A 113074-nucleotide genomic window follows, 5' to 3' on the forward strand; every position below is an offset into this window, starting at 1 on the left:
TTGCTTTTTCTCTATTTGACACAATTCTCAAGACTTATGAAAGCGTTGAAATCTGGAGCCAGTATCGTCCTCTCTCTTTGTCACTCTGATGTACAGTTTGAGAAAGAGCCACAATGGTGGAGCCTTTGCTGTGCAAGATTTACAACATGCCACCATATCTTCCAGGCAACACCTTTAGGCCCTCAAAAAATACATACAAATTACATACAGCTTATTTAAATTCACATTGCATATGTTATACATCTTCAACATACAGTTACCGATTCTCAATCTTTTAAAATCTGTATATAAACGTCTTCATTTATTGGAATTTCTATTTATCACAATGATTATATACGAGACATCATAAACATATCTATTATAAATTCTGTAATTTATAATAAATATATTTATTATAAACCTGTTAATCTCTATTTTCTTCTTCATTCATATCAATTATTTCTTCAAAAGCAGTCAGAGATGACCATTCTTTCTCGTCAACTACAACTCTTCATATAAATTAGAAGAAGTAAACTACTAACAATCAACAAAACTAATTTATTCTCAATAACCTTATATACACTTTTTATACTGGTTTTGTTTTCCCTCCAATAGATTTGTTGAATTTATTATAGAATCATTGAGTACTGCATGATGAGTTAGTTAATTCTGAATGAACTTGGTAACATTTAATATGGAATTTAATTGACATTTGAAAAGTATACAAAGAAGGAAATGCTGTCATATTTGCCAGCTAGATTTTCAACAAATACGTGATTATTAATTAGAGGAGCAGTGTTTCATAAAACTCTGAAAAGAGAAACACCCAACAGTAAATGGAGTACCAGCAGCAGTCAGTTTGCAGTATATGTAATGACAATTAACTTTATACGTTCACCACCACCTTAAGGCCCTGAACCGGCAATGTTTCCCTCTCAGTCTCAGCTCAAAGTTTGAAATTTACATAAATTGGCTCGCCGGTGTGTGCAAAACAATGCCCCAAACTTTGTCATTAATTTTTTGGACACAATCCAAAATCTTTTTTTTATCAATCTTGTTATTTTTTATTTTAGAAATTTTCACTTAAAATAAAATATAAAGTGACGTAACAGTGTTTATAGGAGGGGTAGATGAAGAGATTGATGAAATGGGGTGCCATGAAGAAACAGTGACAAAAGAAAAACCAACCTCTATAATTGTTTTGCTAAGTCTCTATCCTGACACCCACACATTAATGTATCCTTTCAAAGAATCCAAAGATATCATAATCCCATGAAAACTATTGTTTCTTACCAAAGTAACAAAATCCAGTAGTAGTAAAAAGGACAGGGCTAAATAGTTTTTATTTTTATTTTATTTTATTTTCTAAAGTTAATAATCTTTAGACTATGTTCATATGTGGACAACAAGTACTTGTTGAATGACAAAATTTTATTCTAAAAGGCTAACGGGAGCTTCTCTCATGTTATATCATCGTATGCCTTTTCATAGAGGGAAGACATCTGTAATACCTTCAATTTGGTCTAATTGTAAATCAGATCGACAGTACCATATTGATTGCTCGGAATTATGTCGATAATATTGTTAGTCATAGTTTGATAAATGTACTTTTATAGTACTATTAGTATATCCAAATTAATAACTACATTAGACGTTAAAATCAAAAGCAAAGTGAAAGCGTAGTGGCATTGACCTTGGGGTTACGCAAATGGTTGGGGGTGGGTTAAAAAGGTTAGGACCGAGGACAGGAGAGAGCGTGGACCCTGACCCCCTATCTCTGCTAATATGGCCTCGAATTCTTCGCCAGTCCCAAAAGTGACACGCCAGACGAGGGTCCCTCGCCCATAAAAAAACAAAATTATAACATTTTAAAATCCTATTTTCAAAGCTAAAAAGTAAGAGATATTAAATGTGTTTGCCATTATTGGGCAGCTCAATTACTCAAACCACTCGTCTGACTCACTTTTAGCTCATCCTTTACTTTGATTCCTTTTGTATTCAATTATTCATGCATCATTATATTTCATGCCATTACACTCTCTCTCTCTTTTTCTACAAAAATCTTATTAAATCCCACGGTTCTTAAAGGCTCTCAATATGGTTGATTTATAGTGAATTTTATCTTTAAATATTATTTTGTTAAACTTAATATATAATTAGTAATAATTTCAGTTACAATCTAAAATATTATATTATAACGAATTTTAACATAAAATATTACGTAATTGATAATAAATTTGATTATAATTGAGAATATTTATATCAGAGGCGGAGCTAGAACATGGACAACATGTGCGACGGAACAGGGCCCCAGAATAGTAAGTGCCCAAAAGAATTAGATTTATTATTATTGTTAGAATAAAAAAGTAAACAAAGTATTATGGATCAATGGTAAAATTGAGATTTAAGGGCCCAAAAATTTAGATTTATTATTATTGTTACAATAAAAAAGCAAACAAAGTATTATGGATTAGTGGTAAAATTGAGATTTAAGGTTTTTTTTTAAGAATTTGCATAGGGCTTCCAACATCTTAGCACCAGCCCAGATTTATATTGTAGTGGATTTTAACCTAAAATATTGCATCTTTATTTTAAAAATTTACACAATTAATAATAATTTTGGTTATAATTAAGAATGTCTTGACCATAATTTTTTAAGTTACTATTGAAATAATTATGTAATTTATATTATTTGTTATACAAAACATAATTTTTTTATTTTCAACTTAAAATATTACCTAAATTATTCTAAAAAATTGCTCAGATTACTCTAAAATGTTAAACTCTTAATAATTTTTGTTGGTACAATTGATTTTTGTTATTTTTAACCTTGTATTAACCGGTTGTATTTTAGACACATCCCACACTGAAGTTTTTCTATACATACGCATAAGACACAAAGTAGAGAGAGAAGTAGCTCAAAATGCATGGGGTCGTGGTTATTTCTGGAACTGAGAGAACAGCTGGTAGGGTCGTGTCTCTACAGCTATGTTTTGTCTTTTTTTTTAACGTTGGCTTTTCACCTCTTTTAACTCTTCTTAAAACCCCCTTCTTCACCATCTCATGATCATCCCTCTCTCTCTCTCTCTTTTTCCCCCTTGAACACAGGCGAGACTCTTGGGGGATAAAGAGAAAATACATACGTAATTCATTTGAAGATGGTTTTAGTTTAGATGTCCAGAGGGGAGCGACAAAATTGAGGGGAATGTTGTCTGTTTCGAGGACAGCTTCTATTAATCCATTAGAGAATTCATTAATGGAATCTGATTATTTGCTGCAATGGATTGAGGTTGTACCAGTTCGTCGGACCAGGCTTCATTCCCCCTAATTATTGCTTGCTCCCATATGGATCACACGCCCCTGAAGCATCCAAAGGTTTGGCTTGTTCTAGATCTTCTGGTGTTTTGTTTCTAGAGCAATTAACGTTGCTAGTTATGTGCAGATTGGTGTAATGATGAAGGGTTTTGACCAATTTTTTTGCTCATCAATATGTGTAAAAGTTTCATCATTACTCTTGTTTTGTTTTTTCTTTGACACCACGATGTTGTTTTTGTCAGTCCAAAACCCTCCTTTCTGGTTCAGCATTAGTCAGATCTGTATGTTTCTGCTGTTCTCAGATCCGGCTTTTAACTTTTGGTAAACTTTCTCTCTTCCTTTTTCAACCCCACCCCTTTCTAAATTTCTAGGGTTTCAAGGTAAAGAGCTTGGTTCTTCCCTAAAAATGAATCCTTTTTTAAATAAAAACATACTGGTAAAGAACCAAAGGTAATGATGTTTTTCTTTCCCAACTTTCTCCTGAATTGTTGTAAGCTGATTAGATATGTTTTTATCTCTTAACCCGCTTTGCATGGTGAAGAAAATGTGATGCAGTAATAAACTTGTATCTCTCAGTTGAATTTCATTGGAATGAATAATGGAGCTTTCACTCTAAATTTTACATGTCTTGTAGAGTTAGGATAGGAAAAAGACAGCCATTTTCCTAATTTTGATAATCAAGATGTCATCTTTGAGTGTTAAAATTTAGTAGTAAAATAACACCCTTAATTGTTCCTTCTTTCAAATCCCTGGTTTCCAGGACTGATCAGTGGCTGTTTCAGGGGATTGAGATATGAGCTAATGACGTACACCAGGGTTAATGATCTTTGTGCAGTAAAGCACATGCATTTGAAGGAAGGGAGCTTTTACCTATCTTCAGTTCATTTTCTTCAGTACATTTTAGGGAAATTTGGTGTTCAAAACGAGGTGTAAAGTTTTTACTATTGTTTACACACTTTCCCCCCTATTTTGCTCCAAGTTTACCCATGGGCTCATGGATGCTGCTGAGGAACAGAACACAACAACAACAAGAAACAGTTGATTAGAAAGTTTGGCAGAGATGAGTTTATGTAGGCCAATAGGGCATTAGGTAATAATACGTATCCTAGTATCTTGTCTATTCATCATCTTCTATATTCATAAAATAATCACATGACTTTATACTAGCTCATACCAAAGCCTGGATAGCTGGGAATCTAGGAAACGAAAGTTAGCTCTTTTTCTCTTCTTTTTTTTAATTACTGTGTATGTTCATTGCACCTGGAGAGTATAACGACGTTAACTTTATTACTTCGAATATATTTATTGTTCTTTTCTGAATTATTTTCTTCGTTGAAAAAGCAGTAGTATGAAAACGGTGACAAATAAAGAAGTCCCTTTTGGGGAATTGAATCTTTTTGACCTTCGCAAAATTTAAAGTAAAAACCTCCTTTAATTCATGATTTTCGGGAAAATCGTTTTAGGACCCTTGTAGTTTTCCAGATTCAGAAAAAGATATTTCATTGGGAACTATTTCGATGATTTCTTGAAGCCCTAAAACCACAGGATAAAGCTACATAATGGTAGCTTCCTTGAGAGGATTACAGCCTAGTAAATGAGTTGATGGTAGTACATTAACTTATATTTTTTTGCTTTGACTTGTTCACCTTATGATTTTGTTGCCTTTAACTCTTAAAAGTTTGATTGTTTATCAGATAAAAGGAATATTATTGACATCATTTAGATTTTTGGTGTCTTTATTTTTTAATAAATATTAAATTATAATTTAATTTTGAAAGAAAAGATCGGTGACAGGAGACTTTGGCTTAATTCAAGAGTCATATTGATATTTTAACAAAAGTTTAGTAGATACATTAATTTTTTATATAACATTTATGGGTCAAATTAGTTTTTTTCTAAAGTACTTGAGTCAAATTAAAAATTAATTCATTTTACTATTGTCACATAACCAAACTAACTAAACCAACAATGAATAAAACTAAAACGAAAATCTTTTAACAAATTAACAACGTACCTATATCTTGTAAGGTAAATACTCGAATCCGAAATATTTTAAAAAATAATATTTTTTTTACCATCAAAATCACTAAATGCTACAAACGTGATTTGATTGATTAAATATTGTGTACATCTTACATTTGAAAATAACATGTCATCAAGCCACTAAAGATTGGCCTATTATGGGTTACAGATGTAAACTTAATCATATCTTTAATTATTTTTTCTCTAGATATTAAATAGATAAGTGTGGTCCAGTTCGAGATCCAAATTCTTTATTTCATCTTCTAGCCTATTACCTATAGCCATTGCTTGTTATTAATTCACCTATGATTAGACCATACATACTGATATAGTGGGTGCCATGTGAAACTTGGCCTTTTCCCTCTCAGCTACTGCAAATTCGAAACCCATTGGAGACGTATCCTTGTGATCGGCTCTACCATTTTCAAGTTTCGTCACAGTACCACTAATTTAATCTGAACCAACATGAGTTTACATTTGTGCAGTACGTAGCTGATTTAACTGTCAACCGATCTGTAAAAAAGATCTTGCTTGATGATTGTTTTCGTCATTGCAAGGATTCATTCTTTCACGATTGTCAGTGTTTTGAGTGCTATATCGTTCAAATGCTTGATTTAGTAATCAACTTCCTGAAAACCCAATGGAGAAAGAAAGTTTCGGTTTTGATTCCTCCAGGTTATACTGTCATCTTCTTTCAGACAGAAGCAACGTTGGACAAACTGGAGTTCAAGTGGTTCCCTAAATCTGCACTACTGGTAATTTGTAAGTAAAAGATCTTGTTCCTTTTAGTTAATATCTATAAAAGCCTAAAACTGCACTTCGATTTCTTCACTTTGCCATCGTGTTCATTGAGGTTTTTGCAATTCAACAAAGTGACGCTTGTGCTAGGCTATGTTATGTTCCCATACTGATAGCATTAGGCCAAAGAGGTAAACCCCTACAATCTTAGGACTATGAATCAATCTTTATCAAATACACCTTTATGTATGTTCTTTTATTTGTTTTTAGGTTTGTGTTAATTTAAAATTATTTGTATTTGAAACTATCAAGTGAGGATAGTGATGGTAAGGTGTGCTTACATTATCAATTCATTAAGAAAATTTTAAATAAATATTACCCCTATAATCACCCTATTCTATTCAAAAAACTATTTGTGTTTATAATCATTTGTTAATGTTTATAAATATATTCGTTTAACTTGTTTGTGAATACTAAATTAATATAGCATCAAACATTAAATAAATATTTTACTATACGTATTCATAAACAATAAATGAATATATTTAGTTTTTTATATAAAATAATTAAACATGCATATTAATAATTATAGATAACTAAAAAATTAACATATTTTTTATTAATATTTTTATAAAATATATTAATTTTAAAAAATGAGCACATAAATAAATAAATTAATATTTTTTTATTTAATATAAAAATAAATATAAACAAATAATATATGAATAATTCGTCCCACCCTAAAATTTGTTATTACATATTGGGTTACCCTTTGTCCTACTGAATCCATTCAAGCCCTAAAAACCTAATTTACTGAAGGTGGGGTTGGGAAGAAGATATGTGCCCAGCACCTTATTTAGCCATTTAATTTTTTTATTAGTCTAAAATAATTATAACATATATATGTTTAAAACTTTTATTAGTTATTATTTAACACACATTCTATAAATGTAATTATTCGAACCTGAAATAAAAAATAACACTTATACTATGAAGTTGTTGAGTTCAACATTGAAAATTGAATATATTTAATTTCCAAGTTTAAAATGTTGGATGAATGTGACGGTGATTTATCATGGTTTTTAGAACCGGACCGGTTAGCGAACCGGTTATATTACCGGTTCACTGGTTCAACCGGTCTGATCGGTCGGAAGAACCAGACGACGTCATAATTATTTAAAAAATTAAATAAAAATACTAAAAATATTTAATAAAAAATAGTTTTTTATATCACAAGTCATAACATATATAAGTTAAAAACCATAAAATCAAGTGAAACAAAATGATTCAAATTAACTACAACATAATATTTAAGGTAAAACATATTAAATACTAAATATAATTATATAACTATAATTAAAAAATAAATTTGGGGTTAAAAAAATCATAACAAAATGATATTGTTTGGTTTATTTTTTTTAAAACAATCTCACATGGCTAAGAAACATATAAGAGCATCCCAAAAGTCTAAAGAGTAAAAATATGAGAACAAAACAATCTCACATTGCTAAGAAACATAGAAGCGCATCACAACTAACTTCTATAAATAATAGAGGTAATTTGACATTCAAAATCATGGAGTCTTTTGGTGAGCATTGAGTGAACTATTCTTTCACTTCAATCAAGCTCGAATTTTAGGCTTCAATCGAGCTTCTAATTTTTTTTTTGAGTTCAAGTTTCAATATTATATTTCGAGTTTGAGTTGAACTTGATAATTTTTAGCTTGTGAGTTTGAGTTGAGTTGAGCTTACTTTTAAAGTTTTCATGTTCGAGTCGAGCTCGGCAATACTCGAGTTCGACTTGGCTCGTTTAACAAACGACGTTGTTTGGTTTAATTTTTTTTAAAAAAACAAAAATCTCGATTTTTCCCGGTTTTCAGCCGGTCCGGTTCGAAAGGTTCAACGGTTCTGGCCGGTTCACTAATAGCGGTTAAACCGGTTTAGATTGAACTGGACTAAGCAACGGTTTCCGGTTGAACCGGCCGGTCCGGTCCGGTTTTTAAAACAGAGTGATTTATAGTGTACTATTTTCGTTCACTACACTATTCGGCCCGTCCCAAAAGATGTATTGTTTATGTGCTATTTTTTAAAATGATAACCCTAAAATATTTTTATAATAAGGATTAATTGGTCAAATTTGAAATTATGAGGGATCCACGAGATCATTTTATCAAAATTCATCATGGAAAACGATTAATGATACTGTCAAAATCTTTGTTTGTAACTTTTTCTGCCACTTTCTAGAGAACCAAACGTAAAGCTTATTTTTTCTTTCGAACGAAAATGTCGTTAGGACACAGATATAAATGTATCTAGATGTTATTCATGTGTGTGGTACTTAAATTTTGAAGTCACGTGATTTGTCACATACCATAGTTGTACATAGATTTGTATATAGATGGGTCTGACCCCACCACTCAATTATATGTTTGAGTGTTGAATAATGGTGATTACAATTTACAAAACTGTCATCATTTGTAGAAACCTATACAAGCAATGATGCAAATTAGGTTCCTAAAACGACTTACAACTCAACGAAACTTGAAAATAAAATAGAATTTAGGATTTTTTTACAACAGAAACTAAAGTAAACGTTGTGAAAGTAAATCTTTTTATGTTTTATTTTACAGAAAACTACCTTTAACTGCATCAACGAGACAACATTTTCATGCTCTAGACATAAAAGTTGCAATAACCCCAGCAATAAGAGCGGTTGGATCACCAAGCACAGCTGAGATAACAAATTGCAAAGCAAAAGCAGCCAATTCACAACACTTCTTAACCTTACCTTTACTCCTTTTATGACTGGTTTGAAGTGTGTTCTTCAAGCTCGGAATTCGATTCCCGCAACCTTTACCATCTCCGAAGTACAATTCATGCCAATTCTCCACCAACATTTCCCTAACACATGCCACATGCAAGTTGTATTTTTTGCAGGCCGATCGGTAACTCCAGCTCCTCCCTTTTCGACCACATCGATGACACGGTGAACTCACCTTCCTATAAAGATACAGTTTCACTTCTCCATCATCTAACACCATTGGTAGCTTTGCGCAACATGGATGTAGATCGAATCCACACGATTCGCAATGGTAAACGAAGCCGCTAACGTCCTTTTCGCAGGCGTTGCAATAGCGAGGAGTGTCACCAGGTGGCCTTGAGAGGAACTGAAAGGAACATTTTGGGTAGAAAGGGTGAGAAATCAAAATAGACGGTACGGCGCAGTGCATGTGGAGATCGAAATCGCAGAAGGAACATAGATAACGTGAGCCTATGCCGACTTCTTTGCACCCATCACACTTGAATGGAAGTTCAGTGTACTCAAATTTTAGAATGTGTTGGGGGGTGGCTGAAATGAGAAATCTAATTGTATTTCATGGTGTTGGTCGGTTTTTCTTTTCAATGGTCTATAAAGAAACCATCTGAACTGGTGTTTTATAAAACTTGAAAGCCCAGATTCTTGCTTCTTTTAATAAGGATGAAGTGAATTTGGCTTGAAACCGAAGCTAAGTATGGAATTAAATGATTACAGATGGTAAGTGAAAGAGGAGACATAAGGCATTTATCGTCATATCCCACAGAAGAATTCGAATTTTTCACTTTGTGTTGAAGAATCGGAAAATAAAACAGAATATCACAAGAATTTTTAATGAGGTTCAGCAATGTGTTTATTACCTCGGTGCCTAGGCGGCGTTAGAAGTTTTATTCAATGTCCCATAGGTTTAGGAGCCACTGTCCTCTTTACCAGTATATTTATGAGCCATACCTAACATTATGTAACCCACTTAATCTAGTAATATCATTCAAATGGTTAAGCAAATTATTCGAGTTGCCGAAGATCAAGATAACAATTATTAATGAAATGAAGGGATTGAGTGGAAGATTATTCTGGAGGCTTCATTACTTGCTAAGGATCCAAATCCAAAGAAGGAATCAAGAATTTCAGCATCGGATTACATTTAAGACACATTCAACATTATCATCTAGGCAGTATTCTGGGTTTTTTAATTTCTCTAGCATAAGGTTAAGCATCTAACAGCATTGCGTGAAAGTAACCTAGGAATGTTTCAATCCTACGACCAGTTATTAATCAAGTTTTCTTGCTAAGTATTGTTGGTGTTATACCTCCCCGCAAATCAACTTGGACATAATCCTGCTATTTCTTCCACTTGATTATAGTCTTTTGGTGTGATACTGTGAAACCTATTGTCAACTAAATCTATTGTGGTAGTTGGATCTATCTATCTGTCGAACCATCAATAGTCATTAATCTTAAGACTGATACCAGTCATCCTACTGCTTGTTAACTGGGATAAATATACCCGCCAACCAATTTCATCATCTTTTTCACTCTTTTTCTCTCATTTCTCCAGATCACCAGCGGCGTTTTTAAGCGCCGCTAAAAGTAATCGCGGCGATAGAAAAAACGCCGCAAGAAGCGCCGACAATACCAGCGCCGCTAAAGTTAGCAGCGTTTGAGAACAAAAAACGCCGCAAAAGGTCGAGATATATAGCGGCATTTTTGGAACAAACGCCGCAAAAGGTCGAGATCTATAGCGGCGTTTTTGGAACAAACGCCGCAAAAGGTCAAGATTTATAGCAGCGTTTTTAGAACAAACGCCGCAAAAGGTCGAGATCTATAACGGCGTTTTTGGAACAAACGCCGCTAAAAGTCGAGATTTATAGCGGCGTTTTTGGAACAAATGCCACAAAAGGTCATATCTATAGCGGCGTTTTTGGAACAAACGCCGCAAAAGGTTGAGATTTATAGCGGCGTTTTTCTATACAAACGTCACTAATTACCTTTCATTAGTTAATATTAATTGATTTTTGCATATTTAATTTATGCTCTACAACACCTAAATTTAATATCATTTAGCTTTATCTAATTAACAACCATAAATTTTAATTAAGACACAAACTTGAAATCCATAACAACAAACTTGAAATCCATAACAAGAAACTTGAAATCCATAATAATAAATCAAAGTTTAAATTATGTAAAATATAATGTAATTCAACATTGTTAACTAGAATAAACAATAATAACACCTAAGATGGGAAAGAACAATTTGTAGTATATACCACACAAACAGACCATTTACAACCATCACTAGTAGTGAACTAGTGATAAAACTCAAAGTTCTCGTCATACAGAAAAGGGGAAAGAAGAAATGTGTTACATTTGGAGGCTGCCCACTACTGTACTCCTCAAGCTTAATCTCCAATTCATGGCCTATCAACCCTGCCATGTCCTAGAACAGGAAGTTTGACAAAAGTTAGTTGAATCAAATTGTATAATTTACATAGTTAGTCGAAAGCCTAAAATTATCGGTCATATACAAGGTTTGCTACCTTTGTTAATGGTGAATTTTCCACAAGAAGATAAAATAAATCTTACAATTTCTTGTTTTAATATAATATCAAATGAAAATTATGAAATACAGCTACTTACCAAAATTAACTATAATTAATTATGATTATGAAAGATTAGGAAGTAAATAAAAAGTCAATGCTCATCACTTGAAACATCGATTTCCATCTAGTTCTCGTTGAACCATTTTGTTATTGATGCACATATATTTATTAATAAGAGAGATGGACAGAATGTATACACACTCTCTTCTGCGTTGAAATGCATATTTCTTTATTTTAATGAACCAGTACACTATAAAATACCTTAACAGTGGCTTTCAGTTGAAAAATGTCTTGACAGCAATGAATAATATATATTTCGTTTATTAGATTGGTACAATATCAAATCAAATGCAATGCATAAAGTAAACAAAAAAATAGATGCTAATGGAAGTGTAAAGAAATTACAGGAGGATTTCAATGTGACTTACATCACAAGTGGACCCCAAGGTCCAAGATCCTTGTCAACCCATAACAGAAAATCCTTCAGAATCTGCAAAGAAAACTTGTTTTCATCAACATAGAGGAAAAAACCAACTGGGTAATTGCACTAACAGATAATATTTGGAAAGCTAGGGAGAACTGAAATCCTTAAGAATTCATGACCCTACTTAATCTTGTATTCCTCATAAATCTTGGCTTATATTTACCCCAACTTTGCCATTTGTTTTAGTTTCAGAAATGGTATACAATTAGCTTGTTTTACATTAGGTTCAAAAGTAGAGCCTTGGATGTAAATTAATCTTCAAAATCTATGAACAAAATCACAAATTTGCACTTATAACATCATGCCCTAAAAATCATGAATATGAAGTAATGTATACAAACAGCCAAATGCAGTGAGCTATAAAACCCTTCAATTCTAGTAATATATGATATATATATTATATTGCATCCTTTTTAAGTTTCTTTAAGCCAGATTTTCACTGGTACCATTAAAACCATTACAACGATTACATGAAAAGCATGCACATCATGCAACTCGTGAACTCCATTGTCAAAAATCCCATCACTTTCGAATTTCTCTAGAATGCTCCATTAGAACAGAATGCCAAGGGAATGCAAGTACAGTAGGGGAAGGGGATCATGCGGGGCCTACATCCCTAGCTAACAAGTTGCCAACCTATGGAAGGATGCATATAAGAGAACTTAATGTTACCCAAAGAAAAAGAAACTTCCTGCATCCACTTGGAAATATGGGAAAGCCAATAATTCAGCAGTGCAAAATAATGTTTAAAGGAATTTTAAATGGTTTCATGGTTAAAAACATATACCAAACTATAAAATTAGATAAAAAGAAAAAAATTATATATATATAATTATAAAATTTAACTCACACTTCCTATTGTCTTCTGAACAACATCAACACGTTGGAAAGCCCTTTCAGCTTCCAAAGTCTGCACTCTAAGCTTCAGATCACCCTGTTCCTGTAATATGCAGCATTTTGCAACAGTTTAACACAACAACTATTTTAACCTTTCAAAATGTATTATAGGAATCTCGAACCCTACCAATCTTTGGATGGTTTCAGCAACCTTCTCAACTCTATCTGCCTGCCCAAATAAGTTATAGAATGCACGGGGCTGTCTGTCCCATGTCTTTCTGAAGTCCTGAAATATTTATATAGGTTATCATGAAAATGGAACTTTATCATGAAAAATACAATTAAATCTAGAATCGAAGATTAGAATATTACCTTCAAGGCAACTTCAACTCCAGCTTCACGGAATCTTAACAACTCTAGTGCATAGCTAGAAGCAATAAAGTGCAATATAATCAGATATACAGACAAAATAAATGACTAAACCATAATAAGGTAAGTAAAAATTATAAGGATCTTAAAGAGATAAAACCACACTCACGGTTTTGCAATCTCAATTATGTTAAATAGAGGATCAAGGCCCTTCCCTATGCCATCTAATACTGCATGTGAAATAATACGTTGTGCTTAAGTTCTTGTTCAATACAGCACAAATATAAATGAAGCCACCAGGTTAATGTATTACCTGAAAATGATCTGACAACAAATGTGAATGTGGCAGGGAATCGAAAGGGTTGATCTGCTGCAATGGTTAATAAATCTTCCCCTGTTCATGTAATGTAAAATTAATGAGAAGAAGTAACCCACTAAAGAAAAAATGAAAGGGTAAACAGCTAAATATTGACTCAAAGGGATATAATGGAAATCAATATATCAGAAGAAAAATAGTTCAACCTTAAAAGAGGAAGGTCTTTCTAAGGACTTTTAACTGAACCTCATATAAAGGAAGACAACTCAAGTTTTCAAGTGCTTTCAGTAGTGAACCACAAGTAATGTGTACATGAAAAACATTTTTCGTGTCAAGAGAGAAAAGGCCAGAGCTTGCAAGGGAGGCAACATTTTCATAAGACATAACACTGATTTTTTTTCTAAACTGATCTGCTAGTAACAAAGCTGACATTATCTTTTTCCTCTGATTGCTTATTTATGTATGTCCACGTATTATAAATGTCAAATAAATTGCAAAACAAATTAACCTATTAGATGCTTAGTGAGTCTTCCCCACTGAAGAATATGAAAAGGTCTCATGTCCTCTTTGCCGAGTTAGTTGGCGCATTATTAAATCCTTATTGATGCATTCAAGAGTGTAAAACCTTAGTTTACATTTATAAAGATAAAAAGCATAAAATATATTACTGATTGCAGCCAGGCGTTCCTTTTTTTTCTCTATCTTTTCCTCATTTGTCAATGGAAATAGAAAACTACAGCTTATGTATCTCTACTACAGCTATTGGTCTTGATACCTAAAAAAGGTATTATAGGCTACAAGAAGTCTCCTAATTATGGGAATATACTAATAGGCTACACCATTTTTTTTGCAGAACAATTTCTAATATCAGTAATTTAGGTTTATAGTTGTATCATAAACCTTTTCTTGCTTAGCAAAGAAAAATTATGCAATGAGGAACTCACTAAGTTGATTTTGTAATCTGAGAAAATAATTATATCAAGCAGGTAACTGCCAATTACAACACATTTTAGTTCTAAAAGGAAATACTAGATATATGAAATGAAAAGCACACCATTCCTTTGAAACTACGGCATGAAATGATATATATGCTACAATTTTAAGTGCAAAACATAATAAGCAACCCATGCCCCTTCACCTAGCATTTCCACAAATAAACTCGAATATCTTGAGCATCCAAGGTATTTGTATAAACATAAAATCTTACTGGTTCAGCATGGAAAAACCCATGAGACAAAATTTGTTCCAAGTAAGATTCAACAGCATATCTGCCCAACCTGTATGGCATATAAAATGTAATAATTGTCAAGAGCAAGAAGGATAACTTACCCGGATTAAAAAAACCCATAAAATCATCAAATAAATCAAATAATCAATCCAAAAGGAGAAAACAAGAAGTACCCAGATCAGAAAACCAAAAGAAAAAGGCAAAATAAAGAATAAACAAGAGAAAAGAAATATACCCAGATCAAGAAATTGCATCACCTACAAGCAACTGTAGGGTTAGGATAAAAAACAGTCTCAAATGAAGGTAAGCATAAAACACTAAAAGTAATTAGAAACGGATCAAAGAATGTACATGCCTTGGAAATTGCTATAGCTTCATCTAAACCTGGGCGGAGGGGTGTCCAACAGCTCTCCAAGTTTTAGATCCCCCAACATTAAAGTAGTAACCAAAAAATGTCAGGTACAACAATGAATGAACAAATCTTAAACAAAATTGAAATAAAGTTGGTAGGTTAAGGGGGGGAAAGGGCAAAATGGATCAGAACTAGGTACAAGGGGGATATACATGGGCCAGAATGCAGCCTAGGGAGCTAATAAATGTTTCAATATCGTTCGGAATCTTTAAATTGCTTTCAAGGAACCAGAACTAAGTCCACATTCAAAATCCTGGTTAGAATAGAAAACTATAAGCAAAAGTGTAAATCAAATCAGCGCTATGACACAAGTCCATTCCTTGACCATTATTCTGTTCGCACGCCAGTAGCTACTAAAAATTATCAAAATATCATCAGACATAAAATAAGTTTTAACAGATTCTTCTTCCATTATTGATGATAATTAACAGAATGAAAGTCACAAGTTCTAAATTTAATGCAACGGGTTGATAAGTGTGCAAAGACTTGTATCCACCTGATCAGCAAGCATCCCAAGGCCCATGTTATTCATAAAATCTTTGACAGCACTACCACCATTCTTTTGACTTGCAAATTGAAATTTCTCTTTGGCTTTATCTGGATTTATCTGTTATATTGCTAAGGTTTAAAAATGTGCATCACATGATGAGCTAATGTAGAAAAATTCAACCTTATACCATATACCTCAAGAGCCAACAAAGGAGAATTCAGTCCATCGATAGAAACAAGATTCCCTCCTGCCAAATCCTTGAGATAATGAACAAAGCAGATGGTTAAAGAAGGGTCCCACAAACTAACTTCCATTCTTGAGCATTTTCTGTTTAGAGTTAAAAAACAGAAACATTTATTGATACCAGAGAAAAAGAGTCACTTAAGGAGTGAGCAGGATCAGTTGAGATCACAATGGTAGGGTGGCCATGGTCTGCAAATTTTACAGCAAGAGAAGCAACACAGCTTGTTTTCCCCACTACAATCAATCACCAAGCGAATCAATTATGGTCACTGGGGTAAACAAAATATAGAATAGCATACAGGAGAAACAGCGTTACCTAGAAAATGTACAGTATGTGGTACAGAAGTAAAAATCGTTGTGGTTCTATGAGAAGGGATATTATTTTGGGGTTTGGGTGTGTAATGAGATATTGTGTTGGGAATTAAGTTTCCTGGAATACGTGAAATAGAGCGAAAACAACGAGATAGTATCTTAGAACTGGAAATGGATGATATAAAAATTTGGGTAAATCTCAGAAATTCAAATAGAAATGAATTTGACCACACTTGAGTGTGAGTGTGAGTGTGATGATGCAGAGGAGGCAAAGCCTGGAGTGGCAGCAAGACCACGATTACAAGCTACGTTAAAGCAAGTGAAAAAAAAACAAGCCCGCTTACTGCTTAATTTTTTAAGTTTTGAAAGCTGCATGATGTCCCAATCACACCCGAGACGGTTAGCCCAATTCCTGAATTCAACCTCTCCCTGAAAGCTCCACTTCATCTTCACCTGCACAGTTTTTTCCCCCATATTCCCACTGTTTCAATTCCCCCAATTGTTTCGCGTTGTTTAAAGTGAGATTGGCGAAGAAGCATCATATGGGTTTGGGTAAACGGCGGGAATGAAAAAATATGTTAAGGGGGAAAAATGAGAAAGGGTTAATGGTTAAACGCCAATAAAGTACTAGGTTTTAGCGGCGTTTGTCTAAAATCGTCACTAAAGTATGAGTATTTAGCGGCGTTTTTGAATAAAACGCCACTAAAGTATTAGGTTTTAGTGGCGTTTATTTAAAAACGCAACGGTATATGTACCCTATTGCGGCGTTTGTTTAAAAACGCCACTAAAGAACGATTCTATGGCGGCGTTTGTTTACAAACGCCACTAAAGTATGAGTTTTAGCGGCGTTTTTGCATAAAACGCCTCTAAAGTACTAGGTTTTAGCGGCGTTTATCTAAAAATGCCACAATATATGTACCCTATTGCGGCATTTGTTTAAAAACGCCACTAAAGTATGAGTTTTAGCGGCGTTTATTGAAAAACGCCGTTAATGTTATCATTTAGTGGCGTTTTGGATATAAACGTCGTTATATGTACAAATTTAGTGGCGTTTGCTTTGAAAACGCCGCGTCAAACGCCGCTATATACTTGTTTTGCTGTAGTGCACCTTCCTAGTCAGACAACCAACATTACAACAACAACAACAACAACAAAACCCAATTCCCATATGCAATGGGGTAAGGGGGAGGTAGGGTAGTAGGCTGCCCCCAACGCCAGGTTGAGAGTAGCTTCCGTGGAAGACCTCCGGCAGTCAGAAAATTAAAAATATAGATAAAATGCAATGCATGTATAAATAAATACAAAAATACATAGTTGAACAGTATTTATATGCAGTTATTAATATCATTAATATCATATGCGCGTCTGTAATGGGCAGTAATCCCTGCAAAAAAATTCCTGCGAAAAAATCTCTGTATATAGACAGAAACGTAAGACTTGACTAAAATTAAAAGTGGAGAGAATGATACACAGAAGTCAAACGATAGCAAGCCCAGTTCTAAGCCTTCATAAATACCAATAACAGAAACGAATAAAAAGTAGAAGTCATGGAAATTACTACAAAGGCATTAAAAGAAGACAAAGATGATACACCCTAGAGATGTGACCTACACTACTCGACTATCCTAGTCTTAAGTCTCCATACTTTCCTATCAGAGGTCATGTCCTCGGTAAGGGCTAAATCCATCAAATCAGATCTCAAGCAGTCTTCCCACTTCCGCCTTGGTCGTCCTCTCCTTCTGGCACCGTCGACTGTAATCGACTCTACCCTCCTGACCGCATCTGACGATAGTCGCCTAAGGACATACCCAAACCACCGTAGTCTTCATTCCCTCAATTTTTCGGAAACAAGCACCACCCCCAAGGACATCCTAATAGCAGAGTTTGTTGTCATATCCTACAGAGTCCTACCGCATGTCCATCGAAACATTCTCATTTCTGCGGCCTCTATCCTCCTTACATGATCCTTCTTGGTTGCCCAACATTCTGATCCATACAACAGTGCTGGTCTTATTGCCATTCTATAAAATTTTCCCTTAAGTTTTAGAGGCACCTTCTTGTCACACAAAACTCCAGTAGCGGCCCTCCACTTTAGCCATCCCGCCTTTATACGGTGTGTAACGTCATCATCTACACCCCCATCTTTATGTATCATAGACCCTAGGTACTTGAAACAATTCTTTAAGGGGAGAACATGTCCTTCTATGAATACTTCTACATCTTCTTCGTTTTGGTCCCTACTGAAGTTTGAACATAAATACTCTGTCTTATCAATATTGATCCTTAAACCTTTTTCTTCCAAAGCAGTCTTTCAGGTAGCCAGTCTACTATTCAACTCAGATTTTGTTTCAGCAACTAGGACAATGTCGTCAGCGAAAAGCATACACCATGGTACACCGTCTGGTGTCGCACAATAGATGTCATCCATAATCAAGGCAAAGATGTAAGGGCTAAGAGCCGACCCCTGGTGGAGTCTGATTTCCACCGAGAATGCCTCGGTGTCGCCAACTGTAGTCCTGACGTATGTAGTAGATCTACAATACATATCACGAATCGCCCGGATATAAATAGTTGGGATCCGTCTCGTTTTCAAAGTCTTCCAGATCGTATCGTGGGGAACGCTATCATAAGCCTTCTCAAGGCCAATGAACGCCATGTGAAGATCTCTAGACTTTTCCCTATATTTCTCCATAAGTCGTCGAAGTAGATGAATCGCCTCCGTGGTAGACCTACCTGGCATAAAGCCAAATTGGTTTTTCGAAACCCTAGTAACTTGTCTCAACCTAGCCTCTATCACCCTTTCCCATAGCTTCATGGTATGGCTGAGTAGTTTAATACCTCTGTAGTTACCACAACGTTGGGGATCTCCTTTTTTTCTTATATATTGGTATCATCGTGGACTCTCTCCACTCCTCTGGCATCTTGGCAGTCTCTAAAATAATATTAAAGATATTGGTCAACCACTTAACTCCCTCTTCTCCTAGAGCCAACCACACAATGATAGGAATTTGATCAGGACCGACAGCTTTGTCCATTCCCATCTTTCTAAGAGCCATTTTGACTTCCTCAAACCCAATCCTACTTGTAGGGCAGTCATTGGACGAAGTATGATGGTCGGATGACCCATCAACGGTACTATCTCTACAGGGAGAGACACCGTCATTAAATAAACCAAAGAAGTAACTACCCTAAACCCTCTTAATATCATGATCTTTCGCTATAAGAACACCATTGTTGTCCTTAATAAATCTAATGCTACCTAGATCCTTTTTCCTATTCTCCCTAGATTTTGAAGGCCTAAAGATGCCGTTTTGTCCTTCCTTGGTGTCTAATCTCTTGTACATTTCCTCGAATGCCTTATCCTTTGCTTTAGCCACCGTTTTCTTGGCTTCCCGCTTTGCCTCCTTGTATCTTTGTTTAGCTCTCGACCTTTCTTCGTCGTCATTGCATTGTAAAAACTCCTTGAAGCAAGTTTGCTTTGTCTTCACCTTAGTTTAGACTTCGTCGTTCCACCACCACGATTCTTTATGTTCCTTGGCCTTCCCTGTCGGCAACCCCAGGGTTTTTTTGCCCACCTCTCTGATGGAATTTGCCATATTTTTCCATAACAAATCTGCATTATTTGAGTTTGTAGTTCCAAAACCTGTATTAGACAAAACCTTACTCCTAAAGTCATCAGCTGTCGCTCCATGTAACTTCTTCCAAAGGATCCTAGGTTTACCTAGTTTAGCCCTCCTATGAGTGTTTTGCCCGTGCGGTACGCGAAACACCAAAACCAACAATTTGTGTTGCGATGCACATGCCTCTTCAGGGGACACCTTACAGTCAATGCAAGCCCATCGATCCCGATTTCGAACCAAGATGTAGTCGATTTGGGTACAATGTCCCCCGCTATGAAACGTAATCAAGTTCGCATCTCTCTTATTAAATAAGGAGTTAGTAACCACCAAATCGTGAGCAGTAGCAAATTCAAGCAACGTACGCCCCTCATCGTTCCTGCTACCATAACCGAAACCCCCATGAACACCGTCATACCCGTCGGTTGTACTACCTATATGGCCATTGAAGTCTCCCCCTATGAAAACTCTTTGGTCCTCCGGAATGCTCCTAAGTACATCATCTAACTGATCCCAGAAGCAACGTTTCTCCCCCTCCCCTAGGCCAACATATGGGGCGTACACTGAAAGGACATTCACCACTTCCTCTTCTATAATAACCTTAAGCATCATGATCCTATCCCGGTATCTACAAACTTCAACTACATTTTCCTTGAGCCTAGAGGATACCAAGATACCCACCCCATTTCTAGCGTTATTTACGCCTGAATACCACAACTTGTACCCATTACACTCTCTGGCGCGAGCCCCTTTCCACCTAGTCTCCTGAATACATGCAAAATCTATTTTCCTATTATTAAGTGCGTCGGTCAGCTCCAGCAGCCTAGCATTTAATGTGCCTACATTCAACGAGCAAACTCTAAGTCTAGTCTCCTTGTCACCACTCTGTCGAGCCCTCCCCCTATACGCCCCATGGGCTCTAAAAGAAGGACATGACCTCAAGAAATCATCTATAGTCGAAGCTATAAGAAACTATGAAAAATGAATCCAAAGAAGACAGAAGATGCACCAATAAAACACTAGAGAATTGAGGGGTACTAAAAAGCCTAGTTGGTTACTAAGTAGGATTTTAATTTATTGCTAGTAAGTTTATTAGTAATTATAAGATAAAATGCATAAAACACTATAATATCCCTAAAAAGATTTTTAATTTGATATCAAGTAATATAATGAAATTTTAAAAAAGACGCCAAAATAAGATCTAAAAGATTAATAAAAAACAGTAGTATGTAGAAACTACACTACGAAGCATGTAACTAGATATTTCCAAATTTACAGTCGGAAGCAGCCGAATCTAGTCAAAACAGTGCCTTGGAAGTAACGAACGAAAGAAAGGAGCGAAATCCAACTAGATCTATGACAAACAAAGAAAATTAAAGTTACCAGAAACAGAACTGAAAGAGATCGGAGAAAAGCTTCAACAATTTGAATGGAATTTGAACTGAAGCAGTGCGAGCGTGTTTTCTCTTCTTCGTCTTTTGTCAACAGAAGAATACACCTATGTAGTTGATAATGGCATTTAAAATTTGGAAACTTAAGAAGATTATAACAATAATGATTAATAAGAAGGAACAGAAAGCAATTTAAAAGAAGATGCAGTTGAATTTTTAAAGTAAATAAAGCAATAAATCTTGAATTTTCAGATCTGGAAAATGGTGTGATGGAGATGGTTTCAAAGAATTCCTCAGCGTATGGAATTGAAGACACAAAAAGAAGAAAGCGTTGGTCTGAAATGGGAAAAAGGAACAGCCAAAGAAAAGATCAGACAACCAACATTGAGATACTTAATCCATAAGCTCTTTGATTGGAATCTTTTTGCAGACTGATGTGTCATGTGACTAAATGGAATTTATTCTTAGAATAATTTAATGGTTAAAAGGGCAATAGATGAGAAGAGAAAAGCAGGTCGATTATGATAATAATAAGTTGACAATTAACTACATTGTGGATTGGTGTTTCAGTGCCTATTCGGCTAAGGTAGTAATATTAATCTGATATGCTGGATATTGAGCGAAAGCTACATCTTCTTCAATTGTTTAAGAATTTTCCCCAGCAACTTCATCCTTTAATGTTGTTAGGCTATTGCCATGAACAATGGCAATGGGATAGGATCAGCTCGGCAGCTCTCATTTCTCAAAATAACCCAATAGAGCATCCCTCCCGACTCCAACAAATATAGCCTGTTGGGCCATTGGCAACTTTTAAGTCCCATCTGAGAATCCGCCCCAAAGCCCATCTTCTCACCATGCAAATCCCTCTAAGATTCTGATAGTTGGCTTCCCTCAAAACATCATAACCCCTTGATTAAACATGATTGGGGTCATTTTCAGACACAAAGAATCATATCCAGAAGCAAAAAGCAAAAGCGAAAGCATTGTTTGTGGCAATTATACCAACAACATCATCAGTGTTTTAAAAATGTAACCTTTTAACTATTTATATAATATGATCAATTTCTGGTATATGATAATTACTCTGTTGATCGATTCAACTAATAATTCAGAAGAAAAATCAATGTCATCTTGTAACATCAATCTAACAAAGACAAATGAAAAGCAGAAAAACATATTTTAAGCAATTAAAGAAATTCATATGCCAGAAAAACACTTGTGATCTCTTTCGAATCTGCCTTGTGGGGGCACGGATATTAGTAGCTATAAAGTTAAAAATGGCCAACCTATGGAGGAAATACAAAGAAAGAGAAGAAGAAAAAAAAGATGACAAAACAGTACTTGTTTATAGATTTTAGAAATTAATATTTCACTCTCAGACAAAGCACATGCTTAAGCAGCAGCAATCATTTAGCTCTCCTGCTTTGTTGTGATCCCCGACATGCGTCAATTCTTGACGATAACACAGCGAAGCTCCAAACTCTCTGCTTTCATCCGGACCCCTTGTTCAACAAAAATGTGCCATGTTTTTCTTAAATGCCTGATTTCATGGAAATATAATATTATTTTTTTTTAAAAATATATGAATTCGAACGGCTGCTAATCAACCGGATCTCTAGTAGATTCTTTGGTTGCTCTTGTGGTCCTTGGCTCACTTCTTTCAAAACCTCTCTCCCAAAACACGTTCTATTAATTATTCCCCACTTGGTTTCAATCACTTGATCATTCACAATATTAATTCTCAATAATTTTTTATTTATTGCTAATAATATTAATGTCGATATCATTTCATCTTTCACATCCTTAATCTTCAATGTGAATGTCCTTTTACCTTTTATCGTTTTAGTCCTTACCTTTCGTATCTCCTATGTTCTTATAGTTCTAGTCCTATAAATAATAGCTTCGTAAAGCTTATCACGCACAAACAACAGGAAAATTATCTAATCTCGAATTGTATTTGTTTCTTTTATTATCTCAATAAACAGACATTTTTGTTCGAATTAGACACACTTAATATGAAATGATTCGCAGTTGATAGGAATCTAAATGTTATAATTTGGTAAAATATTAAATTGTGTAATGATTCTAACTGATGATAAGGAATCAGAATGCGTAGGAAGCAGGAGTAAAATAGAAAATTTCTTCATATACTGATGAATCAATTCATCAAATAAACTTTTGTAAGGAAACAAATGACTTTAAATCTTATTTGTTCTTAATTTTTGTTTGTTAGTGGAGCGTACTACACGTTATTCATGTTGATGCTCATCAAAGAATATCATATTCTCTCAAAGCAAATTAATCATTAATCATCATCAATTACGATAAATTACAAAACTTATCATTATTTTGGAATGAATATAAAGTGATATATATGTGGGCTCATATACTTTTATTGTAGACCATTTAGATGTTTTATGGTTTTAATCCATGTGTTGACTACATATGATCACATACATCTTTATTTTTAACCCACAATTAAGCATTTACGAGACTACTTTCTCAGTTTATCAAATTACATACATGTTTTTCAGATTTTACTTTAAAGACAGTTCTTCTTGATAATGATGGTGAATCTATCAATGATTTTTGCATGCAATTTGTATGTTAATTTGGAAGATCAAAATCATAAGATTCGAGATTTCGACATGAAAATTCAAGATTTTTAATTTATCATGGATATAGGTATATTTTCAGATTTTATGTGTTGTTATTGGTAGTTTGACATGACGGATCATGAATTTAGATTTTGTATCATATTTGTTCACGGTTCTATTATTATTATTATTATTATTATTATTGTGTTTACGCTTGTATGAGTTAAAGACTTCATTGGCTAACTCTTTATAAAGAGTTTGGTTTTATTCTGTGGTCTTGTACGGGATAATGCTTGTCAGTGAGAGCGAGTGTAAAATATTTCTTATACTTGTGTTTGATATTGAAGTTAGATTCTAAGAGTGACTCTTGGGATATTGATGGGTAGGTGAATTAAGTAGCCGACTTCTTAGCAGCAAGTGCTTAATTTGGACAATCAAATGGGCTTCTACCGGCTGAATAAATCAGCTCGACAGATTGAAGACATGCTGCAAAGCAATAGAAAAGGGCTACCGCTTTCTTTATTGTAACCAAAACAAAACTAATAATCCCTAAAAGAGTATTATTCTCGTTAAAATCTTGTGTTCAAGCAGTTACGTCTATAGAGTGTGTTTTGTAGATGACTCAAATTATTATAAATAAATATTACCTAATAACCACCTTAAACTATTAAAAGAAAACTAATAAAAATCGTACTTTTGGCTTCTATTATAAGTAGCAAATTGTTATCGAAAGGATTCCAAAATTTCCCTCAAAAGTCCAAATCACATTTATTGCCAACAAAATATGATGGTGAAAGATATATTGTTTCCCCCCCTCAAATTTTGTACTGGTTCGACTCTAACATTTAACTAAGAGACAACTATATTGTAGATGGCCATGGGTGTTGTTTTAAATGATTCTCAATTATGAACCGGAATCCTTACAAAATTATTCACATTATTATTTCATGTCTGATAGTACGATGAGATGGATCGATGTGAGCAATAAAGTACCTAGAGTCCTATTTAAAATAATTAATCATGAATTTTGGACTTACATATTACATTAACGGGATGTAAAGTTACTTAACATACATTGAAATTAAATTCAGTGTTAAATTAATTAAATGACCTTAATAGTAAAAGAGAGTGATGTTCTCCTTAAAAGTTTTGAGTTCGAACAGTTGCGTCTACAGAATGCATATATTGTTAATAACTAAGAAAGATTCTAAATATGTACTATCTTATAATCACTCGAGACTATTAAAAAACAAATTAAACCATAGTTTTCTATTTTGTTTTTATGATACATTTGATTGAATTGATAGACTGGTGGGTAAAAAACATATTGATGGCAATATTGAACTTTGTTCATTCAAAATTCATTCGAAAAGGAACAAAAAATACAGACACAGAAATAACCAAGCATTTCTGCAGTAGTTTTGTATCTTTCTAAAATGTTGTGTAGGGTTTTGACATTATTGGGCTTCCGAAACAAGGAAATCTACAGTTCAAACCAGCGCAAGCACCTTTAATGTCCTTTATCATAAAAATAAAAACACAAAAAAAGTATTATCAATTTATGGGATGGACCAACTGATCATAAATAAAAATAAAATGCATAATTATTTAACAATGAATGCTTAAATGCGCTTAAATTAGATTAAAAAGATCGTTCTTATAATTAATAGATCGGATATTGTGGACATATTAACAAATAATATTCTAAAAATAAAGAAACAAAATTATATCAAAGTAAGGGATTAAATCCTGATTTCAACATAGTAAAAGGACTGAAACTATAATTAGACCTAATTTTAAATCATGGTCATTTAAAAAATATTCCTCTTAAATACTTTCCACAAATAGCCCAACAATGTTTATCTTTACACTTAACGATAAATAAAAGAGCTTTAGCCATGGCAGTTGGCCTTAGCCAAAACTTGACAATAATAATGTGATGTATGATCGTAAATGGACAACATTCATCAATCTGTCGCAATTAAACTATTTATGCACGATGTCGTTGAACAATAACGAAGAAAAGAAAAATTAAATTACATGACACGTGTTTGTATGCTTCTGCAATTTTCTTCAATAATTTCCTTGATTTAACTTTTTTTTGAGTCATATTTGATTAGATGTTTAAGTAAAATTCGGTGGCATGAAGTATAAGATAAGATGAGATAAAAGTAGTGTGGATTGATGTAAAAATTTCGAGATAATTTGGTGTAAAAATCTCATATTAGATACGTGTATGTATTGATATTTTATGTAGATTTTAATAAGAAATAAAAACCTTATCAGGTTAGTATAACATTAAATGTACTTATAGTTTGATCCGTAATTAATAATATTTTTGAGTTATAAATTAAAATTGTTTGTCCACCTTCAAAAAGTGGTATACGAGTTTGGTTCAAGTTCACATCACGACAAGACAAGAAGACAAACATGATTAAACCATAAATATCAAGATTAAAAAATGAATTATGACAATTAAAATATTCAAATGAAGGTTCTACATAGTTAGTAAAATTGTTAAGACATTATTGAATAATGATACCACTTAAAAATGTAATAGTAGAATCAACTGAAGGTAAAATAACATTGAAAAAACTTGTAAAAAAATAAAAAAAAAACGTTAATTTTTATTTTTCAATAAGTAGATGAATTTATCTTTGAAAAAATTTCAGATACAAAAAACGCAAACCAAACTTAAATTTTTTTTGCAACTATCACTCAAAAGACCAGGAAAAGAAAAAACAAGTATGTTTATAATTGTTAACAATTGTATTTGAGATGTTGAAAATAATAAATTTAGACACATCGATGACTATAATAATCGTGTGAATGTTGTAGTAAGCGAAATGAAAAGAAACGATGAAACTTAAGACAAGATTAAAGTGATGGAAAAGATATTATAGTCGTTAACACAAAAATATGATTATGTTGTTATTGCAATTGAAGAATAAAAAGATTTGTCTCAATTATCGATTGATGAGTTTACAAGTTCACTTTAAGCCCATTAGCTGAAAATAAAGCAAGACGAATATACTATAAATGTACCACAATTTCTGCAAAGCAAGTTGTGCTTAAACGAAGGTGATGCCAACAACAGCTAGGCACAAGTTAGAAGAAATTGTGGTGGATGTCTTGAAAGATATAAATGTGGATGAAAAACACGTATCCATGGTGGTCAATCATATGATAAAGGATAAATAAGTGAAAAATACCAAACATCAAGTTGTGGACAAAGATTTAAAGGTCGATGCGAATATCAATAAAGAAATAAATTTCATGTACGATGTTATAGTTGCAATAAGTATAACCACTTTGGTTATGAGCGTAGATCAACTCCCAAAGAAGAATAAAGAAGTCATGTAACAGTTGAAAAGGGAAAATTGAAAAATCCCATGTATTCCTTACCTACATAAAAGTCCTATAAATACATGTGCCCACTAAAAAAAATCAGTATTGTACTCTGAAACATGAAGATGCTAGAAATCTCGTAATGATGATGCTCTTCAACAATCCAATCTATTAACCTATGAATAGAAACATCTGAACGTTGAGGTAATGATGCTCAATGGTACAGATCTACTCTACTATACTACTTGTAGTTCATAAATGTAAGTTTGTTGGGAAGTAGAAGCAGAGAGTCATAAGTATAAACATATGATGCCTTTAATGGCACATACCATTTATCATCAACTATTATTCACATGTTGGTTTTACTTGGCTTCAGTTATCAACCCATATACACAATGAGCACGTTATCAAGCAGTAGCACATATAATGAACAATAATGGCATATGATATCGCATAGCACGATAGCTTAGATAGAGAATAATGGTATCACATAGCATCGATAATGATTCTTACCATATAAGTACATGTGATTGTTCGGTCTCACATAACATCGGACACGACGATAGAAACCTGATCATGCATAGTTCGGTAACAATTTTCACAAAGCCTCAAGAAGATATTGACTGGTTTCACTTGGCAGCTGGCTAAACATGCATAACAACATAAGCAATACAACCAAACACATCAAGTGGGGACATTTCCTCTCGCTTTTAGATCAAGCAATCAGGACTTATTAATCATTAGGAACTTATGGCTTCGAGAATTATCATAACACTTTCTCACAATTTCACATTTGTCTTGAGAGTGCACACATTACTGATTCTTTGATCACTTTTGATTCAAGGTACTTATGGGCACTTCCATAATTTTACCCAGTAGGATCCAGAGGGTTACAAGGAGTGTTAGAATTCAATTTTGACTAGAAGCAGGTTCACGTAAATTTGGTGACATGAAGTATTAGATGAAATATGTTATAATAAGATGGTTTGGATTGATATAATGTTTCCATGATAATTTGATATAAAAATCACATGTTAAATATATGTACTTGTTGGTATTTCATGAATATTTTAATATACACTACAAACCTTATCATGTTGTAAGTAACAGCCTATAAATATAAGTTATAATATGTTATATACAAATAAAATTATAGAGATAGCTGTAAAGTGAACTTGGTAAAGTAAAAGGATTTGTGAGTTTGTAAACTAGCAACAATTTGTATTATAAAACTAAATTTATTTGTATTATAGCTGGTAATAATATTTGTGAGTTATAGTGTGTTCACTTTACACTCCCAACAACCTTGTGATATATTCATGTAATGGTGTATGACTGGTGGATTTCTCTCTCTCGATTGTTGACAATGTTGCAAGGCTAACGATGTTCACGAATAAAACTTTTATTAATGAGGCCCACGTCCTCGGTTTCGGTTTTGTATGCGTTACACTAATAAAAATAGAACAAAATTTCTTTTCAAAAAAATAATAATTAACCGACTCGAATCAACTTTTATTATTTCGATCCATTTTTTAAACCAAAATTCGTTACACTTTTCTTAATTTTTCATTTAGGTTCAAAGGAGTTTATTATATTGTGAAACAACTAATTGCAAACATTACGTTACAATGTTTATGTCACTAAACTGGAACAATGTTTTGACAAACCAATTTGCATCGTCAAAATTAAAACTAAAACATTGCATTCCTAAATTCTAACAAAAATATATATATTTAAAGTTTATTTAATTTTAGTTAAATGAATAATTAAATTAATTAGTTATTTTTGAATTAAATTAACTAATCATCAAAATAAAATTTTAAAATTCTTTTAACGAATTTCTAATTTAATTAATTTATAAATTAATCGATTAATCAACTTATTTTAATTCGATGAATCAATTTGATTTTAACTATTTTTTTTTTAAAAATAATTTTAACTAAACCTTATATATTGTCTATCTGCACAACTTTTTTTTCCTCCTGAAAGAGATTTATTCAGGCATGTGATGTTTTTCATTGAACATTAATATATATATATATGATTACTACTTTCTTTTATTAGTTTGGGGTAATTACAATATTATATCTGTTTAGAATTTTTCGTAATAATTGATAATACATACACACTCTACAGACGTAGTTTTTACATATGGTAGTACAACAATTTCTTGACATTCCATGAAGCAAACGATTGCAACAACTTTTTTCTAATCATGCATAAGCCTTAGCAATATATGAAGCTAGTTGTGAATGTGTATGGCTAAGATTTATGATTCAACACGTACGAAATAATTGTGATTTATCACCTGGAAAAGAAGTTGTTACTATCTTATTTGAAGATAATACAATATGCATTGAACAACTCAAACGTGGATACATCAAAGGTGATAGAACATTGTACCTAAATTCTTCTTCACTCGTGACCTTCAAAAGCTTAAATAGATAAAAATTAATCGGATCACTTCAAATGAGAATTATACAGATTTATTCACTAAGCCACTTCATACAACTGTGTTTCAGAAGTTAGTACACTACATTGGAATGCGTCATTTTAGAGATCTCAAGTGATGTAGTCATTAGGGAGAGTAAATACTCGTTGTCCTTTTTTTCCCTTTACCTTGTTTTTTTCCTTCTGGGTTTCCAGGTAAAGTTTTTAACTCTGTTTTGAAAATCGGATCGGACCGGTCGGTTCAACCGGGAACCGTTGCTTAGTCCGGTTCAACCGGGAACCGTTGCTTTGTCCGGTTGAACCGTTATTAGTGAACCGGCCAGAACCGTTGAATCGTTCGAATCGGACCGGCTGAAAACCGGAAAAAATCAGAAAAAACCGGGATTTTTGTTTTTTTTAAAAAAAAATTAAACCAAACAACGTCGTTTGTTAAACGAGCCAAGTCGAACTCGAGTATTGCTGAGCTCGACTCGAACTTGAAAACTTTAAAAGTAAGCTCAACTCAACTCAAACTCACAAGTTAAAAATTATCAAGTTCAACTCAAACTCGAAATATAATATTGAAACTTGAACTAAAAAAAAATTAGAAGCTCGATTGAAGCCTAAAATTTGAGCTTGATTGAAGTGAAAGAATATTTATATAATTATAGTTATATAATTTTGTTATGATTTTTTTAACCCAAAATTTATTTTTTAATTATAGTTATATAATTAAATTTATTATTTAATATATTTTACCTTAAATATTATGTTGTAGTTAATTTGAATCATTTTGTTTCACTTGATTTTATGGTTTTTAACTTATATATGTTATGACTTGCTTTGAATATGACTTGTGATATAAAAAATTATTTTTTTATTAAATATTTTTGGTATTTTTATTTAATTTTTTAAATAATTATGACATCGTCCGGTTCTTCCGACCGGTCGGACTGGTTCGACCGGTTGAACCAGTAAACCGGTAGCATGACCGATTCGCTAACCGGTCCGATTATGAAAACCATAGTTTTTAATGAGGCAGCATATCAAGCGTATACTTATGTACTATTTTCTTTCATTAGGTTTTTGTTCCATTGAGTTTTTTCTTGTAAATTTTAATGAGGCACAATTAGATAATGAGCATCCAAAGGGGTTCATGTACTCATTAAAATATAAATATATTATAATTATTAGAAATCATTCCTCACCCTTATATATATATATATATATATATATATATATATATATATATATATATATATATATATGGGGTTCATGTACTCATTAAAATATAAATATAGATACATTTATCTCTATTTTCTATTTCATACCTCTCTTTTATTTTAAAAAGAAATTTGAATTTAAAAAAAAAATAATCAAATGTAACTTAAAGAATAAAAGTCAAATTAAAAATATATAAATATTAATAGTTAAATTTATTATTTTATTTATAGGATTATTAATATATTAAAAGTATTGTTGTTTTAATATATTAAATACGATATTATCTATGAACACAACTCGAATAAATCCAGCTGTTGGACTCAATTTCACAGTGGTTTATTTTATTTTAGGATAAACTACATGTTTAGTATTTAATTTTTTTTTTTATTTTAGTATCTAAACTTTACTTCTTTTTTTAAATCATACATAATATTTAGTTTAAATTTTAAATTGTTATTATTTAGTTAGAAAATTAATAGAAATGTTGACATAATATTTTGTTATTTTTTTAAATTATAAAATGACATTATCTTATGATGACGCGTTAATACAACTGTTAAATTTTTAGTAATGAGATTTAAAAATAAAACATAAACTAAACATTAAATATAATTTAAAAAAATAAAATTTAAATACTAAAAAATAATTTAAATACTAAATACGTATTTTATCCTACTTTTAACACGAAAGTGACATTAGTGCATGCTATACTAATCTATGGCACACCGATCACTGTCTGTTTTTTATTTATTGATTTGTCTTTTTGTCCGTAGCACATGCATTGCTTTCCATAGAGTAATATTGATGTAATGCATAGCTACTTTTTATGTTTTTGATGTGATATACGTAACATCGTTATTGTAATACATTTCCATGCTAAAAGCACGTGGCGGTTCTTGAGCCGTCGTATCATCATAGATATCTAGTATAACGTTTTTAAATTAATATTAGATGAAATAATAATTTTTTCGGTTTCATTTAGGGACGTTTTTATTCAAAAATTATATTGATAGAGAATAATTACCTATCAGATATCGCTTTAGAAAATTTTACTCACGTCTTTCATTACGTGGCACTAAATTAACGTATGGTGTGGATGATGATTCACGTCTTTCTTTATAAGATGCTAGATCGGTAAAATTTTATAAAACGGTACGTAACATGTAATTATTTCATGTCAATGTGATTTTTGGGTAAAAAATCCCCTTTTAGGTCTAAGGTTTAAATTAACAATTCTAATAAATTAATACGATAATAATTTTTCGAAAAACTCATATAAATTTATAGTCTCTTCAATATTATAAATTTATAATTCTATAGAATTAAAAATATAACTAGGACAACTCAATAAAATATAATTATATTGTTGTTTGCTTCTTAAAATTTAAATATAGATGTATTTCATCACTGACTTTCTTTAGTGCATCCAAAAGTATTAGTTTTGTGTCCCCATGCTACAACAAAAAATTGTGAATAGTTGTTGTCGACATGAGTACATCCTCCCGCGTAATTAGTTGCAAATGCATTATATCATTTTCAGTTTCATCATCAATAGAATTTTCAATAACACTAGTTATAATTTATTAATTAATTAATACCTCTTCAAATTTATAAATTACGTGATCCAGACATTATTAATTTATGGGTAAATTACAAATTCGATAACTGAACTTTACTCTCTTTTCTATTTCACTCATTGTACTTTAAATCTTTTCAATTTCTCATTGTATTTAATACATTGTTTTTTTTTGTTATTCGGTCGTTTCCTCACTAATGGCGTTATAAATGGGTTGTTTTATAGATGTAAAACGACGTTGTTTTGGTGAAAATTTTATTTTTTTTTAAACGACTTCGTTTTAACGTCGTTAACTATTTAACGGCTGAGTGACAAAAAACTCAATATATTAAGTTTGTTACTGTAATAATATGAACAAAATGATATTGTTTTGTGATTATTGATGTTTAAAATGATGTTATTTTAGGTATCAAACTTTAGAGATATATCGATTTTATTACTACACTTTTAAATAGTTTTATTTTGGTATTGTACTTTTTTGTCGTCGTTGGCAACCAATTACCATTTGTCAGTGGTCTTTTTTACGGCAAGATTGGTACCAATATATTTGTATTTCATTCCTCTTTCTTCTAATGAGATTGACTTTCCATGAAATCCACTCAAAATAGGCAAAAACTCATTTTTTTTAAGTTCAACGTGTTAATACTTTGATCTCTTCTGATGACCATCCGATGAGGTTAGTTTTAAAATATATTGTTCGTCTTCTCAAAATAATACTTCTCATAATATGGATTTTTGAACAAACACCCTATATCCCTCAAATCTAAGAAAGTTTTCAACCCCTAAAAATAATATATTTTTATTTAATTTCATCGGTTTTTATTGAATTTCGTGAAATTCAATCACAATAGAAGAAAATATAATGAAAAATGAACGTTTTGGTACAATCTTATCACGAAAGACGATTGGTGACAGTCGATGATCGATTATCAGCGGCTACTGAGAAAGTACAATATCTAAAGTTTAATATCGAAAACGATGTTATCTTAAACACCACTTGTCATATTAAAATGATGGCATTTTTTGTGTGTGTTATCATAAGTTCAATAATATAACTGAAATGAACATTAAAGTTTAATGTCATAATTACAAAATTAAAAATTTAATAATGTGAATGATACACCATTTAAAATTTAATGATATCTAATATATTTTATTTATTAAAAAATATTTCTTCTAAGAAAACACAATTCAAGCCTTTACAATTTCAAACAAAATCATGCCTCTTCCGAAGCGAAAAAATAGCCACACAACATCTGAAACGAAATCAGTGCCGCACCCCGTCCTTTGCTACCTTGTCCGCAAGCACATTAGCTTGTCCACTCTGCATTTTAAAGCCAAAAAACAAATTTAATCCCAACTACTTTTATAGTACAAAATGGATATCCTTTGTTCCCATATGTAATGGAGTAAGGGGAGATAAGATAGTAGGTTGCCCCCAACACTAGATTGAGAACAGCTTCCGTAAGAGACCTCCAAATTATGATTTTTTAGAATTAGTATAATTTTATTATGACGTGTTATATTTATAATTATTTTTTGGTATGTCAATTAAGGTAATATAAATTAATGATTTTTTTTTAAGAATCCAACGTACTATATATTAAATTGGAAGACGTGCCTTTTCTTATTGTGAATCGCTTTAATAGAAATAAAATTTCGAGTGATGCACATGTAAATTATAATAAAGTAAATCATTGAAGTTTTTCTAAATGATCTGGATTCAAATAATGTTATTTGTTTGTATATATAAATTTAGATTATGACTTTTTTTTAAATAAATAAATATAAAAATACTTTTTTATTATTAATTTAGGGTCTTACAAGTAGTAATATCTATTGTAAAAACTCTCAATCATTTAACAATAAACATCCAAATACTCTACGGTATAGAATATACAAATTGCTTTTTAGAGATTCATGAGATTATATATTATATGTAGGGATAAATTGAGAGATACAATTATACCTTTCAAATGTTTAAATTTTAATTTAATTTAGATATATTTTTTATTTCTCGTAGTGGATAACATAATGTAAATTATAATGTCGTATAGTATATACAAATCGCTTTTTAGAAGTTTATGAGATTATATATTATATATAGGGATGAATTGAGAGATACGATTGTAGCTTTCAAATGTTTAAATTTTAATTTAATTTAGATATTATATATATATATATATATATATATATATATATTAATCATTTAATTTTATATCTCCTCAAAAAATTATAATATAATTTTTTAACTTCTGATTTTTTTAATATAAAATTACGGGTTCGTCTTTAATTATATGTGTATTATTTAGGCTTAATACAAAAAAGGCCAAAACTATACCATTTTTTTAAAATGGTGCCTAAATTTTTTTCGGTCAATTCAAGTGTCTAACGTTACAAATGTTACCACTTTAGGTGTCATGGTCATAACAACCGTTAAAATATTTTGTTAAGTGACAAGTGTCACGTTTATATAATTTTAAAATTTTTATTTAAAATAAAAAACTTACAAATATTTTTATTAAAAAACCCCAATATTTTTAGAAATCTTAAACCCAAAAAACTTTGAAAACCCTAATTTCAATCATATACCAACGTCAGTCGCCGCATTTGCCGTCGGCTAAACCTATCCCTAAATGCGCCTCCGCTCGACAATTAGTTACCCGACGAATAGCTATCCGAAAGCCCCACCCGACGATAAAATAGACGATAAACCCGATGAACCATACAACTAGAATTCGCAACACACGACGACTCCGATAACCATATCGACGACAAGACTGACGACAACAAACAAGGGAGATGTCAAAGGTGTCGAAGGCGTCAAAGGCTGTGGTCGTAAAGGGAGGTAAGGTTAGGGTTAGGTATTTGGGATTTTTAAGGATTTGAGACTTTTTTTAATTTTAGAAAAATATGTTTTTTTTAAATATAATATATTTTAATTTTTAATTTTAAAAAAATCAAAATTATCTTAATGTGATATAAGTTAATTAACGAGTTTTTTTAACGGTCATTATGACTGAGATACCTAAAATAATAATATTAGTAACGTTAGATACCTAAATTAACTTAAAAAAACAATACAGTTTGAGCATTTTTTTTAATATTAAACCTAGTGTTTAACATGGCGTAAGAGCCAATAACCAGGAGTATGTAAAAATGGCGGAGGAGCCCATGCTCACGAGTACTCACTCAGCCTCTCGCTATCACTTCACACGCACCTTGCAAGTGGTGTCCGAAACTGACCCACCTTAGCCTAGTGGGTTAATTAGGGATCCAGGGGGGCCAAACTATAAGTAACAAAGCTTATAAACTCCACTCCGTCTCCGTTTTGCCCTGTACTCTCTTGTTTTTTTATTTCTTCATTTGTTCCTTCCAAATTTACAATAATATGTTTGTTGAAAGTCTCCTCTCATTTTTGTTGCTTTTTGGCGATTTCTATCTCTACATTGCTTTTTGTAAGATTTTTTCTTTTATAGAAGCTTTCTTGGTAAAGAACTAGTGTTTTTCATTTTCTTTGTTTCTCTTACCACTGCGGATTACGCTTCCTTTCTTTCTTTTGTTTTTGTTTTTCTGTCCGCTATGGAAGAACTGACGATCTCTCCATCTTCTTCACTCGTTTATTTAACCCAAGAAACTTCACCACCCTCAACTCTCCAGCAGTGTCTCCAGTTCGTAGTGCAGAGCCAGCAGAATTTGTGGACTTATGCCATACTGTGGCAGACATCAAACGATGAACACGGTCGTTTGTTCTTGTCGTGGGGAGATGGTTATTTCCAAGGCACTAAAGATTCGTCTCCAGCATGCTTAGACAACGAGAGAAATAAGGTGATGAAAGGAATCCAAGCACTCATTGGAGATAATAACCATGAATTTGATGTATCGATGATCAACGGGATCGGCGTCTCCGATGCTGAATGGTTCTACGTGATGTCGTTGACTCGAACTTTCCCTGCCGGAGAAGGGATTCCGAGCAAGGTTCTTAGTACTGGCTCTTTGGTTTGGTTAACCGGTGCTCATGCAATGCAGTTTTACAATTGTGAAAGATCTATAGAAGCACAATTGCATGGCATTGAAACGCTGGTTTGTATACCAACTTCTTGTGGGGTTCTTGAACTAGGATCCATAGAAATGATCAGTGAAAATTGGGGTTTGGTGCAGCAAGTTAAGTCCCTTTTCGGGTCTGATCCCATTGGCTTGGTACCAAAGCAATCAGGCCAGTTCCTTGACGGAAACATCTCTTTCGCAGACATCGGAATAGTTTCCGGGGTCGAAGAAGAAGATGCAAGTCCTGATAATGAAACAAAGCAAGAAAACTGCAACAACAAAACCAAGAAATTCTCCACTAAAACTGGGAAATCTTCATATGTGGACTTAGAGCATTCCGATTGTGATCGTCCATTATTACTATCCATGAGTCACATGGAGAAAAGAAACCCAAAGAAACGTGGAAGAAAACCCGGGCTCGGGCGAGAGACACCGTTGAACCACGTGGAAGCTGAGAGGCAACGCCGCGAAAAGCTGAACCACAAGTTCTACGCTCTCCGAGCCGTAGTTCCGAACGTGTCGCGCATGGACAAAGCATCGCTCTTATCTGACGCTGTGTCGTACATCAATGAGCTAAAGTCGAAAATCGATGAACTTGAATCGCAGCTTCAGAGGGAGTGTAAGAAACTGAAGGTGGAACCTATTGATGCTATGGATAACCAAAGCACAACCACTTCAGAATCCCCTAATAATTCTTCACCATCCCCTGCAACAGCAGGCTCTGCTGGTCTCGATTTCAATATCAAGATCATCGGAAACGATGCAATGATTAGGGTTCAGTCAGATAATGTGAACTATCCAGCTGCAAGGATAATGGTTGCCCTCCGTGATCTGGAGTTTCTCATCCATCATGCAAGTATCTCATGTGTTAACGAGATCATGCTCCAGGATATCCTTGTCGCCGTCCCCGATGAACTGAGAAATGAACAAGGACTCAAATCTGCTCTTCTCAGGAGGCTCGACCAGTAAGTTTATTCAGTAAGAGTCAGGTATTTAAATTATAATTGTGATCTCATTTCCAGTTATGATATGTTTATCGTGATTGCATAAACAACGGGTACTACTGTGATTATTACGGATATCACAGTTATATAATAAGGTTTTCGGACGCTATTTTAATAGTGGTCCGTTAGCCAAGTCTCAGGTAAGAGTGTGATTTATGTGAAAAGTGAACATCTTTGTTTTTCAATGCTTTTGTTTTCTGTGTATTGTCGTTTTATTTGTTTGTCGAATCCCAGTTGTTCTTTCTTTGATTTGTATTTTCTTTTCCTCGGGTTTCCCTTGTCGCGTATAATTAAGAGATAAAATCAGCAGTTTGTTGTTTTTAGTTGGTTTTTTCCCATTCTTTGCTGTTCCCCAATTCTGTGACAAGTTTGTGCTTGAAGCAAAACCAAACCTTAATGAGCCATATTACGTTATAGCACGGGAACGTACAAAATATATACCTCCACATTTGCTAACAACCGATACAAAAATAAAATAAATATAGACTGTGATGTAAAAGTACAATACGAACATCATATGTTAATAAATATAAAAATTAGTTTATATTATGTTGTGGAGTTAATATCACGGGATATCACCCAACAATGACCTCATTTTAAATTAGTCTTTAGATTTTATAATGTTTTATATTGGTCTTCGAACAATGATTTCATTCCAAATTGATCTCTAAATTTTAAAATATTGTATACCACTAGTCGAACTATCAATATTATTCTATTTTTATCATTCTAAAGATGTGTCGTTAATTTTACTAATTTTTTAAAAGTCGTGAAAATTGAACTTGTGATCATCTAAAAAATAATTTATCTTTGAATAAACTAATAATATTTACTAATTTCAACCAATAAAATTCATATGTTAATAGAAGGATCAAAGCGGAATAATACTAATAATTTAAGGACTTATATAAAATATTTTAAAATTTAAGAATAATTTAAAATAGAAATCATAATTTAAGGATATAATTTGCTCCATCACGGAGCCACCCATTCAAATCCAATCCCTTCCGGATAGGAATAAATTTGCTCCATCATTTTGTATGCTTATCTGGACTCATTTCTCAAAAAATAGTTGAAACTTCTAAAATTGGAAGTAAAAATTACACTGTTCTTAAAAATATTTAAATAAAGATCAAACATTTTAAAAAAATCAGTTCATAGGTTGAGTTCAATCAAGATTTTTATTTCGAAGTCTGACACATTAAATTTATTCTTTTTGTGGACGATTGACGGCATTACTCATTGTTTTTGAATTGTTTTCAAATTAACCTACTCACTAAATTTAATAGGGCAAACTACACATTTAATACATAAACTATTAATTTTGGTACGTTTTAGTATTTAAACTTTTTTTTCAAAACTATAACTAACTTTTAGTTTTTGTTTCATTTTATTACCCTATTTTTTATAATTTAACGGATGGGCTCGCCGGCTGTCGCGTCTACAGTCACTAACCGTCACATCCATCGGTCGATGAAGCCCAAACTTTCCAGACAACGCCTTTTCAACCCTCTGAACGAGATTTCGGCCTTTGTTTCACCGCAAAATGCCTCAATATTCCCAAATCGACGATGGACTCTTCGATTTCTCCATCCTTCGATCTCCATGATCCACCGTCCGATGGGCCTGAAACGGGATTATGTTGGTTGACTCGTCATTCTTTCGTGGTTCACCGTTCGGATTGGTCATCAATCCATCAGAGGTATGCCACATCAGCATGTCCGTTAAGGTTTTAATGCTGGTGTACTAAAATGAAATAAAAACTAAACAATAAGTATGCTTTTGAAAAAAATAAAAATTTAAGTATTAAAATAGGCAAAAAATAATAATTTAAATACTAAATACGTAATTTACTTAAATATTATGCCAACTTTAAAAACTATCCCATCATATGGTCATTTAACAAAAAGTGACACAAAATTCGATAAGACGTGTAACAAAAAAGTGTTAAAATTCGGTAGTTGTATTTTACCTATGAATACTATTTTATTTTCAAAATTTTGATATTTATTTGATTCGGGTAAAAAAAAGAAATTATTTGAAATTTAATTCAAATATAATACTTGAAATTAATATGAAGATTAAACAAGTTTAAGTGTTAAAATAATAAAAAAACACTACAAAAATTATAAATATACAACTTAATATAAAAAATATCTAAATTATATATATATTTCATTTAAATGTCTAGATTTATTAAGGTCAATGTAGGTATCTTACATGTTATCATTTTAAGTGCATATGTCACAACGACCATTAAAAAAATACTTCAATCACTTAGAATGTGTGACACACGTTGTGTTTAAAAAAAAATTTAAAAAAAAATAATTTTTTTTTTTAAATTTCATTATTAGAAAAAACTCCAAATTTCTCTAAATCTAAAAATATTCTCGAAATCTTTAATCCAAAAGTATCGCCCCCACTCATTGGTTATCCCCGTCACTGTCGTTTGCATACTCACTCATCATCGACCATCACCCGTAGCCTCAATCCACAAAATTCCTAAACCCAAATCCCTAAATTCAACCCCCTAAAATCTCTAAATCCAAACACACATTCATCATAATTGATGGGTGAGCGATCGGTGAGTGAGTGAGTGATCGTCGGTGATGACGATGGTTAACGATGAAATTGAAGATCTTAAGATATTTTCTAAAAAATTGAAAAAGTTGGGATATTTTTTAAAATATTTATGAGTTTTATTTTTTATTTTTGAAAAATAAAAGAAATAAGTAAATACGTCACATGTCAAATACTGATTTGTCAATCAATTTTTAATAGATTTTTTAATGATCGTTATAATGTAGGTAGTTAAAATGATAATGGTGTAAACCTTAGACACCTTCATTAACTGGAAAAAATTAATTATTTAAACAAAAGAATGTAAAATTTGAACAAATTTTTTTATATTAAGCTTAAACCTACAAGTCCTTGATCTGAAATTGTGCCGCCATTCTTATACGGTGGTGTGGAGCCAGTCAAAGTAGCCGCTGTGAAATTTGCAGGTTAGAATATTATTCCAAAGGATGGAAAGCGTATAGAGTAATTGGCGTCAGGATTCACGAGAAAGAGTACAATGAATCTGCACCTCTATCTTCTCACCAGCATCCAAAATTGTGGTCAAATTCTTTGAGTGAGTTTAAGTTTTTGATGAATTAATTACTTATTATTCCAAAAGTAATCAACTCTACTTTGATCATTGACAGATCATTAACCATTGAGTTGATAGAAAAGGCAGACGTTTAATGATTACTCTTAAAAGGAAGTGCAAAACAAAATGAGATGAAAGGCTTCACACAAACTCATCTTTTATTTGTTTTTGTGTCGAAATGTTTATTTATCCTTTGGGCTGTACAAATAACAAAACTGAAACATCCAATCAAAGTTATTCCTAGGATGGAAAGTGGAAACCATTCGCTGTACAAATATTACTGTCCACTGTGCCTGGATTCCACTCTCGATAGTGAAACATCCGTCGTGCACCTTCATATACAATACTATCAATAATTTATTTTGACCGGATTAAAGTGGACTGTTCCCTCGTCTTTTTAAGCCCAGGCCCAACCCCCAACTTCTCAAGTGTACTCTTAAACAAGCTTTAAGATTGTGCGACCGGTTTGATACGTTCATATCTGCGGTAAAATAATTTATTTTGACTATATTATTAAATTTGCTTTTAATATTGGAATATTAGTTAAATGGTAACGACTTTTTAAATGAGAGGTCACTCTTCATTCATTGGAATTAAAGAATTTATAGATACGTTCCACCCAAAATAATGAGTTAAGGTTATAAGCTTATAAATCTATAGTCTGATGATGGAGTCGATTCCATGATCATAAGTTTATTCTATATTGAACCAAATCGAAATAGGATTATATACATTTTTATTATAAGAAGGGGTCATTTGAGCATATCTTAATAGATATTATGTTTACGTATGAATCCTTCTATTATTACATTCATTTTGGAATTAGGAATGAGAGTAATCAGACATTCCTTTTACATATCTCATTATTTGGGATCATATTCACTTCATTTCTCTATCTTCTTTTATTAAATTGAGAAATAAATAGGTTTGATTGTCTATTTTTTTAATATAATCTTAATATATATATATAAGACATCTACCGGATACTTCAAATAAGAGCAATTGAATGTTCAACTCTAGCTTTTATGATATGACTGATTAATAGAAATACTCTAACATATTCAAATGTTTTTTGTATCGATGTTTCTTCTTACGAATTGACTAATTGTCAGTTACCTTTCTAACCCATTTAAAAATCTCTCGATTGAATATCGAGAATTCAAATTACATATATTTTAAAAAAATGAATCCAATATATGACTTTTGAAGTACAACAGATCTTTAATATTATTATTATTGATTATTTGTAATTGAAACTAAATACTTATATGTTTATTATAATTTTACGAATCCAATACATGAGTTTGATATTGACACAATCTTTTTTTCTCGACATATGAAAGGATCATCTCATATATTTGGTTTAGCCTTTCTCATTTTCTTTCGATGATCACACAACACAAGTATAACTTGAATTTTTTAGAAGGGATTTACCTTCATGTCATAAGGTAAATCCCTTCTATGCTTATGCTATATTTAAAGTTTAGATCCACTAAAATTTTACTATAAATATTTAGAGTTATAATTAATTGGCTCCTAATTATTAGCATAATCCTAACCATCTCTATTAATATCGTAAAAAAATTTGAAAATATAGCATGAATTAAGTGATCTCAGTGATTAAGGAATTTGTTGTTATTCTTTGAGTTTTTGGGTTCGGGCATTGCGTATGTAGGAATATGAGTGTTTATTGTCAATGGGTTGAGAAGTCTTTGAACATATAATATATCTTGTATTCCTCCCAGATTTACAATATATATATATATAAATTTTGAGAATTTATGCATAGGAAACTAGGGATCAACAGTGCACACTTCGGGTGCCCCTTCCATTTTTCTGTTCACATGTTCTTCTTGTTCTCCTCCAATCTCTGCTTGCTTCTTCTTCCAAATTAAGAATTTAAATGTGCAAGCATGGTCCAATAAGGCAAAAAGGTGCCAATTCAGCTGCCAAACATGCCACCTTAGATTTATTGTGACCTGAGTAAGATCAAGCTTATTAATGGTTGAGTGACTATTTTGTTATAAATAAAAAATATTAATGATCATAACATAATTTAACTTTATTTTCTACGATTCAGAGCTGAAATCTGGAGAAAATGTTTAGATTTTCTCACGTCATTTCGTTTTCTTTCTTTTGAACTTTGAGGTTAAAATTACCGCAGCCATAACATCGTCAAGTTATCTAAATCCATTGGTTGTAGTAATGTTTAAATCATCTTTTCTATTACATTATTCAGAGCACATTACAAAAAGGTCATTATTTATTATGGCGGTAGGGTGCTGAATTTGATTTCAGTATGGCCAATCCCCCAAGCAGCTAAAGCTAAGGTAGCTTGTAGATGAGCATTCAATGATACAACTTTAAATAACAAAAAAAAAAAAATATTCAGAACAATCGAGAAAGGTTCCTGGAGAATCATAGGTGTTTTCATTTCTCTTACATTAAAATTTGTTTGATTGTTTCCCCTCTTCTATCTTATAATATTACACAGGTTTTTACACAACCATGGAAAACTTCAGTTGGATCACAAAATAGATACGGGAAAGCTTTTCCGTCGTCTTACCCCTTGCTCTTTATTCATTGGCATATGCCACGAACCTCAAACAAAGCTAACTACCAAAACAGTTGAAGAGAAACGAGAGAAGCTTTTAATTCTAAAACCGTTGACTGAGATCACTAGAGCCATCTACTGTACACACTCACCAGTATCCAGTCAAAACAACTGATTTGGGCAGTCACTTTGCCTCCTCTGCTCCATCACCACCACCATACCCACCAGCTGTGCTGCCCTGTCCATCAGCACCAGCTTCAGAGTCATCTTGCTTGTTTCCAGCACGTCCATCATTTTGGCCCGAAGCTGGGGAGACACCACCACTGCTGCCACCTCCAAGACTAGCCTTAGCATACATGGGATGAATGCCATTATTCGGCCCTCCAGGTCTGATTCCCATTTGTCCTTGCATAGCTTGTTGATGCTGCTGTGGATCCTGCATTTGATGTGGGCTATTGAATTGCCATGGCACTTTTTGGGGGGAAATACCAGCTTGCTGCACCATTGCAGCAGCCTCAGGATGTTGCATAAAATATCCTCCTGGCTGCATTGCAGGATTTGGTGCCATCTGCAGTGGTTAAAAAACATGAGACCATGCAGTGTAACCGCAGATAGAATTGAAGGAACTTCTTACTTTTAATACTCACCTGAGGAGGCATTGTACTTGTTGGCGTTGTTTGTGGTTGAGCATCCGCAATAGCAGCTAAGTACATCAAATTCTTTTCAGCTGAGCTTGATACCTAAAGCATCAAAATCTTATAAATGCATAGCCCAAATATCATGCATTAGCATATGTTCATTTTTCAATATTCAGGTTCAAAAAACAAAACAAAAATCATGTTTCGATATGCAAAATCAAACAATTATTTATGCAGAAAAAAAAATGCAAACATTCAGCATTGACATTCAAATACGTTCATTGCATCAATTTCTAGGTTCATAGGTTGATAACTTCCTCTCTAGAATGTTCACCTCGTAGGCACAATCTTGATGAATAACCACAAAGATCATTGATTATCAGTGCCACCATACAATATGCTAATGATCAACAAACAATAAATATGCTAATATAAGTTAGTTTCTATCCTGAATCCTTGATGGTGCATTATTCAGAAAAACGAATATATTCCTACATTTGTAGGTTCTGCTAACCACAAGAATACAAGTTATCCGGCCTTCTACATATGAATGGATCAAAAACAGAGAAGTAAACCGCAAGGCTCTTTGTCCCCAAGGTAATAACATCAAAGAAAAGCCACTTACAACATAAAGCAAATATATATTCTAAACCAAAGATGTTAATTTAAAGTGCTCATGCATCACTAAGGCAGATAAAACAAAGAAAGAGAGATTATAAATTACTTACTGGGCACATTCAGCAAGTTTTCCAAGATTCTGATTGTCCATAATTGCCAAAATAAACTACTTGTTCTCATCAAGGTACTATTAAAATGTGAAAAGGAAATCCACAAGAAACCAAAATAGAAACAAAACGGTTATATTGAGATAGAACGCTGAAAATCAACTCGACACAGGTAACTAGACAGATGATGATCCCCCTCCCTCAAACATCAAGCACGATAACTAAAAGTGCTAGATACATCTAATCATTCAAGATTGTGAAAGTCTTTTGTTTTCAACAACTACTAAAAAGAAACCAGTTTAATCAACCCCATAGGAACCAACAAAAAGATTAATTAGATCCCTTGCATTACTAATAACTTCCATTCATTCTCTCTATTTTATCCATTACTGTTACCATAAGCAATTCCAACTAAATGTCAATAAAGGTCCAACAAATTCACGAAAAAGCACAAGTCTTACATCTCCTAAACAGTTTCAGACATAAATAGAAAGTACCATAAAAATGAAAAGTTCCAGGTCAGCATCTGTCTCTATAAGCCTATAAGGTCATAACTTCAACGTGCAAGCATTACCGCACAACATATAAAGGGATACATAAGCGAAAGTAAAAAAGAAAAATTAATGTAAATATATGTACCTTCTGAATTTGCTCGGTGGTGATATTATTGGCCGGAAATGAAGGCATCACTGGAACCATTTGCGGTGGCTGCTTCATATTGTGTGACGTTTTACTTCACTTTACTCCAATGGGAAACCCTAACCCTGATCACCCTCAAGAATCTTCCCTAAAAGAAACCAAAAACAAACCCTAAACCGAAAAATCCCCAAATTTTAGAAGTTAAATGAAGGATATTTACTATGTTTACCTGGGTTCGAGCAGGTGGGTCTAAAACTCTAAATGCTCTTTCTTTTTCTATTTATTTTTAGGAGTTTTTTATGGTAAAAGTTGGAACTTGTAAGAATGAGTAAATCAAATAAATAATTTTTATGCTAAATTATTAACAAAATAATTATTCAATTAGTTTGATTAAATATTATAATTTTTTTATCATATTCTATTTTATTTATAATATTAATATTTAAATTTAAATGTTGTTAAATTTATTAAGAGACTTTAAATTTTAGTTGTTAAAGAAAATGTTATTATCTTTAGAGATCTCGAGTTTGAACATATATTATCTTATAATTGTTTAAATTATTTTAAAAAATTAAACATTATTTAAGAGATTAATATCTCATCTTAATATATTAATTAATAATTTATAAATCGATCATTTATAAAAGGAGTCAAACTCTACTTTTTTTTAAAAAAATTGATTGACATAACTTGTTTAATCTACTTTTTATAATATATTTAGTTAATTTAAATTATTTATATTATTAACTATTCTAATTAGAATGATAATGTAAAATCTTTCTTAATTTTTTTTTTCTGATTCATCATGTAGAGAGATTTTTTTATCTGAAAGAGATGTTTGTAATGGAATTATAAAATGTAGATTGAAAAGATCAATAGGAAGTAATAGGATTAAATCTCAAAGTTGAGTGTAGAAGATGGACGAAAGCAATAATTTAACCTAAAATCAAGTTACTTAATGTTTGTAATGGAATTATAATTTAACCTCGCCCAAATACCATTTTCCCATTTATCAATCTCTTTCCCGCTAATAGAAGTCATCTCTTCACGACGAGCGCGCCTGCACGGAGCTAACTGATTAGGAGATTACCCCAAACACCAATTAACCTAACCCTGAACCCTGGTTCCCGACATATGGAAACGCCTGTTCCCTGCCCGAACCCGAAGATCACTCCCGATCTTTCCCCAAATCGGGATAACTATCCGATTCACTCCCCGAATGGAAATAAACCTCTTCAAGTTTTTCTCTGGTCTCAGAGTCCTCGGCTACTGCATGATCCTCCTCTTCGCCGCAATTGTCGGCGTATCTTACTACGCCGTCGTTTTGCTCACGTGTGGCCCACAGTTACTCCGCGGCGGGTTCCACTCCCTTTTGTCGTTCACCATCGTCATTGTATTCCATGTTCTGGTAAATCTGTTTCTTTGGCAATTTATTTTACCGTTTGTTGCTTTGTTTAGCAACTCTAATTGCATTTCATTTCTCATTTTTGTTTGCAGCTTATACTTCTATTATGGAGTTACATTAGAGTGGTGCTTAAGGACCCCGGTTCTGTACCTGAAAATTGGAGAACTGTTTCCGTGGAGGAGAATTTGGAGGTTGGTAGTTCTTTGGCTGCGGCGGAAGATGGATTTGAGAGAAGATCACGTGGTGTTGGTTATTGCACACATTGTCAGAATGGAAAGCCGCCACGGTGTCATCATTGTTCTATTTGTATGTCAAATTAAAATCTTTAATTTCTTTTTAGATTAAACTTATTTTGTTTACTATTTAAGATCGAATTGAATAAGGGCGAATACCTAGCTAGCTTTGAATGAAAAAAAGGAGGGAATTTGAAATTAGGGATTAATTAGGTCATGGAGAGTAAATTCAGAACAACTAGCTTTATTGAAATTATCTTATTGATATTAAAAATTGCCCTAATAACAATCTAGTGTAGTATTTATCATGAAACTCTCACTCTCTAGTAGAATAGTTATATTAGAACTCATATTAATAGAACTCTCATAGTCCTAATTACTCTCTAGTATAATAATAGTTGTATTAGTACACAGAAGATAAGCTAAAAAAAAGCTAACGTAAACTGATAACAAAAAAAAAAAAACTGATCTAATAATTAAATTAGACTCGGATGTTCCTTTCTCATTCTCCCCTGGTTGAAAAAAATAGCTGCCTCAGTTGCAAAAGTTTTGACCAAAGCCGCAAATATGCACATAGTGTTTCTAAAACCACTAAGAAAGGTCATCTTGACAAGGAGGAAAAGAGGAGGATTCACGTGAATTGGAATACGGTTTGTAGGCCACTGAATTGTGGTGGTCTAGGTGTTCTAGATTTGAATCTCACTAATCGGGTTCTACTGGGTAAGTGGGTGTGGAAGTTTGCCAATGATAAAAATTCCCTTTGGAAATGTGTGTTGTGTAGCAAACACGAGGCTAGTTGCAATACAATGTCTATTAGGAAGGTTACTTCTCCTAAATCTTCTTGGATTTTGAGAGGTATTGCAAATAATTTCTTGAAGAATGACTCGGAAGGTGCTTGTCTCAGATCAAATTCGAAGTTGAAGTGGGGAACGGTAATCCATTTCTTTTTGGAATGATGTATGGGCAGATGAGTTTCCTCTAAAAATTCTTTTCCCTAGAATTTTTGTGCTTTCTCCTTTTAAAGGGGGGAAGGTTGTAGAGTTTGGAAGCTTTGAACGGAGTGGTTGGGTGTGGAATTTTCAAACAAGAAGGAATTTGTGTGATTGGGAGTTGGATCAATGGATGGATTTGATGACTAAACTGAAGGATATTCAACTTTCAAAGTTGGTGGAAGATTTCCTATCTTGGACTGCAAGTGGGGATGGACTGTTCTCGGTTAAATCTTGCAGAAATACTCTTGGTAATGTGTTTGAGAGTAGTGTTTTGTGGTTAAAAGGGGTTTGGCTGGGATTAGCTCCACCTCGAGTGGAAGCTTTCCTTTGGCAGCTTGCTCATCAGAAAGTGGCAGTAAAAAATGAGTTGGTTAAGAGAGGATTATCCTTCGGAGATGATATTTTGTGTCCTTTGTGTAAGAAACAGGAGGAGTCAATGCAACATTTATTTATTTCCTGTTACGTTGTTTGGGAATTATGGAATAAAATTGCTAGTTTTTGGGACTTATCGTTCGTTATACCCCAAGACCCTCCTTCTCTTCTTAGTTCCTGGGGTGAGTTGAGGGTGAACTCGATGATTTGGAAGTTCATTCTGGGAGTCATTTTTTGGTCAATCTGGAAAGTTAGGAATACAATGGTGTTTGAAGGATCTTCTCTTGACAGGCTGTCTTTGTTCTTTATTGTTAGATTCAGGCTTTGTAAATGGTTCCTAGCCAAGTTCCCTAAGCTACCTATACAGGAGGATGTGTTGATTGGTAATCCATCTCTTGCAGATGGGTTTTCACTATCTAAACCTAAAGAATGTCATGTTATTCGATGGATTTCCCCCCCAGTTGATTTTCTAAAGATGAATGTTGATGGAGTTGTTAGGCAAGATAGCTCGGGTGGAGGAATAGGAGGTATTTTAAGATATTGGAAGGGCTGCACACTGTTGACTTTTTCAGAGAATGTTGGTCAAGGAACTCCTCCACTTGCTGAGTTAAGGGCTATAAAAAGAGGCATTGAAATATTTTTGTCATCACGGTGGGAATCTGTTGGTAGGTTGATTGTTGAGAGTGATTGTAAGTCTGCAGTGGAATGGATTCAGGCCCCGATTTTGGCTCCCGTTTTTTTCTCGCCTCTAGTTTATCAGATTTTGACTTTATTCACTGGCAAGGTACATTTAGTGAGGTTGATTCCAAGGGCGTGCAATGGGGAGGCAGACAAGTTAGCAAAGAATGGGATAGGTGAATTGTTAGGAGTAAATTGTGATTTTTCTGGTCCACTGTAAAGGTTTTTAGGGCAGGAGAAGTTTTTAAGTTTTATGTACTGCAGTTTGGTGTAATGGTTAAATCTTATGTAACTATTTATTATTAAGGCACTCTTTTCCTCTTTCCGCTGATTAAGGAGCTTAATTTAATGTTCCATTAATCAAGAAGGGGGTTTTTAACGAGGCCTTCCATTCCTATGAAAAAAAGAAAGGTCATCTTGACTCTTAAAAGTTGTCTTCCATTCATCAACACTTCTCAACCTATGGTGGTGATAACCATTCTTCATATCAATCTTTGGAATAATGATAGAAACAACAAATTGATCAATCATAACATTCGACCAAGACTTCCCCACAAGAATATGATCCACATCCATGGTAACATGACACAAGGCATGATCATAAGGTGAGGTCACTCTTTAAATAATGCTTCCAAGTTCTATCTCTTGGATTTCACATTGAATATGGTGATGTTAACACTTCCTTTTTGGGGCTTTGACTGGGATCCTTCTCGTTACTTAAGAAAGCATCTATTTTGATATCTGATTTGGTCTTATCATCACAACCTCTGATCTTCTTCATAAATTCACCATCAGATGTCTCATTGGTCATGTTGAACATATCAAACCGATCTCTAACTTCTTCAAAACCCTTAACTCGAGCACCTCGATTTGGATGTACATCTTCAGTTTCTTCCAGATACTCATCATAGATAAGTTCTAGGTTCTAACATATCATAATTTTTCTCCTTCACAAACATCTTGCTAATATTAATTCCATCCTTGTTTGTTCAAGGGCATCCACCTATTTCGCCCCCAATCCACCTCATTTTGCAGGGTTTGTGGGTCCAACATCATGAAAGGAGTTTTTCTTGCTCACCAAAACCAGTTTCATCAGTAAGACTACCTTCTGGCATGTCAAACTGGTGGGTACCTTCTAGAGTCTCTGTTCAGGTTTCCACATGTCCCTGTTGTATTAGGAATAAAGCAAAAAAAGGGGTCTGGGATTTTCCAGCAACCAGCTTTATTAAAATCCCATCAATGATAATAAAAGCTACCCTAATAATCTTCTAGTATAGTATTTATATAAAAAACTCTCATAGTCCTATTTACTCTGGTAGAATAGTTGTACTAGAACACTTACTAAGAGTCCTTTACTAATCATATGATCATTTAAAAGAACAAAAAAGATAAACTTAGCTTAAAACTGATAAAAATGATCCTAATAATCAAATAATTAAATTGAACTTGGATGCTCCTGCATCATTAGGGATTTGTTGGGTTTAGGTGACATTGGGAAAGATCGCTACGTCCTTAATTCAAGTAGATAAGTTAAGGGAAGGTTGGAGTGGTAATTCCACTTTGGCAACCTCTCTTGTAGATTTTCTGGAATAATGCTACTGGTTTTAATCGGCATGAATGAAGTATGAGAATGGGTCAAGTTGATAGCATGAAACATGACTTTTTGCATTGTGTTTCTGTAGGTCAAATATGTGTTCTCAAGATGGATCATCGGGTGGTGAATTGTGTTGGTGCACGCAACTATAAGTTTTTTCTTCTTTTCTTGGTAACTTCCATTCCTCTTACATAGTAATTTGTCTTATGGAATAATATTTTAAGAAGTATGTCCCATCTTTCTTTTTCTATTTATGTTTGTCACTTTAGGTTTGTCTTTGTCCAGAGGTTTTTCCGTGGCATATTTTGAATTAAGAGTGCCGTAACTAATCTTACTAGAAAAGATCTGTCAGGCTTGACCTAATAACCCTAAGGAGCAAGGGAAGTTCTGTTTTTGCTATCTCTTTGAGATATTTAAGAAAGAATTTCGGCTATCCTAATACTGTTTTTGCAAATCTTTAACCCCGACAGTTGATTTAATTGTGTAATTAATACTACTAATGTATAACAATGTTGAATATTTCTTCATGCCTTGTGCTTTCTTTTTCCATATCTTCTTGGGAAGGATTAAGTACATTTACATACGGTTCGGCAATTTAGAATATGCATGTAAATGTTTATTTGTGTACTTAAAAGGTCGGCAGTCTCATTCCATTTCCCCCCTTTCTTCCCTAATAAAAAGGGATCATATTGCTCAAACTGAAGGTGGCTGAACTGAATGTTGTCTTCTTATATTTAGACTTGCTTAGAAAGTATGATCTTCTCTGCCCCTTACCTTTCTTTTGAAACAAAGAAAGGAGGCAGGAATGGCCATCTCATCTTTGTTATGTTTCCTGACATTCATTTCTCTGAATAAAAAGCTATATACGTTTTTGGAGACAACACTAGTCACCCTAGTGTTACTGCCAAGTTTTATCAACTTCTTTCGTGAAGCCAAGAATCATTCCGCCTCTCCTTCCAAATCAGCAATAATCTTTTTGGCATTTGGTAAGTTATCAACTCAAGTCGATAAGTCATTTTCAGTTCATCATATTTGTTTTGCATTCTCATTTTTTTTCATCTTTCTTACAGATTCTGTACCTTGATGCAGTTCTCAATTTTTCTTTTGCTCTGAGTCTTGTTTGTTTCATCACCATGCATGCATCTCTTCTATCAAGCAACACGACATCAGTAGAGGTATACCATACGGCTAATATTTTTCAACCATCTTGATTTTGTTTATGGTGTTTTATTTTGTTGCTTAGAGATTGGGTAGGCAGTAACATGTTGATTTTTATGTGTTGCCTTCTTGTTGTTGAGAACCTATACGAACCTCATGCTTTTATTTTAAATCACCACTCTTGAGCAATGATATTATCATTTGGATAGGCTGTGTGTTTGAAGGCTTTATTTGAAAGTTAGTGTATTATATATTACCTTTCTGAAACAATTTTCCAGGTTCACGAGAAGACAGGACTAGTCAGATGGAAATATGACTTGGGCAGGAAAAAGAATTTTCAGCAGGTGAATACTTGCTTTGCATACTCCCTGAGCTTCTTTTTTTTTATTTATCTATGGACGCGAGTACGAGGAAATTTGATCTATTTATTAAGAGATTCATTCGGGGTTCATAGTGGTATAACAATTAAGGCATGTATAGTAATGCTTTGGAAGGGGGATTCAAAGAAGTCACATGATGCCCTTTTTATCTTGACCATTAATAGCTGGTGATGTACCATGCATTAGGATGGTCATGCATATCTTAATCGGAATTGGAGGAAATGGAGTTCGTACTCTTTCTGTTTTTGCATATTCCAACTTGTGTTATATGATACATTTTAACTGTTTATGGTATTTGGCACGAAGAAAAGCTTGTGGTTGTTCCCATTGTTCTCAGAAGATGATTTAGACAACATACCAGCACTTCATGGTCTGGAATTTCCAACGCTTTCAGATGTTGAGGCATGAGCTTTTAATGAGAGGACATATGAGCTCAGTTGTGTATCATGTTGCCACATTATTTATTACCTTAGGTTTGATGACGGTATGTATCTCACAACATAATTGTATTTGATGATAATCGGCATATTCTCGTGCTATACTGGCTTGAAGTGAATGTGAGTAAAAGCTGTGACAAGTTTCGTTGTTATTAAAGTTTGGAAATGAAGAATCCTGTGAGCAACGTGATATTTTAGAGTAGAATGCCATTGGCGATTGCTTGAAATTCGTATGTTTCATCTCTTGGATGTGGGATGTTGTTGGCGACAGTAACAAACGAAATGGAAATAAAATTTTCGATTACGATAAACCCCTACCAACTCTTATCCCTTTAGGCCACGCATGTAGGAAGCTATGTTGTCCCTTCATCAAAAGTCAATGGCGTCCGGCAGATAAAAATATTATATTTTTTGGGGGGAGGGGGCCTGATATATATATATATATATATATTATAGATGGCTTAGATTGGACATTACTCGAGGACCAATTCAACTGCTCGGGAACTGGCAGCATGTCATTCGAAATTATATATACATATACCAATAAGCTATACTTTGGCTTCTGATTTATTAAAACTTGAGGCACTATTTTTTATTAAAATATCGCTTTCGCCATCCTTATTTGCTTTTGAAAGCCTCGCTGATGAGTAATTAAGAATGCAAATTTAAATCGGAAGTAAAAGAACGCAAATATTCCAATTTAATTATGTTGAATTCAAACATGATTAATTTGATTTGATTATAAAAAACTAAAAATTATTCAAATTTAGAATGATAAAAAATTATTCCAATTTACAATAATTGAAAGTCTAAAATAAATTGATTGTTTTAATTTAAATTTAAAATAGTTTGAGTGTTGTTCTTTCTTACGGTTATGGGTTCAAGTAGTTGCATGTGTAGGGTGTGTGCATGTTGTCAATAGTTAATAAAGATTATGAATAAATATTGTAATCACTCGAACTATTAAAAATGATTAACTTAAATCTAAAATCAAGGTCTAAAATGATTAAAAATAACCCCTCTAAAAAATCTATTAAATAAATATAAATAATTTAAACCCAAAATAATCTAAATAAAATATAAGAGGAAATAAAAACAACTGAAACCTGATATAATCCTAAAATTTTAGACCTATATTCACACGTGACTAGAATGGAGAGGATTAAGCAAGACCATGCTATTAATTAAAACAAACACAGAGGGACGACGACCACTAGAGTTTAAAAAAAACAGGGAGGATAATTTTCTCGATAATAATAAGTTATATATATATATATATATATTTATACTAAATAAATGCAAATAAAATTTGGAGGTGGTGTGCCCACCATATCTTATTGGATCCGCCACTAATTCTCAGTTTAGTTTGCCACTTTTGCATTTCAATTTCGTTCTCCTCCTCATCCTCATATACCTGATTTCTCCTACTACATCTTACATTATTTAATCATATGAAATCAAACAAATTGGTGTCCCATCATTATCTCATGCTTTTAATTCACATGAAGCAATTACAACAATTAATCTAAAACTTTAAAAAAGAAGAAGAAGATAAGGCTTAAAGAAGGGTGATCTAGCCTGCAATTCTTGTATTCGAAACAACAAAAAATGTAAAGCTTGAAAAGCAGAATCAGTAGGATGTGGATATAACTTGGCCGATCATGTTTTCTGGGTCATAAACAGATGAGCCATCTGTGGGTCTTACTTCCCCAGTAAAACTGCAAATATCGGAAACAAAAACGGCGAACCAAACGATGAGTGGAGTTACAAACAGTATAAGACCAAAGGGTACCATCCAAAGCTGACTATTTGTCCGATGATACTCGTATTCCCACCATCCCAACATCATGCCTCCGCTCAAACTCACCAAAAACGACCATAACCAAGCTATGCATGTACTCACTATCTTCTCTGATTCCTTCGTCTTGGTCTCCACTCGCTTTTCTTTATCAGAATCCATAGCAACTTAGCTGCAAAACCTGTGTTGGTTTAACGTTCCAAGAAGAAGAAATTAAAGAGAAGAGAAAAAGAAGTCTAAAGAAGCAAGAATCTCATGGCATGGGATCTGATTTTAGATGACACTCCATCCAGGTAAGAGCGACGAAAGTAACAATCAGACGTGGATTCTTTTATAAAAGTCATTATCATTGACGATACTAATAGAAAAAAAGAAAAGAAATTGTGACGTAAGAAAGTGATTACGTTTCGGCTTGTATCAACTACCATAGCTGCATGGATGAATCCGGGAGAAGATTCATTTGGCCTTTTTATAATGGCTTTGTTTTATTGCAGAGACATCATTTTTTTTAATAGTATAAGATGATTATAATGTAATATTTATTCATAATTTTTCTTAGTTATTGACAATACATGCACACTATACCGTTCAATGAATTCATATAAATCATATTTGTATAAACACCCATAGAAAATGATTTTTTTTTTGGGTTAGATTCTATCTATCTACCAAAGGCAATGAAATTGTAGTTTGCTTATAAGCTTGAGTCCGAATTACTTTCATGGTGGAGACATATCGAATTCAGAGATATTTTAGTAAGTGGAAATTCACTTTTGGGACGTGTAGGAGAAATTTAGCCTTAGGATGTAGTGTAGCTAGCGGCTGGAGCAAGAAGACGCATTGAGTGGCTATGATTAATCTTTCCCAGGGTGTTAAGTCATATCTGCAGTTCTTTTTTCTACCAAACTGAAAGTTGTTTGGAGCTATTATCCACAGACGTGGGACTTATAATGCAATGCTTTTGTTGTGCGTTAAATTTTTTTGACACGAGGTTGAATTGCTTGCGTGAATGCAAAGGGAAATGTGATATGAAACCTTATCCAAAAACAAGGAGGGTGAATTAAATAAATGTTAGATACAATTGTGAGAAGGGGCGTGTAAAAATATTTGATTCAAACAATTTGATATGTTTTTCCGATGATTTTAGGTCTGTGTTCGAATAAGATATTTGGATTCGAAAATTTGAATATCTTATTTTTCGATATCATATATGAATCATTATTTTAGTAATTTCATTTGAAGAAACCAATTTGCCAATTTCATTGATATATATATATATATATATATATATATATATATATATTTCTTAAAAAAATAATAAATTTTTAAATGATAGTCTTAAAGTGTGTGATAGAGCCCAAAAACCCAAAATAGCATCTTAGATTTCTTTCACAAATTCTCACAAACAAACATTCTCACAAATTCTTTGAAGTGTGTAACATTAGCTCAGTAAGCTTCTGTTTGGTACTTCTCAAGCCCAATGTTTCTTTCATTTCATAATTTAATTTTGTTGACTGATAATTTTATTTATTAAAAAGTAATATTCAATAATTACGGATTTAAATTCTTATAACCAAAAAAAATTCAAGTTCTTATTATTTTATTACGCCTAATTGGAGTATTTAATCTTTCAATTTTCATCAAATAAGTCTTTTGCTTGACAATTTTTCATAATTAATTATTATCACCAGAAATTGATGATGATATGGTTGTTATTTATTGTTGTAAGCATAGATGATTTCGTTGATGTGATATTACTTTATTTTATATGTTTTAAAAGTAAGAAAAGTAAATCTCTTCAAAATAAAATAAAAATACATAAATAATTTCCATGTTTTAAAATGTTAAATATTAAATAATACCGATAAATTAAAATTTTAAAAAATAATATAAGAAATAAATACTTTAGACAAGTAAAAATATTTATAAATTCAAAAGGTTAATATATCTAGAAAATATATTCTTCTAATATATAGAAGGGATAGGATCCAATTAATGTGTAAAAAAAATTTAGTTTTATATAGATTTAGGATCGTTGGATGAGTGAAAATAGACGACTAAGATTAAAAGTATGAAATGAGAAGATATTTACTGGAAAAAAAAGGAATTAATCTCAGGCATTAAATTTTACTCATCAAACGGTACTAAATATGTGTAAAACTCTTAGTTTTACACAGTGTAAATAGATCCTAACCATATACGAATTTTTTTTTTTTTGTATTGTTTGATAGCATTGTGCAAAACATGACTGCTTTGTTTTAAGTTGACAACTCCATTTTGACGTGAACTTCATTGCTGTATTACAGGTGGGCTTGAAGCTCAGAATCGGCATTTTCCATGGCAGTTATCGTGGGGCAACTTCTGCATGATTTTGCAATTAGTCCTGAAAATTAAATCCTTTGTTAATTTTGGATATCTAATTTATTTATTTTGCTTAAGAATTGCCTCTAACATTATTACCATTTTCACTTTCCACCCCACACTCTCCCATTAACCGATTATATGACACACTTATATAAGATCATGTACATTATCAAAGAGTGCCACATGATAAAAAGAAAAGAGCAGAAGTTCTCAAATTTTTTTAAAAATCAATTAAATCTCTTATTTATATCTTTGACCAAGTTTGACCATATATCTATCAATTGTTGTCGATTGATGTCCCACGTCATTCCATAGTGTTATCAAGTAAAATTTCTGAAAAAATATCAATATTAAATATTTAATTATTTTTAACATTTTTAGAATTTTTCTTTAACATGTGAATTTCATATGGCAGAAATATAATACGTTAGATAAGAGTAATATCTTGGAAAAATTATTAAGATTTAACTATCAAGAGTGGTCAAATGGTTTAATCGATTCAATTTATCTATATGATGGCTTTATTGACTAAATTTTTTAATTTGAGGGTTCAATTGAATACAAAAAAGTATAAGAGCTTCATTAATTTTTTTCTAAAAAAATTGAGGACTTCAAGCACCCTTAAATAGAAAATAAAAAAATCTAAAAAATGTAAATGATGTAGAAATAAAAAATGATATAAAGAAAACGTATTATTTTAATAAGTATTTGGATTTTTTATTTTTACTAATTTTTAGATTTATTATATTTTTATTTTTCAATTTTAAAAAGTACAAATTTGAAGAAGAAAAAAGTATGCAAACCCGCTGGTCGACCACCGCCGTTGTCACCCCACCAGTCGCCACTTACCCACTCATCGACGGGTGTCAATCATGGCTTCAAATCCCTAAACTCAAATCACTAATGCAAACCCTAAATCCCTAATTTCCAACACTTATCTATCCCAACCAATGGTGAGTGGTCGACGGGTTGGTGGTCGGTAGGTGAGTGGGTGGTCGTCGACGGTGGTGGTGGTCGGTGTCGGAATTTCAAGTCTTAGAGTATTTTATGAAAATAGAAAAAGTTGAGGTTTTTGTTGAAAATTAATGAATTTTATTTGTTTTAAAATAATAAATAATAAAAAATAAACCACACGTCAAATATTAATTGGTTGATTTATTTTTAACGGATTCTTTTAATGGTTGTTACGGTGTAGATACCTAAATGATAACAATGAAAACATTAGGCACCTAAATTGATAAAAACAGATTAAACACCTAAATAAAAAAAATCATAGTTTGAGCACTTATTTTTATATTAAGCCTTATAAAAAAAATATAGACAATAGGAATTGGTTCAATCCTTTTAATAAAAGATTAGGTTAAATTTAATTGCAATTTCACAAACCGATAATAATTACTTAATTACAAAGTATCCATTATTTTGAAGTCAAATTTTTTATTTATCATTTTTTATTTGAAGTGTCTATTGATTTAATTTTCCAATTAGTCTAATTAAATCTAAATTAATCTAACTAATTTTTTATAACATTCTTTTGTTAATTCAAAAATTGATCGAATTAGTCAACTTTTGTTCAATTCAATTAACAATTTTCAAAAAAATAATAATTCTATTAACAATTAAATAAAAACAATCAATTAATTCAACTTTGATTAGTTTAATTTAACCACCGATTGAATACTCGTAAGTACCGTGAAAAAATTTAATGATCCAATGGCCGAAATGAAAAGAATAAAATCTATGATCGAAATACAAAAGCCTTAAAAAATTTAATGACTATTGTTGTGGTTTATCCTATTTGTCAATACTAAATTTAATAAACTCGTATATTGGATTTTTTTATAAAAAAAACCCGTAATTGGATGGGCAAGAGAACTAGTTGCAGTAGGAATTTAACGAGGCAAATTTAACATTTGGCAAGATCACATAAATGAAAAAAAAAAAAAAGAGAAAAGAAAGGTTGAAGACGAACTTTGTATACATGAAACTTGGGCAGCTTAGCGACAACCTTCTTTGACCCTCTCCGTCTATTTATTTTTCTCCCATTATCAGTCACCTACAATCCACCGCCCAGTTACTTTCACTTATTTTATAATCATCTGTATCCGTTAATCGATTAATATTTTAGATCGGTATATTATAATGACGACTAATTTATTTTATGAATAAATATTAAAATTTGAACATCTATCCCTTATTCTCTTTTTTCTCCCTCTTGATCTTTCTATTCTATTCTATTTATGGGTTTATTAATACTTTAATCCCTCGTTTATTTATCTAAAATCAAAAGAAAGAAAGAAAAAGTAAAACCCCCTTCCCCATTTCTGAGATTTCTTGCACTTAACCAAAACTCCATGCAAATGGGAAACGAAAAGACCTCCATAAAGACTCAACTAGAGCTTTTCTTGAAAGAAACCTCACAATCTCACATGGTGGCTTAGGCATATTAGGTCCCCCATCAACGATGATATATCAACACGGCAAGTGGGCAACGTATCCTTCAAAGAGATGGCCATACATGGCCTATATTTTAATCATTAATTTGATTTCCCATAGAGTAATCCCTTACTATATTCCTGTGGTAGTTGAGCTATCTATCCTTCCTCGGAACTACCCGCCATTAATTCAACACTCTCCTCTTTCTTCTAGTTATTGCTATATTAGCTCTCCATTCTCTCATCTAATTCCTCACATCTTTTCTCAAGCTAAATTTTCATTTTGGGGTGATTTTTGTTATGGATAAGGATAGTATACAGATGGATAAAGAGAGGCTGACGGCGGAGATGGCATTCAAAGATTCTTCCTCCGCCGTCATCAAAATACGGAAAAGGTTACCGGATTTCTTGCAATCTGTAAAGCTTAAGTATGTGAAGTTAGGCTATGGTTATTCATGTAACCCCGCCACTATTCTCATGGTGGTTTTGATCTTACCACTTTTCTTTGCCACCCTGGTTCAGTTCATCGATCTTAAGTTGGACCGGGTTTTCGAGTTATGGACCAACCAAGCCCTTCGACTTGAGAGCATTGATGCTGCTACAAGACTAGCTGGTTCATTGGTCTTATTCTTCTTCTTTGCTCTCTACTTAGCTAAACGATCCAGGCCGGTTTACCTTGTTGATTTCGCTTGTTACAAACCTGAAAATGATGATCGTAAAATGTCGGTCCATTCGTTCCTCAAGATGACTGAAGATACCGGAGCATTCACGGAGGACACGCTTCAATTTCAAAGACGTGTGTCAACCCGGTCTGGCCTAGGGGACGAGACGTATTTCCCAAGAGGAATAACATCTAGACCGCCAAATCTATCCATGGAAGAAGCTCGAGCTGAAGCAGAAGCTGTCATTTTTGGAGCACTAGACTCGCTTTTTGTGAAAACCGGAGTCAACCCAAAGGATGTAGGCATCCTAATCGTTAATTGCAGCTTATTTAACCCAACTCCATCTCTCTCAGCCATGATAGTGAACCATTACAAGCTACGTACCAATATCAACAGCTACAACCTTGGAGGAATGGGTTGCAGCGCCGGGCTTATATCGATCGAGCTCGCCCAAAGCCTCCTCCAGGCCAATCCCAACACGTACGCCGTGGTGGTAAGCACCGAGAACATAACGCTGAATTGGTATTTCGGAAACGACAGGTCCATGTTGCTAAGCAACTGCATATTCCGCATGGGGGGAGCCGCCGTGCTGTTGTCGAACAAGGCACGAGACAAGGATGTGTCCAAGTACCAACTCGTCCACTTGGTCCGAACCCATAAAGGCGCGGATGACAAACACTACAACTGCGTTTACCAAAGAGAGGATGACAAAGGAACCGTCGGCGTTTCATTGGCTCGTGAACTAATGGCCGTGGCTGGAGAAGCACTGAAAACCAATATCACCACTTTGGGTCCCCTTGTTTTACCATTCACAGAGCAGTTGATGTTCTTCGTTACCCTCGTCCGAAAGAAGATTTTCAAAGCCAAAGTTAAGCCTTATATACCCGATTTCAAGCTTGCTTTCGAGCATTTTTGTATCCATGCGGGTGGAAGGGCCGTTTTGGACGAAATACAGAAGAATTTGCGGCTAACAGATTGGCATATGGAGCCTTCAAGGATGACTCTACATAGATTTGGAAACACTTCAAGTAGCTCATTGTGGTATGAATTGGCTTACATGGAGGCTAAGGGTCGGGTCTCAGGTGGAGACAGGGTATGGCAGATTGCATTCGGGTCGGGTTTCAAATGTAACAGTGCTGTTTGGAGAGCTCTTAGCTCGAGTCCCATGAAAGAGTTAGGGGGTAACCCTTGGAAGGGTGAAATTGATAAGCAACCGGTCAAGGTTCCCATTGCTTGATGTCTCAATCTCCAATTTGTGGCCTGTGGCCTTGTTTATTTTCTCTCTTTTTCATTTATTTTTTCTAGTTAATGGAAATGTAATTACATATACATTGTCATGTTGCTATTGTAATGAACCAAATAAAAATTATAGGTTTCTCATTATTTTTTTGTTTGAATAAGTTAGATTTTTATTGCCCAAGAAAGCAACATATTTATATATGAACACAAAACTCTACATCAATCATAAGAGAAAATGGCAAGATTCAACCCAACTGTTAAGAATATCTAATTTTGCATATCATTATGCATCTTCTTTGAATATTTTAAGATATATTTATAATAATTATTCTACCAACAAAAAAATATTAGTGAAGTCCCGATTTTAATATTTAATATCCGAGCTTATAAGATTTCTAATGTGAGTATATAAACTTAAATATATGAATATTTTAAAATCCTTTGATTCATGTAATATAAAATTTAGAAATATGAATTTCATAATGTAAAATTACCTAATACATTAATGAGAATTTTTCGTTATATCTTATTTAGTTTATAAGGAATGCAAAATTATAATGTTTGATTGAGAAAATATAAGACTATTTTAAAATAAAATTTATCACATTATTATTGTGATATGTTTTTTTAACAAGTTGAACCTCCAATATTAAATACAACGACATATGCTTCTCACATTTGTATCGAGAGTGATGTTATGACGGTGGTGTGCCATTTGAATTCTCAAAAACTTGATATGTCGATTCTTGAGTTCTATTTAGTCGAAGCTCGTCGCTTGCTTCATGCCCACCCCCACCTTCGGGTCAGATATGTTCGTCGCTCTACTAATCGGGCTGCCCACAACCTAGCACAGTTTACACTCTCAGTTCCTTCGCCTTTATATAATGTCAATGAGGCACCAATTTATATTTAGAATGTTTTACTCTTTGATGTCATTTATGATTAAGTTATAAAACATGTTTGCTTTTAAAAGTATATTTATTTAAGAAAAAAATAATATTTTATTTTAAAATTTTAATATATTGTATTGAACTAAGGTATTTATTATTTTTTAATTTATCATATTAAATTTAATTTAGGGAAAAAAATACACTTACCCCTGCAATTTTGGTAAAAGTTTCATTTACCTCTATAATTTCAAAAACCCTTAAGATTAAATACAAAGACAATTATACCTAATTATTATTTATTAATATGTACTTTTTTTTATTTACTTTTCATTTTTAGTTATAAAATAATGAAGATTTAACTAATTTGAAATTATGATCAAATTATGCTACACCTCTTTTTAAAAAATAAAACTATATTTTCATTAAATAAAAAGATAAGATACACCAAAGACAACATAATACCAATATGGAAACTCAAAGGATGTGAAGAAAAATAAAACAAAAAACTTTCATTTGAATACATGCTTCATATTCTACAAAATCCTAGCAACTATCAATAATCTCCATGTCTCTAGTTCAACTTAGACACAAAATTGATGTAGGCATGGAGATTGAGAGAACCAATATGATAGATTGTTTTGTGAATAATTTTAAATGCATCGACTAATTGTCACAAAAGGATATCTAACTATGAAAAACCGTTAACCTTTCATAATCATGAGATGCAGGGACGGAGCTATGTTGGGGCCCAAAGGTCCCCGACACCTGTAAAAAATTTATATATTCGATATATTTAGGTATAATAGTATTTTGGTTTATGTAAAAATAAGTATTCAATTAAAAAATGTAATAATTTATTAAATATTTAATTAAGTAGTGGTCGAACTAAAGAAGAATAATCCCATGTTCTCAAAATTTTTGGTCTAATAATAATTTAGGTCATTGTAAGTTTAAATATTAGATAAATTATGCATTTTCTTCTGAATTTTGAGTTTAAATATCTAATAAGTTATTGTATTTTTTTTAAAAAAAAATCAATATTTCAGCTCGTACTAATATTTAATCCTCGCTCCGTCACTGATGAGATACATCGTGATGAAAGTAACAGGAAACACTAAATTATCATAACGATGAAGAAAATTATGCCATAAAAACAAAGGAACAAATATTTTACAAAAGTAGAGAAAAACCAAACTCTTCAAGAATATGTGAAAAGAACCAAATCAAAACAGAGATGATATTTTGTTTAGATCTGAATAAAAAAAATTAAACAAAAAAAAACGAACAAAAGAGGCAACAACACTTTAAAAGAAAAAAATAGATAATCACTTTAATTATGTTAGATTTCTTGTGTCTCAACTAAATTTAGACTCTTATGTTAAAAATGAATAAGAACTTAAACTAAATAATAATAAATGTTTACTTTGCTCATGATAATCATTACTATAATATATGGGTAGGAGCACGTTTATTTTGATATTCTTAATCATCTACTTTCAATCTTATTTAAGGGATTTAATATACCATCTCACTAGTCCAACTCAATGTTGATTTGCTTTCAATCTTACTTAAGGAATTTAATGTATCATCTCACTAATCCAACTCACTGCTAATCTGCTTGTAAAGTTTTAACCTTAGTATTAGTTTACCTTAATAATTCATATTGAAAATGATAGCATTACATTATCTTTATTTTTTTGCATAGGTCTATAGTGATAGGCACCTATTGATATCATGACAACATTTTGATCTCAATTTGAAATTAATGGAAGTTCGGAATTACATGGATATTAAGCAATCTTAATTAGTTGCATGGAAATTAAGAGCTAAGGTGGAATTTGGTGAAGCGCCGCCATTAATTGTTCTTAGCCGTAGGGATACTAGTTCCATATCCCTGTGAGAAAAGCTGCTTATTTTTTATGCGGAAAGGTAACGACTTTTTTATCTTAAGCCAAACAATAGATTAAAACCCCAACGCCCTAGCCTTCGCTCTTCCAGTCAACGTAGTCATGATTAGTAATGGACGAGCCAAAAAGAAGGGGCGGTCACCGGCGACGGAGAAGATAAACAACAATGGAGGTGAAGATGGATTTGGGGAAGAAAACATATGAAAAAAAGGGGTAAACTGATATTTTATCCCTGAATTATTTTGGGTTTACAAAAAAAACTCATGATGAGTAATTTATCTAAATTTGTTAAAATAAAAATTAAATTATTTTACTAACATATCACGTCATCAAACTCACAATATTTAACGTCTGAGTAACTAAATCTTATTAAAACAATAACACAAGTAAACAAAATTTATGTTTTTTAATTCTCTGATCATAAATTTATAAAATTAAAACAAAATAACCAAATCTTTAGTTTACCCAATAAATAATTATAAAAATTGCACATAAATTATAAAATGGAAGTAGAATAAAAGAATAATTAAAAGCTGATGTTTAGAGAAATGTAGCCACGTTACAGTCGCACGCGCTGCAGCTCATCGCATGCAGGGGCCGACCACCCAGCATTTACCTACATCATCTCACTTTAAATAATGCACCATCCTTCCCTGTCCACCCTCCGATTTCCCTTCACAAATCACCATCTGGCGGCCTAAAACAAACCATTGTGATGCAGCAACAAAAAGGAAGGCGAAGAATAATAATGGAAAGCAATGGGCGAGATGCATGTGCGAGGCTCTGACTGCCGAGTTTATTTTTTGCAGCCTTCATGTGGGTTGGAATTGGATGGATATTACTATATTCAAATGTTGTTAATTGGATCATAAATCATCGAACGTAATTACTGATAGAAATGAATGTTATTTTTTTTTAAAGTTTTATATTCAAATAACTATATTTGTAAAAGTGTATATATTATCAATTATTAAAAAAATTATGAACGGATATGATCTTGTAATCACCGTTGATTTGTCTCTATACCATTCTCCAACATCATTTTTTTACATAAAAGAAATGGAGTAAACACGGTTTGGCCCTCTTGATTAGTAAGTAGGATCTACATTGGATCTCACCTGAATCGCCCCATCTATCCTCCTGAGGAGAAGTTTGGTTTCAAACCCCGGTTCGAACAGGAGAAGTACGCCATGCTAATGTGCCTTGGATGATCCACATCTCAGGGTCAGGCGCTGATGAGCACATTGAACTATCCATGTGGCTGAGAGCCCTCACAGCCCAGGCACAACGACGTAATTATCAGGGGCGCGCTCTACCACTGAGCTAATAGCCCGTCGTGAGGGCCTCCCGCTGGGGGCCTGCTATGCCAAAAACGAGAGAAACCCCATCCCTCTCTTTCCTTTTTACGCCCCTATGTCGCCACACGGGAGGGACCTGAGGGACTTGGGAGAATTCAAATGAGACATGCATTAGCCATTAATTACCAATTTGAATCAAGTGAAAAGCATAAAAGCAAGTCTCATCACATCGTCTCTTCCAAGCCATTTTTCTTAATCTTTACAAACTTTGCACCTAATAATCATGACTCAAATCCATTCCTTAGTCTTTTGTTTATGCATTTCTCTATATATTCATGATACATCCACATATTCCGTAAACTTTTCTTTTAGGAGGTATTTGGCTCATAGAATACAAAATTATTTTTTAAATAGGGAAATATGTATTATTTTGAATTAAACTGGGTACTAAATTGATAAGATTTCTAAATATTATAAATTTATTAAATTATTTTAAATTATGACCAATTTGATAAAATGTGTAAGTTTTTAATATTAAAATTGTTATTATAACATGTCATGTCATTATTTATATAAGTTAACGATCTAACTCAACGGAGTGATCAAAATAGAAACGAAATGTACAGTTATATATATATGATTTTTTTAAATTAATAATTGACAAAAATAAAAATACAAAAATAGATGAATGATCAAATAAGCTGTTTACTCTAAGTTTTAAAACAATGAAATAGGGCGTAAGAAAGGAAAGAGTTTTGACCAAACTCCAATATCAAGACAGTCCAAACTAGTTTACCTGGTAAAAATCTATACATCCCCCCTTCCCCACACCCCATAAAAAATTAATTAAGATGATCTTTATAATTTTTTTTAAATTACTATATTAAATACAACATCATATAAATAAATTATTTATTAATGAAATTATACGAATCAAACGTCCTCGATGGTTAGAGAGATGATTATTATTCTTAGAAGTTTTAGATTCAGATATGACGTTTGCATAGGTATTTGAGTGTTTATTGTCAAATAATTTAGAGCATTTTGAACATATACTACCTTATGAAAATAATTTTATGTAATCTTTATAACAAATGATTTTTTTTTTTTGCTTTAAACTTATCATCATTCATCCTTACCATTTTAGTATGATAATGGTTGACAACTTGGGAGCAAAAAAAAGGATAAATGAAGTCATTGGCAATGAAGGTTGCTGTTAATAGGGACGATTGTCTCAAAATGTTAAGGCATGTCAGTGGATAATGTTTAGATGAAGTTAGGTTGGGTTTTGATTGATGGACAATCGACAAAACATTATCATACAAGCAAAGTTAACGTTGTCAAGCAATGCAACCTCATACGTGTTATTATTATGATCACTGTTGGTTTTAATTTGCCATCATTTCTATAGAAGAAACTTCTTTCCAGGCTTTTTAATGAATTGGAAGGATCACATGTCAGCATTCAGAAGCCATGATATGATACAAGCATGCATGCTTGACTTTGAAACCAGTAAAGGTATACCCTTCAACAACCCCCTTGGATTCCAATGTCTAAAACACATGCATCTGTTCAAATATCCCAAAGATGAAAGCCAAAAGATATCTTTGAGAAGTATCAGTCATGAATGATGAACAACAAAAAAGCAAAAGAACATATATAATATAAGTTCATGGGTGAGCTATCCGAGGTCACCCTTTTACTTAACCGATAAATTTGAATTCGGGTTTGAAGATTCAAAATCAATCTTCTGAACCACTTTACAAATATGAACAAGACTGTCATCGGATGCTCTCTGCAACCGAGACAAAATCATCTAATAATTTGTGTTCTAAGGTAGAATCCAAAGCCAATATTTAGTTCCCACCTCGTGCACATACATACATACATGAATGAATATGATTTCTTCTCCTAATGCTAAACAACAACTAATTCAGACTTTCCCTACCGTCCTAGACCAAACATGTATATGATGAATCGGTCGGTGACTCAAATGGAGAATGAATAACAGTTAGTGGAGCGAGCTTTACATCTAAAATGCCTGTCTCATGAATCAACAACCCCCTACTGAAATTCTTGAGCTTCACTTCTTCTTATGCTAGGTGATCAGGCATGAAGCATCATTCTTTTGAATCAATAACTTTGTTGTATTCTTTGTTATTCAATTCTTTCTGTTATCTCTACCTTTGCTTCCCTTTCGAAAGATATTGACTGTCTATTGTAAGTCACCATATCCCAGAACACAGATTAACTTGAGGGTTTCTTTTCAGTAGGTGTCTCAGAAGCTTGTGAAGGACCTGTCTCCATTTCGACCACCCTAGTTGTTACTATAGTTGCTGGGGTTAGTGGTTCTATTATTGGCGATGTTTTTTCTGTCTCCGATGATGACATTGGTGTTGTTGTCGATGTTGCAGGCAATGTAGTTGTTGTTGCAGTTGTCGTCTCTGTAGCAGTCGCTGCAAATATTGTTTGAAGATATATACTTGAATGTTGCATTAAAGTTCTCTTGCAATAATATTACAAACCAAGAGATAAACCGATTCAAAAATATAGCAAACATACTCCGAATCTATCAAGAGATCGTGTAAAATTATCACCTGCTGTGGTTGCTGCCATAGGCAATGAAGACGGAAGCGATAGGATCCCGGTCGAGCTATACTGGTGAGGCAAATAAGGATATTGCAACATTTGGGGATATTGAACACAAAAACCATGAGCTTGGCTATTTTGTCCATGTTGAGCATAAAATGGATACAAATTATGGAACATTCCCGGTGTTCCAGTAGCGTAGTAAGGTGAAAACTGCTGACCCCCATGCAAACTATAATAGTTCTGCAAAAACACCATGAAAATTTGGCTAACCAAAGCAATGTCAAGCAAGTTTTGTACATTATTTCTTATGCTCAATCTCTGTTTGTAAACACTAACCAAAGGATAAATACCGTCCTGTGAATATCCCGTATACCTGAAAGTAAACAATCACCGAATGAAGATGATGGAAGAAAAACAAAAGAAACAAGAGTACTAAAAATGCATATTAAAAGGAAAGTGCAGTAACCCGAGGCTTAAACCATTTGGTTCGTTGCAATCAAAGTTAGGGGTTAGAATCGAATTTCAGTTCTACAATAAATTAACTCACCCGTAAGCAGAGTATGGAATTGAATATTGACCATTTGGTTGTTGGACGAATGCTGATGAGGAACCATGATACACAGGTGATGCCATCAATCCAGGTGCAGGTATAAACCGTCCACCTCCTGCATTTGTTTTCAAACAATCTGTTTTAGATCCACATTTCATTTTACAATATCACATTGAGCAACACAAACCAACACGAAATGTTTTCCCAATATAGAAAAAAAACACATCTAGAGAATGAACAAAGGAGAAAAAAAGGGGGTGGGGGATTTTGAACGTTTGAAATATTATTATCAAACAAGAACAACTTTTCGTCACCCAAATATTGACGTGAATATTCACCAGTACCATTTCAACAAACACCAATGCTACTAGAGAAAACGAAGAAAGAAAGAAAGAAAGAAAGAAAGAAAGAGAAAGTTACCGTGTTGAGGAGTTAGTGGACGAGTCTTCTGTGCACCAAATGAAGCGAGATTGCAATTTGCCCTCCTTCCATCAATGGTAGGAGAAGGGTTTTGACATGCTCTCATGGCTGCATCTGGATCCTTAAAGGTAACCTGGAAACCAAAAATAATAAAAAGATAATCACTTTTAATTTTTTGTCATGTAGAATGGGATAATACATATATTACAAAAGGGATCAATAAGCTTACAAAGCCATAACCCTTGGATCTCCCGGTATTCTTGTCTGTGATAATAACAGCCTCAACAATCTCTCCAAATTGCTCAAAATAACGCTTCATGGTATCTCTTTGTGTTTCCCAAGCCAATCCACCAACAAAAGATTTTCGTAAAAGTCGTGTCATTGTACTGCCCTGCTCCTGGATTGTTGTTACCACCCACCATCTGGAATTGCCTTTGTTGAGACATGTAAAAAAAACCAGAGCAATCTCCCAAATAAAACAGAGGAAAATTAAAGAAAATAGCTTTAGAATCCCAACCGAGAAGAAAAAGAAAACCAGAACCACCCCAGAAGCCAAATATAGAGAGTGGTTAAAAAAAGGGTAAATGACAAATTGGAAAAAAAAGGAACTTTTTTTTCTGATGATGGTCGCATCAAATGATCAATCAAACCAAAAAGTTTTATATTTTTCTCCCGCTGGCCTTCCTCAAGCACCCGTGCAACCGTGCATCACGTTCTTTGTTTTATCGGTGATGTTTTTGTTGCTGTTGTTGTTGGTCTTTTACCTGTTGTTTTTTCTAATGTTATATTACTGCCACTTTGTTCACAACCACCATGATTTTATTTGTTTGATTAAATGGGCCTCCAAAAACGTAGGAGCCCAATTTACAGTTTTTTCTTAGTTAAAGACCCCTTTTCCTCAAAGCCGAAGAGAAACCCTACCGGAACTTGCTTTGAGAGCGGCGCTTCAAGATTTCATCTTTCAGGTAAATTCCATGTCTTCCTTTGTTTGTTTCTTCGGGAACTTGCGTCTTTCATTACTTGTCTTGGTATTGTTGTAAACCCTTGTGTTGATTGGGCTTTAATTTGATGTTGATAGCATAAACGATGTCTTCTGTTAGTGAAGCTGCTTGCTCTTATGCTGCTTTGATTCTCCATGATGATGGCATCCCCATCACCGTATCCTTTTATGAAAACAGTTTAGGGTTCTATGGTTTATGCTTTGGAATTTGTTTTTGATATCTCTAATAGGGTTATTGAAAAAAAATAGGAGTTTGATTATTTTGACGAATTTATTTGGATAGGGCATTGAAAAAAAATGAATTTTTGTATAAAGGGTGATGCAGATTTTATTTTCTCAATTAGGGTAATTTTTACAGTACTATGAGGAGATGCTAAGACCACGTGGTTTTAACTTTTAATGTCTTCTCAAAATACTGTAACATTCATCCTATTTGGAATAATAAAATTTGCACCAACCCAAATGAAAAAAAAAATTCAATGCATTATCCAAGCAAATTTGCCGATTATTTTTATTGAGGATTCTCCATTTCGATGGGGAGAAAGTTTCTCTCTTCTGTTTCCTTAACTGTTATTAATAGGCTGAGAAGATTGCCACACTAGTCAAAGCTGCAAATGTCACTGTTGAGTCTTATTGGCCAAGCTTGTTTGCTAAGCTCTTTGAGAAGTGCGACATTGAGAATCTCATAACCAATGTTGGAGCTGGTGGTGCTGCTCCGGTTGCTGCTGCTGCACCAGTTGCAGCTGCTGATGGAGGCAGTGCTGCCACCGCCTCTGCTCCTGCAGAGGAAAAGAAGAAGGTGGGACTAGAAATTAGGGATAAGTCATCTGATTTCTTTGCACCATTTTGTCTAACATGTGATTCTTTTATCATTTGCAGGAGGAGCCAGAGGAAGAGAGTGATGATGACTTGGGATTCGGTTTGTTTGATTAGGAGCAGCTTCCGGTTGATGGTTCGGTCGATTTTACGATTTAGAGCATTAAACATGAAGATAGTTACTCTTTTTGAATTTTATCAGTACTGTTATCTGTGGATTAATTAGAGTTGATTTGAATGAAGTGACAAAGAGTAGTGCTTTCCTTTTGAATTATATGTTTGAATTTTCCAATTTATACTAGTATTTCCAGTCCAACAAAAAAAGCAGTCGTTCAAGTCTTGATTAAATTTCCCGTGCTTCTGATATCCAGTTCATCCACCGAGGGTTGAAAATGCAAAGACCTGATGATATCTGTCACGGTTGCTTTAAGTTGAGATCCCACTCCATAGTTGGGCCTGCGTTGATTTGGATTTGTATCAAGTATAAAGAACCCTGTAATTGCTAATTACTCTGAAAAGATTTGACATTTTTGTATATGAAATGATAGAGAGGCCGTTGCAGTGAGATCATTTATAGTTAAATCAAGCAATTCTTGATTTTACCAGTCCCAACTAAATATAGGGGTTGATTCTAATTGAATTATGTTGAATGTATGATTAAGTATGTTGTGTTTGCGGTTCGTTCTTGAGTTGCAGTTGGTGGAATGGATAAAGGGGGGGAAATTATTGTAGAAGATGAACAGTGGATGTGAGGTTTTAGATTCTCCCTTTAGTCTTGTTTGTGTGGATATATATGTCCCTAACGTAAGGTGCTATGACATGCGGAAAAATTAAAATTTATAACCAAATAAAAGAAATGACAATTATTCTTGGGTGAATTCTCTGATATAGGGAAAACTTTGAGACTCCTTTTATTGAAGAGTGACAATCGAGATGTAATTTGTGGAGGAAGTACAATAATTGTCTCGTGATTAAGAGAGTGTCATTCCTTCTACTTAGTCAGTGTCTTAACATAATTGTTATCGATCACTTCATTAACTAAATAGATTATCTGATAGTCAAATTTATCACGACAATTCATCAATTGTTATCAACTTTAAGACTAATATCACCAACTCTATTATTTGGTGTCAAATACATATCTGACAAACAAGACTGAAAAAAGGATTTGGAATTTTACATTCATTATTCATCATCGCCTCAATATTTTTTTATACCACTGATCATGATTCTTCATTCAATTAAAAAACAAATTATCTAAAGTCATCGCATTTTACCTAAGCTATCCCACAAATGAATAAAGAAGAAAAAGCATCATTTTCAAGGAAAGAGAGTCGAATCTTACTTGAATCCAAACAATTTCAGTTAATTTTGATTTATTAGTGATTGGAATTTAGTAAAAAATTAAATTTTATTATAGATTAAAATAAAGCAATTCCAAACCTTAAAAATGAAGTGACAGAGAAATGGTTGTAGAGTGAGCAATGGATCCCGAGAGCAGTGGCCCAAAGGAAAACAAAACGAATGATGGGGTGTAACTGACGATGAAACCCCAAGTAATGAATCCTTAATTTATGTGTCGTTAAGTTTGGTGGCTTTCCTTTCTTTCCCTTGCAACTTCTTTGCCTCGTTTCCTCCGCCCCCGTTGGCCAGTATATCTTTCCTCCTCTATCTTCCTTCTTCACTTTCCTCAAAAGAAGATGGCTTTCTCTGCTGCCACTGCCAACTTTAATCCTCTCAATACCCCTTCCCTCAGATCTCATGATAACCATCTCGTAACCTCCGTCTCCCCCTCACCCTTCTTCGGATCCACCGCCAAACTCCGCCTCTCTTCTTCCCCCAAATTCAATGTCCACCGTAGATCTGGATCCGTCGTCGCCGTCTCCGAAGCTGTCAAGGAAAAGAAACCCAAGTCCACCCCCAATCTGGTAACCCTCTTTTCTCTATGTTTACTACCCGACTGCGTTTTTAGTTCCATAACAAATCTGAGTTTTTTCTCCTTATTGCTTTGTTTCAGTTAATTACGAAAGAGGAAGGATTGGAATTGTACGAAGACATGGTATTGGGACGGGCATTTGAAGATATGTGTGCTCAGATGTACTACAGGGGCAAAATGTTTGGTTTCGTTCATCTATACAACGGCCAAGAAGCTGTTTCAACTGGTTTCATTAAACTCTTGAAGCAACAAGACTCTGTCGTGAGCACGTACCGCGATCACGTGCACGCCTTGAGCAAAGGCGTCCCTGCACGCGCAGTCATGAGCGAACTCTTCGGTAAGACCACCGGCTGCTGCCGCGGCCAAGGTGGGTCGATGCATATGTTTTCTCGTGAGCACAATTTGCTCGGTGGGTTTGCTTTTATTGGTGAAGGGATTCCCGTCGCGACGGGGGCGGCTTTTACCTCTAAGTACAAGAGGGAGGTTTTGAAGGAAGTAGATTGTGATCATGTCACCTTGGCGTTCTTCGGGGATGGGACTTGCAATAATGGCCAGTTCTATGAGTGTTTGAACATGGCAGCGTTGTGGAAATTGCCCATTGTGTTTGTTGTCGAGAACAATTTGTGGGCTATCGGGATGTCTCATTTGAGGTCTACTTCTGATCCTCAAATTTATAAGAAAGGACCAGCTTTTGGGATGCCCGGTGTTCACGTCGATGGGATGGATGTTTTGAAGGTGAGGGAAGTGGCTAAGGAGGCGATTTCTCGGGCGAGGAGAGGAGAAGGTCCAACCTTGGTCGAATGTGAGACATATAGGTTCAGAGGACACTCCCTGGCTGACCCTGATGAGCTTCGTGACCCTGGTTAGCTATTATCTTTGCTTATCCATGACTCTTATTTTTATGTTCTGTGAATTGCTAATTCTGGTTATTGCCTTTTTGTTTGACTGAAGTAGCTAATTCTGATATAGAATTTTTCCTTTTATGTTTTGATTGAGCTAGTAGGCAATGATTAAACATAAACAACCTGCATTCATGTGTTTTACCGGTCTAATCTTGAAGTGATTCCCTTGTTTTTTAAGCTGTGTTCTTTCTTTTCTATATGAAGCTGTTGTGTTATTGAGAAGAAGTTAAATGATTGAGTTTCTGGACTCATGGGTAGGATTGGTTTCTAAGTGAATTAGTGATGTACTATGTTTCAAATTTCTTGGTTCCTAATTGGCAGCTGAGAAGTCGCGTTATACCGCAAGAGATCCCATCACAGCCCTGAAGAAATACATCATCGAGAGCAATCTGGCCAGTGAAGCAGAGTTAAAGGCCATTGATAAGAAGATAGATGAGGTGGTCGAGGATGCTGTTGAGTTTGCAGATGAAAGCCCGGTTCCACCTCGTAGCCAGCTACTCGAAAATGTGTTTGCAGATCCAAAAGGTTTTGGAATTGGACCTGATGGTCGATACCGATGTGAGGACCCGAAGTTCACGCAAGGCACTGCACATGTTTAAGCTTTTCCAAAGTAGGACAGCGATCAATCTATTTATGTTCACTTCTTACTGCATATTGGGTACATCTTCTTACTGTTTATTATGTCATGTTTAGGCTGTTTGTGTTTTCTAAAATTTTGAATTCATAATTGAATCTCCATTTGTTACTGGAACATATGCTTTGAATGGAAAATCCCAAAAGGTTGGATGGCCCTACTTCCTGCCATTTTCATATTTTGGTTGTTTGTTTTATAAATTGCCATGGAATTGTTAGTTGTTTTGGCATTTGCATGGGAATTGTAGAGGAATTTTATAGACCTAGTAATACTGACAAATTCAAAGGAGCTAATGAGATGTGTTGTTAAAGATTGTGCATCCTACAAATGTTTATAAATTATGTTGGGTGAAAGTTGGTAAGATTTTCAGTCCTTGCTCATGGTGTTGATTTAAGGCTTAATGGGGCAAGTCTTTTGTATAATTCTTCACTCCATCAACCTAAATATACGCGGATCTAATGGGGCACGTCTTTCTCATCTCAAATGGACTCTCCATGTCTTCATTAGGAAATTGATTTAAGAATTAAGCCCACTAGTTTTGGTTTCATTGCTATCAAGCCCTTCATTTGCACCATAAGTTATATGTAAATATATACAATTAGGGGCAAATTTTCTTGCGTAATGATGTTAAAAAAAGGGATTTGCTCATTACTATAATACACAATGGAAAACGTCTTGATTACTTGGCGACAGATGGGAGACGCCATGATTACACAATGAATTTAGGAAGACACTATTCGAACTACAACGTTGTTAGCTTGCGGGCATGCATGCATCTTGGGAGATGACGTTGAGTCTTTCGTGAGTCTTCATGGAGACGTGCGGTCTATGTGACTTTCCTATAACACTGTAAAAACCACCCTATTTGAAAAGATAAATTGAGGTAGTCATCATATGAGAAATTTTTTATTGTAAATAAAACTTTGAAATACTATGTAAGAATTATTGATTGTTTTTATTTACTTGATAAATATAAACTGTATATGTCCCAAAATCCAATTTTTTTTTAATATAACATGATCTAAACAATTGTTTTAGAGACCGATTATGCAAAGAGAATTAAAATACTAAAATCGATGCGAAATACATTATCTTGATAGCCTGAACACATTTCTTTCTTTTTTTTCTTTTCAAAATAGGTGTTTTATTTGTTTAGTTTTTTTTGTCATTGACAATACATACATTTTGTAAACGTAACTGTTAGAACTCAAATCGTTTAAGAAAAATAACAATCTATGTACCCAAAGTCGACTTATATAACATGAAACCAATTACTCCTTAAAGTGTAAAATGCTACAATTCACTCTTAATGCTATTATCAAATAATATGCACCTAAAATAGAATTTCTTTTTTTGCTTTTAGGTCTAGTAGAAATCTTGGTTCAACAAGAATATTGAAGTAACATGCGCTCACTTGAAATGGCATCAACCCCACGTGAACGTGCAAGTCTTTGGTTCTTTTGTCAATAGTTTATTAATTAATATTTAATGATGGTCAAGAATTCATAAGTTTGAAATATTAAGCGTCTAAAAACTTGATTCCAGTGGTTAAAAATATTTATGTTATCTTATTTTATGTTGATTCAAACCCTAATATTTAATTTTAAAATCTAATATCTTTTCACTTAATAATTTATTGATTTGAATATTAAATATAAATATATAATTTACCCATTATTCAAATATGTCTTAGTTTATATATCTGCTCTTGGACAATAGAAAAAGACAGGGGATGGAATTATAGCTGCCCAATCCAATGAAATGGAAGATTTATATTTAAAAAGGAACGCATGATTTTATGTTAGGACACATGAATTTAAGAATTTATATTAGAAAGTTAAAGATGTGAAATTATAAATTTTCAGAAAATATAAAATTAGATTATCAACAAAAATATAAAAAAATTTAAATTATATATAAAAAATTAAATTTTCTATAAATATAACCACGCTGCAACATCCCTACTTGTGTCTTTTCCTATTTTCATCCAAACTCCATACACCTTTTTTTAGCTTATTATTTTCACACCTATTGGTACCACGTGGGCAAATGATTAATGGATTTCCAATATATGTTATTAATAATTTATAAATATAATTATTAAAAATATGTATATAAAAATATTTTGAGGGATTAATTTAATCGTATTTAAAAGTAAAAGATCTAAAAATTATTTAAATTAAGGTATTTAATTCAACTAAAGATGATTTTAATATTTTAGACTATAATATTAATTTTTTATTAATAATATTAATTTTTAAAATATTTCTTTTTATAATACAGAACCTAAAATAAATTTTTAAGTAAAATACATGAATTATAATATTTTTATATAAGAAAAATCAAAATAAATTTTTAAATATAGTAGAGAAAGCTCTACTAGATTTCAACCGAATTTTATGTATAAAAATAATATTAACATATTTTATATTTCTTTAAAGAATTGATTCAGATAGATTCCGAATGACTATTGAACGACCTATAGTGCTAGAGAATGAAAAGGAAAATAAAAACTGTGAACTGGGGCTCACTTCGTCCATTCGGTAGCCTACTTGTAGTAAGCTATTAGGTCGAAAAAATTTACATAATTAAAAAAAGGTAAATTACACTGTTATTCATTGAACTATACTCTATCTCTTATTTTTCATCGCCCAACTTTTAATTTTTCTAATTTGCTCACTAAATTATACAAATTGAATCATTTTGCTTACTCCTTGTTATCTCTTTAATGTTTTGATGATGTGTAACATTTTAATTATTTTTAATATAAAATAATTGAGAAAATTTAAAAAATTGAAAGTGAACGGATGTCACTGCCAGCCACAGTCGACTGTCGTAGATGGTGGTCGTTCGGTCTCAAAATTCACGGGTCGCTTCATCTCGACACCGTGAGTCCGAATCTGACCTCTAATTTATCAGAACTTTCTTTGAAGTCCACTAATTTGAGATTGAAAGTGAGGAAGCTGAAAAGTTTATGTACAAATTCACAAGTTTTGGGATATTTTCTGGTGAAACAACCACTATATTCGAACTCAATGTGTCGGGATGAACCGACCTATGAAATTTGGGACCGAACGACCATCATCAACGACAGTGGATGGTGGCCGAAATGAAAATAGCATGGTGGTCGACGGTGACAACTGGTTGTAAAGTAGAGAGAAAATGGGGAAATAAAAAGGAAAAAAAATAAAGAAATAAAGAAGAAAAAAGGATTTTATAATAGATTCGAAACGACATCGTTTTGGTGTATATTTGAGTTTTTCAAAACGACATCATTTTTATGCTTGTGCCATTTCTTGTGCTATGTCATAACACCGTTAAATAGTTAACGGCATAGTGAGCAAAATGATTTAATTTATAAAATTCAGAGATCAAATTAAAAAAATTAAAAGTTGGGTGAGGAAAATAGGTGAGAGAATATAGTTCAATGAGGAATGGTATAATTTACCCTTTAAAAAAAGAAAATTCCCTCGCACCAAGCAAAGCCACAAAGCTCAGAATCTCAAATCAATCCAAGTGTTGCATTTTCAACCGTGATATATTTATTTTAAGAAAAATACCATTCACTTTTTTACCATTTTAATCGGCAAAATCGACGGAATGGAGTAGCGCTAAAAGAAATCTTTATAGGATATACTTACGAGATTATTCTTTCAAATATGGTATCTTGAACAATAATACACGAAATATTTATGAAACATTAGGTATCTTCTACATGCCCCATGAAAGATGCATTAAATAATAAAAGTCTTTTACATGATTTAAGTAGGCATGGACGTACATTGCTCATAAAAACATATAAAAAACGTCAGATCTTTCATATATCTTCATAAAATCGTCAAGTGATCCAATTGTCTTATACTAGTCATTTTATACACTCTAAATAAACCGATTCTCTTTACCACATTATTTAATCGATTTTGTCCATTAGTTATTTCAATCACTTGAAAGTTTTATACATTATTTTTCTCTAGGAGTAAATCTGTGTTATATATTCTTTTCACATATTTTAAAAATTATTATTATTCTCCCAAAAAATAAAAAAAATAATTATTTAAAACTTTTAATTTCAATGAGTTAATGCATAAAAAAATATTTTATTGATTAAAATTATGACGGATAAAAAATATCAATAAAATAATTCTTCTATTCCGGTCGTTTGATGCCAGCGTGGCAGTCGTCTCAGAAAATATCCAGCATAAAAACCCCACATTTACTCAACACGTGTCCTTGTCCTCCAGTTGCGGCCCCACACGCCCACAAAGAATGAGAAAAATAGTGGTCCATGTGACGCCACATCAAAGTCGAGGAAGATATCTCATGGGATTTTGCCTTACACGTCAAAACATTTAGCTGGTTTCTGATTCTCCTCAACTCCTCAGCTATTTTTAATTTTCTACACTTTTTTTTTTTAAAATTTCATTTTCATTGCAAACAACAAAGAACAAAATTTGTCTTTCTTTTTGGTTTTCCCTTCAGATTACTCCGCCTTCCTTTTTTTTTCTTTTAACAGAGAAAATAGTTTTTTTTTGTTCTTTTTTATCACAAGTTTAGGGTGTTTGGAAATGGGTGAAGTTGGGATGGAAGTCGACGTGACGGCGGGGACGGCGGAGGAGTGGAAGAAGGATGAAAGAAATGAATCCTTGGAGGTTGTTCCATGGGAAAGGTTTTTACCTTGTTCGGTTCTCAGAGTTCTTTTAGTTGAAGCCGATGACTCCACTCGTCAGATTATAGGCGCTCTTCTTCAAAAGTGCAGTTACAAAGGTTTCTTTTTTCTTTTTTCTTTTTTAACTTTCAAAGTTTCTTTGGATCTACCAATTAAAAGTATAAACTTAGTTTCCCCGGTTTTTATTATAGCTAATTTCCTCTTTTTTTTTGGGTGCAGTAGTAGTGGGTGTTTCTGATGGTTTAATGGCATGGGAGACTATAAAGGATCGGCCGCATAGCATTGATCTTATACTGACTGAAGTAGAGTTGCCTTCAATAACTGGATTCACGCTTCTTGCTCTGATCACGGAACATGATATTTGCAAAAATATTCCTGTTATAAGTATGTAATTTCCACTCCAATTTTCTTTTAAGATTTAATAATTATCTTTGATTTTATGTGAAGTTAATAGGTAAGTTCTTTGGGATGATTAAAACAGTGATGTCGTCAAATGATTCAGTTAACACGGTCTTGAAGTGCATGATGAAAGGTGCAGCTGACTTTCTTATCAAGCCCGTTCGGAGGAATGAGTTGAGGAACCTCTGGCATCATGTTTGGAGAAGACAAATGGTATGCACTATGTTTAACCTTTAGTTCTGTTTTTGCTTGTTTGAAATGAAACATTTACCTTTGATTGATCTTTTTGTTTTTGTTTTTATTTGCTTTACCTTTTTGTAAGCTACCTGGTGAACATGTTCCTCATAATCTACCTGCTACTGAACATAAATTTGAAGCCACAGCTGAAAACGATGCTGAGAGCAACCAGTGGAGCAATTATGGATCATCTATACAAAAGTATAACGAAGCAAATGATACCCAAGTGAGAATTTTCTTATCTTTCGATATAGGTTTAATTAGGACTTTGGTTGCATATACTTATACCACGCTTTCTATGCTATCAACCATGAGATGTAGTGTTCTTCAATGTTCCATTACCAATTGATGTATAACTTGGTAGGTGTTTTGCATTATAATATGCTACTACCATTGAGATTTGTTTGTTTTTATATCGGGCCGTATTATTGCAATCTATGTATGGTCTTGGGTACATGATGCAATACATATGTGAGGAAAATTGTTTTTCCAGATTAGGTTGGCTTCATGAGTTTCACGTAGGGACTGCATGTTTTGCCACCTCTTGTGCAGAGCTCTTGTATAAGGCCTTGGAAGCTGAGAGTACCTACATAAAAAAATGTGCAGTGTTTTTCACAGCCAAAGCGTATGAATGGCAACCTTAGCGATTTTGGTAGAGAGCAGCGAGGAAATGTTGTCAAACTGGGTCAAAAGTCTCTTCAAAATGAGGGTCAATCTGAAGGTATGTTTCTATTTCTTTTTCACCTTGTTTTAAGACCTTTTTACATTTTTCTAAAAGAAAGTTCTGAAAAAAAAAACAGAATTTCCTTTTGGATTTCAGCTAAAAGAAAGAAAATTCTGACAAGCCATTTGCTTCAGAAAATTCAAATAGATTAGCAAAGGAGGTTGCTCATTGCAGTGAAGCTTGTGAACCGAATGCATCAAAATTGGAAGAAAAGCCTTCTTTTGTTAAAGGGATGATTCAGAATGATGCTGCTGAACTTCAAAGTAATAGCGGAAATGTCAATGTTATGGTTAGAGTTGGCTGCAATGATGAACTAGATGAACCTCCCACTGGATCTGTTGACTTAATTGGTTCATTTAACAATCAGCCAAGGGGCACCTTAGCACTTTCTCATTTAATTTACTGTGACGGGGTCGAATTTTCTCCACAGTTGGAGCTTTGTTTGAGAAGATCTTGTTTTAGTAAGGGAAAGAATGAAGTTACCACTGAAAGGCATATGCTCAACCATTCTGATGCATCGGCTTTTTCATGGTAAACTTTTGTTTACTTTCTTTTATTTACTGTATAATTGAGCCTGAGATCTATGTATGCTACATATTCTCTCTTTACACGATTCATTGAAATTTGAAAGAAGGTCATGTAATCTCTATTTCAGAGATGTTATTGCGCTTGGAGTTTTCTGCTGATTAACAATTTCTTTCTGCAGGTACAAAAATAGCAAGTCATTACAGTCTATTTTCCCAACACTTGCCAACAATCAAGCTGCAATGAAAGAGTCTGACAGAAAACTTGGACAACACCTGGAATGTAACAACGGTACTTTCCAACCTCGTGCCGTTACACATAGATATAGCTGGGAGAATCTGCCAATCACCCAACTTGGACTTATTCCAGTTCCAGGGGTAATGATGTATGATATGGATGTGGCATGTAGAAATATTATCCCACAGGTTGATTATGGGTAAACAGGTTTATCTCCTGAGTGGAGACCAAAACCAGATGGACAGCGAGAGTGTTCTCCCTTTCCTTTGACCACTTCAGTGCACTTTAATCTTGAATTTAATGACACAGAGCAAGGTCACCACCAGAAGAATGATGAAGCTACAAATTGTTCTATTGACCAAGCTGTTCAAGAGCAGAACAAACAGGAGCTCGTTGAGGAACTAAGATGTAGTTCGCCAATAGCTAATCAGAGTGCTTGCAGCAGTTTATGTAATGGTACTGGAAATGATGAAAATAGCACTGCACATGGAGGTGTTTCAAGTAGGAGTGATGCAAGTGCAAGTGCTTTTGCTGCAGCAGTTTATAAGGGAACAACTACAGAGAGCTTCAATGATAGCAATTTCTTCAGTCATGATGGATCAAAAGGGATGTACATTCTTCGCTCCAGCCAATGAGAAGCTGCTTTGAAAAGGTTCCGACTTAAGAAGAAAGATCAATGCTTTGAGAAAAAGGTATATTATAATTGTAATTTGTTGAGGATAGACAAACTTTTCATATGGGACTTATTGTTGCATGCAGACAACATTGTACTTTTATCACCTAAATTGTGCTGGTAAGCCTTCACGACAGCCACTCTATCTGCCCAATCTTATCAAGTTGATGCCATCTAGACCATCATTTATATGATGGTCATGTCTTGTTAGTCCAAGAGGTCCTTTCTCAAGTAGATGCCTTGTTTAGCTAATAGTACTTTTTCCTGGATTCAGAAAATAATTTTTAATTTGGATCAAACTCCAAACTATCTACATTTAGAAACTTTTTCATGTAAACCTTCCAGGAAGGGGTAACAATAACATCCTATCTCACTCTGTGTTGAGAAAAGAAAAATCTGATTCATAAAGGCATGTGCATTTTTTAATGAGTAGTTTCTTTGCACAGGTTCGATATCAAAACAGGAAAAGACTAGCAGAACAATGCCCCCGAGAGAAAGGACGGTTCGTTCGTAAAGTGCAAAATGACTCCCCTAAAGCTGATGCTGGTGGCCCTTGAAGATGACAATACAAGCTCATCTTCCCCATTGGCAAGGGAATTAATTCTTGCCGGAAACATGAAACTATATAATTGTTTGAATCCAACTAAAAGAGGTAGTATTTTATTTATATGGTGTAGTCTTGCTTTTTCCCTCATGGATTATTTGTGATTGTACTTACATTAGACAACCGGCTAATTACAGTTAGGCAGGCTAGTTGTATAGTGTAATTTGATTGATTGGGTTAGAATACGAATTGGTTATGTTTGGTATTATGCTGACTGCATATATGCTTTTATTCTTCCTGTTTTTATATCAATTATAGATAAAGGTTTAGCTTAAGCTTGTACAAGGGACATGTTCTATAACCCTGTTCAACCCACCCATCAGCACACTCACCGTGAAGGCGATTATGATCGACATTTGTAATTAGAAACGCGCAGACTATGAGTACATGGCTCACAAAGATCGGTCAGAGGCCGCTGCTCGATAAGGCAAGGAGTATAGTTTGTACAAGGTGCTTATCTTCATGGAGTAGGGGATCCCGTTCAAAGTATTGGGTTTATGATTAGAGGGGCGATCATTTAGTTCAGAATGCTGACATGGTCTTAGACAATGTTATAGAATACGTCATGGGGACTACAGTGACAGTCATGTTACTAAAATGACAGTCATGTTACCATACATATAGATTGGTGATGGAAGGGGAAAATGTTGAACTTGTTTTGGGAGGGACCTCAATATCCTCTCTTGTGAAAAGTATTCATATCCTAAGTAATAGAATATATATAGGTGGATCATATCAGCTCACTAGTCCATGTCCAATATCTAATCAGTGATAGATATTATGTAAAATTTCGTTAATGGAATCATCTCTTTCGGTCCATTTTCATATTTTAATCATTTTAGTTCGACATATACAGATGCATTCTCTTGTTTAAGGAAAAAGTTCTCATCATGATTTGAAACAAATATAGCCATCTTTACCAACACAGCTGCATATCAACTCAATATCTAATCAGTGATAGATATTATGTAAAATTTCGTTAATGGAATCATCTCTTTCGGTCCATTTTCATATTTTAATCATTTTAGTTCGACATATACAGATGCATTCTCTTGTTTAAGGAAAAAGTTCTCATCATGATTTGAAACAAATATAGCCATCTTTACCAACACAGCTGCATATCAACTGTCTCCAATCATTGGGGTCTACCACGAATTCTTCTTTTTTTTCGATTGACAGGGTATACATCATATGAAATGGGGGTTGAACACCTGGTCCGTGAACACTCCTATTCAGTTACTATGAACAGATATACATGTGATGTTTGCAGGTGTGGGGGCACTGCCATTGTATCCCTCGCTTTCCCTGGCTACAAGCTTAATGAATGGAAGAAACCAGTTTAAATGAAGATGAAATTCAACTTGGAAGAAGGGGATAAGGTTGCTAGCAATCCCAGGGCTTTGGTTTAACCATGATAAGATATAGATGAGATTAGTGTCAGCTCGGTAAGCAATGGTAAACATTTACTGCTTTTATTTTCCAATGTATTTATCACTTATCCTTATGAACTAGTGGACAAGACCAAAAAAAGAATGCCTTTCAGGTTCTGTGGCTAAAGACATGCAGAGCAGGACTTTACCTTAACCTCAGTTCAAATGGATAAGATCATCAAATGAATTTGGTGTTTCTCAATTTTTTTCTCAGGCTCTGATTTTATCACATTAGGTTTGTCTTGTTGTTGTAAGCCATGTCTCTTGCATATCTTGCCACCCATCATCCATTGAAGGACGTGTAAGCTTCTCAATGGCTTCTTTCTATGTAGAAAAAAGGGAGTTCGCCACATGCATAGATCATCATTCAGATTTCAGAACAACTTTTTTTCATATAAATATTTTATTGAATGGGAAATGAAATCGCCTTATAAAGACAGGGTTGATGCTTATAAAACAAATGACAGCTTATGTGCTCTGATAGCAACCTGAAAAACCATCACCACACCACTTGGCCTGCAAGTCAAAATTGTTGTCCACGCTGGACCTTTTTGAAAGATTTTGGCACGCTCAACGTACAATTATTATGAAAATTTAATGGTTTTGTCTCATAAAACTTAAAAGGCACCTCATAAGTATAGGTTTAAGTCATATATGTACATGATGGAACTGTAAATGCTGAAACCTGCCATTTTTAAAAGCTTCTAATGGAGTATTTTTTACCATGACAAGATTGTTGAACAAACTTTGTACAAAAATTATGTGAGGCCCCCAGAAATCATTAACGCTTAGTGGTACATTTGAATCCAAGAAGGACTCTGGGTTTCATTCATGAAGAAAAAAGACAGATCTAAAATTCAATTTCCTTCTGCTCCTCACTTGTTGACAAGATTTGCGTGTCCTTGGACACAATTATTAGAATAAGCTCACACCTTGTGTGGCTAAGGAGGGTATAAGGCCCCTTTCGAGCCAGTTCTTTTTTTTCCCTTCAACTTTTGACAATGTGAAAAATGACAAAAACACAGGGGATAGACCGAAGGGATGGCAAGACGGTCATCTCTTCTGAAAATTTTGAATTCTCGTATAATTTTAAGTGTTTTTTTGTATTTTCTAATGATAATATGTTTTCATCACCTAAAAATTTATAAGTTTGTTCCTTAACATATAATTATACATATGTACCTAAAAAAACACAATGACTTGCTTTTGTGACAACCCTGGACACTCATCCTCGAACAAAACAAATGAACTTGAAAGATTTCTTAACCATGTCAACATAATGAAATCAGTTCATATTATGAAGTTAAATCTCTAGGAAGTACGAAATTTGAAGACAAATCAAATCAAGTATTGAAGAATTTAAGGAGTGAATTAAAAAAAATATGGTGTCTTATTCGTGATTACCAAAACCCAGAAGGATTATGGAATAAATGTGAAGGGTCACTGTTACCACCCTGTAGGCGAGGGAAGTCTTAATTGTACGATTGGAACCCCAAGTGCTACGGGAAATGAATGTTTATGTCATATATGCTTAGTAGAGTATCGGTAAAAGGGGTTATTATCTGATGTCTGTCTTGGTTTTCTTAAGAAATAAAATAATAAAGTTAATATCATCAAACATCATTCAAATTTCTAAATTATAGTTTATTTTGAGCGTTATTTACTAAAGCTTTTTATCAATAACTGATCTTATTATCCTCGAAATAAAATATTGGGGTTTTATAAAAAATATGGACCAATATGATTATTTAGTCAAACGTTATGAATATTTATTGTCATTATACCTATTGGGTTCATCGGTACACTGGCCCCATGACCAAAATAATAATAAATAATTTGACGATCTCTTCGAGAGATCCAATAATGTAATCATTTTCTCAACATTTTGAGTCGCATGTTTTAACACAATCAAACATGTGTTGCAACTGATTGCACTACAAAGTTAGATGTTGGACATGTCACAATCTATGTAGTTGAATATCTTAGGTCACTTGATTGAGTGAGACTATAAAATGTAATGATCATGCTTGAAATTTGAAGGACTTCAATTAGCGTTGTCCCATAAAATTGAACGTCTTTAATGCCAAACGGATTGTGCAGAAGCTCTTAACCTCGTGTCTTCGCCAACGGCCAACTACAACCCCATAGCACTTGTTTGCTCTATTGCAAATCTTATATAAAAGCAATGGACGATTGAATTCATTCTCATTTGCCGTGAAGTCAATGATGCAACAGATTTCCTAGCAAATCTACTGTTGTTACAAATGAACAACCACGAACCTATCTAGAACCCCCAGGAGATTATATCTCATCTACATCGTGACCTCCTATGGTCTTGCTTTTATTCACACTTAGTATTTCTTTGTAATAGTCTTCTTTATAATTCCAAAAAAAAAGATGATCATGCTTGAATAAATTGATATAAGATATCATAGTTATTCATTCATATAGTCAAAAATATAAGATGAATTATACAAGTATAACTGATCCATAACTTGTGTTCAATTTATATACAAATGACAAAAGATTTGGTACATAAAAGTTAATAATATAAAATTATGTTTAATCATGTCTTCGTGTAATTTTGGTAGTAATGATGCATTATTAGATGTCACTCATTGTTTGTAATATTAGAATTGTTCTAAATATTATTGTTATTGTACAATTATTAATTGGGTTACATATGTACAAATTTGTTGTGCACATACATGATATTTAGTTACAATTAATATATGTATTTGATACATATAATATTTTAACTAAAATGAAATTATTATAATCATTATAATGATACATTATTGTTTATATATATATTTTATAGGAGAGATAATTATTTAAATTATAAAAGTCTTTTAATATATATATATTTAATAAAATCCAATCATATTTGAAATATAATTTTATATTTAAAAGAGAGATAATTATAGTAAATACCAAACTCCTTTAAAAATATAATATTTAATTTAAAATAATATATATATATATATATATATATATATATATATATATATGATAAAATCTAATTTTATTTAAACTTTCTAACAATTAGATAATTAAAATCGTACCAACAACTATAAGGCACTAGATTTCTTAAGCAATATCAGAGCCTCGAATCTTAACGTTTGTGAATGGAGCAAATTAGGTTGGGATGGTCGCTCTTGCCTCTACAGTACTCGATCTGATTTAACCGATTAATAAATCAAATATTGGAGGTTATAAAAAAAAGATAATTAAAATTGTTCATTTCAATTAAGTGGACTACGTAGAGGCAAAAACATTATCGCATCGATTTGGAATCAACATCCTTTGAATAGAATCATATTTGTAATACAACTCTCAAATTTTATAATAAGGCTTTCCAGATTTTAAAAGTTTAACTTTTAATCGTTTTCACTCTAGTATGAGGATCACACATGTAGTTATCACTATAAATAATATTGTGATTGTCACTTATATAATGATATAAGAAAACGTACTCATAATGGATCAATTTAATATGATATTTTTCTAATGCACACATATGTATTGATTTTGACATCTATATGGCAATGGCAACACTTTGTCATGAATTAATTACACATTAATTTTAATGCATTATTTTTATTTATGCCCGTAATAATATTTGACTAAAGACCTTTAAGAAAAGTGATATGTTGAAAACATTTTTGATATTTCGATATAACAAATTAAGTTAAATGAATTTTAAGATTTTACAAATGATTTGACAAATTTATATTCGATTCAATTAACCGAATATCAAACTATTACTCCAAGTTTTTCAAGATCAATTTTAATCCTTACTAAATGTGTAAAATTGTGATTTGTACTTAAACTATTTTTGAAACAATTTTCACAAAGTATTTTGAACCAAAAACAAGCCTTAAATCAATTATTCAAAGGTATGCACCGATGCATCAGTCCATGCATCGATGCATCGATGAATTAATTGAAACATCGAATGCATTCCATGCACCGATGCATTCTCCATGCATCGATGCACTCTGAATATTTTCAAAACATCGAATGCATTTTATGCATCGATGCACAATCCATGCATCGATGCACTCAGGCTATTTTCAAACATCGAATGCATTTCATGCATCGATGCACACTTGGTGCACCGATGCATCAAGTGTTCCAACGGTCAAAATATTTGAATTTTACACGAATGCACCGATGCATCCTTGATCATGCATCGATGCATGAGACGCTCCACCCAGAAAATTAATTGTTTTCACACAATAACGGCTCTATTGACTCCACTAATTATCACCAACGTTCAGAATTGATTCAAGGAGTATTTAAACAAGTTTAGAAGCCATTGATCAACAACAAGAAACATCAAGCAATTAGAATCAAGAGAGAATCAAAGAGAAAGCATCAAACCTCGAGTTTGAGCATTTCAAGCCTATTTTTCATCCAATATTCATTTGCTTTCAAGAACACTTTTGTACTCAATTGTATTTATCTTTGAGTGTTCTTTTCTTTGTTCTAGAATTGTGCAAACATCTTACCTTGTGAGGTTTTCTTGTAAGTTTGCAAATTTGTAATCTTCTCTTTGGGAAAAAGAGTGTTCTCAAGAGTTGGGGTATACTCTTGAGGGATTTTGTAAGGTTATCTCTTTGGCCTCAAAAGAAAGAACAAATTAGTGAATTTGTTGGAAAATCCTTAGTGTGGATAGCTAAGGTAGTGGACGTAGACTTTGTTTGAGAAAGTCGAACCACTGTAAATCGCTGTGCAATTACTTTCAATTTTCTGCAAAAGCTTCCAGAAATTTTTAATTGCCAATTCACCCCCCTCTTGGCCGATTCCGTCGATCGATTAACTCAACATGATATTATTTTTAACACTTTATTATATATCAATTTATATATACACATGATAATAACTGAAATAACAATAACAATACCTTATATTAACAAATAAAGTAAAACTAAATATATCATTACAACAATCTCATAGCAATATCATGTTAAAAAACATGCAACATTATTAAAATGTAAGAAAACTATTTGTTTTATAACATATATAATTTTGATACACATTTTCTATAACTTAATTTGAAATGAGTTTCACATTTTTAATGTTTAAATTAATAATTATATTTTTTTAATATTATGAATTGATTATAGTATATTATTTGTTCAAAAAATTTTAATCGATTAGTAATACATACATTTTATAAAGAGAAAATAACCATAGTGACCGAAAATACTTTATAATATACGATTTTAACCAACTTTTTTTGGATTTGCCAAAATGACCAACAAATTCGCAACGCGAACTCTAATTTCGCAACTCAGTTTCCAATTTCGCAATGCGAATATATAAATCGCAACACAAAAGTCAAATTTGCAACGCGATAGTCAAATCCGCAACACAAAAGTCAAATTCGCAACACAAAAGTCAAATTTGCAACGATATAGTCAAATTCGCAACACGATTGCCAAATTCGCAACACAAAAGTCAAATTCTTAACGCGATAGTCAAATTCACAACGTAATAGTCAAATTCGCAATGCGATAGTCAAATTCGCAACATTGAATTTCAAATTCGTAACGCGATAGTCAAATTCGCAACGCGAAACACAATATTAATTTTGCAACACAAATATAAACAATATTATCGCAAATCATAACTTAAAACCCTAAATCACAACTCAGTCACATCTCTATCTCTCACTCTCTACGGTGACATCCGTCCCCATCTCTGACGAAATCCGTCCCCATATCCGGCGAAATCCGTCTATCTCCATCTCCCAGAGCAATCCTCACAACCATTCACGGTCAGAAATAGAAAATCAACCACCGAGGGTTAGTTTTTAAACTCTTATTTTTATTTTGAAATTTTTGTATTATTATTAAATTTTTCTTATATTGATGATAAATTTACTGTAATTTCAATATATATAAAGATTAACCATTTCACTGAGATTGCTTAGTAAATTCATTCAGTTGCTGCCAATACTGCTAAACTGTTTAGTCTTTAACCTTGTGAAGTTAGTATTTGTCTTTGTTTTATATTTTTGTTGAAGAAATGCAATTCATTCAAGTTTTAATTTGCAGAAGAATAGTTTTTGAAACTTAAATTCCCAACATGAAAATGAAAATCGCAACACCAAAATTGTAATGCGAAAATGAAAATCGCAACGCGATTTTAGTTTCGCGTTGCGATTTTCATTTTCGCGTTGCGAATTTAAGTTTCAGAAACTACTCTTATTCTGCAAATTGAAACTTGAATGAATTGCATTACTTCAACAAAAAGACAAAACAAAGACAAATACTAACTTCACAGTGTTGCTAATTTAAGTTTCAAGAATAAACTACTATTCTTTATGTTGTCCTTAAACCTGCACTAAACATATAAGTTATCCTTTTAAATGTTTATATAAGTGCTTACTTCTGGAATGTTATTTGATGCATTTTGTGAACTATGATGGAATAATGACATCATGTGAATATCGTGCTAGATTGAAATATATTTGGCTTTGGTTTTACTGTTTAATATCATGTTTGTTTATAGTGTATAATTTGTAGTTTTTGGTATATCTAACTTGGTATGTTTATTGTTTTTGTAGAAATTTTTTTCGACTGCATTGACCTTAAGGAATAAATTAAGCCTAGCCACTAAAATTGCGTCGACGCTTACACCTCTACAAAGAAAATTGTTTGAGGATACTTGCTTCGGGCCATGGCTGAAAATACAACATACGGGTGGAGATGCTGTGTTGACACATTTGTTTCTTCAAACCATGACTAACGATCTACCCGAGAGGATACAACGTGGTGATGAAGAGATATGGTTTCATTTTCCTCCGGTACCGGCGTATACTTGTTTTGGGCGGGAGGAGTTTTGCTTAATCACTGGTCTACGCTTCAGACACGATGAAGTAACCCGATACACTAGTCATATCTCTCGCCCATCATGGTTATCTCGGGTTTTTCCTGAGCTGGCAAAGTCGAAGCCGAGTTTACACGTCGACGACTTAAAGAGATTATTTGTTAAATAAGGTTTTACTCTGATGGATGACCTTGATGTTGTCCGAGTATGACATTTATTACTTTTGCATGCCGAATTTTAAGGCAAAGAGGACAGACAACCTATCTCTGAGGACCTAATATTATTAGTAGAGGACCTAAATGCATGGAACCTGTTTCTGTGGGATTCATATCTATGGAAAGCTACCTGGAAGAAGTTGTCGTCTGCCTTTGAGGACCGAAAAAGTTTGCGGGGTGATGGTTCTAAATACACTTTGACAGGCTTTACTTGGGCCTTTAAGGTAAGAATTTCTATACAATGTTTCCAAAATTATAATTAATTATTTATCAATTACTAATGTTTGTGTATTATATTGTTTGTAGATTTGGATATTTGAGGCTTTCCCCAGCATGCGGACATATGCGATAAAAAGATCAAATGATATTCCTAGGGCTATTACCTGGAAGAGGATCTGCATGTTGGATTGGAAAGAGTTACTCCCATATACGACGATGAATGATGTAAGTTAACACACAAATAATACCATATATAAACAAGTTATTACTAGTACAAGTTTAACTTTGTTTGAGCTTTTATATTGTTAGGAAGCCAACTATCCATTACAGAGGCTGACACCCACAAAGGCTGACACTTACAGAGGCTGAGCTTGCCACTGATTGGTGGCAAGCTAGTAAGCAGTTTTTTGATGGGACGGATGATGAGCACCCCCCACTTCAAAAGCCATCATCTGATCGGGCCGATTCTACAGCTCGACACCCGGAGCCATCACCTGATTGAGTCTCTTCTCCACCTCTACCATCACCTATTCCATCACATCATCGAGCCTCTTCTCCACCATCACCTAATGATAGGCGACCGACAAAGAGGCCACGACATTTATCTCCATGTTCTCCACCTCCACGGGATGAGTTAGGGGAGTTACGTGATGAGGTCGGTACTTTGCGTCATGAGGTCAATACTTTGCGTCATGAGGTCAATATTTTACGTGAAGATAATGGTGCATGGCGTGATGAGGTTCGGTCTTTACGTGGTGAGGTGGATTTTTTACGCGATGACAATGGTACGCTACGTGGTAAGGTATCTACTTTACGTGGTGAGGTATATACTTTACGTGGTGAGGTTGCCGCTCTACGTGAGATTGTTTCATCATTGCAGAATGAGGTTCATACTCTACGCAATGAGATAAATTTGTTTAATACTATACTAAAAATGCAAATAACCTTTTTTCGGTATTATTTATTTATTTATTTATTTATTTATTTATTTATTTATGTATTAATTTATTTTCAGCGGCTCGATAAGGTAGATGCTTTACGTCGGGTTTTTCTTGCACGACGGGGTTCACGTATCAGACGTCGTGCACGTGCCATTACGTCTCCGTTCACCTCACTAGTGCCAATACTCTGTAAGAAGAAGCCTGATGCATCTATCATCATTCAAGATGCGTCTCCTATCGTTCAAGAGGCCCCTCTCATCATCGAAGAGGCCCCTCCCACCATTCAAGAGGCCCCTGTCATCGTTCAAGAGGTCCCGTCCATCGTTTAAGAGCCCGATTCACATGGCGTCATATGTCGACATATTGATAAACCCCCTCCCGTGTCCGATATGATGGATGCGAGTTGGCTTTTGTATATGTTACCGGTCAGTACCATTCCTCAGCAGGAGAGGGAAACACTACCAAACACAATTACGGACAATACCCTTTGGGCTAAGACCGCAGTTGATTTTTATCTACATGAGCGGAGCAAGGGGTGTTATTCTGACCTATGCCAACTTGACGATGTTATGCATTTGTTTCTTGATCGGTCTTGGTAGGGTATTTTATTAGGGGTTGAAGATAATGGCTATATCGAAGGGGTGGTAAGTCTTATATTCTTCTTATATTGCATTTTGATTAATTTTTTTTTAATTATTAATAAATTCACTAATATATGTATTTTTTTTATAAAACAACATATTGATGCATGGGTTTCACGTCTTCTAATAATAAGGAAATTGAGGAAAATAAGAAATACTCGATGGACTATTATGCTGACGTCTTTTCACGTAGCTCACTTGAAGGATCCGAGAGATGCTTCATATACGTTGGGTAATGGAAAAGCTAAACTTTATACTGCGTGGTAGGAGGTCGATAAAGTTAGTATTTATTTTTTGAATATTTTAAAGGTTTTCATAAATTTTATTTTATGTGCGCAATTATTTATGATTGCAGGTGTTTATCCCTGTTTTAGAACGTCGTCATTGGCTTCTCGTCGAGCTTCAGCTCCCATCCCTGAAGATAATGGTATATGACAGCATGTTGAATTACATACCATTGTCTGATTTGAGAGATATTATTTGTAAGGGATGGAGCGCTCATTTGGCGAAATACTTGGACGCGATTGATTATTGGACTAATTCTGGAAACAATAAGCCAAAAAAGTTCAAAGTTATAATGATCAGAGACGATACCGCGCCACAACAAACGGAGGGAGCCAGAGGGGATTGTAGTCCTCTTGTATGCATGTGCTTGGAGCGTTTGACGACAGGAAGTAAACACCTTCTACCTCTCACAGATAGAGATAGAGGTGCAGTAGGCTTATGGTTTCGGCATTTTATGGCTCGAGTGATATATGCGAGACGTTACCTACCTGCATCCGCGTGCTGAAAGTTTGCATAAACAATTGGTAAGTTTGAGCAAGTGTTGTTAACATATTTTACTCTTTGTTGGTTTGAAAATGTTTGGTTAAGTACCTAGAATTCAATAATTTGTTGTTTGTTGGTTTTAGATGTGTAGAAAGTGTTGTTTGAGCAAATGTTTGGTTTCTCCAGGTTATTCCTGACGCGAGCTGCATGAAATTGATGTATTTTTGCATAAACAACAGTCTGGGGTACACTTTTTTTGCTTGTTTAATTGAATTTTACATTGAAAGTTGATTTGTTTAATTGATGAGGAAATAAGAATTATTTTTTGCTTGTTTAATTGATTTGTAAAAGTTGATTTGTTCAATTTGATGTGTAAATAAGAATTATTTTTTTGCTTGTTTAATTGATTTGTAAAAGTTGATTTGTTGTTTTAAATTCAATCTGCATTATGTTGAAGGTAAAAAAGACATGTTGAAGGTACACATTCGCAACACAAAAGGTAAATTCGCAATGCGAAATAAGCGTTGCGAATTTGACTTTCGCATTGATCGCAACATACAACATCAAGTTATATACAACATCAAACACATTCCAAGCTATAAATACAAGCTAAAGATACTTGAAGAAGCAAGAGAACAACTATCCAAGCAATCAAACACAAGAGAAAATCCCAACATGATAACAACTGAACAGATCATAGCAATGTTCAAACTCAAGTTACTAATGAATGTCTAAATAAAAATGTATGCATTCGCACATAAAATACACATAATACAACGTTTGCATTTAAAAATCACCTAAGTTAATAAGTCTCAAAAGGTGAAGTCGGTTGTGATTGGGATTTTAATTTTGATTGCGATTTTGATTTCCTTTTGCTTGGCACCATATGAGCTTTGGATTTTGATGAGGATCCATTTTTTGGTAGAGGAAAAGATGATTGTGATGGCACTGGTGATCCACATGTCAACCTTATATGATAACTTTCCTTGCACCGACTACATGTCGATATCCTCTTCTCTTCACCCTTAGACGGTATACGATCGTGATTTTTTGATCGGCCAGGTAGCTTGCTGTCCATGACTGTGGCAAAACTGTTTGTAAGTCATCTGGTATGTCTCTCTCAGAAGGATGTGGACATGGGTAGATAATCTCGGCATAAGTCTGTCGATATATTTCTGTAGTGTAGTAATCCATAGCGTATGCGCTTGAATCATCTTGGTTTAGATGAAGAGAAACTTTTATAACATGGACACACGGATAACCAGATGTTTTCCATTTCTTACAACTACACGTCTTTGTATTTAGATCGACAAGCCCATTTAAGTTATTATCCAATACTTCAAGCAAAGTGTTTGAACATGGTTCAACTCTCCATGACGTTGACTTCACAACACGTTTCGTTATCTTTTTTCAGTCCATGGTGTAACACGACGTTCCAATGTTCTTGTAAATTTAAATAAATAATACTTAGTAAAATATATGATAAGTTACGAATTTAAAGAAATAATACATGCATGGTTTCTTTTCTTGTAGTGCCACTATTGAATAGAGGCTCGAAAAAACTCCATTAACATAGTAATGGGTAATTTCCGGGAATGGCGACTTAGAGCGTTGATTGATTCTGCACTATTAGACGTCATGAAACATATCTTACTCCAAGTTGATGTACTATTGACCATCTTTCAAACCCGACATCTTCTAGTGTTTGAGCACATTGAGGCAAAACACGTCTTAAATAATTTATATGCTTATTAAAATCCACTTTCCGATAAGCTTTTACAGCCTTCCAGTATGTCCATTTGTGATTTTTTATACCAGCAGATCTTGATTTTAGATTTCTGTACAAATGAACACCACAAAGTCCATGAAAAACATCTGGGAAACACCTTCTAACAACGTTGTCAATTGAGTTTGCCCTATCGGATATGATTTTCAGATTGCTAATAGGACCTATGCAATCACTAAGATGCCCCATAAACCATGTTCATGAATAAGAGGTTTCAGATTTTCCAACTCCGTAAGCTATTGGCAGTATCCCATTGTTAGCATCCATGGCTACTGCTAATAAGTTTACTCCAAGGTATCGACCTTTCAAATGTTCTCCGTCAACTATAATAACTGGGCGCATGCAAGTAATAAACGAACGAATCTACAAAATCATATACACAAGAAATATAATCATTAAATGTGAAATGCATGCAACTAACAAAAATGAGTCAACAAAATTATAATTATTTACTAACCGCCCCTTAACAATTCCAAGGCATAACTTTGGCTCTCAAGCTTGAGAATATGAGATACTAATCTTGAACCGAGATCATGTTAGTCATAATTTCATGTCTCCGATATACCTTCCATTCAAAAACATTAACTCAGCAGAAAACCACCCAACACCTTTTTGTTTGTCTGTCTATGGTGAGGAAAAACTTGGGTTCTTGAACATGTATGTTTATCAATAAAAGTCCTAACTTGAAACATTTCGCAATCTTTTATCCTCTTTGCAATCATACGCCACATACAGTTTTTGTCAATCATACACTTTGTTTCGAAACGATCTTTGCTTGATTTGTTAACTTTTAGTTGATAGCCATCTTCCACACATTTCGTATACAAAGCTATCTTCAAGTCTTAATTTGTATCAAAACAATCATCTTTCTTGATACGAATAACTTTTGTGTAACAATCAACTGCTATCTTTACCAACTCTTCTTCCGGTATCTGAAGTAATTCTGGCATATTCCAGTTATACTCCCGTGGCATTTTCTTCTTTTTCTTTTCTTTGGGAAATTCTTCTTCTTCTTCAGGGTTATATGAATTACATAATGGATGTTCAACATGTTCATTCACAGTCGTAACTTCCTCCTCATCATCATCAACAACATCTTCCTCGGCAGCGACTGTTTCATCATCAAAATTCGGGTATTGACCAATATCAAAATCATTACATGTAGGGTCTGTTTCTTCTTCCATCACATCATCAAAATTTGAGTATTGACTAAGATCAAAGTTTGAGTATTGACCAAGATCAAATTTCGAATACTGACTAGTACTCACAATATTTTCTGTTGGCTCATAATCGCCTAACTGGTCAATACGAAAATCGAAATTTGGGGTTGAAAGTTGGTTGGGATTTGGATTAGGAAAAGGTTGTGGGTTTTGAGATTGTGTTTGATATTGTGTTTGGTATTGGAAATGTGGTGAAACAAAATTTTCTTGGTGATGAAATTGTGGTGGAACCATTAAATTTTGAGGTTGATAACAACGTTGTACATTGTGAGCACCATAAACTGGGGTTGAAGAACTTAGTTGATTACTACCCGCTACTGACCCAACTTCACTACTTCTAGGTTCAACAACATACAATGTAACATCATCTTCTTGCGAAACACTAATGTAAGCAATGAATCGTTCAACATCTTCATTGTCGGTTAACAAATAAACTTTACCTTTTCTCTGATAAGATAGCCTAAATCCACTTAAAGGCTCTAAATTCAATTTCTTTGCAACATGTAACATTATAGTTTCATAAGTTAACTTTTTTAATGACATTTTTAGTTGAAGATTCATGGGTAAAAGCACATATTGTAAAACACCATGAACATTCTCCCATGACCCTCCAAAACACAAATCTATCCAAACATGATCAACATTAGATGATTTCATTCTACAAATTGTAAATTAATTTACTAAACAAACGAGCTATAAACTAGATATCATCACTAACTTAGAGAAAAACATACCTTTATTAAGTTGATAGTTGATAATTTGTGAGAGAAATCATTGAAAAATTATATAGAAATAAAATTATGTAAAAAAAATTAGAGATGGGGAAGGATGTCGTTGGATATAGGAACGGATATCGCCGGAGAGAGTGATAGATGGAGATGGATTGAGTTGTGATTTAGGGATTTAGATTATGAGTTGTTGCTGCTGCGTTGTTATATACCCAAAACATTTGTGTTGCGAAACTAAAACCTGTTGCGAATTCGAAAATCTAGTTGCGAATTTGAAATTCAGTTGCGAATTTGAAATTCCGCGTTGCGAATTTGAAATTCCGCGTTGCGAATTTGACTTTTGTGTTGCGAATTTAACTATCGCGTTGCGAATTTGACTTTTGTGTTGCGAATTTGACTATCGCGTTGCGAATTTGACTTCTGTGTTGCGATTTACAAATTCGCGTTGCAATTTACATATTCGCGTTGCGAAATTGGAAACTAGGTTGCGAAATTGGAGTTCGCGTTGCGAATTTGTTGGTCATTTTGGCAAATCTAAAAAAAGTTGGTTAAAATCGTATATTATAAGGTATTTTCGGTCACTGAGGTTATTTTCTTTTTTATAAATATAGTTGTTTGAATTGAGCCTAAATAGAACAATATTCCTAGTATTCTAATATCTAAGTTAATGATTAGATTAAATATGACTTATATACTTAGAAACAATTGAATCGTTTTAGAATTGAAGTCATAATTGATGAACATTTGGTGGAAATAAACCCAAAGGAAAACGAAAATGGAGAACGGTAGAGATGCGCTATAAAGAAAAGACCCATCATCAGAAGGGTGACAGAATCCATAGGATGACTTTCCAGTTTCCAAAGCAATTTTTGCCTTTGGTGTACGCTCGCAAAAGGGTAGTCCCCACAACTGTCTGTCCCCGCTGCTGGACAAAACTGCCATCGTCAATGGCCCAATAATGCTTGGGACCTTGCGAACCAGACAATCCCCCCCACCCCCCGCTAAGTCTCACCAACTCTGCCGGTCCCTAATACATCACTGTATCTCTATATCTCTTCTCTCACTCTTACTTTGGTATTTTCTCAGCTCAATCTGCTCCTTGTTTCAATGCATTTTCAGGTTCATCTTCACCAGCTTCGAGTTGCATTCCCATTACTCCAGTCACTTCAAAGCATTTAATGTCAATTCCATTTCTGAGTGTATTGCCAACACCAGAAAGCTAAAGGAAACTAATTGTGTCTTCGGCTTCTTGGGGGTGGTTTGCATTTATGGAGAGTCTCCAAGAACCAATTAGTTCTCGTGTATGTGTTACTTTGTTTTCTTTAGTACTGCATTTACTCCTTTGAAATTTGCTTGCATTCAATGCACTACTGCTTGTTTCAACATTCTATTCTCATTCCCTCTTATAGCTGTTGACAGCTTTACTTTTTTTCTTCCGAAAATTTATTTTTTGCAGTTCATAGGAGATCAGTTGGACGTGGAATGTTTGGAACAAGGATTTGTTAACTCAGAGCTGTTGAGTTTCGGGAGAGAAGAAGAGGAAGAAAAAGAAACACAGTATACGATATTCAGCTTGAAAAATAAAATGCCTTTCCTTCAGATGCTCCAAAGCGTGGAACTTGAACCCCCACAGCTTTTCGCCTTCAAAAATCCCAGTTTTCAGACACTTTTGAGACTGCAACACTTGAACAACGACCCTTTCATGGAAACACAAATCCAAGCTTTAGAGCTTGAAAGCTGTGTCACCCGTGAAGCACTCGACTTGCATTCACCGGTCAAATCCGAGACCAATAACGACCTTAAAAACAACCCACATTTTTCATCTTCATGCTTTGATGTTGTGAGCTCCGAGTTCAACCAAAACGCGGACAATTGCAGTAAAAACGTCACAAAATCCACTCTTGTTCCCAGAGAAAGAAGGAAGCGGAAGAGAACGAAGCCGGTTAAGAATAAAGATGAAGTTGAGAGCCAACGAATGACCCACATTGCCGTTGAACGCAACCGTAGACGTCAAATGAACGATTATCTAAATTCCCTCCGCTCTCTCATGCCTCCATCTTACATCCAAAGAGTATATCAATCGAATCCCACCAATATTTTTAATCCCCAAGTTAGTTGTTTAGTTTCACTTTCGTTACCATGTTTTCCTTTTCTTGGTTTGCAGGGTGACCAAGCGTCTATTATAGGGGGTGCAATTGACTTCGTCAAGGAACTGGAGCAACTTGTTCAATCCATGGAAGCACAAAAGAGAATGAGAACAACTGAAGAAAGCAATAACAACAGCAGCAGTAATAATTCGGAGTCAAAGTCTGCAATAGAAATTTCACAGCCTGAAGTTGTAAAGGGAGAAGCTGAAATAGAAGTTAATGTTGTACACAATCATGTCAACTTAAAGATTCAGTGTGAAAGAAGACCTGGTCAGCTAGTACAAGGCATTGTCACCCTGGAAAGTCTCAGATTAACAGTTCTGCATCTCAACATTACTTCTTTACAAGCATCGGTTCTTTACTCGTTCAATCTCAAGGTAACATATAATTTGTTTTTTTTTTAACTTGAGTCTTTGACTATTCTACTCAAAAACCTAGTTCCAAAAAGTCTCAAACATCTTATCTTGTTGGTTTTTTTTCTTTTGTTCATCTCTGGGGTGTCTTGGAAATGTGTAAATGGCAGATGGAGGACGATTGTAAGCTAAGATCAGCAGATGAGATATCAGCAACAGTCCACCAAATATTCAGCTAAATTCTATTGGTAAAAAGGTATGGTCAGTAGGCAGCTGACTTGATTCCTCAAGGGAATATAGAAAAAGGCCAGAAGAAAAAAAAAGAATCACTTTGCCATTAAGCAATGTTTTTGTACCACAAAGACAATTCAAGACAAGAGATGCGAGCCCTTGATGTTTCCAGCTTAACTTGAGAAAACACCTATGTTTATCACTAATGATTTCTTTTTCTTGCTTCATAGGATGATAAATATATGTAATTTTTCTTTAGCTATTTCCAAGTTTTATTCTTTTCTTGGGGGGGGGCAATTCAGGGTGCAGCTAAGATATTAGCACTGGCTTTCACTAAGTTTGAAGAAATGTGCGTATATGGTTGTACCTTTTGTGAATGATGCTTGATTTTTTATATTCACTTTCGCCACCCTTCAAATTCTGAAAACTCATGACCACACCCTAATGTTTAAAATTATTAATACCATTGCTGATGGAAACAAATGGATTATAGACAGTTTACTTATTTTGATTTAAATAGAAAATCACAATCGATAAATGAGTGGTCGTTGATTGATATCTAATATAAAAAGACAGAAAGATTGAATGACAAAGAAGAATCATGGGTTCCATCTTCTCTTTCGATCTTAATTAAGGAGCATAGAGATATGACTATTGCGAGTACTTTTATGTTGATAGTCGAAGTGACTATGGTCGGCTTATTAAGGATATTAGATATTAGTTATTAGATATTCGAGATTCTTATTAAGGATATACTCTTTTGGAATTCTGACTATGGAGAGACTCTCCATAGACTCTGAGGTACGGGGATAATACGCGAAAGACCTTCAACAGAGATACAAAAGTTCTTCCACAAAGATTCAACAACCATAATATATATTAGTGGAGTTGGAAAGAAAACACATGATAATCATTTGAGATACCAAGGTTTCATGGTTCAACACCTTGTTACCAAAACATAGAGCAAAGAAGAAGATGAGCAAAGGGTTTTGAGCTTTAATGGAAGAATAATAAGCAAGGTCAAAGGCTATATATGATTAAAGGAGTTGAACACTGAAAATTTCTGTATGGGGGGCTCAGATGATCAGAGGCTGCAAATGCAAAACTGTGCAGCAGATTAAAGCACACATCCCCATGTGAAAGGGGAAAAAATCAAAAGAAATCCGTGGCAGTGACAAATCATACTCCCCATGGTAAGCCAAAGTCGTAGTCATTTTTGGTCTACGCGTTGCTTCTTTTTACAGCCTTTTGCTTTCCGTTTCTCCCAAGGTTGTCAGTCAGCCCCGATCATCAAATGTCAACAACCTTAATCTATTCAATCATAACCCTAAACTCATCTAATACAAAATGATTTAAGTTTAAAATAAGTAAACAAATCATCTAAAGTGCCAACTTAAATATAACTTGTTTCCAAAAGATAGTTTAATAAATATAATATCTATAACTTGTTCAAAATGATTACCAAAGTCAGAGACGAAGTCGAAAGTTAAATATTTATTATATGGTATTAGATGAACCAATATTTATTAAATATTCTACTCCTTTGTTCTGCCTTCATCTTTCTTCTTTCTTTGACCAATAGCAAATCAGCCATAATTTTGGTGGACAACATCATATTCAGCTTCATTAATTAATCAGAAAAGTTGCTAGCAAGGCAATAAAAGATTGAATAATGACGTGAATGAGGAGCTTATCACCGACCGCGCATGGGGTGGCCTCAACTGCAGTCTGCAATGGTGCACGTTTGCCAGAAAACAAAAATGGAAAAAGAAATGAACGCGCGGCCGGGGAATGTGTATGAATTTCCATCTGCTTTGTCTTTGTGTTGTTTTCTTTCAACGCAAACTTAGATTTTCACGTCATGGATTCCTCTCCAATCTCAATACAAAAGGCAGCAGAAAAGTGATGGCCCATCACCATGGATTCCTCTACGGAGGTGTTGAAGAAAGAGTTGATAGTTAGAAATTGGTCATAGGCCTTACTAACAGTTGGACTGTTTAAGGGCCTATTGGCTTGTTTTTTTTTTTTTTTGGATAAGTTAAATTTTATTTATCCAAAGAAGCACAGTAGCTACAAGAAACGTCCCAAAAGGGAGTATAAACAAATACTTACAACAAAATAATGGTTAGACTATACCCCAATTACAACTAAGAATTAAGTTGACATTATCATTTCTATTGAATTTTTTTCCTCTAAGTTGAATTCAGATAATGTCCTTGATAGTTGACAGAATTTGATCAGCTTCTCTTGAACTTCTTTGAAAGATTCTTCTGTTTCTCTCCTCCCAAATCGAATAAATGAAGGAGGTCCAAGCAATTTTCAATAAGGTGGAGATGAGAGATTTACCCCTCCATTCATCACAAGCCCATGCAAGCATAGTTTCCCAAGGCATGTGAATTTTACGCAATTGAGAGAGGTTTAAGATGGAATTCCATATAGACTTAGCAAAGTTACAATCAGCAAATATATGGTTCCTAGATTCAAGAGCTGCATTGCAAAGAACACATTGACTATTAGTAACAATTCCCATCTTTGACAGTCTGTCCCGAGTTGGCAGTCTGTCTAAGATGGCCATCCAAGTTATCATACTAAATTTGGGTATATGAGAAGGAAACCAAATGATATTATGCCAAGAAACCTTACTTCTTCTTTCTCTAATAGTTTCCCAAATGTCCTTGGTATTTTTTGTTCCAGCATTCAAAATTGAAAGTGCAATAGATCAAAGCTTCAGAAGTTTCTTAATGTTCCAGCTGTGAGCGTTACTAGCAGACATGTCCTTGAAATCAGAATTCTTGAGAACATAACAGTTTAACCAAGCTACCCAAAGGGAACCTTCTCCTACCAGAATCTTTCGCATAATATGAATCATACAAGCAGTGTTCCATATTTTTAAGTTCTTCAGACCTAAGCCACCTTCTGATTTGGGACAACAGATATTTGACCAGCTGACCCTAGCCCCATTAGCTGCCTGATCAGTTCCTTTCCAAAGGAATCAGGAACAGAGCTGATTAATTTAGGTTGATTATTGATTGAGGGAGCATGAATTGCCTGCACTAATAATTTGCCACACTGAACAATATTGTTTTAATTAATTCCAGTCTTTCAGCATAACTAAGCATCTTACTAGACCAATGGTATAACCTTAGCTTAATTTTGTCCAAAAGAGGTTGGCAGTCAAAATTAGATAGTTTCTTAGTGATTAAAGGAACACCCAAGTACCTAACAGGAAGATGACTTTGCTTGAAACCAGAAATGCAGTGAATAACTTCAAGATTTCTAGAGGAAATACCAGCAACAAAAAGTTCAGTCTTGCTAGCATTAAGCTTTAACCCAGACAATTCATAGAATTGATTTAAAACAGAAATGACACCAGCAATAGGCTCATGATTTCCTTTGTAGAAAATTAAGAGGTCATCAACAAAAGAGAGATGGGTTAAGCCTATTTTTTTACATTTAGGATGATACCCAAAGATCCCTTTAGAAGCAGCTAGATTAAGAATTTTGGAGAGTATATTCGCAGCAAGCACAAAGAGAATAGGAGATAATGGGTCACCTTGTCTTATCCCCCTCTGGCCTTTAAAGTAACCAACTAAGCTACCATCGAAGGAGATTGAATATCTGGCTTCTTTAAAATAAGCCTCAATCCATCTTAAGAAAAAGCAAAGGAGTCAAATGGCTTTGAGGGTAGCAGATATGAAGTCCCAATGAAGAGAATCAAATGCCTTTTGAAGATCAATTTTGAGAGCACACCTAGGAGATATTTGCTTCCTTCCATATCCTTTGACTAATTCCTGAGCTAGAAGAGTGTTATATATTATCGATCTTCCCTGGACAAAAGCAGAGTGGTTTAGAGTAATAAGATCGGGCAGCAGCATGGTCAGTCTTTTAACAAGGAGTTTGGAGATGGTTTTGTACACCACTGAGCAACATGAGATATGTATGATAGCTTTGATAAGATCATCTCCTACCACAAACCAAGATTTTTTGAAAAATAAAGGAGTAAATACATCCGGGCCTGGTGCTTTGTTGTTTCCTTGACTAAATAAGACTTCTTTGATCTCTTCGTTTGTAACAGGTTTGACTAAGTCTGATGAAAAATCACTAGACAATTCTAATTGGAGCAAACTTTTCAAATAGTGAGGGTCAACTTGCTTTAAATTAGGATCAACATAACCTAATTGTTGTTTGAAGAAATCAATGACTTCAGAAGACATATCTTCAAAGGATTCTAGTCTTTTACCCTAAGCATTTATAAGAACCCTAATGGTATCATTTTTGTTTTTTGTTGCAATGACATAATGGAAGTACTTTGTACACTTGTCCCCCTCTTTAAGCCACTTAACTTTGGATTTTTGTTTTAAAAACATTTTTCAGATTCCTCAAGAGCAGCCAACTCATTTTGGGCAGACAAGTCCTTATCAAGAGGGATGGATCCTTTAAGAGTAGAGATTTGTAATTGTTCCAGCTCTGTTTTCTTGAGTTTGACTCTAGCAGATAAGTTGCTATAGGAGTTTTTGTTCAGAGCTTGTAAGCAAGGCTTAAGTCTTTTTAGTTTGAGAAATAGAGCCTGCATAGGGTTACCTTGAACTGGTTACTTCCATAAAAGATTCACTACATCAAGAAAAGTAGGATGGTTGGACCAAAAGTTGAAGAACTTGAATGGTTTGGGTTGGTTGGTATGAGCTTCTTTGTTTAACCACACAATAGCCATGCAATGGTCAGAGGGTCCTGGGGCAAGAAATTCAACAAAATATTTAGTGAAGGAATTGACCCAATAAGAGTTTATAAGAACTCTATGAAGTTTCCTTGCTATGAAGGCATCTTTTTTATTGTTGCTCCAAGTGAATGATGGGCCAAAAAAATGATGGTCTTGAGTCACATCAAGGAAGTCTTTCATATCAGAAGAAAGATAAGGTCCTAATAGATCAGAGTCAGAGCTTTCTTTAAAGTGAAGAAAAGAATTGAAGTCTCCTCCAAGAATCCAAGGAAAAACATTAAAATGAAAATTAAGATCTCTGAGATGTTGCCAGATGAGTCTTCTAGTAATGCCATTGTTATTACCATAGATAGTAGTGATGATGAAAGAGGTACTATTGAAGTGGCATTTGACAGAAATACTTTGATCAGAAGAATTACAGAAGTTGATATCAATTCGTTTTTTCCAGAGAAGCCAAATTCGTCCATTAGAGGCAAATTCATAGTTAGTGAGGACATTCCAACTACCAAATTTAGAGTGTAATATATTGGCAGAATTATCAGACTTAATACGGGTTTTCATCAAGCAAAGAATATCGACTTTGTAAAGATTGACTCTTTGGAGAACTTTTTTTTTGTGAATAAAAGAAAAGAATAGCTAGCACTTAGATGCTTGCTTCTAAGTTACCAGCAGTGTCCTTCTCTTGTATTAGATTAAAAACCTCCAACGGTGGACTGTGAAAACTCAACTGAGAGTAACCTCGGCCAGCAGCGATCCTCGCCAACTTGTCAGCTACCTTATTCGCCTCCCGATTTACATAACGTAAAGTAACATTCTATTCCCGATTTAATAACTCCAAAACTCGATCAAGAAGAGATAAGAATGAACCTCTCTTGGTTTCCCCTATAGCATCTGAATAACCTCCACACTATCGGCTTCTACCATGACTTGTCGTTCCCCACGGTTTCATGCATGAGAAATACCTTCATAAATACCCCATAGTTCCGCCTCAACGATAGAACATATACATATTACCTTAGAGAAGCCAACAAGCCAATCACCATTCGAGGATCGGAGAACACCCCCACAGGTCGCAAATCCGTTTCTAGTTTTACGGGATCCATCTGTATTCATCTTACACTAGTTCAGAGGCGGTGGAGACCAAAGAACAGTCCTATTAACATGCCGATAAGTCTGACTCTTCGACATAGAAGAAGCAAGTGCACGGTTAGCTTCGAAACAAAGACGCTTGCCTTGTTCCAAAACAAATTCATGTTCAATATAATCCGGTTCAAAAATCCTTTTATTGCGATTTTTCCATAACAACCAAAGGATTGAACCAAATAATAAGTCCCAATCCTGTTCATCTCGTGCATAAAATCGCGGAGAGACAATATTAATTTGCAACCAACTCCTTATGTCCTGTGAAAGAAAATCATGCAATTTATCATCTTTAACTAGTGAGGACCAGATTCCCATAGCCAAAAAGCAGTGGTGAAAAAGATGATCTATTGTTTCCCCTGGCTGCCCGCAAACTCCACAATAATTGCTTGTAGCTAAGTGTCGTCATACTCTCTCCGTATTGATTAGAAGCCTATCGTTAGCTAATAACCAAAAAAAAAAATTAATTCTTTGCAAACCACGGTATTTCGAAATCACTTCCCATACGTTGAGTGGTCTGTCATCCGAGCATTCCTGTCTCATATCATATGCCGACTTAACCATAAAGCATCAATCAAAATTCCACTTCCACCCCAGCACATCGAGTTTCCTGCACTTCCATGGGGGCATCGTTGCTGCCAGCCTCTGTATAATAGTGCTAGGTAATATATGATTGAATAATTCCCAGCTCCAAAGACCATTTTCGTCCACCATTGAAACTACCGATCGACTTGGGAGTGCCTCTCTATCGGGTTGATTAGTAACAAAGCAATTCAAATGACCCACATTACTAAGCCATGCGTCCCTCCACAAGTCAACATTTCAGCCATCACCAATACTCCAAACCAAATTATGGCGTACATCACTCCATACTTGAGAAATTGCTTTCCAAACATGCGAGCAACCATGGCTCTTTGGAGAACTTTTATTTGCTTTTGAGGATTGTTTAATCCTCTGATGTTCCAAAAGCATATAATCATTGAGTAGGAGAGTTGGATGTTCCCCCTTTTTTAAAAGGGTTTTTACTTTTACCATTTGTTCCTTATTTTTTACTTTTAGTTCCTTGAGAAGGTTTTATACACCTGAGGCAGCAGATCTACTTTTCTTAACTTGAACCTCAACAATAGGTGAATTTTCATCAACTGCACTAAGAATTTCGAATCTATTTGCTGACCCTTTAAGAGATGTTTTAGGTTTGATCTTGATAGGCCTGCCTATACCTCTTTTAGGAATAAAAATTGTAATACCCCAAAAATTTAGATAATGACCAAAATGCAAATTTTGAAAGTTTGATGGTCAAAGTAGAAATTTGGGAAAAACGTTTAGGGAATTAAGTGATAATTTCCTAAAAAGAATTTTATTACATAAATAGATGGTTTACTCTTAAGAGTGGGGTTTTATAGAAATCACATTTATGGATTTGGAATTTTAGTAAAGAAAAATTAGAAAGGGTTAAAGCCGATAAGGAATCAGAAATTCGAATCGAATTGGAATGTTACAAAAAATTGAAGGATGTTATAAAATGTTTGGAAATATTATGTTAATATTTTAGATCAGAGAAATTTGGGCTGGAATTGTGCAATTTTTTAGATTTAATCGAAACAGTGGAATTTAGTGACTAAAACGCAAATTTTGAAAATTCAAGGAGAATTTCGGAATTAATAGTCAAAATAATTCAGCTTTGACTTTGAAATGTGATAAGGATGAGCCGTCATGGTTTTATGGTAATTAAGAAAATTCATTAAGGGTGATTTAGTCTTATCCCAATTAAATGAATATTTTATTCATTTAATTGGAATTTAAGGTAAATTAAGATGAGATGTCTCTACATTTCAACAAAATTTGCTCATCTTCTTCTCCAAAACCATATGTGAGCTTCTTCCAAGGTAAGAGCAAGCTTTAATTTCATTTTCAAGCAATTTCCATAGGATTTTGAGTATGCAGAAAATAGGAAATTGTTATATGGGAAAAACGCTATCATTTGGTACCAATATTGTATGATAATCTTGTTGGTTGTTCAAGTTCATCTTGAGTTGATGAAAAGGGGTTCTTGTGTTTTATGGGTTATGAAGAGTTATGTGATTTTAAAGAATTGGTTGTAAGAATTGATGAAGAAACTAAGAATGAAGTTAAAGAAAACAGTTTGGATTTTAAATTTGGCAGTAGGTTCGAAAATTCACCAGAAATTATATAAAAATATTTTCGAGATTATTTGTATATATTATGTTCATATATTAATATAGTTTCGTTTAAAACAAAGGGGGATCAATTTCAAGGTGTATACAAAGATATATGAATTTTTAACCAATGAAAGGTCAGAAAAATCGGACAGCGAATTCTGCAAAACAGATTTTGTTGGTCAACTTTGAAAATTCACCATAAATTGTACAGAATGAATTAGAAAAAGTTATTTATATGGATAGATTCTTATTCGAGTCTAGTTTTCAACGGAAGAAATGGAATTAAATTCCAGTGTGTATATCAATACAGAATATTGATTCTTTAAAGACGGTGCAAGTTGTCGGATTATGGAAATTTTAGAAAGTTTGGTGATTGTAATACAAATTTTGAATTGTTGGGAGTGTTTATTTTAATTATGCCTTTGTATGGGTACTTGGTTTATAATACCTTCAATACTGGAATTTTTGGTATTAAGAGTCTAAGTGATAAAATAGTGAAGGACCATTTTGAGTAAATTGGAAAAGTGGGTTCCAATGTTAAAAGGAAATAATAAGTACTGAATTATTTAGTGGAAATGAGTTTGAAGTATGCTATGGAATTATTTTGGGACATGTTTATGTTAGTGTCACGCCCTTAGAACTTCGACGTCTCAGAACGTGCGGCCTTAGTCGCCTTCTTAGTGATTGAGGCTAAGTAAGCCTGAAAATATCCCAAGCAAGGATGCTTAGAACCTCGACGGAAGCTAGACAAGAGAACTAGCACAAGAAGGAAGATAAGAAAGCTTTGAGAGAAGAATGCTCTTATGATTTCTCAAAGTGAAGGAGTGAGTACAAATGAGAAGGGGAGGCCTCTATTTATAGCTAAAGCTCCCCTCAATGAATGGCTAAGATCTAATTACATCGACTGTCGAGATTAAATCTTACCTACCAAAAACCAGTGGGCATTATCTATACAAATTTAAATGCCACCTAAGTCTTTGTGGCTTCTAGAAGGTCTAAAACACCACTTGGGCTACTCTTCATGGGCTAACCTCGGTTGTGGGCTCGTGGTCTGTGACATTCTCCCCCACTCGTTCTGGTGACGCCCTCGTCACTCGTCTGGCATGAAATTGGTATATTCGGGTTTTGAATTGCCAAAGTCCCTCGGCATGCTCCCAACTTCCTTCGCACTCGGGTTGTCATTTCCACAAAATGAAGTACTCATGCCTCGGGTGGTGTCCTGGTCGTCTAATAACTCTCTCCGCCTGTATATCTTGGATCTCCTTGTCATAGGAGACCGCTACTCCGACTGGCGCTCGGTGTGACTTGACTTGATCTGGATCCTCTGCATCCTGATGGTACGGCTTGAGTAGGCTAACATGGATAACCAGATACTCTCGGATGGTTGAAGGCAACTCCAATTTGTAGGCCATTGTGCCTACTCACTTCACAACTCGGAAAGGACCCTCGTATCTTCGCACAAGCCCCTTGTGCACATCCGCGTGGCGTAAAACATTGGCCAAATTTGCAAGGAAAAGGTCTCCAACTTCAAAGTTCACGTCCCTCCGCTTTCGGTCAGCCCACTTCTTGGTCTGCTTTCCCGCCTTGTGTAAACAAGCTCGAGCTAAGTTGTGTTGCTCGTGCCACTCCTTGGTAACATTGTGTGCTGATGGATTGGGCCCTTCATACTTGGTAACAACCGTGTTAGGTGTCAATGGTTGTTGCCCGGTCACGATCTCGAACGGACTTTGGTTTGTCGCCTCGCTCCATTGCAAGTTGTAGGAAAATTGGGCCACATCCAACAGCTTTGGCCAGTCTCGTTGGTTGGCACTCACGTAGTGCCTCAAATAGATCTCTAACAGAGCATTCACTCGTTCAGTTTGCCCATCGGTTTGAACAACTCCGTCCAGAACCTCCCTGTGAATCGCGTGTCCCGGTCGCTAATGATGGTTTTCAGCATTCCCCAATATTTCACCACATGCTTGAGGAAAAGTCGAGTCGTCTTCACGGCTGGACAAACTTTAGATGCTAGTATGAACGTCACATACTTTGAAAACCTGTCAACCACAACCATTATACTTGAAATTCCATCAGTTTTGGGTAAACCTATGATAAAATCCATGGAAATACTCTCCCATGGGCGCTCTGGAATGGGCAATGAATACAACAGTATCGCCGGTTTCTTTGCCTCGATTTTGTCTTGCTGACACACGAGACAAGTCTTCACATAGGCCTATATATCTTCAACCATGTTCGGCCAATAGTATTGCTCCGAAAGTAATGTCAAAGTCCGATCAACTCCCGGATGTCCCGCCCACTTGGAATCATGGCATTCCTTCATGAGCTCCTTGCATAACTTCCCATATCGAGGTACAAAGAGTTGATTTCCTCGATAATATAGTAGTTCCCCCTCGAGCCAAAACTCTCGGGTTCGCCCCTCCTTAGCTCCCTCAATAATTTGCTCGGCCGCAGGATCGTGGGGCAACCCTTCTTTGATCCTTTCGAGCAAGGTACCTTCCACAGTCTCAATGGCGTACCTCCGGCTTAAGCCATCTGTAACACAATTCACCTTCCCTGGCTTGTACTCCATGGAGAAGTCAAACTCGGCAAGAAACTCTTGCCAATGAGCCTGTTTGGGAGAAAGCTTCTTCTGGGTGAGGAAGTAACTGTTGGCTACATTATCCGTGAACACCACGAACTTGGACCCGAGCAAGTAATGCCGCCATGTGCGCAAACAGTGCACAACTGCAGTCATCTCTTTTTCATGAACCGAGTACCTTCTCTAGGTCTCATTGAGCTTCCGGCTCTCGTATGAAACCGAATGTCCCTCTTGCATGAGGACTCCACCAATGGCAACATCGGACACATCAGTGAAGACTACAAAAGGCTTGGTGTAGTCGGGAAACACCAACACGGGCTCATTCACCATGGCCTCCTTGATCTTTTCAAAAGCATCCTGGCATTTCGTTATCCATTCCCACGCCTTGTCCTTTTTTAGTAGCTCGGTCAGAGGCGTGGCAATATTGGAATATCCCTTCATGAACCGTCGGTAGTAGTTGGTTAATCCTAAGAATACTCGCAATTCAGTTACCTTGGTGGGTGGCTTCCACTCATCTATTGCCCGGATCTTGTCTTTGTCCATCTGGAGCTTGCCTCCTCCAACAATATGGTCTAGGAACGACACTTCCTTTTGCGCAAATGAGCACTTTTCCTCCTTGACATAAAGTTCATTCTCTCGTAAGACTTGGAACACCCTTCTCAAGTGTTCAATGTGTTCTTCCAAGGTCTTACTATACACAACGATATCATCAAGGTAAACTACAATAAAACGATCAAGAAAGGGTTGTAGTACCTTATTCATTAACGTGCAAAAGGTTACAGGGGCATTGGTGAGACCGAAGGGCATCACAAGGAACTCATATGAACCGTAGCGTGTCACACAAGCAGTCTTCGGTTCATCGCCTTCCGCTATCCGAACTTGGTAGTATCCGGACCGTAAATCTAACTTTGTGAACCACCTTGCACCGCTAAGTTGATCGAACAAGTTGGCAATCAACGGGATCAGGTACTTGTTCTTCACAGTGAGCTTATTCAAAGCTCGATAATCGATGCACATTCTAAGGGAGCCGTCATGTTTCTTCTGGAATAGCACCGGTGCACCAAAGGGTGCCTTTGACGGTCAGATGTATCCAGCATCTATGAGCTCTTTCAATTGTCTGCGAAGCTCCTCTAACTCCGGTGGGGCCATTCAGTATGGTGCCTTGGCGGGTGGCTTCGTTTTTGGCACAAGCTCTATCTTGTGGTCCACCTCTCTCTTCGGTGGCAAATGCTTTGGTAACTCAGTGGGCATCACATCCCTAAACTCTGCCAATACTTATCCCACTTCACTTGGGACTTCTTCAGTCATTGTGGGTTCAATTCTCACCAATGAAGACACAAAGGTGGTTTTCTCCTTGCGTACCCCCTTTGAGAATTAGATTACGGACAACATCTTGGCCTCGATTCCGGGCCCTCGGCTCACTGGAACAATGCATTGTTGCTTTGGATCCAGGATGCACAAGAAATCGGTAAAAGGCACTGGGAAAGCAATTATTCGATCCAAAAAACTTAACTCAAGAACAAAGTCGAAGTCATCGAGAGGGATTACCTTGATGGCTTCCTTTCCAGACCAACCTCCGACGGTTAGCTCGATTCCCTTTGCGACCCCCACAATTGGAACTTCTTCGGCATTCACGGTTTTGATGGAACCACTTGCCTTCTCCACATGAAGACCAAGTCTCTTGGCAATTTGTTTGGACATGAACAACTCTAAGGCACCGGTGTCCACTAGTGCGCTCATCTTTTGGCCTGCCACGGTGATGTCTACGTACATCAATCCCTTCTTCTTCCGACCCTTCTTGACCTCCATGGTGCTAAAGATGGAGCCAAGCTTAAGAGTCTCACTCTCCACCCCATCATTCTCCTTGATGGCAGCAACTTTCATAAGTTGAGGACAACCTCGTTTCATATGATTTCCTCTACAAGAAAAGCACGATAATCCCCCCTTCTTCTCTTAAGGATTGAAGAGCTTTTTGGGTCGATCATTTGGTTTTCCATGATTTCATGTTGGCTTGTGAAAGCTTCATTTGGCCTTCTCTCCCCCACTATTACCTTTGGGTTTCGGCTTGGATTGGAGAGAGTCGGTATTCTTTACTTCAAACGGGGCAATGGCTTCGGCTGCATCTAATGCCTTGGAGACTTCAGTCACTCCACTCCTTTAGATCTCCATGTTGGCCCAACGTTGTAGTCCATCCATGAATGCAAAGTACCCTTCTGACTCGCCTAAGTCTGGGATTTGCACCTTGATCTCCGTAAAGTTTTTGACATACTCTAAGATTGACCGATCATGCTTTAATTGCTTCAATTTTACTAGAGCCTCGAGCACAGCATTCTTCGGATAGAAATGCTCCTTGAGTTCTCCCACGAACTCCTCCCATGTCTCGATTGGTTTCGTAATCTCGGAACACCTACGACGTCACCATAACATAGTAACATTGGTAAGATAATTAGAAGCAACATTTACCTTTTTGGTATCATCCCCGATACCCAAGCCACGGAAGAATTACTCCATGCCCCAGATGAAATTCTCCATATCTTGGGCAGTCCGACTCCCCTTGAACTCCTTCGGCTTAGGGACATCGATCCTGGGTCTTGGTGCTTGCGCCTCCCCAGTCACTCCATTCAACACGGTAGCTTTGTAGACGAGCAGATCGCTCTTGAGCTCCTTTACCTCTTGCATTATTTCGGCCCTCATGGCCAAGTACATGCTCTCGAGGCATCTGGTACGCTCATCTACGTTCTCCGTCAACTCGCTAATGAGTGCTTGGGTTTCTTCGCGGAGTACATCCTCCACGGACTCTACTTTCTCCGAGCGAGATTCAACCGAGTCTTGAGTCTCTTGGACTTCATTATATCGATCTTCTAACCTGCCGACCCTTTGCTCGAATGAGGCTACCATATACTTTGAGTTTGCTCACTTCTTCGGTATGGCAACACGAGTCACTTCGCTTGTTAAGACCTCGTCTTGGTTTTGTTATGCCATTTCTCACGAAACTAGCTCTGATACCACTTGTCACGCCCTTAGAACTTTGACGTTTCGGAACGTATGACCTTAGTCACCTTCTTAGTGATTGCGACTAA

At 34.3% G+C, this 113074-nt stretch overlaps 7 protein-coding genes, 3 long non-coding RNA genes and 3 pseudogenes across 15 annotated transcripts; 7 read left to right on the top strand and 6 right to left on the bottom strand.

Annotated features, from left to right (window-relative positions):
- Positions 1-8641: 8641 nt before the first annotated feature.
- LOC120188718 lies at positions 8642-9431 on the bottom strand (annotated as a pseudogene).
- Positions 9432-13348: 3917 nt separating this feature from the next.
- Positions 13349-14179, bottom strand: LOC120188891. Its single transcript, XR_005522453.1, has 3 exons — positions 14146-14179; positions 13475-13555; positions 13349-13391 (listed from the first exon to the last, which is right to left on the bottom strand). It is a non-coding gene; the product is annotated as an uncharacterized LOC120188891 (long non-coding RNA).
- Positions 14180-15700: 1521 nt separating this feature from the next.
- Positions 15701-16034, bottom strand: LOC120188989. The gene is made up of 3 exons (XR_005522464.1): positions 15972-16034; positions 15802-15864; positions 15701-15724 (listed from the first exon to the last, which is right to left on the bottom strand). It is a non-coding gene; the product is annotated as an uncharacterized LOC120188989 (long non-coding RNA).
- A 19830-nt stretch (positions 16035-35864) lies between these two features.
- Positions 35865-37629, top strand: LOC120188886 (transcription factor MYC2-like). The gene is made up of 2 exons (XM_039192263.1): positions 35865-37390; positions 37538-37629. Exon 1 carries the CDS (start codon positions 35928-35930, stop codon positions 37359-37361), a length of 1434 nt encoding a protein of 477 aa, XP_039048194.1. The 5' UTR covers positions 35865-35927; the 3' UTR covers positions 37362-37390; positions 37538-37629.
- A 5325-nt stretch (positions 37630-42954) lies between these two features.
- On the bottom strand, positions 42955-45389 carry LOC120188758 (GRF1-interacting factor 3-like). Of its 2 annotated transcripts, none has more exons than XM_039192155.1 (4): positions 45333-45389; positions 45104-45251; positions 43749-43841; positions 42955-43669 (listed from the first exon to the last, which is right to left on the bottom strand). In XM_039192155.1, the coding sequence occupies exons 2-4, from the start codon at positions 45179-45181 to the stop codon at positions 43286-43288; spliced, it is 555 nt and encodes a 184-aa protein (XP_039048086.1). In that variant the 5' UTR covers positions 45182-45251; positions 45333-45389; the 3' UTR covers positions 42955-43285. The 2 variants fall into 2 exon arrangements, with proteins under 2 accessions (XP_039048086.1, XP_039048087.1); XM_039192156.1 differs by lacking the exon at positions 45333-45389 and adding an exon at positions 44468-44544 and having other exon boundaries at positions 45104-45318.
- Positions 45390-46126: 737 nt separating this feature from the next.
- On the top strand, positions 46127-52374 carry LOC120188853 (probable protein S-acyltransferase 12). The gene is made up of 7 exons (XM_039192238.1): positions 46127-46511; positions 46601-46814; positions 50466-50548; positions 51237-51363; positions 51467-51552; positions 51814-51882; positions 52210-52374. Exons 1-7 carry the CDS (start codon positions 46323-46325, stop codon positions 52321-52323), a joined length of 882 nt encoding a protein of 293 aa, XP_039048169.1. The 5' UTR covers positions 46127-46322; the 3' UTR covers positions 52324-52374.
- Positions 52375-59090: 6716 nt separating this feature from the next.
- On the top strand, positions 59091-67409 carry LOC120188909 (3-ketoacyl-CoA synthase 1-like). The gene is made up of 2 exons (XM_039192286.1): positions 59091-60866; positions 67399-67409. The coding sequence occupies exon 1, from the start codon at positions 59250-59252 to the stop codon at positions 60846-60848; it is 1599 nt and encodes a 532-aa protein (XP_039048217.1). The 5' UTR covers positions 59091-59249; the 3' UTR covers positions 60849-60866; positions 67399-67409.
- On the bottom strand, positions 66681-69244 carry LOC120188910 (annotated as a pseudogene).
- A 100-nt stretch (positions 69245-69344) lies between these two features.
- On the top strand, positions 69345-70597 carry LOC120188615 (60S acidic ribosomal protein P1-like). Its single transcript, XM_039192013.1, has 4 exons — positions 69345-69472; positions 69586-69665; positions 70088-70306; positions 70387-70597. The coding sequence occupies exons 2-4, from the start codon at positions 69594-69596 to the stop codon at positions 70438-70440; spliced, it is 345 nt and encodes a 114-aa protein (XP_039047944.1). The 5' UTR covers positions 69345-69472; positions 69586-69593; the 3' UTR covers positions 70441-70597.
- Positions 70598-71859: 1262 nt separating this feature from the next.
- LOC120188597 (pyruvate dehydrogenase E1 component subunit alpha-3, chloroplastic-like) lies at positions 71860-98105 on the top strand. Its single transcript, XM_039191990.1, has 5 exons — positions 71860-72251; positions 72341-73121; positions 73483-73779; positions 94155-94161; positions 98089-98105. Exons 1-3 carry the CDS (start codon positions 72024-72026, stop codon positions 73758-73760), a joined length of 1287 nt encoding a protein of 428 aa, XP_039047921.1. The 5' UTR covers positions 71860-72023; the 3' UTR covers positions 73761-73779; positions 94155-94161; positions 98089-98105.
- LOC120188599 (transcription factor bHLH67-like) lies at positions 72048-99452 on the top strand. 5 transcript variants are annotated; one of them, XM_039191995.1, is made up of 6 exons: positions 72048-72063; positions 83552-83558; positions 97917-97955; positions 98105-98719; positions 98813-99172; positions 99319-99452. In XM_039191995.1, the coding sequence occupies exons 3-6, from the start codon at positions 97917-97919 to the stop codon at positions 99385-99387; spliced, it is 1083 nt and encodes a 360-aa protein (XP_039047926.1). In that variant the 5' UTR covers positions 72048-72063; positions 83552-83558; the 3' UTR covers positions 99388-99452. The 5 variants fall into 5 exon arrangements, with proteins under 5 accessions (XP_039047926.1, XP_039047922.1, XP_039047925.1 ...); XM_039191991.1 differs by having other exon boundaries at positions 98105-99172; XM_039191994.1 differs by having other exon boundaries at positions 97917-97949; positions 98105-99172.
- LOC120188596 lies at positions 78346-82536 on the top strand (annotated as a pseudogene).
- Positions 97790-109993, bottom strand: LOC120188603. Its single transcript, XR_005522429.1, has 3 exons — positions 109981-109993; positions 102933-102937; positions 97790-97925 (listed from the first exon to the last, which is right to left on the bottom strand). It is a non-coding gene; the product is annotated as an uncharacterized LOC120188603 (long non-coding RNA).
- Positions 109994-113074: the final 3081 nt, after the last annotated feature.

Source organism: Hibiscus syriacus, unplaced genomic scaffold (assembly GCF_006381635.1).
Source record: "Hibiscus syriacus cultivar Baekdansim isolate YM2019G1 unplaced genomic scaffold, ASM638163v2 tig00116951_pilon, whole genome shotgun sequence".
Taxonomy (NCBI): Eukaryota; Viridiplantae; Streptophyta; class Magnoliopsida; order Malvales; family Malvaceae; genus Hibiscus; species Hibiscus syriacus.

Bases quoted from the DNA above. Each gene is read 5' to 3' on its own strand.
- LOC120188886 (XM_039192263.1), top strand. From the start codon at position 35,928: ATGGAAGAACTGACGATCTCTCCATCTTCTTCACTCGTTTATTTAACC.
- LOC120188758 (XM_039192155.1), bottom strand. From the start codon at position 45,181: ATGAAGCAGCCACCGCAAATGGTTCCAGTGATGCCTTCATTTCCGGCC. The intron at 43,842-45,103 runs GTACATATATTT...TTGATGCTTTAG, and splicing joins CCACCGAGCAAATTCAGAAG to GTATCAAGCTCAGCTGAAAA. The intron at 43,670-43,748 runs GTGAGTATTAAA...TAACCACTGCAG, and splicing joins CAAGTACAATGCCTCCTCAG to ATGGCACCAAATCCTGCAAT.
- LOC120188853 (XM_039192238.1), top strand. From the start codon at position 46,323: ATGGAAATAAACCTCTTCAAGTTTTTCTCTGGTCTCAGAGTCCTCGGC. The intron at 46,815-50,465 runs GTATGTCAAATT...GTGTTTCTGTAG, and splicing joins GTGTCATCATTGTTCTATTT to GTCAAATATGTGTTCTCAAG. The intron at 51,364-51,466 runs GTAAGTTATCAA...ACCTTGATGCAG, and splicing joins AATAATCTTTTTGGCATTTG to TTCTCAATTTTTCTTTTGCT.
- LOC120188909 (XM_039192286.1), top strand. From the start codon at position 59,250: ATGGATAAGGATAGTATACAGATGGATAAAGAGAGGCTGACGGCGGAG.
- LOC120188615 (XM_039192013.1), top strand. From the start codon at position 69,594: ATGTCTTCTGTTAGTGAAGCTGCTTGCTCTTATGCTGCTTTGATTCTC. The intron at 69,666-70,087 runs GTATCCTTTTAT...TGTTATTAATAG, and splicing joins ATGATGGCATCCCCATCACC to GCTGAGAAGATTGCCACACT. The intron at 70,307-70,386 runs GTGGGACTAGAA...TATCATTTGCAG, and splicing joins CTGCAGAGGAAAAGAAGAAG to GAGGAGCCAGAGGAAGAGAG.
- LOC120188597 (XM_039191990.1), top strand. From the start codon at position 72,024: ATGGCTTTCTCTGCTGCCACTGCCAACTTTAATCCTCTCAATACCCCT. The intron at 72,252-72,340 runs GTAACCCTCTTT...GCTTTGTTTCAG, and splicing joins CCAAGTCCACCCCCAATCTG to TTAATTACGAAAGAGGAAGG. The intron at 73,122-73,482 runs GTTAGCTATTAT...CCTAATTGGCAG, and splicing joins TGATGAGCTTCGTGACCCTG to CTGAGAAGTCGCGTTATACC.
- LOC120188599 (XM_039191991.1), top strand. From the start codon at position 97,917: ATGGAGAGTCTCCAAGAACCAATTAGTTCTCGTGTATGT. The intron at 97,956-98,104 runs GTTACTTTGTTT...TATTTTTTGCAG, and splicing joins CAATTAGTTCTCGTGTATGT to TTCATAGGAGATCAGTTGGA. The intron at 99,173-99,318 runs GTAACATATAAT...TGTAAATGGCAG, and splicing joins TTTACTCGTTCAATCTCAAG to ATGGAGGACGATTGTAAGCT.